At 33.3% G+C, this 127,984-nt stretch overlaps 3 protein-coding genes across 5 annotated transcripts; 2 read left to right on the top strand and 1 right to left on the bottom strand.

The window, feature by feature from the left end:
- The first annotated feature begins 14,975 nt into the window (after positions 1-14,975).
- On the top strand, positions 14,976-58,057 carry LOC139518117 (importin-5-like). 3 transcript variants are annotated; one of them, XM_071309788.1, is made up of 27 exons: positions 14,979-15,103; positions 20,284-20,364; positions 21,134-21,326; positions 23,311-23,413; positions 24,208-24,409; positions 24,885-25,007; positions 26,476-26,596; positions 27,237-27,324; positions 27,733-27,839; positions 28,158-28,282; positions 29,962-30,051; positions 30,942-31,115; positions 31,884-32,102; positions 33,850-33,933; positions 36,571-36,703; positions 37,327-37,388; positions 37,971-38,127; positions 38,655-38,827; positions 41,154-41,265; positions 41,477-41,532; positions 47,047-47,169; positions 48,564-48,638; positions 49,967-50,111; positions 52,014-52,242; positions 52,729-52,870; positions 54,694-54,819; positions 54,857-58,057. In XM_071309788.1, exons 1-26 carry the CDS (start codon positions 15,023-15,025, stop codon positions 54,775-54,777), a joined length of 3,282 nt encoding a protein of 1,093 aa, XP_071165889.1. In that variant the 5' UTR covers positions 14,979-15,022; the 3' UTR covers positions 54,778-54,819; positions 54,857-58,057. The 3 variants fall into 3 exon arrangements, with proteins under 3 accessions (XP_071165886.1, XP_071165889.1, XP_071165890.1); XM_071309785.1 differs by having other exon boundaries at positions 14,976-15,103; positions 54,694-58,057; XM_071309789.1 differs by lacking the exons at positions 14,979-15,103; positions 20,284-20,364; positions 21,134-21,326 and adding an exon at positions 21,352-21,410 and having other exon boundaries at positions 54,694-58,057.
- Positions 58,058-62,051: 3,994 nt separating this feature from the next.
- On the top strand, positions 62,052-90,710 carry LOC139518116 (solute carrier family 23 member 1-like). Its single transcript, XM_071309784.1, has 14 exons — positions 62,052-62,239; positions 69,914-70,000; positions 71,677-71,834; positions 74,539-74,666; positions 79,024-79,079; positions 79,875-80,056; positions 83,260-83,407; positions 84,409-84,565; positions 85,462-85,611; positions 86,567-86,670; positions 88,140-88,269; positions 89,016-89,159; positions 89,381-89,476; positions 90,065-90,710. The coding sequence occupies exons 1-14, from the start codon at positions 62,078-62,080 to the stop codon at positions 90,352-90,354; spliced, it is 1,992 nt and encodes a 663-aa protein (XP_071165885.1). The 5' UTR covers positions 62,052-62,077; the 3' UTR covers positions 90,355-90,710.
- Positions 90,711-92,892: 2,182 nt separating this feature from the next.
- Positions 92,893-124,602, bottom strand: LOC139518115 (receptor for retinol uptake stra6-like). Its single transcript, XM_071309783.1, has 18 exons — positions 124,518-124,602; positions 122,384-122,459; positions 121,532-121,617; positions 119,966-120,099; positions 117,852-118,021; positions 116,767-117,011; positions 116,253-116,332; positions 115,310-115,371; positions 114,462-114,633; positions 109,216-109,291; positions 105,570-105,648; positions 105,292-105,340; positions 102,706-102,820; positions 101,901-102,002; positions 98,964-99,127; positions 98,033-98,155; positions 97,353-97,555; positions 92,893-93,168 (listed from the first exon to the last, which is right to left on the bottom strand). The coding sequence occupies exons 1-18, from the start codon at positions 124,592-124,594 to the stop codon at positions 93,130-93,132; spliced, it is 2,052 nt and encodes a 683-aa protein (XP_071165884.1). The 5' UTR covers positions 124,595-124,602; the 3' UTR covers positions 92,893-93,129.
- Between the last annotated feature and the right edge of the window lie 3,382 nt (positions 124,603-127,984).

Below are 127,984 nucleotides of genomic sequence, written 5' to 3'. Positions count from 1 at the left end.
GGTATTCCCTGTTTGTTTGCCTTCTGGTTGTTTATATTGAGTTTTCAGTGGTGGTATTCCCTGTTTGTCTGCCTTCTGGTTGTTTATATTGAGTTTTCAGTGGTGGTATTCCCTGTTTGTCTGCCTTCTGGTTGTTTATATTGAGTTTTCAGTGGTGGTATTCCCTGTTTGTTTGCCTTCTGGTTGTTTATATTGAGTTTTCAGTGGTGGTATTCCCTGTTTGTCTGCCTTCTGGTTGTTTATATTGAGTTTTCAGTGGTGGTATTCCCTGTTTGTTTGCCTTCTGGTTGTTTATATTGAGTTTTCAGTGGTGGTATTCCCTGTTTGTCTGCCTTCTGGTTGTTTATATTGAGTTTTCAGTGGTGGTATTCCCTGTTTGTCTGCCTTCTGGTTGTTTATATTGAGTTTTCAGTGGTGGTATTCCCTGTTTGTTTGCCTTCTGGTTGTTTATATTGAGTTTTCAGTGTTGGTATTCCCTGTTTGTCTGCCTTCTGGTTGTTTATATTGAGTTTTCAGTGGTGGTATTCCCTGTTTGTCTGCCTTCTGGTTGTTTATATTGAGTTTTCAGTAGTGGTATTCCCTGTTTGTTTGCCTTCTGGTTGTTTATATTGAGTTTTCAGTGGTGGTATTCCCTGTTTGTCTGCCTTCTGGTTGTTTATCTTGAGTTTTCAGTGGTGGTATTCCCTGTTTGTTTGCCTTCTGGTTGTTTATATTGAGTTTTCAGTGGTGGTATTCCCTGTTTGTCTGCCTTCTGGTTGTTTATATTGAGTTTTCAGTGGTGGTATTCCCTGTTTGTCTGCCTTCTGGTTGTTTATATTGAGTTTTCAGTGGTGGTATTCCCTGTTTGTCTGCCTTCTGGTTGTTTATATTGAGTTTTCAGTGGTGGTATTCCCTGTTTGTCTGCCTTCTGGTTGTTTATATTGAGTTTTCAGTGGTGGTATTCCCTGTTTGTCTGCCTTCTGGTTGTTTATATTGAGTTTTCAGTAGTGGTATTCCCTGTTTGTTTGCCTTCTGGTTGTTTATATTGAGTTTTCAGTGGTGGTATTCCCTGTTTGTCTGCCTTCTGGTTGTTTATATTGAGTTTTCAGTGGTGGTATTCCCTGTTTGTCTGCCTTCTGGTTGTTTATATTGAGTTTTCAGTAGTGGTATTCCCTGTTTGTCTGCCTTCTGGTTGTTTATATTGAGTTTTCAGTGGTGGTATTCCCTGTTTGTCTGCCTTCTGGTTGTTTATATTGAGTTTTCAGTGTTGGTATTCCCTGTTTGTCTGCCTTCTGGTTGTTTATATTGAGTTTTCAGTGGTGGTATTCCCTGTTTGTCTGCCTTCCGGTTGTTTATATTGAGTTTTCAGTGGTGGTATTCCCTGTTTGTTTGCCTTCCGGTTGTTTATATTGAGTTTTCAGTGGTGGTATTCCCTGTTTGTCTGCCTTCTGGTTGTTTATATTGAGTTTTCAGTGGTGGTATTCCCTGTTTGTTTGCCTTCTGGTTGTTTATATTGAGTTTTCAGTGGTGGTATTCCCTGTTTGTTTGCCTTCTGGTTGTTTATATTGAGTTTTCAGTGGTGGTATTCCCTGTTTGTCTGCCTTCTGGTTGTTTATATTGAGTTTTCAGTGGTGGTATTCCCTGTTTGTTTGCCTTCTGGTTGTTTATATTGAGTTTTCAGTTGTGGTATTCCCTGTTTGTCTGCCTTCTGGTTGTTTATATTGAGTTTTCAGTGGTGGTATTCCCTGTTTGTCTGCCTTCTGGTTGTTTATATTGAGTTTTCAGTGGTGGTATTCCCTGTTTGTTTGCCTTCTGGTTGTTTATATTGAGTTTTCAGTGTTGGTATTCCCTGTTTGTCTGCCTTCTGGTTGTTTATCTTGAGTTTTCAGTGGTGGTATTCCCTGTTTGTCTGCCTTCTGGTTGTTTATATTGAGTTTTCAGTGGTGGTATTCCCTGTTTGTCTGCCTTCTGGTTGTTTATATTGAGTTTTCAGTGGTGGTATTCCCTGTTTGTCTGCCTTCTGGTTGTTTATATTGAGTTTTCAGTGGTGGTATTCCCTGTTTGTCTGCCTTCTGGTTGTTTATATTGAGTTTTCAGTGGTGGTATTCCCTGTTTGTTTGCCTTCTGGTTGTTTATATTGAGTTTTCAGTAGTGGTATTCCCTGTTTGTTTGCCTTCTGGTTGTTTATCTTGAGTTTTCAGTGGTGGTATTCCCTGTTTGTCTGCCTTCTGGTTGTTTATCTTTAGTTTTCAGTGGTGGTATTCCCTGTTTGTCTGCCTTCTGGTTGTTTATATTGAGTTTTCAGTGGTGGTATTCCCTGTTTGTCTGCCTTCTGGTTGTTTATATTGAGTTTTCAGTGGTGGTATTCCCTGTTTGTCTGCCTTCTGGTTGTTTATCTTGAGTTTTCAGTGGTGGTATTCCCTGTTTGTTTGCCTTCTGGTTGTTTATATTGAGTTTTCAGTAGTGGTATTCCCTGTTTGTCTGCCTTCTGGTTGTTTATATTGAGTTTTCAGTGGTGGTATTCCCTGTTTGTTTGCCTTCTGGTTGTTTATATTGAGTTTTCAGTGGTGGTATTCCCTGTTTGTCTGCCTTCTGGTTGTTTATATTGAGTTTTCAGTGGTGGTATTCCCTGTTTGTCTGCCTTCTGGTTGTTTATATTGAGTTTTCAGTGTTGGTATTCCCTGTTTGTCTGCCTTCTGGTTGTTTATATTGAGTTTTCAGTGGTGGTATTCCCTGTTTGTCTGCCTTCTGGTTGTTTATATTGAGTTTTCAGTGGTGGTATTCCCTGTTTGTTTGCCTTCTGGTTGTTTATCTTGAGTTTTCAGTGGTGGTATTCCCTGTTTGTCTGCCTTCTGGTTGTTTATATTGAGTTTTCAGTGGTGGTATTCCCTGTTTGTCTGCCTTCTGGTTGTTTATCTTGAGTTTTCAGTGGTGGTATTCCCTGTTTGTCTGCCTTCTGGTTGTTTATATTGAGTTTTCAGTGGTGGTATTCCCTGTTTGTCTGCCTTCTGGTTGTTTATATTGAGTTTTCAGTGGTGGTATTCCCTGTTTGTCTGCCTTCTGGTTGTTTATATTGAGTTTTCAGTAGTGGTATTCCCTGTTTGTCTGCCTTCTGGTTGTTTATATTGAGTTTTCAGTGGTGGTATTCCCTGTTTGTCTGCCTTCTGGTTTTCAGTGGTGGTATTCCCTGTTTGTCTGCCTTCTGGTTGTTTATCTTGAGTTTTCAGTGGTGGTATTCCCTGTTTGTCTGCCTTCTGGTTGTTTATATTGAGTTTTCAGTGTTGGTATTCCCTGTTTGTTTGCCTTCTGGTTGTTTATATTGAGTTTTCAGTAGTGGTATTCCCTGTTTGTCTGCCTTCTGGTTGTTTATATTGAGTTTTCAGTGGTGGTATTCCCTGTTTGTCTGCCTTCTGGTTGTTTATCTTGAGTTTTCAGTAGTGGTATTCCCTGTTTGTCTGCCTTCTGGTTGTTTATATTGAGTTTTCAGTGGTGGTATTCCCTGTTTGTCTGCCTTCTGGTTGTTTATATTGAGTTTTCAGTGGTGGTATTCCCTGTTTGTCTGCCTTCTGGTTGTTTATATTGAGTTTTCAGTGGTGGTATTCCCTGTTTGTCTGCCTTCTGGTTGTTTATCTTGAGTTTTCAGTGGTGGTATTCCCTGTTTGTTTGCCTTCTGGTTGTTTATATTGAGTTTTCAGTGGTGGTATTCCCTGTTTGTCTGCCTTCTGGTTGTTTATCTTGAGTTTTCAGTGGTGGTATTCCCTGTTTGTTTGCCTTCTGGTTGTTTATATTGAGTTTTCAGTGGTGGTATTCCCTGTTTGTCTGCCTTCTGGTTGTTTATATTGAGTTTTCAGTGGTGGTATTCCCTGTTTGTTTGCCTTCTGGTTGTTTATATTGAGTTTTCAGTGGTGGTATTCCCTGTTTGTTTGCCTTCTGGTTGTTTATATTGAGTTTTCAGTGGTGGTATTCCCTGTTTGTCTGCCTTCTGGTTGTTTATATTGAGTTTTCAGTGGTGGTATTCCCTGTTTGTCTGCCTTCTGGTTGTTTATATTGAGTTTTCAGTGGTGGTATTCCCTGTTTGTCTGCCTTCTGGTTGTTTATATTGAGTTTTCAGTGGTGGTATTCCCTGTTTGTCTGCCTTCTGGTTGTTTATCTTGAGTTTTCAGTGGTGGTATTCCCTGTTTGTCTGCCTTCTGGTTGTTTATATTGAGTTTTCAGTGGTGGTATTCCCTGTTTGTTTGCCTTCTGGTTGTTTATATTGAGTTTTCAGTGGTGGTATTCCCTGTTTGTCTGCCTTCTGGTTGTTTATATTGAGTTTTCAGTGGTGGTATTCCCTGTTTGTCTGCCTTCTGGTTGTTTATATTGAGTTTTCAGTGGTGGTATTCCCTGTTTGTCTGCCTTCTGGTTGTTTATATTGAGTTTTCAGTGGTGGTATTCCCTGTTTGTTTGCCTTCTGGTTGTTTATATTGAGTTTTCAGTGGTGGTATTCCCTGTTTGTCTGCCTTCTGGTTGTTTATATTGAGTTTTCAGTGGTGGTATTCCCTGTTTGTCTGCCTTCTGGTTGTTTATCTTGAGTTTTCAGTGGTGGTATTCCCTGTTTGTCTGCCTTCTGGTTGTTTATATTGAGTTTTCAGTGGTGGTATTCCCTGTTTGTTTGCCTTCTGGTTGTTTATATTGAGTTTTCAGTGGTGGTATTCCCTGTTTGTCTGCCTTCTGGTTGTTTATCTTGAGTTTTCAGTGGTGGTATTCCCTGTTTGTCTGCCTTCTGGTTGTTTATCTTGAGTTTTCAGTAGTGGTATTCCCTGTTTGTCTGCCTTCTGGTTGTTTATATTGAGTTTTCAGTGGTGGTATTCCCTGTTTGTTTGCCTTCTGGTTGTTTATCTTGAGTTTTCAGTGGTGGTATTCCCTGTTTGTCTGCCTTCTGATTGTTTGTGGTGGTACATGTATTCCCTGTTTGTCTGCCTTCTGGTTGTTTATATTGAGTTTTCAGTGGTGGTATTCCCTGTTTGTTTGCCTTCTGGTTGTTTATATTGAGTTTTCAGTGGTGGTATTCCCTGTTTGTTTGCCTTCTGGTTGTTTATATTGAGTTTTCAGTAGTGGTATTCCCTGTTTGTTTGCCTTCTGGTTGTTTATCTTGAGTTTTCAGTGGTGGTATTCCCTGTTTGTCTGCCTTCTGGTTGTTTATATTGAGTTTTCAGTGGTGGTATTCCCTGTTTGTCTGCCTTCTGGTTGTTTATATTGAGTTTTCAGTGGTGGTATTCCCTGTTTGTCTGCCTTCTGGTTGTTTATATTGAGTTTTCAGTGGTGGTATTCCCTGTTTGTCTGCCTTCTGGTTGTTTATATTGAGTTTTCAGTGGTGGTATTCCCTGTTTGTCTGCCTTCTGGTTGTTTATATTGAGTTTTCAGTGGTGGTATTCCCTGTTTGTTTGCCTTCTGGTTGTTTATATTGAGTTTTCAGTGGTGGTATTCCCTGTTTGTCTGCCTTCTGGTTGTTTATATTGAGTTTTCAGTGGTGGTATTCCCTGTTTGTCTGCCTTCTGGTTGTTTATCTTGAGTTTTCAGTGGTGGTATTCCCTGTTTGTCTGCCTTCTGGTTGTTTATATTGAGTTTTCAGTGGTGGTATTCCCTGTTTGTTTGCCTTCTGGTTGTTTATATTGAGTTTTCAGTGGTGGTATTCCCTGTTTGTCTGCCTTCTGGTTGTTTATCTTGAGTTTTCAGTGGTGGTATTCCCTGTTTGTCTGCCTTCTGGTTGTTTATCTTGAGTTTTCAGTAGTGGTATTCCCTGTTTGTCTGCCTTCTGGTTGTTTATATTGAGTTTTCAGTGGTGGTATTCCCTGTTTGTCTGCCTTCTGGTTGTTTATATTGAGTTTTCAGTGGTGGTATTCCCTGTTTGTCTGCCTTCTGGTTGTTTATATTGAGTTTTCAGTGGTGGTATTCCCTGTTTGTCTGCCTTCTGGTTGTTTATCTTGAGTTTTCAGTGGTGGTATTCCCTGTTTGTTTGCCTTCTGGTTGTTTATATTGAGTTTTCAGTGGTGGTATTCCCTGTTTGTCTGCCTTCTGGTTGTTTATCTTGAGTTTTCAGTGGTGGTATTCCCTGTTTGTTTGCCTTCTGGTTGTTTATATTGAGTTTTCAGTGGTGGTATTCCCTGTTTGTCTGCCTTCTGGTTGTTTATATTGAGTTTTCAGTGGTGGTATTCCCTGTTTGTTTGCCTTCTGGTTGTTTATATTGAGTTTTCAGTGGTGGTATTCCCTGTTTGTCTGCCTTCTGGTTGTTTATATTGAGTTTTCAGTGTTGGTATTCCCTGTTTGTCTGCCTTCTGGTTGTTTATATTGAGTTTTCAGTGGTGGTATTCCCTGTTTGTCTGCCTTCTGGTTGTTTATCTTGAGTTTTCAGTGGTGGTATTCCCTGTTTGTCTGCCTTCTGGTTGTTTATATTGAGTTTTCAGTGGTGGTATTCCCTGTTTGTTTGCCTTCTGGTTGTTTATATTGAGTTTTCAGTGGTGGTATTCCCTGTTTGTCTGCCTTCTGGTTGTTTATCTTGAGTTTTCAGTGGTGGTATTCCCTGTTTGTCTGCCTTCTGGTTGTTTATCTTGAGTTTTCAGTAGTGGTATTCCCTGTTTGTCTGCCTTCTGGTTGTTTATATTGAGTTTTCAGTGGTGGTATTCCCTGTTTGTCTGCCTTCTGGTTGTTTATATTGAGTTTTCAGTGGTGGTATTCCCTGTTTGTCTGCCTTCTGGTTGTTTATATTGAGTTTTCAGTGGTGGTATTCCCTGTTTGTCTGCCTTCTGGTTGTTTATCTTGAGTTTTCAGTGGTGGTATTCCCTGTTTGTTTGCCTTCTGGTTGTTTATATTGAGTTTTCAGTGGTGGTATTCCCTGTTTGTCTGCCTTCTGGTTGTTTATCTTGAGTTTTCAGTGGTGGTATTCCCTGTTTGTTTGCCTTCTGGTTGTTTATATTGAGTTTTCAGTGGTGGTATTCCCTGTTTGTCTGCCTTCTGGTTGTTTATATTGAGTTTTCAGTGGTGGTATTCCCTGTTTGTTTGCCTTCTGGTTGTTTATATTGAGTTTTCAGTGGTGGTATTCCCTGTTTGTTTGCCTTCTGGTTGTTTATATTGAGTTTTCAGTGGTGGTATTCCCTGTTTGTCTGCCTTCTGGTTGTTTATATTGAGTTTTCAGTGGTGGTATTCCCTGTTTGTCTGCCTTCTGGTTGTTTATATTGAGTTTTCAGTGGTGGTATTCCCTGTTTGTCTGCCTTCTGGTTGTTTATATTGAGTTTTCAGTGGTGGTATTCCCTGTTTGTCTGCCTTCTGGTTGTTTATATTGAGTTTTCAGTGGTGGTATTCCCTGTTTGTCTGCCTTCTGGTTGTTTATCTTGAGTTTTCAGTGGTGGTATTCCCTGTTTGTCTGCCTTCTGGTTGTTTATATTGAGTTTTCAGTGGTGGTATTCCCTGTTTGTCTGCCTTCTGGTTGTTTATATTGAGTTTTCAGTGGTGGTATTCCCTGTTTGTCTGCCTTCTGGTTGTTTATATTGAGTTTTCAGTGGTGGTATTCCCTGTTTGTCTGCCTTCTGGTTGTTTATATTGAGTTTTCAGTGGTGGTATTCCCTGTTTGTTTGCCTTCTGGTTGTTTATATTGAGTTTTCAGTGGTGGTATTCCCTGTTTGTCTGCCTTCTGGTTGTTTATATTGAGTTTTCAGTGGTGGTATTCCCTGTTTGTCTGCCTTCTGGTTGTTTATCTTGAGTTTTCAGTGGTGGTATTCCCTGTTTGTCTGCCTTCTGGTTGTTTATATTGAGTTTTCAGTGGTGGTATTCCCTGTTTGTTTGCCTTCTGGTTGTTTATATTGAGTTTTCAGTGGTGGTATTCCCTGTTTGTCTGCCTTCTGGTTGTTTATCTTGAGTTTTCAGTGGTGGTATTCCCTGTTTGTCTGCCTTCTGGTTGTTTATCTTGAGTTTTCAGTAGTGGTATTCCCTGTTTGTCTGCCTTCTGGTTGTTTATATTGAGTTTTCAGTGGTGGTATTCCCTGTTTGTTTGCCTTCTGGTTGTTTATCTTGAGTTTTCAGTGGTGGTATTCCCTGTTTGTCTGCCTTCTGATTGTTTGTGGTGGTACATGTATTCCCTGTTTGTCTGCCTTCTGGTTGTTTATATTGAGTTTTCAGTGGTGGTATTCCCTGTTTGTTTGCCTTCTGGTTGTTTATATTGAGTTTTCAGTGGTGGTATTCCCTGTTTGTTTGCCTTCTGGTTGTTTATATTGAGTTTTCAGTAGTGGTATTCCCTGTTTGTTTGCCTTCTGGTTGTTTATCTTGAGTTTTCAGTGGTGGTATTCCCTGTTTGTCTGCCTTCTGGTTGTTTATATTGAGTTTTCAGTGGTGGTATTCCCTGTTTGTCTGCCTTCTGGTTGTTTATATTGAGTTTTCAGTGGTGGTATTCCCTGTTTGTCTGCCTTCTGGTTGTTTATATTGAGTTTTCAGTGGTGGTATTCCCTGTTTGTCTGCCTTCTGGTTGTTTATATTGAGTTTTCAGTGGTGGTATTCCCTGTTTGTCTGCCTTCTGGTTGTTTATATTGAGTTTTCAGTGGTGGTATTCCCTGTTTGTTTGCCTTCTGGTTGTTTATATTGAGTTTTCAGTGGTGGTATTCCCTGTTTGTCTGCCTTCTGGTTGTTTATATTGAGTTTTCAGTGGTGGTATTCCCTGTTTGTCTGCCTTCTGGTTGTTTATCTTGAGTTTTCAGTGGTGGTATTCCCTGTTTGTCTGCCTTCTGGTTGTTTATATTGAGTTTTCAGTGGTGGTATTCCCTGTTTGTTTGCCTTCTGGTTGTTTATATTGAGTTTTCAGTGGTGGTATTCCCTGTTTGTCTGCCTTCTGGTTGTTTATCTTGAGTTTTCAGTGGTGGTATTCCCTGTTTGTCTGCCTTCTGGTTGTTTATCTTGAGTTTTCAGTAGTGGTATTCCCTGTTTGTCTGCCTTCTGGTTGTTTATATTGAGTTTTCAGTGGTGGTATTCCCTGTTTGTTTGCCTTCTGGTTGTTTATCTTGAGTTTTCAGTGGTGGTATTCCCTGTTTGTCTGCCTTCTGATTGTTTGTGGTGGTACATGTATTCCCTGTTTGTCTGCCTTCTGGTTGTTTATATTGAGTTTTCAGTGGTGGTATTCCCTGTTTGTTTGCCTTCTGGTTGTTTATATTGAGTTTTCAGTGGTGGTATTCCCTGTTTGTTTGCCTTCTGGTTGTTTATATTGAGTTTTCAGTAGTGGTATTCCCTGTTTGTTTGCCTTCTGGTTGTTTATCTTGAGTTTTCAGTGGTGGTATTCCCTGTTTGTCTGCCTTCTGGTTGTTTATATTGAGTTTTCAGTGGTGGTATTCCCTGTTTGTCTGCCTTCTGGTTGTTTATATTGAGTTTTCAGTGGTGGTATTCCCTGTTTGTCTGCCTTCTGGTTGTTTATATTGAGTTTTCAGTGGTGGTATTCCCTGTTTGTCTGCCTTCTGGTTGTTTATATTGAGTTTTCAGTGGTGGTATTCCCTGTTTGTCTGCCTTCTGGTTGTTTATATTGAGTTTTCAGTGGTGGTATTCCCTGTTTGTCTGCCTTCTGGTTGTTTATATTGAGTTTTCAGTGGTGGTATTCCCTGTTTGTCTGCCTTCTGGTTGTTTATATTGAGTTTTCAGTGGTGGTATTCCCTGTTTGTTTGCCTTCTGGTTGTTTATATTGAGTTTTCAGTGGTGGTATTCCCTGTTTGTCTGCCTTCTGGTTGTTTATATTGAGTTTTCAGTAGTGGTATTCCCTGTTTGTCTGCCTTCTGGTTGTTTATATTGAGTTTTCAGTGGTGGTATTCCCTGTTTGTTTGCCTTCTGGTTGTTTATCTTGAGTTTTCAGTGGTGGTATTCCCTGTTTGTCTGCCTTCTGATTGTTTGTGGTGGTACATGTATTCCCTGTTTGTCTGCCTTCTGGTTGTTTATATTGAGTTTTCAGTGGTGGTATTCCCTGTTTGTTTGCCTTCTGGTTGTTTATATTGAGTTTTCAGTGGTGGTATTCCCTGTTTGTTTGCCTTCTGGTTGTTTATATTGAGTTTTCAGTAGTGGTATTCCCTGTTTGTTTGCCTTCTGGTTGTTTATCTTGAGTTTTCAGTGGTGGTATTCCCTGTTTGTCTGCCTTCTGGTTGTTTATATTGAGTTTTCAGTGGTGGTATTCCCTGTTTGTCTGCCTTCTGGTTGTTTATATTGAGTTTTCAGTGGTGGTATTCCCTGTTTGTCTGCCTTCTGGTTGTTTATATTGAGTTTTCAGTGGTGGTATTCCCTGTTTGTCTGCCTTCTGGTTGTTTATATTGAGTTTTCAGTGGTGGTATTCCCTGTTTGTCTGCCTTCTGGTTGTTTATATTGAGTTTTCAGTGGTGGTATTCCCTGTTTGTCTGCCTTCTGGTTGTTTATATTGAGTTTTCAGTGGTGGTATTCCCTGTTTGTCTGCCTTCTGGTTGTTTATATTGAGTTTTCAGTGGTGGTATTCCCTGTTTGTTTGCCTTCTGGTTGTTTATATTGAGTTTTCAGTGGTGGTATTCCCTGTTTGTCTGCCTTCTGGTTGTTTATATTGAGTTTTCAGTAGTGGTATTCCCTGTTTGTCTGCCTTCTGGTTGTCTATATTGAGTTTTCAGTAGTGGTATTCCCTGTTTGTTTGCCTTCTGGTTGTTTATATTGAGTTTTCAGTGTTGGTATTCCCTGTTTGTCTGCCTTCTGGTTGTTTATCTTGAGTTTTCAGTGTTGGTATTCCCTGTTTGTTTGCCTTCTGGTTGTTTATCTTGAGTTTTCAGTGGTGGTATTCCCTGTTTGTCTGCCTTCTGGTTGTTTATATTGAGTTTTCAGTGGTGGTATTCCCTGTTTGTCTGCCTTCTGGTTGTTTATATTGAGTTTTCAGTGGTGGTATTCCCTGTTTGTCTGCCTTCTGGTTGTTTATATTGAGTTTTCAGTGGTGGTATTCCCTGTTTGTCTGCCTTCTGGTTGTTTATATTGAGTTTTCAGTGGTGGTATTCCCTGTTTGTCTGCCTTCTGGTTGTTTATCTTGAGTTTTCAGTGGTGGTATTCCCTGTTTGTTTGCCTTCTGGTTGTTTATCTTGAGTTTTCAGTGGTGGTATTCCCTGTTTGTTTGCCTTCTGGTTGTTTATCTTGAGTTTTCAGTGGTGGTATTCCCTGTTTGTCTGCCTTCTGGTTGTTTATATTGAGTTTTCAGTGGTGGTATTCCCTGTTTGTTTGCCTTCTGGTTGTTTATATTGAGTTTTCAGTGGTGGTATTCCCTGTTTGTTTGCCTTCTGGTTGTTTATCTTGAGTTTTCAGTGGTGGTATTCCCTGTTTGTCTGCCTTCTGGTTGTTTATATTGAGTTTTCAGTGGTGGTATTCCCTGTTTGTCTGCCTTCTGGTTGTTTATCTTGAGTTTTCAGTGGTGGTATTCCCTGTTTGTCTGCCTTCTGGTTGTTTATATTGAGTTTTCAGTGGTGGTATTCCCTGTTTGTCTGCCTTCTGGTTGTTTATATTGAGTTTTCAGTGGTGGTATTCCCTGTTTGTTTGCCTTCTGGTTGTTTATATTGAGTTTTCAGTGGTGGTATTCCCTGTTTGTCTGCCTTCTGGTTGTTTATATTGAGTTTTCAGTAGTGGTATTCCCTGTTTGTTTGCCTTCTGGTTGTTTATATTGAGTTTTCAGTGTTGGTATTCCCTGTGTGTCTGCCTTCTGGTTGTTTGTCTTGAGTTTTCAGTGTTGGTATTCCCTGTTTGTTTGCCTTCTGGTTGTTTATATTGAGTTTTCAGTGGTGGTATTCCCTGTTTGTTTGCCTTCTGGTTGTTTATATTGAGTTTTCAGTGGTGGTATTCCCTGTTTGTCTGCCTTCTGGTTGTTTATATTGAGTTTTCAGTGGTGGTATTCCCTGTTTGTCTGCCTTCTGGTTGTTTATATTGAGTTTTCAGTGGTGGTATTCCCTGTTTGTCTGCCTTCTGGTTGTTTATATTGAGTTTTCAGTGGTGGTATTCCCTGTTTGTCTGCCTTCTGGTTGTTTATATTGAGTTTTCAGTGGTGGTATTCCCTGTTTGTCTGCCTTCTGGTTGTTTATCTTGAGTTTTCAGTGGTGGTATTCCCTGTTTGTTTGCCTTCTGGTTGTTTATCTTGAGTTTTCAGTGGTGGTATTCCCTGTTTGTTTGCCTTCTGGTTGTTTATCTTGAGTTTTCAGTGGTGGTATTCCCTGTTTGTCTGCCTTCTGGTTGTTTATATTGAGTTTTCAGTGGTGGTATTCCCTGTTTGTTTGCCTTCTGGTTGTTTATATTGAGTTTTCAGTGGTGGTATTCCCTGTTTGTTTGCCTTCTGGTTGTTTATCTTGAGTTTTCAGTGGTGGTATTCCCTGTTTGTCTGCCTTCTGGTTGTTTATATTGAGTTTTCAGTGGTGGTATTCCCTGTTTGTCTGCCTTCTGGTTGTTTATCTTGAGTTTTCAGTGGTGGTATTCCCTGTTTGTCTGCCTTCTGGTTGTTTATATTGAGTTTTCAGTGGTGGTATTCCCTGTTTGTCTGCCTTCTGGTTGTTTATATTGAGTTTTCAGTGGTGGTATTCCCTGTTTGTCTGCCTTCTGGTTGTTTATATTGAGTTTTCAGTGGTGGTATTCCCTGTTTGTCTGCCTTCTGGTTGTTTATATTGAGTTTTCAGTGGTGGTATTCCCTGTTTGTTTGCTTTCTGGTTGTTTATATTGAGTTTTCAGTGGTGGTATTCCCTGTTTGTCTGCCTTCTGGTTGTTTATATTGAGTTTTCAGTGGTGGTATTCCCTGTTTGTCTGCCTTCTGTTTGTTTATATTGAGTTTTCAGTGGTGGTATTCCCTGTTTGTCTGCCTTCTGGTTGTTTATATTGAGTTTTCAGTGGTGGTATTCCCTGTTTGTTTGCCTTCTGGTTGTTTATATTGAGTTTTCAGTGGTGGTATTCCCTGTTTGTCTGCCTTCTGGTTGTTTATATTGAGTTTTCAGTGGTGGTATTCCCTGTTTGTCTGCCTTCTGGTTGTTTATCTTGAGTTTTCAGTGGTGGTATTCCCTGTTTGTCTGCCTTCTGGTTGTTTATATTGAGTTTTCAGTGGTGGTATTCCCTGTTTGTCTGCCTTCTGGTTGTTTATATTGAGTTTTCAGTGTTGGTATTCCCTGTTTGTCTGCCTTCTGGTTGTTTATATTGAGTTTTCAGTGGTGGTATTCCCTGTTTGTCTGCCTTCTGGTTGTTTATATTGAGTTTTCAGTGTTGGTATTCCCTGTTTGTCTGCCTTCTGGTTGTTTATATTGAGTTTTCAGTGGTGGTATTCCCTGTTTGTCTGCCTTCTGGTTGTTTATATTGAGTTTTCAGTGGTGGTATTCCCTGTTTGTCTGCCTTCCGGTTGTTTATATTGAGTTTTCAGTGGTGGTATTCCCTGTTTGTTTGCCTTCCGGTTGTTTATCTTGAGTTTTCAGTGGTGGTATTCCCTGTTTGTCTGCCTTCCGGTTGTTTATATTGAGTTTTCAGTGGTGGTATTCCCTGTTTGTTTGCCTTCTGGTTGTTTATATTGAGTTTTCAGTGGTGGTATTCCCTGTTTGTCTGCCTTCTGGTTGTTTATATTGAGTTTTCAGTGGTGGTATTCCCTGTTTGTTTGCCTTCTGGTTGTTTATATTGAGTTTTCAGTGGTGGTATTCCCTGTTTGTCTGCCTTCTGGTTGTTTATATTGAGTTTTCAGTGTTGGTATTCCCTTTTTGTCTGCCTTCTGGTTGTTTATATTGAGTTTTGTGGTGGTATTCCCTGTTTGTCTTCCTTTTTGTATCATGTTTTATATCGCCTATCAAGTTGTTGACGTAGTTGTTATGGGCTGTTTCGATTTCCTTATTTATTGTGCGTCTTAATTCTTGCCATTTTCGTTTTATTTTTATATTGTTTTTTTTTTTATAATTTGCGTGTGTTCTGTTCTTTCGTTTTATCATGGTCTTGATGTTTTTATTTATCCATGGTATTGACTGTTTTCCGCCTTTTGATGTTTTAGTTGGTACCGACATTAAATTTGGTGGTTCCTAGTAAAAATTCTTTTATCATGTTCCAATTTTCTTCTACATTCCTGTTGTTTTGATGGCCATTGAAGTATCGGTCTCTAGTAAATTCCCTTGAGTCTTCTCTCATTTGATATCCTTATCGTGATTCGTCAGAGGTCTCAAATAATTATCGTGTATTTTTGTTTTAGTAAAACAAAAATAATAAGGATAAAAGGTAAAACTTATATTTACACTGTACAGATCATATTGCCATGAGCTTAAAACTTTAGATTTTAAAATTCAAAAAATGGATAAAACTTAAAATTGATAAGTTTAAAAATCCTATTGTTTCTTTTTCTTAACTGAAAGCATACTATTAAAGCCATCTTCTCATATGTTATCTCAAAATTCTATGGTGTAGATTATGCTTTATTGCAGAAAATTGGGTTTTCCATGCATAATCTATACAAAATTTGTCAATTTTGAACATTGTGTAGCGTGAAAATAAGCCCGGTGACCCATTCTTTTTATTATTATTTTTTAAAAAGCACGATATAAACTACATTTTGGCAAATTATTCAAAAATTCTATGGATTATAATTTAGACACCCCATCTACCTTAAAAGATAAAAATATGTGATAAGATTTATTTATGTCAGTGATGATAAAAAGTTAACAATCAAACAATCAAACGAGGTTCTTCTTCAGATGTTTCATTAAAATCTAAAAACTCATTAACTCATGTTGTTAATTTATTTTTAACAAAAATTACCGTTAACGTCATTTAACCATTATTCGTCATGCATTAACCTCATTAATGTCACAAGCAGGAAATTGATGTGATATTTGGTGTTGTCATAAAAAAGGAGCAAAGGGCTGATCTTTTTTTCGCCACTGTTAACAATTCATTTCGTCGGAATTGGCCTCAAATGGCAGATAGTTACTGTTTGAATAAATATGATAAGGCCATTCGATAAAATAACGGCTCCTTTTGCCAAGGGAGGTAATTATGGCGGGATGTGAAGGTTAAAGGTGAAGTTTACTATCTGACACCAAACATGGCTGACGAACAAGCACGTTTCGAAGCCCTTTTGCAGGGATTAATGAGTGATGATAACGATTCAAGAACGCAAAATGAGGTAGATCAGATATTTCAAAGTGCTTTGTTTCTACCTTATTCTTGATGTCTTATTTATTATATACCACATTAATCGTTTAGATACGATATACCCACATCCACACGTGGTACACAGATTTACCTTAATGATTAATATTTGGCGCTAAATTATTTTAAAGTATAACTTATAAGACAAAATGATGCGAGGACAAGTCACAAACGTCATGGGTACATTATCTCATCATTTGGTATTGTAACAGTAGTGTTACACGAAGAAGAAGATAATTTATTTCCAATTATGGGCCTCAAAGCACAGGCACTTGTCTCAGAAAAAATATTCTTGTATACCTTAATATAACACAAGGTACTTAACTTGCATTTTAGAAAAATGTCAGGTGGTGACGAAATTCCGTTATATGCCGCTTTCTAGGCTGTCAATCCCACTTAAACTTGTTATATCATAAATCTAAATTGATTTTATCTTTACAATGGTGTACAACATGGGTATCGGGACCGTTCGCCCTAATAACATGTTCGCCCTAGGTCCGTTCGCTCTGAGTTCGTTCGCCCATAGTCTGTTCACCCTACTATAAAAATATTAATATTGAAGGCATTGAAGTTGAAGTAACTTATTCAGATATTTCTATGGTATATATCATGTATATTCTTGAAATTTATTGAAATATTGAAATATTTAAAAGTTTATGGCTTGTTTAGGATAATTAATTGTTCAATGACAAAATAATTCGAATGACTAATTATTGTGATACTTTACTTTTGGTGGATTAATAATAAAAACAAACGTTTTGTTTTGATAAAATATTCAGCTTGAAATTAATAAAAACAATGATGTACAACTCTAAATTATGAAACGGATAAAATTTACAAGTTCATTTATTTATACTCTAGTCTAAGACTAGTCATACTGCCATACATTCATGATTGACTGAATACAAATATCAATAAAGATAAATACATTGTATTCCAGTATTCTACTCTGCAAATCAAAGGGAAAATGATAAATTGATTGCGGCAATATAAATAGTCTGTCAATTTAAAAAAAAACCAACTTTAACATATTTTGTTTAAATACTTAAAATAATGCGGCTAGACAAGAATTAGAAAAAAATTAAAATCAGGGCGAGTGGACCCTGGGCGAACAGGTATCAGGGCGAACATGAATCAGGGCGAACGGACCCGGATTCTACAACATGCCTACATATATGTGAAAACACAACTGGTGAACACAAGGCCGTAACTAAATCTTATTTTAGTGAGGCAAAATAATTGAGCCAAGCGAAGCGAGGCGAATTTTTTTTTTGGAGGGTATGAAATGAATGATGCAAAATCTTGCATTCTAGGCATTTTTAGAGAGTTTGATAATGTTTTGAATTTGGACACTTTTTATATAAATTTTTCATATTTTAAGACTTTTACTAACACCAAATTTTTAACAACTTTATTTAAATTTCTATGTAAGATGATCATCCAAATATCACTGATTTGAGTCTGCTGCCAGAACATAGAACAAACCATTCAGTAGAGTTTGCCAAATTTTTCTATGGCCGGTTCAGTCAAATCGTTTCAGAATCATAATTTGGTCTGCTGATATCCTTATCGCGATGAACATGGAGCATGGCAAGACCACACAATCTCTCGCCACTCATGCATGCTCTTTTCCAAGTTTTTAGTCGTTTCAGGGCAGTCTGTGTTTCTAAAGGTAGCACATTATCATCAACACAATGATCAATGTCTTCTTCCAATTCCTTCTCCATCAGCAATTCGGTAGCAGCTTTTGTTTGCAAAAGGGAATTAAGCTTTCCTGTATAAAGCACCATCATACTACAAAATATTAAACTCGCTTTTATGCTGACAAAGAGTAGACAAACTAGGGATAGAATGAGATAACATACATGTATATGATTCTATCTATAGAGTAAATATATATGATATGGGTACAGGGGAATTGACGTTTTTTCACGTTTACATGTAGTTCTGTAATTTCAAATTATTTCTGGAAATAGTTGGTGGTATTTTAGTTCAAGAATCTATAAATTTAGGGGTTGGGGGTTGGGGGTGTCCGATTCCGAAACCGTGAATATAAAGAAACAAAATTCCGTAGTCCCGAATAAGTAAAGACAAAATCCTGTGTTAAAGGTTCTACCATTCCTCAATAATATCAAATTGGAATATGGGATATTCTTTCAATTTTTAAGGTTAAAGAAACATGGGGCCACCCTTAAAAAATTGTTTGTTTGGCATTGCCGACCCACACTATCAGCAGGTGGGTAGGTAGGTAGGGATTTTTTTTTTTTTTTACATTTAAAAGCTTTATACATGTAAATCATGAAGTCTCTAGACCAATGTTGTCTAAAGCATTGCAGCATTGTTGTGTGTACATGCTGGTGGTTTCTTTGAACGGGGTCAATCGTCAATGTCACATTCTACATCATATGGATAATTTCATGTAAGACAGTCAGTTTTGTTGGCAGAGTTAACCAAAGGACCCAGAAAAAAACACAGAACTGAGGCAGGAAACTGTCAAATTAACCATATAAAATGTACAATGTATGACGTGAAAATTGAACTTTTATTGTGGGACTGCCAATTGAACAGAGGCCTGATGTCACATCTTGTGGTCACAGTTTGGTAAAATTACCATAAGTTAAATGGCTCAACCACTACGGCTCCTTGTACAAATGGACAAAGATTTAAAACTTTTATTGTTTGCTTTGGTTTTATAAACATCACTTTCTACACCGTATGTAATTTCATGGCAGTCAGTTTTGTTGGCATACTATTAAACCGTAGTACTTGAAGGAAAACGGCGGCAACCTGCGGGAAGAAACTGACTAACCTTATAACATATGACATGAAAATCAAACCTTAATTTTGCAACTGCCTAACTAGGGCTCAAACCAATACCTAGAGGCTAGTAATCATACATGAAAGGTGTGACGAACTACCATAGAAACACGCCTATACTGCCCCTGATAAGTTTTGAGGATATAGGATCTGTACCAAATAAGGATAGCAAAATATTAAAAATTTGGAAGGTTGGCACAAATAGACATGGTGTTTATACTAATTTTATCCATTAGTGCAAGGTTTTTCAGGGCTATAGGTTTAAAACCTATGATAAATTCAAAATGGAAATATGCAGCAGGACAGACAATTTTTGCAGATAAATAAATTATGGGTTGTAATGCTTGTTTGATTAACAGAAATCTGGACATGCATTACATGAATACAGATAAATTAATGAGCCCTTTGAATTGTGGAAAAGGAAGGGATTTTATTCATCACTAGTACACTAGATACATTTATAAATATGTTTCTGTCAGTATCTTTTATGTTTTAAGAATTATTTTATTCATGTTAAGAAGAAAGGCAAGAAAAGGGGGAAGTACTTCAATTGACACAAGATGCTAGTCTTTAAAATATGTATGTTTTGTACCAGGCTAGCATCTACTGGTACAAAACTACTATAAACCTGTAAATCTGGGACCGTTTTGGTCTATGGGCTTTAGTGCTTACAGCCATAATTATCTTGAATGCATCATTGTGGTTCTGGCTATAGTAGATACTTTGTTCTCTGGTTCAAGGGAAAATTTGTCAATGATACATTTCAAATATTTAATAAGTTCAACAAATGTAAGAGCCACGCATATTTGTTCTGTGATGTCCCGGTGAAAAACTTCTATCTCATGAAGCAACAAAGTCAAGCAGAAATCATCTATTTCTGCTTGTAGCCTTTACAAAAGATAAAACTTGAGTCCTCTACAAGGTCTCTCAGAACGTTTCTTTCAAAGAATAGCTGAACATTTGATTTTTGACAAAATCCATCTCCCTTAACCAATGCATTGATGCTTTCCCCTGCGGCCTCCTTGACATTACTTTTGGCAAACTTTTTCTATGCCATGTCATTTAAATGTTTGCTCCCAATACTGTGTAAGGCAAGCGCTTTTAAGATCGTGATTTGAAATAAGTAAAGCCAGGAACAAACTCGGCGGATACGATCAAATTCCGGCACAATTTCGATTTTTTTTTAAATAAAAAAAAATAAATTTCTGAAACGCAAATAAAATTATTTGGGCGGCAAGTTTTTCAGTGGGTCGGGCGGCAATGCCAAACAAATGAAATTTTATTTTAGGCCTGGATAAAAACTAATCTATGCATTCATGTTTCATATTATTTATATTTTATTTATCTGTATAGAGAAAGATTAAAGTTCATGAAATGAATACGCAGATAGGACTGCCCCCTTGCGTTGCCCAGTACTTGATTTGTCAAAAGTTTGTGAAATGGAGAAATGAATACGCAGACAGGACTGCCCCCTTCCGAAGACCAGTACTTGATTTGTCAGTCTACTTATCGTTTTTGGATTGTTCTCATGAAGTTATATGCAATACTCAGACTCTGTTCCCCCAAAAAAACTAGTTTACTAGAATTATTCCTTCTTTACCTTCAGTATCGCTTTTCCTTTTTCTGCAAGAGCCTGTTTTTAACTAAAGATCCATGATGATTATCGTTACTAAAAGGACATTTCCAAATTAAACTATTTACGCGACGACTATGTAATAGATAAGGCTAAACTACGCACACTATTTATCAGGATCTCTGATGTGATTAATAATAAAATATAATAAAACCAAAATGTATATGCAGTATAATTAATGTTTATTTCAAAACGGGTTATCTTGAAACGTGGTGCATTCTTACTTTATGGGCTGAGTAATCTTAGGCCGAGTTGACTGTATATAGCGACTGGTTTATGGTAGAAATTTTACCCTCCAGTATCTGTATCTGTATGTAAATAAAGAGGTCGTGGAACCAGTGTAGACAATATTCGAAGAAGTTGTCAGATATGACCGGCGTTTGGACTGTACTTTGCCGAAAGTACAACAGATTGATGTTCAATGACAAATAAATTTACTAGCCCCTCGGGCTACCGCGCCATGGACATTTACTTGCCCGACACTAAAGTTACTAGTCTCTGGCTAGCGGGCTAGCGTTAGTGTCGAACCCTGGATATAGGGTCTGATATAACAGGTCCATTATGATATTTCATTTGTAGAAACTTCTATACAAGTTGCTAGAAGAAAAAAATCGGAAACAAGACATATAGCACCTCAATGTTCAACAGTGTAGATTAATTATTTTACAACACTTTATATTTAAATTTGTTTTATTGTTTTGTAGGGATTATATGAAAAGATACCGGGCCCTACAAAATTACCAATGTTAGTCCAGTCTATGTCCAATAGTAACATATCTATAGAGGTGAGTACATAAGACAAGCTACCAGCTGGCTCTACCTAATTACCAATGTTAGTCCAGTATGTAGGAATATATCGATGGAGGCGAGTACATATCTTTTGGTGATAAGGGGTTGTGCTGTTGTTCAAAATTGTTAGTTCAGGAAACTAATTGACATGTTAACACAACATCTCCTTACATAAATTTTCATTTTATAAGAGATATTTACAAGGTTTTCCTTAATAGACAGACTGACATGCATGATAAACAAGCATGTGAGAAAAATAAAATTGACTTTGCTTTTTTATGCCCCACCTACGATAGTAGAGGGGCATTATGTTTTCTGGTCTGTGCCTCTGTTCGTCTGTGCGTCCGTCTGTGCGTCCGTCCGTCCGTTGGCTGCAGGTTAAAGTTTTTGGTCAAGGTAGTTTTTGAAGAAGTTGAAGTCCAATCAACTTGAAACTTAGTACACATGTTCCCCATGATATGATCTTTCTAATTTTAATGCCAAATTATAGTTTTGACCCCAATTTCATGGTCAACTGAACATAGAAAATGATAGTGCGAAGTCCAGGTTAAAGTTTTTGGTCAAGGTAGTTTTTGATGAAGTTAAAGTTACATCAACTTGAAACTTAGTACACATGTTCCCTATGATGTGATCTTTCTAATTATAATTCCAAATTATAATTTTGACCCCAATTTCACGATCCACTGAACATAGAAAATGATAGTGCGAGTGGGGCATCCGTGGACACATTCTTGTTTGAGTATATAATTATAATTTCTTTTACAGATAAGAACACTGTCATCTGTTTTATTAAGAAGATTATTTACAAATGAATTTGAAGAAGTATGGCCAAAACTGTCACCAGAACTTCAAGCAGCTGTGAAAGAAAAATTAATGTCTGCTATAACAGAAGAGTTAACTCCCCCTGTCAGACGGAAGGTGTGTGATGCAACAGCAGAATTGGCGAGAAATATGATTGGTAAGTTTCTACTGTAAAGGTTATCTCCCCCTGTCAGACGAAAGGTGTGTGATGCAACAGCAGAATTGGCGAGAAATATGATTGGTAAGTTTCTACTGTAAAGGTTATCTCCCCCTGTCAGACGAAAGGTGTGTGATGCAACAGCAAAATTGGAGAGAAATATGATCGGTAAGTTTAACCCCCTGTTAGACGAAAGGTGTGTGATGCAACAGCAGAATTGGCTAGAAATATGATTGGGCGGGCGGCAATCAAATGTTGTCCGTGCATTAACTCATGAACCATTCAACCAAAGCTTTTAAAATTTTAATATGTTGTTACTGACAACTAAATGAAGGTCAAGTTCAATAATGGCGATTTTGACTTTTACCGTTCAGGAGTTATGGTTCTTGAAAGATTGAAAAATGGAGTTTCCAGTCAAGTCCGTGCATTTACGCATGAACTGTTCTTCCAAAGCTTCCCAAATTTTAATATGTTGTTACCGATGACAAAATGGAGGTCAAGTTCAATAATGACGATTTTGACTTTTACGGTTCAGGAGTTATGGTTCTTGAAAGTTTGAAAAATGGAGTTTCCAGTCGTGTCCGTGCATTTACGCATGAACTGTTCAACCAAAGCTTTTAAAATTTTAAGATATTGTTACTGATGACAAAATGGAGGTCAAGTTCAATAATGACGATTTTGACTTTTACCGTTCAGGAGTTATGGTTCTTGAAAGATTGAAAAATGGTGTTTCCAGTCGTATCCGTGCATTTTCTCATAAACCATTCAACCAAAGCTTTTGAAATTTTTATATGTTGTTACTGATGACAAAATAGAGGTCAAGTTCAATAATGACAATTTTGACTTTCACCGTTCAGGAGTTATGGTTCTTGAAAGATCGTAAAATGGTGTTTCCATTCACGTTGTTGCATTTACTAATGAACCATTCAATCTAAGCTTTTCAAATTTTAATATGTTGATACTGACTACAAAATGGAGGTCAAATTTGATATTGACGATTTCACTTTCAGCATTCATCAGTTATGGTTCTTGTGATATTGCCAGGACACAAATAAATGTTAATAAATCCGGTTTGCTGTCGTTGTGACAGCCTCTTGTTATATTATTGAATGATGCATTTATCATCTTTCGTCCCTTTCAATCATGTTCTATTTAAAGAGCAACTGGCAGGCTTAGTTAAGTTAACTTTGTTTGTGCATTTTTATGCCCCCGCCATAGGGGAGAGGGCATTATTTTTTACTCTTGTCTGTCTATATATATGTCCCATTGTTTGTTTAGGTTCTCTGACTTTAGTTTGCCTCAACCAAATGCTATGAAACTTATACACAATGCTTATTACCATTAAACACAGATCAAGTTTGAATTTTGGTGGCGTCGACCACTATAACCGTTCTAGAGTTATGCCTGGCCCCTTAACAAATTGAAAAAATTCTTAATTTTTCGTTTCCGTTCTCTAACTTTAGTTTGCTTCAACCAAATATTATGGAACTCATACACAATGCTTATTACCACAAAACACAGATCAAGTATGAATTTTGGTGGAGTCATTTTTACCATTCTAAAAATTATATCAATCAAAGTCTCTATCATCTATCATCTATATGTGTGCATAATATAAATTTCTATCTGACGCAGCTCATATTAATTACTTCAATTTCTATCATGCTTTCATTATAACTAGAATGGAAAATAAAGTGTCGATTATAATTCAAAAATCAGTCTTTAAACATGTATACATTATGGCATCAACTGCTGTTAAATGTAGATTTCTCTCCGTCAATTATTCATGACATGTTTCTCTACCCTAATTATTTATGACAAGTTCACATCAGTTGTGATTTTTCATCATTAAACACAATATACTACTTATTTAATTTGTTAGTCCTATCATCAGTCAGGCTTGTGCATCAAATGAATGGGAGCAATACAAACACAATGGAATCATTAGTAATTTAATCATTTTATCTCTCTATCTCTCTTGTAGATGATGAAGAAAACATGAACTGGCCAGAAGTCCTGAAGTTTATGTTTGAAAGTGCAAGTTCTCCAGATTCAGGTTTAAGGGAAAGTGCTCTTCATATTTTCAAGTAAGTGAAAAACAACAACAAAAATCTGTCTAAATATATGTTTATTACAGCCATGCATAGAAGTCAACCTCCTTTTTGCCCTTAAAACTTGAGAAAAGTTTTCGTCTAGTGCTTAACATGCAGGGACTCTCTGGAAAAATCCATTGACTTGAAACTTGGTAAAATGTGTCCATTGAAAAGTTATTTCTTATCCTGAGCCAATTTAACTCCAGTGCTGGTTGATCATGTTGATGGTAACAGGATAATACAAATATTTTTGCAGAATAAATGATTTAGCAAATGATGTTTGATTCTTCATTGTTTCCATGGGTGTGTTTGATTGAGAACAACAGGAAGTAATACATTAGGAAGTTGTTTTAATGCAAATGACTGTTGGTGAATCTTGTATGGAAAACAGATTCATTACAAATATTCTGAAGTTCAAATACGCAATAAATAGATGAATTGTAATATTTATGTCGATGAATTAGTGCTTCAAATTCAAACAGTTTACAAGATGGCATTGACATATCTGCAATTGTTATTTGTATGAAGTTTTTTGAAATATCACAAAAGTAAAAACGTGTATAAAATCATTTATAATCCACTTTAAAATATGATCAACTGATATAACAAAAGTTAAAAAAAAAGGTGGTTGCTATTTTCAAACAAGCATGTTGCAATTCATTTTCATACATTTACCTTCCCTGTTAAATGTTTAAATGACAAATTGTAATGTAGCAAGCTTTTAGTTATATAGAGAACATTTATATAGAAGATGTTTATTTCCATTAAATGTAATATATATATTACAGAAATGTTCCTGGAATATTTGGTAAACAGCAGAGCCACTATATGGATGTTATTAAACAGATGTTAACAAGATGTTTAGCTGACAGGGATAACCCACAAGTTTGGTTTGAAGCCATCAAAGCCTCAACAGCCTTCCTTGTAGCCAATGATAAAAATAATCATTTGTTACATCACTTTAAAGATCTATTGCCTCCAATGATACAGGTCAGTTGATAACCATGGCCTTCCTTGTAGCTAACGATACAAATAATCATCTTTTCCATCACTTTAAAGTAGGGATTGCAAGGAGTACTCAAGTACTTGCTCGGAAGGCTGAGTACTTGAGTACAATTTGAGTACTGAAATATTGGCTACCCTTTTATAAATCTGAACATACTTCTCCTCACATTTAAGCTCACATAATTCCATTTGACATATCCCCTTCGACATGTTCGATGTACTAATTGATATCTATTCCCCAAAAAAATATGTTTATCCTGAGACTGCTATGTGTTGTGGTAGAAAATATTTTTTTTTTGATGTGCAGGACTTAACAAAACCTAGAAACAGACTTTCATTTGAAGTTGTGGATCAGATATCAAAAATCCAATTGCCCTGCAGTGATCCCCTTCACAACTGAGACAATTGTAATGGTGTTTGTACAAGGGTCAACATTTCCATGAATTAATGATAATTTCAGGGTATGAATGAAAGTTTGGCAGCTGATGATGACAGTTTGATGAAATGTTTGATAGAATTGGCAGAGAATGTTCCAAAATTCCTCAGACCTCAAATGGATAATATTATACCATTTTGTCTGAAGGTAATTAAATATATCTTAATAGTGACCTTTAATTTTCATGAATTACTAAAATACAAACAATGACCTATACTGTTGTTTTGAAGACTGCATTTATGTCAATTAGACAGCAACTTATTACACAAATCAAAAACTGAAGACCTCTCTAGTCAATATGGTCATGAACAAAAACAGGGTACAATAGAACAAGCAAGAAGTATTATTTATAGATGTATTAGAAACTCTCTACAATCAACACCAAAGGAAGAAAAACATTAAAATATGATGCACAAAAGTTCTTAACCAGCTGATATGAAATCATGCCTTCCTAGATGTTATTGTCTATACTTTAAGACATTTAGTCATGTATTTTACTGTATCTGAATATTAGGAGGTACATGTACTAGACTGATATTAGTAGAATATCCAACTAACATGTTCAAATTAATATCTATATAGAAATAAACAGATTTTTGTAGGATTGTCAAGATACCAAATGACAAAGATGTAAAAACTGTGCAGCTTTCAAAAATGAGCAAAACTCTAAACCAGCAGCAAGCTATAAAGGCTTCAAATTGCAAATGTAACATACTTCAAACAAAAACACTGATGGCCTAATTTATGTTCAAAACAATTAACTAAAAACAAATATGATATATACTGTGTGCAAAAAACTATAACCACTGACACTAAGTAACAGTCTCAAAACTATAACCACTGACACTAAGTAACCGTCTCAAAACTATAACCACTGACACTAAGTAACCGTCTCAAAACTATAACCACTGACACTAAGTAACCGTCTCAAAACTATAACCACTGACACTAAGTAACTGTCTCAAAACTATAACCACTGACACTAAGTAACCGTCTCAAAACTATAACCACTGACACTAAGTAACTGTCTCAAAACTATAACCACTGACACTAAGTAACCGTCTCAAAACTATAACCACTGACACTAAGTAACAGTCTCTAAACTATAACCACTGACACTAAGTAACCGTCTCAAAACTATAACCACTGACACTAAGTAACCGTCTCAAAACTATAACCACTGACACTAAGTAACCGTCTCAAAACTATAACCACTGACACTAAGTAACCGTCTCAAAACTATAACCACTGACACTAAGTAACCGTCTCAAAACTATAACTACTGACACTAAGTAACCGTCTCAAAACTATAACCACTGACACTAAGTAACCGTCTCAAAACTATAACCACTGACACTAAGTAACCGTCTCAAAACTATAACCACTGACACTAAGTAACCGTCTCAAAACTATAACCACTGACACTAAGTAACCGTCTCAAAACTATAACCACTGACACTAAGTAACCGGACACTAAGTAACAGTCTCGAGACAGAATATGGCTGGATTAAACATGACAGTTGGTGCACAGCCATACCACTAATCTGGGACAGTTTAATTAGATTATTTTAGAGAAATTATAATTTTAAATCAGTATATTGATAATTTTACACAGGTTATTTCTGATGCCAATTTGTCTGACAGTATGAGACAGTTAGGAATGGAGGCTATTGTAACGTTATCTGAAACAGCTCCTGCCATGGTTAGAAAGTTTGGGAAGTACATGCCTCTGCTAGGTAAATGATGGTCCAAAATCAGGACATTAGAAAAAAAGAACTTAATTTATAGATTGTCAATTGGAATTGTGCCCATCATTGTAATTATACTTTTTTCTTTACAAACAAACAAAAAAGCACTTAATTTTTCTTTACAAACAAACAAAAAAGCACTTAATTTTAAACTTAAAACAAAATCTGGCAGTTGTAAAAAAAATATATGTCTAGATTCAACAAATATGACACATAAATACAATAGTGCTTTCTGGTAGGTAGAAATAGCCATATAATTTGGCCCACTTTAAAATAAACATTAAAGTTTTTGTGAAGAATATCAACCAAGTGTTATTACAAATTTTGTTGTTTTTGTTTTAATGTATGCAGTGAAAGACTTAAGATTTTTTCAAATGTATGTTTTTTGCTTCTGCTAGGAAAGTTCTGGTGGTAATGTGGACATTTAAAGTTTTAAAGTTCATATACCAGTCATCAGAAGTTAAAAAATTTATCTTCAATATGAAATATAAATTTTATTAAAGTATAACCTCTGTATGCACATCTATGTGGGAGTCTTGTTCTATTCACTGTAGTATTGTGTCAAATGTAAGCTATTGAGAATTGTGTTTTGTTTATCCCCACAACTTACTATAATACTATATTACAGTACCACAAGTTCTAGCATTGATGGTAGATCTAGAAGAGGAAGAAGATTGGTCCATTCAAGATGAACCAGAAGAAGAAGATACTGAAAGGTAAGTGGGTAAGACTGACACTGGAAGGTTAGAGGACACTAGATATGTAATTATAGAGTTTCTAATGGGAGATGTCATGGCTAAGATAACAGCTTACGAAAATGCTGTAGGTGAATTCATTAGCAGTTCATTTTTGAAGACTTGAATAACAGGAATGATTTTTTAAAGGATAAATGAACATGCGTTTCATTGAAAAAAAATAGCCATTGAAGTATTTAAAACATTGAACTTTTTTGTTCAATTTGAAATATTGTGTGACTATGCGGAAGTGGATTGCATACAGAGAGGTCAAGATGTTGTAAAAATGGTATTTGTTCTTAATAAGCTGTAAGTTTGAATAAATAAGTGCTATAACTTTGTGGTAATTGTTTGTCTCCTTTCTCTAATAAGATGTTTTTCTGTTTATAGCAATAGTATAGCAGCTGAAAGTGCCCTAGATAGACTGGCTTGTGCCTTAGGTGGCAAAACGATGCTTCCACATATCCTAGCAAACATACCACAGATGTTACAGAATGGTAAGTTTACAATGTGAAAGCTAGGCTGCCAAATATCCTAGCAAACATACCACAGATGTTACAGAATAGTAAGTTACCAAATATCCTAGCAAACATACCACAGATTTTACAGAATGGTAAGTTACCACATATTCTAGCAAACATACCACAGATTTTACAGAATGGTAAATTACCACATATCCTAGCAAACATACCACAGATTTTTGACAGGAATCCCACAGGTTTTATGTTAATTTTAATATGTGACTGGAATTCCATAGGTTTTATGTTAATTTTGACATGTGATCGGAGACTGATAGATTTACTTTATTTTGACAGGTGACTGGAGATATAGACATGCTGCATTGATGGCTATTTCTGCCTGTGCTGAAGGTTGTCACCAGCAGATGGAAGGAATGCTTAATAATATACTGGATGCTGTTTTACCATTCCTTAAAGATCCAGTAAGTTATATGTGTGAAACAAACTTTTATTACACTCATACATTTCAAGTAAAGGGATTCTGTTTTTATAAGCAATTTTCTTTGGAAAAAAAAGTTAATAACTAAAATTTAGAACAAAGGTAATTTGTCATATTTTGTATAATTGTAAAAATCTTGTCTGTGAAAAAGTTTTCCTCTAACAGTCTGAATATGCTGAAATTTTCTATTTTTTGTGGAGTTAACCATGGAAGTAATATTGGAAGGAATAACATCGTCGTCACTTCAAAGGTTTCATCTGCGTTACCGCCCATCTTTCAATAACTCGTTAATTGGTTCAATATCTGGCATGGAAGTTTATTCTCCGCATGTGATCGATCAAATCACTGACACTTATCGGTCATTTTCGTGTTCACGGAGAACTACGAACAGACAAGTTTTTGTCGAATATACATGCGAAGTAACCCGAATAGTCCATTCGTTACATTCCGTTGATGTACGCTGCTGAAAAGAGTCATTCGTTCAATTTTTATTTTAGTCCAATTTTTCCCTATTTTTGGTTAGTTTGAACTTAATAGTTAAAACCGACAGCTATCACATACGAAATTGGAGAACAAAGTTGTGTCATTTCAATTTTAAAATTTACAGACAATTAAAAAACCATTTCCGTATAAAGTTAAGAAGATGACTGTACAAAAAATATGTTTGGACACCCTTTATTAAATACTAAAAATCTAAATCTCTCGTGTATTTATAGTCAATTAAATTATTAACAATTCTAAACGGTTCTATCCTTCAATTTAAGTTCTTGATACATAAACTAATTTGTGTAAAAATGAATTTACCGTAAGACAGATAGATGCAAGCCCATTTCGTCGGTTTGTTATATTTTTTGCTGTATAGCTTATTATATTAGTACAAGCATTCCACAATTAACACTTTTTAAATATATATTTACGAAAATATTATCCCCGTTTTAGTTGTCCAGTTTCAATAATGCAATCAATGACATTTATGACATATACATAAATTTAGAATACTTGAAAGTAAATATTATTTCATTCAATCTCGATAAACTTTGCACATTTCAACAGTAAAAAAATCTATGCCTACATTTGCCTACATTATTTTGTTAAACATCATGTGAAACCTGATCGATTCATCGGTATTTAACTGTTTAACTCGGGATCCGCTTTTAACCGGAAAATACTTTTAGAACAGTTTAAAACAAACGGTAAAAAGCAAAAATATGCTAAATTAAATACAATTTTCCATGTTAAACTGCTGTAGTTTGAACAATTCTCGTCCATTTTTTCAAGTTTTTTTCACCATTCGATTTCTTTCTAAAGGTAGATATTCTATGTGATACAGCGCTACCTTGTTATTAATAAACAAGGGATTTCCCACAGGTGCGTTATAATTACCGGACTCGATAAAACCATGTGACTGATAAGAAATTCCAGATGCCTTTTACAACCGCGGTAACGCAGATAGTAACCAAAGGCGTCTTACCGCTGAGACTATAATTGGATGAAATCGTATGACTTTAGTACAGAGCTCAGCATGCTATAAATACATGCTAATTAGTCGTTGTTATTCCTTCTAAATATTACTTCCATGAGTTAACTAACAATGATAAAAAAAAAGCTACAATGCAATTAAGTTCTGTCAATTGAAAAGTTAATTGTTGTTTTTTCTTGCAGCACCCAAGAGTTAGATATGCTGGATGTAATGCTATTGGTCAGCTGTGTAGAGATTTTGGTCCCTTATTTCAAAAGAAATATCATAACAGGGTAAGATATTCATTCCAGACCCTACAATTATATTTGTTTTAACCTTGTATGAAGACATTTAAAACTTGTTTCTAATAGATATCTGAGAAGATGTGGAATTAGTGCAAATGAGACAACTCTCCATCTAAGTCACACTCAATAAAAGTAAACCCTTATAGGTCAAAGTACGGTCTTCAACAAAGATTCTTGGCTCACACCGAACAGCAAGCTATAAAGGGCCCTAAAAATTAACTTGTGTAAAACCTTTCAAATGGGAAAACCAACAGTCTAATCTATATAAAAAAAGAGAAACAAGAAACAGTTGAGAACCACATCAACAAATGACAACTACTGAACATCAGATTCCTGACTTAGGACAGGTACAAACAATTGCAGCAGGTTTAAACATTTTAATGGTACCAAACCTTTACCCTAATAGTGTAACATCACAACATAAATATGAGTCATAGAAGGAATGAAAGAATTCCATAAAATAAAAAGGCTTGATTTTCGATTTTATATACTGTGGATACATTATTATTCCTTGGATACAAATTTTCGGGGATATTGTGGATACAGATTAATCACAGAATTAAATGTTCAACAATTAACAATTTTTTTAAAGGATTGTATGCATTTTTTCGACAAAACTACAAAATTAAAAATCAAGGAACATTAGTACCCATTAAAATAGATGAATCCACAGTAAGTTTTTCAAGTTGTAACAGAATTGTAAATTTATATCCAGATATTTTTCAATGTATCAGAATTATTTAAAACATGTGCATTCCAAATTATAGCAGAATTTCCACAAACCCAACACATATTTTAGGACTAGAATTATTACAAGTAGTGGCCTTCCTTTAAAATGAGTTTGAACTAGAATTTAGCTGAGTTTTCCTATATTACAGGTTGTTCCAGAATTATTACAGATTATGGATGACAATGCTAATCCCAGAGTACAGTCACATGGGGCAGCAGCACTGGTCAATTTTGCTGAGGAATGTCCAAAAATTGTACTCTCTCAATATTTAGATGTCATTTTAGATAAAATGGAACAAGTTCTTAGTAGTAAATTTAAAGAGGTAAGAATGACAATTATTTGTATGCCTGGGGTCAAATTTAACAAAATTATCCTGTGAAATAAGAGCACACTGTGTCACATGTCATTGTCTTATACAAACAATTTACCCCTAGTATTGGAATTGTTAAAAAGAGTAATTTCACATAGCAGTAAAGAAATTGGAATGATAAATAACTATTTTCCTTTGATATCAGATGAAAATGACCTTTGTCTTGACTATTGCTATTTGATGTCTGACCTTTAAATACATATTAGAGGGGCATTATGTTTTTCTGGTTAGTAATTCAGTAATAACAGTAAACAACATGTATATTGTCCTTTGATATATCATGAAAATGACCTTTGCTAGATAGTATCTGACCTTTGTCTTTACTTGTATTTTCCAATATTCACAAATCATCATGACTTTTAAAAATTCTTGAGCTTGAAATGATGAAGACATAATTTATTGATAAAAAAAACCTTTGAAGTTGTTTTAAACATCCACCAAATGATGAAAATTGAGAACACCATGTAATTAAAAAAAAAAAGTTATATGTGAAATTATATCTTTAGCAAAAAACACAAAAACTTTAAAAACAAAAAACTGAGAGACAGAAAATAGCTGGCAAATTTTCAACCTTAAAGCTTTTTGCTGTGGATTTTTGAAAAAAAACAAAAAAAACCTGAACATCACAAAAGAACACATTGATTTCATTCATTTTGTTATCTGTTGCGTAGATGTATTTATATTTTTTCATCATTATGTTTGTTAATGTTTCTTCCATAGTTATTAGAGAGGGGTGTCAAGTTAGTGTTGGAACAAGTGGTAACAGCCCTAGCATCAGTAGCTGATACGGTTGAGGAGAAATTTACACAGTATTACGACAGATTCATGCCATGTCTCAAATATATCATGCAGAATGCTGTAACTAAAGAAATGAGACTTTTACGAGGGAAAACCATAGAATGTATTAGTCTTATAGGATTAGCTGTAGGCAAAGAAAAGGTATGTTCAATGACATAACATGCAGTTACATGTTACATGACATGGTAGGTCTGTCAGGAACAACCCAGAAAAACCTTCAGAAAAGGGCATAGTTTTTAGGGCTCAGCTGATATATCTGCATAAGGTCTATATATAGTAATCTACTTTTGTGGGTTAGTCACAAATACTTTTTGTTCTCTAATTTATAATCTTTTGGAGTTAAGACAAGTAACTTTGCATGATTTTTCTACAAGAAAGTTTGTCATGTACAAGGCATTCCCTGTGAAGTTATGAAATATGTTTAGGTAAAGACACTGGAATGATGGATAACTGCAAACTTTGATATCGGATGAAAATGACCTTTGCTAGATAGTATCTGACCTTTGTCTTTACCATTTTACCTTTATTTCTATTTTGTATGGCCTACACTGATGTGATTATAGTATGTAATATATTTTTTTCAATCCTGTGACTTCTGTCACAGAAAGGTTGACATAGGGGTAGTGATCAGGCAGCGGCAGCAATAACAAACTTATTAAAAGCTTAATGTTTCAGAATGTAGACGATTGAGAAATCTTAATTTCTCTATTATTATGAGTAGTAGGACAACTGTTTTATTATTTGCTTATTTAGCAAGCTCCTCGTGCCTGTCGGACCGCTTTCACTTGACCTTGACCTCGTTGAACAAGGTTATATTTCCATGGTCAAGTCCATATCTCAGTTATTGTAAGCAATATGTATACTATAATTGGTGTATGGCATGATTGTAAGGTGTATATGTCCAACTAGCAGGTGTCATATCTAACCTTGACCTTATTTCATGGTTCAGGGGTAAGGTAAAAATTTTGTGTTTTGGTCTGTTTTACTTGTCTCATACAAGGCATCCCCTGGCAGGGTATGAAATTAGCGCCCACAGGCCAATGGCCCCTAAAATTTGGTGTGGGCTACTTAAATTATTGGTTTTCTTGTATAGGACTATATATATGGGCTACAAAATTTAAGCTGTGGGTTACCATTGCCAAAGTCTTAAGTTCTATCCCTGTCTGGCAAGTTATGAATGATGACAAGGTGAAGACATTGAAATGATGGATAACTGCAAACTTTGATATCTGATGAAAATGACCTTTGCTAGATAGTATCTGACCTTTGTCTACACCATTATATCATTATTTCTGTTTTTGACTGGACTACAGTGATTTAATTATTGGTTTTAATCATGTTTTATTATGTGCTTGTCTTGAAAGCTCCTCATGCCCATCCGACAGTTTTCACTTGACCTTGACCTCATTTCATGGATCAGTGAACAAGGTTATATTTCCATGGTCAATTTATGTCTCAGTTATTGTAAGCAATATGTTTACTTTATTTGGTGTATGGCATGATTGTAAGGTGTATATGTTGAACTGGCAGGTGTCATATCTAACCTTGACCTTATTTCATGGTTCAGGGGTAAGGTCAAGATTTTGTGTTTTGGTCTGTTTTACTCGTCTCATTCAAGGCATTACTCCTCTAATTCAAGGCATCCCCTGGCAAGTTATGAATGTTGACAAGGTGAAGACATTGGAATGATGGATAACTGCAAACTTTGATATATGATGAAAATGACCTTTGCTAGATAGTATCTGACCTTTGTCTACACCCTTATATCTTTACCTCTGTTTTTAACTGGACTTAGTGTAGGACTTAATCATGTTTACATTTATTTTCCAGGACTAGTGATGTAATTATAGTATGTAATCATGTTCACATTTATATTTCTGTTTTCCAGTTTTTACAGGACTGTAGTGACGTGATGCAGATGTTATTGAAGACACAAACAGATCTGAGTGAAATGGAGGACGATGATCCACAGGTATTCAAAAAGTAAAATAATAAAAATACCCAACTCGGGGGAAACTGGAAAGTCCTTTATCACATAGCAAAATACCCAACTCGGAGGGAAATTGGAAAGTCCCTTATCAAATAGCAAAGTACCCAACCCGGAGGGAAATTGGAAAGTCTCTTAATTATCAAATAGCAAAATACCCAACTCAGGGGAAATTGGAAAGTCTCTTATCAAATAGCAAAATACCCAACTCGGAGGGAAATTGGAAAGTCCCTTATCAAATAGCAAAATACCCAACCCGGAGGGAAATTGGAAAGTCTCTTATCAAATAGCAAAATACCCAACTCGGAGGGAAATTGGAAAGTCCTTTATCACTTAGCAAAATACCCAACTCGGGGGAAATTGGAAAGTCCCTTAATTATCAAATAGCAAAATACCCAACTCAGGGGAAATTGGAAAGTCTCTTATCAAATAGCAAAATACCCAACTCGGAGGGAAATTGGAAAGTCTCTTATCAAATAGCAAAATACCCAACTCGGAGGGAAATTGGAAAGTCTCTTATCAAATAGCAAAATCAAAAGCTCATACACTTCAATCACATGGAAAACAATGGTCATATCCAGACTTGGTACAGACATCCACATGGAAAACAATGGTCATATCCAGACTTGGTACAGACATCCACATGGAAAACAATGGTCATATCCAGACTTGGTACAGACATCCACATGGAAAACAATGGTCATATCCAGACTTGGTACAGACATCCACATGGAAAACAATGGTCATATCCAGACTTAGTACAGACATCCACATGGAAAACAATGGTCATATCCAGACTTGATACAGACATCCACATGGAAAACAATGGTCATATCCAGACTTGGTACAGACATCCACATGGAAAACAATGGTCATATCCAGACTTGATACAGACATCCACATGGAAAACAATGGTCATATCCAGACTTGGTACAGACATTTCCTTGAAAATTCTTCGAATAAAACTGGTTTTAAAGCTAACTTAACCTCACACTTGTATGACAGTCATATAAAATTCCATGATATTGACAACAGTGTGATAACAAAACATAGTAGGTGAAAATGTATAAATATGAGTACAGCAGTAAATTAAACCTTCTGTCAGTTACATGTTAATTTACATTTAGGAAATAGATAAGAGATTGTCTGGATGTAGTTAGTGGCAGGGAATGGAGTGATGTATACCTAACATTTTGATAAATAATGAAATCATTTATGTTGCTAGATAGTATCTGACCATTTCTCTGATTATTTATGTTGCTAGATAGTATCTGACCATTTCTCTGATTATTTATGTTGCTAGATAGTATCTGACCATTTCTCTGATGATCTATGTTGCTAGATAGTATCTGACCATTTCTCTGATGATCTATGTTGCTAGATAGTATCTGACCATTTCTCTGATGATTTATGTTGCTAGATAGTATCTGACCATTTCTCTGATGATCTATGTTGCTAGATAGTATCTGACCATTTCTCTGATGATTTATGTTGCTAGATAGTATCTGCACATTTCTCTGATGATTTATGTTGCTAGATAGTATCTGACCATTTCTCTGATGATTTATGTTGCTAGATAGTATCTGACCATTTCTCTGATGATTTATGTTGCTAGATAGTATCTTACCATTTCTCTGATTATTTATGTTGCTAGATAGTATCTGACCATTTCTCTGATTATCTATGTTGCTAGATAGTATCTTACCATTTCTCTGATTATTTATGTTGCTATATAGTATCTGACCATTTCTCTGATTATTTATGTTGCTAGATAGTATCTGACCATTTCTCTGATTATCTATGTTGCTATATAGTATCTGACCATTTCTCTGATTATTTATGTTGCTAGATAGTATCTGACCATTTTTCTGATTATTTATGTTGCTAGATAGTATCTGACCATTTCTTTGATTATTTAAGGTTTCCATGGTTTTAACATTTGGCCATTGTGGTGTGTTGCCATCACATGTCATATATGAATAACCAGAAACCACTGACCCATTAGTCACCTTGGTTTCCAGATCACCACTGATCCATGAATCATAAAATAGTTTATATAAGACTGCCACCTTAGCTGACTTTGGTCACTTATAAGGAGCAGAATGTGCCTATTGATTTTGGGGTCACTTTGAAGAAGAGTTACACATTCTTGGAGTAAATAAACAAAGAATCAAATGATGTATGATTTTTCTATTTGAAGATGGATCTTTTAACAATTTTGAGACAGATGCCAGCTGTTAATTTCCTTGCTATCTATATAGTCTGAGTACTGATCACCCAATTCTCCAGAAAGTCCTAAACTTGGGAGCAATATAATATCTCATTAACTCAACAGGTACATATGTTTTTCAATGCATTGTACTCTTGATGAAGTTGATATAGTTTGCCTGCATGAATGGCAGGTATTGGTAAGGTGAAGACATTGGAATGATGGATAAATGCAAACTTTGATATATGATGAAAATGGCCTTTGCTAGATAGTATCTGACCTTTATCTTCACCATTATACCTTTATTTGTTGACTTGTAATAGAAGTAGACTTCCAATGGAAGTAAATTTGAGTTGATGGTCAAAAGATTAAGTTAAATGACTAACTAGTTAAGAATCACTCTCTCATTTCAGATATCCTACATGATATCAGCCTGGGCTAGAATGTGTAAGATTCTAGGTAAAGAATTCCAGCAATACTTGCCATTAGTAATGCCACCTGTTTTAAAAGCAGCTTCCCTCAAGCCAGAGGTTGCACTGCTTGACAGTAAGTATAGATAATTAGCTCAACACTTTGTTTAAAGGAACTATATCTGGGATTGCCTGTTGTTAGGTAGTCACAGACTAGTATTTTTACTTTTGTGCAACAAAAAATATCTCAATAATGAAGTTATATCACTTATCTTTAAAAAAAAAATTGGAGAACGGAAACAGCGATTTTCAGACATCAATAACTTGAGGAAGCATTTAGTGTTACCCTTTTCTATATGTACATCCAAAAATAGATTCTCTTCTCTTTACTTTTGCCTCAACCAAATTTTATGAAACATAATGCTTAATACCACACTACACAGATCAAGTTCGAATTAGGATTGTGTCACTTTTACCATTCTTGAGTTATGTTCCTTTATTAAGTTAAATGTTAGTGATGAGCTTCCCCATTTTTCTAATAAATGGACTTATTAAATTGTAGTATTATTAATTCTTCCTGTTGTTAAAATTAACATAATTAAGAAACAGTCTTAGTTTTTCAGACATTTATACCTTTTCGTAAAATTACATGGAATATTTGAGAATTGGACATCGTTTTTTGGTGGTTTTCATTAAATGTGTACACTTACAGCAGCAGACACAGTGTTCTGATGAAGAACTATTACTTGTTTTTTTCAGGTGATGAAATAAGAGACATGCAAGGTGATACAGACTGGGAGTTTGTCAATGTAGGGGAACAGGTAAGACATGCAAGGTGATACAGACTGGGAGTTTGTCAATGTAGGGGAACAGGTAAGACATGCAAGGTGATACAGACTGGGAGTTTGTCAATGTAGGGGAACAGGTAAGACATGCAAGGTGATACAGACTGGGAGTTTGTCAATGTAGGGGAACAGGTACAGTATTTATTTCATCAGCAACATACTGATATAAACATTGTGTATACATTAAATAAAAATGATTAAGGAAAAGTATAGAAATTTTGCTCTATTTTTCTTCCTGGTTAAGAATAATTCAATTGCTGTACATCTCTGAAAATTTTACAGGATTTTCTACTGCATGTGTTTTATGGTAAAACTTTTTGCACAATCCATCTAATGACTTTCTCACTGTAGTGAAAACACTGCAAATAATATACACATATTAATCAATTATCATGAAATAAAATCAAATGAAGGTTATTCTGACCTATGTTAACTTCTGTCATTAAATCTCTAGTTGAGAGCTGTGTTAGTGCAATCATACCACATCTTCCGATTTTTATAATGTTAAGTGTGTTAGGCAGTTGTCAGGTTCTTAAATATTGTTCCATTGTTTTACAGCAAAGTTTTGGTATTAGAACAGCTGGTTTAGAAGAGAAAACAACAGCATGTCAGATGTTAGTGTGTTACGCAAGAGAACTAAAGGAAGGTTTTGCTGAGTACGCAGAGGAAGTGGTCAGGACAATGGTCCCTTTGTTAAAGTTCTACTTCGAAGATGGTATCCTTTATACAGTGATGACCAGTATCATGGTCAGAAATCATACATGATAGGTGTTCCCGTGTTGACCAATGTTGTTTGTCCAGTATCATCCCTTACAGTTGTAAGTAAATTTAGGAAATAGATAAGAGATTGTCTTGAAGTAGTGAATGAAGGAATTTGTCTTGATGTAGTGAATAAAGGGAATGGAGTGATGTATACCTTACATTTTGATTAATGATGAAATCATTTATGTTGCTAGATAGTATCTGACCATTTCTCTGATTATATAAGGGTTCCATGGTTTTAACATATGGCCATTGTGGTTGACCAATGTTGTTTGGCCAGTTACATGGTTAGACATCATACACAATATACTTATACTGGCATGTTAAATCATCTCATAAGTCTGTTTCATTTCTTATTTCTTGCATCAATAGTTAAAATGTTCTTTTTTTACTTATCTGTTTTGAAGTTAATATTATGTATATATATATCAGTGTTTCAACTGTAATGTGACATTAAAATTTTCTTTAACCTTGAAAAAGACATTAGAATAGCAGCCTCAGAAAGTCTACCGTTCTTAATAGACTGTGCTAAGATTCGTGGAGATCAGTATGTAGCAGAGATGTGGAATTATATCTGTCCAAGTCTGTTAAAGGCAATAGAGATAGAACCTGAACAGTCAGTTCTACCAGAACACTTGTATGCTTTATCCAAGGTAAGAATTTGCCAGACAATAAATTGTAATGCTATTTTTACAAAAATTTTCCTTTGATCTTGCTGACTGATAATTTCTTTTATTGGTCATCCCACTGCCTATATCACTCTGCTAAGTTGTTACTAAAATTACTTATTGTCCTTCCCTATACCTATATCACCCTGCTCTGTCGCTCTGCAATTCTTGTATCAAGGCCTCAAAACGAGACCAGGCATTATCAGCAACGTCACAATGTGAGAGGAGAAGTTATCAGCGACGTCACAATGCGAGAGGAGACGTAATCAAGCTTGCTTCTGCCAAGTATAAAACTGTCTTAGGAAGAGGGAAAAGACCAGTAATAGAAAGATAAACAGATAATCCGGTTTTCTTCAAAAAGATATCATAAATATCAGCTGTGAGCCACAATGAGTGCAGCGAAAGAGCTAAAAATTTTCACATTATGTGAAGCGGCTATATGTAGAAAACCTGATAATCGGAACTTCTCAGTACTCTAGAGAGTTATGAAAAATTATAGCTAGAAACTAAGAGCGCACATGTCATTGTCAATGAAATTAACGTCTTCATAGGTAGAATAGCGATAAACAGATTATCATTGGTCATCTCAACTCAATTGCTTTTCTCTATACCAGCTCAAGCGAGAAAATCAATCTCATTGAGATGACCAACAACAATCAAGAAGTATTAAATTTTGCTTCTGTAATAATAATGGAAACAACATCTGACATTCTTTTTATGCCCCACCGACAATAGTAGAGGGGCATTATGTTTTCTGGTCTGTGCCTCCGTTCCTCTGTGTGTCCGTCCGTTCGTCCCACTTCAGGTTAAAGTTTTTGGTCAAGGTAGTTTTTGATGAAGCTGAAGTCCAATTAACTTGAAACTTAGTACACATGTTCCTTATGATATGATCTTTCTTATTTTAAAACAAAATTAGACTTCTGACACCATTTTCATGGTCCACTGAACATAAAAATTAAAAGTGGCAGTTTCAGGTTAAAGTTTTTGGTCAAGGTAGTTTTTGATGAAGCTGAAGTCCAATCAACTTGAAACTTAGTACAAATGTTTCTTATGATATGATCTTTCATATTTTTAAACCAAATTAGACTTTTGACCCTATTTTCATGGTCCACTGAACATAAAAATTAAAAGTGTGAGTTTCAGGTTAAAGTTTTAGGTCAAGGTAGTTTTTGATGAAGTTAAAGTCCAATCAACTTGAAACTTAGTACACATGTTCCTTATTAGTTGATCTTTTTACTTTTAAGGCCAAATTAGATTTTTTACCCAATTTCACAGTCCATTGAACATTGAAAATGATAATGCGAGTGGGGCATCCTTGTACTTTGGACACATTCTTGTTTTTATGCCCCACCTACGATAGTCTGGTCTGTGCGTCCGTTCGTCTGTCTGTTCGTTCGTCCGTCTGTTCGTTCGTCCGTCTGTCCCGCTTCAGGTTAAAGTTTTTGGTCAAGGTAGTTTTTGATGAAGTTGAAGTCCAATCAACTTGAAACTTAGTACACATGTTCCTTATGATATGATCTTTCTAATTTTAAAGCCAAATTAAATTTTTGACCCCAATTTCACGGTCCACTGAACATAGAAAATGAAAGTGCATGTTTCAGGTTAAAGTTTTTGGTCAAGGTAGTTTTTGATGAAGTTGAAGTCCAATCAACTTGAAACTTAGTACACATGTTCCTTATGATATGATCTTTCTAATTTTAAAGCCAAATTAAACTTTTGACCCCAATTTCACGGTCCACTGAACATAGAAAATGAAAGTGCATGTTTCAGGTTAAAGTTTTTGGTCAAGGTAGTTTTTGATGAAGTTGAAGTCCAATCAACTTGATACTTAGTACACATGTTCCTTATGATATGATCTTTCTAATTTTAAAGCCAAATTAAACTTTTGACCCCAATTTCACGGTCCACTGAACATAGAAAATGAAAGTGCATGTTTCAGGTTAAAGTTTTTGGTCAAGGTAGTTTTTGATGAAGTTGAAGTCCAATCAACTTGTAACTTAGTACACATGTTCCCTATGATATTATCTTTCTAATTTTAATGCCTAATTATATTTTTTATCCAATGTCATGGTCCATTGAACATGGAAAATGATAGTGCGAGTGGGGCATCCGTGTACTTTGGACACATTCTTGTTTTACTTTTACAAATAGTGAATTGCAGTTTCAAGTCGAATAAAGTATTTTCATTTTATAAACAAATATATTCTTGTACACATCATAGGTAGTGTAGAAAACACGTGTAGATTCATGCTTTGGTTTCATTTATACTCAACACTTGGATGTTTACTAATAGTAAATTCTTGTGTTTCAGTGCATAGAAAAGTTGGGAAAAGGGTGTTTATCCCAAGAGAATATGAACTTAGTTATGTCTTTGCTGGAAAAACAACTGCAGACTCATTTCAAAAAGCAGGAAGAAAGACATGGTGAGCCTTGTTATATTTATCTTTGAAACCATTACTGGTTGAGAGAGTTCGAAATAGGCGTAGTTGATGTTGATCAATAGTTTATTTCAGTGATTGGTTAAGAATCATACAGAAAAATTGCTTAGTAAATAAATTCTACAAATATAAATGTCAATAGAAAGAGGTGTTGATGATAATAATCCATCTTTAATCCAGTGATTTATGTTTTCAGAAAAGAGGAAAGATGAGGATTATGATGAGGATTTAGAGGAAGACTTATTAGAGGAGGTAACTATCATCAACGTTCAGAGTAAGGATCAGTGTTCTATCCCTGATCACTGTGACGTGTCAAGTCTTAGATCAGTGTTCTATCCCTGATCAGTGTGACGTGTCAAGTCTTAGATCAGTGTTCTATCCCTGATCACTGTCAGGTGTCAAGTCTTAGATCAGTGTTCTATCCCTGATCACTGTCAGGTGTCAACTCTTAGATCAGTGTTCTATCCCTGATCACTGTCAGGTGTCAATCTTTAGATCAGTGTTCTATCCCTGATCACTGTCAGGTGTCAAGTCTAATTTCACAATCAGAATTATTTGTATTTTTGTATGTAAACACAGCAAAGAAATATGACAATAATCTGTCTACATTTACAGCCGAGTATGAAGCTAAAGGTCATATATCTTTGGTTAGCTTGCTTTCTAGCTGAACCGTGAAGTCATTGTTAGACTAGCTTGCTTGCTAGCTGAACCGTGAAGTCATTGTTAGGTTAGGTAAACTACCCTCCTTTAAGAGTAGACTAGTCCAGCAGACAAGCAATCTATCTGTCTGTAGGACTAGGGTTTGAAAGGAGGGTAGGATACCTTACCTAACAATGACTTCACGGTTCAGCTAGCAAACAAGCAAGCTAACCAAAGATATTACCTTTATTTACATACTCAATGAAATTGGTTCTATGCATTTCCACCTAAATTTGTCAAATGTTGTCGATTTTAATTTAGACAGTCTTTATTTTGTACAAGACAGTTCTTGCATGCTCATTTGCTTCAAAATTCAAAAGTCTCATTTTAAATATGTATGAAATATTACAAGTGAAAACATTTTTTCATGGTTCAGTCAAGGAGATCAAAGGCTCAATATTTTAATTTATGCCTCAGCATGCAGTTTTATTGAAAAATGACGCTTTCAGCGGCATGTTTCTATACTAGTGAACTGAACTTCCATTACATTTCTCTGACTACCGGCTTGGTTCGTATTTACTTTCCATTACATTTCTCCGTCTACCGCTCTTGGTTTCGTATTTACTGTTTTACATTTAAACTGGAATTTGCTTTTATTATGATTTTTGTGTAGTAATCAACCGGGAACCAGTTTACATACCTCCGGTCCTTCTTATTACCAAAAAGATCGAAGTGTAACAACCAATGTTGTAAAGATACTCATAAATCTATTTTTATAACCTTATTGATTATGTGAAGTAAAACTAAAACATTATTAAAACATTAAAAATCTAAAATTAATCGGGGGAAAACTTGAAAGTCTTTTCTTCATACAAACCACTGCCTTTTTTATAAGAAAATATAATGTGTCCGTGTTGGTCCACTTTCTATTGGTTATAAGACAGATCGAAGTACCGGACATCGACTCAATTTTTGTTTACAAAGTTACAACAGTAGAGTCTGTAACAGACTGTATCTGTATGACATGTGCATTGACATGTGCATAAATTGTCGATATCGATGCTGGCTTTAATACAACGGTTTTATTGGTGGGGTCGGATCGTTCGTCCTGATCGGCGCGATCACTGTCTTACGGAATTCTAGTCAAATCGGCACTTCAGTTGGTTAAATCGGCACCTGGTCAATTCGGCACCCGGTATAGTCAAATCGGCATCTAGTCAAATGAAATTGGCACCTGGTTAAATCGGCACTTGATATAGTCAATTCGGCATCCATGTTAGATTTGTTTAATATATATTTTAACAGTATTTTAAGCAAAAACAGTAAAAATAAGCAATGTGTTGTCCAGAAATTTTACAGTATTTACCCACAGGCACTTGTTTCTATCCATAGGAAGGTGGCTATCCATATAAATAGGGATAGTAGATCTTCCCATGGATAGAAAACAAGTGCCTGTGTATTTATCCAAGAAAAGGTAGATAAGGAAGGGGTTGGCCAGAAATATTAACCTCATTTTATCATGTTTATTCACATTTTTAAAGGTTGAATTATTTATATTTATTATTGAATGCCTAATTGACTTTAAAGAAGTGCCGATTTGACTAGATGTCGATTTAACCAGGTGCCGATTTGACTTGTACCATATTATTAAGGCCCTAAAGTGAGTTTGAATATTGTACGGTGTTTTACTTGGCGGAATGTCAATACACTCACAGTAAGAGTTATTCTTTACTTGCTTTTCCACAATAATTGTTTCGTGGTATTCTTTGAATATCTCGGCAGTTATGGTTCTCTTCGGACATGCTTTTAAGGGGAATTCGTCTGGTTCAATAGCGTGAATCAGCCCCTCAACTTCTTTGTACATAAATACTAACTTTTGCTTGAACGTTTTGTTCGTCCTTGTCTGGAGATCTTCAAGTTGTAGTTCCAGTTTGGCAACATTTTGGAGACTTATCCATCCTCTTTTGACTTGTAATCTCTGGTGATAAATATTGCCGCTTGACATGTTTATTTTTGTTACCGGGTAGGGGTCGCATACGATGGCTCCATATTAAATTATGAGATCAATTCCTAAAGGTCTAGTTCATTATCCAATCTGACACAAATTTCAATAACTGGAATGCCACCCGTGTTGAATATATGGTGACCCACTATAACAGCATAATTACTTGGGATTGTGTTTAATACCATGATGGTTCAATGGCATAAACTTAAATGGAGACAAAATTTAACATGAAAGATTGTGGATTAGTGTAAAATAAAAGAAAACTAGCTTACTATAATATATGGTTAAAGAATGAATATCAAATTATATGGGTCATGGGCAGAGTTGTTATAAAATATCAATATGGCAGAGATGTGGTTTCAAGTTTCATATAAAGGGACCTGACTGACATGAAATAAAAAAAATCAAAGGAGTATCCCTATTTGTCTAATCTTCAATGTGAAATAAAACAAGTATAACAATATTGTGTAAATCTAAAGAAATAGCATTTGCTTCAAGTAACAGAAATAACTACATTTGTGTATGTCACTAGTAACTTATTTAATGAGTATGTGGGTAATTAGTCCTATAACATATGACCTCAGGAGCATTATTTACTATTTCTATTTACTGATAATTTATTTTTTTACTATCAATGTGTCACACTTCGCATTCAAAAATTAAAAAAAAAATGAAAATGTCAGTATAAAAACGTTAAAAATTGAATAAGAATGCGAAGTCATATGTTTATAGGACTAGTGGGGTATAAAAGCTTATTACAACAGGCTCTTCATAATCATTTGGTTTGAAAGGATACTAGTAGTCTGTATTCTTGAATTAGAAAAATGTAATTGCAAGAAAAAAAAAACGCATTAATTAGAATACTTTAGATCATTCAGGTATAGTCTTTATTTAGTACATACAAAAGAACAGCCAGTAGTCATTGGATATTGTAGATCATATAAATAGTCTTGACCTATTTATTAGTACAAAAGAACAGCTAGTAATCATTGGATATTGTATATCATTCCAGTATTCTTGACCTATTTATTAGTACAAAAGAACAGCTAGTAAGCATTGGATATTGTATATCATTCCAGTATTCTTGACTTATTTATTAGTACAAAAGAACAGCTAAATAAAAAATGAAGCAAAACAGCTAGTAATCATTGGATATTGTATATCATTCCAGTATTCTTGACTTATTTATTAGTACAAAAGAACAGCTAAATAAAAAATGAAGCAGGAACTTCTTAGGAAGAAAGATAAGAAGTTAGCACTATCCTTTAACTCTACTTTTCGCTATATAGATGATGTTCTTTCACTAAATAATTCAAAATTTGGTGACTATGTGGAACGCATCTATCCAATCGAGCTAGAGATAAAGGATACTACAGATACAGTTAAGTCGGCCTCATATCTTGACTTACATCTAGAAATTGACAATGAGGGTCGGTTGAAAACAAAACTTTACGACAAAAGAGATGATTTCAGCTTTCCAATTGTGAACTTTCCAATTCTAAGTAGCAACATTCCAGCAGCACCTGCATACGGGGTATATATCTCCCAATTGATACGATATTCCCGTGCTTGCATTTCCTATCATGATTTTCTTGATAGAGGGTTGCTGCTCACAAAGAAGCTATTAAACCAAGAGTTCCAAATGGTGAAGTTGAAATCATCCCTTCGTAAATTTTACGGACGCCATCACGAGTTGGTTGACCGTTATGGAATAACCGTATCACAAATGATATCGGATATGTTCCTTACGTCGTAACTACAATCCCCTTCCCTTTTCTGAATGTGACCTACCGAATTAGACTATTTACCGGATTTGTTATCACATAAGCAACACGACGGGTGCCGCATGTGGAGCAGGATCTGCTTACCCTTCCGGAGCACCTGAGATCACCCCTAGTTTTTTGGTGGGGTTCGTGTTGTTTATTCTTTAGTTTTCTATGTTGTGTCGTGTGTGCTGTTGTTTTTTGTCTTTTTCATTCTTAGCCATGGCGTTGTCAGTTTGTTTGAGATTTGACTGTCCCTTTGGTATCTTTCGTCCCTCTAGTAATCATTGGATATTGTATATCATTCCAGTATTCTTGACCTATTTATCTGTACAAAAAAAAACAGACAGTAGTCATTGGATACTGTAGATCATTCAGGTAGTCTTGACCTATTTATTTGTACAAAAAAAAAACATGCCAGTAGTCATTGGATACTGTAGATCATTTAGGTAGTCTTGACTCTTGACCTATTCATTTGTATTAAAAAAAACCAGTCAGTTGTCATCTTCACTTCACACACTCATATACGAATATCAACTATATGCTTACGAGACATGTTGCAATGTTCAACTTATTACGGTATGTGAAAATCAAGACTTGCATAAAAAATATCCCAATATTAGAGGCAGTGGCGTAATTTTTCCTCAGAGCTTTCAGCTCTTTGATTAATAAAGTTTGTGAGTTTTGTATGATGTATGGGTACCCAAATTGTACTTATTTTGACATTTTTTTTCACCTTTGTTTATTTAAGAAACCGATTAAAGTTTCCAATATGTGATTATTTTGTAGATGTATCCTTAATTTGTATATAGTTTTAAAATGACATTTTTAGTCCATACTGGATCATTAAAAAGTACGGGTTTGAATCAACCTTATACTGTAATGAGAATGCTGAACTTCATTCACACCATTAAAAATGAATGAATGATGTTTTATTTTTCGATAATTTTACAAATCCATGTTTTAATACAATTTGTAATCATAAAAGATGCCTGTAGCTTTCTTTATAAAAGTTGACTTTATGTGGATGTTGCATGTAACTTTTCCGTAGATTTTTCACTTAATATTAATAATGTTTAATGAGACCATTGTGTGTATACTACAGTATATTAAATTATGTTGAAAAGACAACAAGGTGACAAATCATAAGAATGCAAGATATTTAGTCTTATAAGAATTAGTAAAATTTCCTCTGTTTCATTAAGCTTAATGGGTTCTCCGTTGTTATAGATATTATTTATATCTGAAGAAGAATTATTTTGTACTAGCACTTAGTTGTATTTTACTTTTGATGCAGAGATATGTTAACCTTTGAATTCTTTAAATGTAGAATTGTTTATCTGTACTTTATTTTTCCAGGATGATGCAGACACCTACATACTGAGTAAAGTATCAGACATATTACATTCTATATTTGGTACTCATCATGAAGAATTCCTGCCCCTGTTTGAACAACTGCTACCATTCTTTGTTAAGTTAATTGTAAGTGTCTATTAGAAATGTTAGATTTCAATCATTGTTAATTTCTGGTAATATGACATGATGAAATTGAGAATGGAAATGGGAAGTGTGTCAAAAGAGACAACAACCCAACAATAGATTGATAACAACTGAAGGGTCTTCAACACAGCCAGAAAATCCCACACCTACAGGCGTGTTTCAGCTATCCCCTAAACAGCTTCTTACCTGCTAGATCCAGACCTCAATTAAACTGATTAAAAGATTATGTTGTCATCATATGCAAATCAAGCACAAACCCTCCTGTTATGGGTTTAGTATCATACCCATCTTTAGTATATTACCATCATAAAATATATCGTCCTGAACATGCATGAAATATTTGCCACTGGCTGTAAGCAACCAACAATCAATCAATCATAAAATATATGAAAACATATTAAACCTATATCAAGCCAACAAATGTATTTAGAATAGACATTTTTTTTTTCTGGTTCAAAGACCCTATATATGAGTAAATCAATATTAGTACCAAAATATCCCATTTTCAATGACCTGACAACAATATAGTAACTATACCCCTTCTTAATAAGTCTGTTTAAAGGTTTAGTTAGCTTTTGGGGTGAATGCTGACATTTTTGTGCTTTGTGAAAAATATTACCATAAAAGATTGGATGTGAAATACCTGAACATATAAGATGTCTGCAAATTGATTTATATTTATGAATGATGTTCTTTTACCAATGATAAAAATTAGTAAATGTTTTGACTGGTATGTGATATAGATAACCCTGGTGTAATATTTTTCAGTAATACACAGATTTCTTTTGTTAAAATCGAATACATACTTCAGATGAAGCACATTTGGTTTAGTCTTTTTATGCCCCTGCTGCTAGGTGAAGGGGCATTAGTGTTACCCTTGACTGTAAGTCCCATTTTTAATTCAACACACAAGTTTTCCTCTTGCAAACTTTATGAACCTTATACACAATGCTAAGAACCAGAACATACAGAATTTGGGCAGTGGGTCATTTACCTTTCTAGAGTTATTCCCCCTTTTTAAGTAGGACAATTGCACACTGTGTAACAAATTTATCCTGATTTTGTTTTTTGGTTCACAGCACCAATAATTCTTCCATTTGTTAGTTTTATTACAGAAAACATTCACAAGAAAAAAGAATTGATTAAAAAAATTCTTCTGTATTTTATATTGTAAATGGAAAAGGGAGATAATTTGAATTGACTTTAGGAAAATTTGTTCTGAAATTTATAAGGACTATATAAGCCAATCCAATTGCTATAAATGAATCTTAAGAAAGATAATTATTGTATTTCAGTGTCTTGGACAGATCAGCTTTTGTAAGATAAACAAAAGGGGCTGTGTTAATTAAATGATGAGATATTTATTTTTATTTTAGGGCCCAGATCAAGTGTGGTCAGATAAACAGTGGGGACTGTGTATATGGGATGATGTTATAGAACATTGTGGACCAGTAAGTTATATTTGTTTTAAGATCAATTTAATGTTTTATTTCTGTAAAAGATGCCACTTTCAAAAAAAATATATATTAAGTAATACAGGCTTCTTTTTCATTCCATGAAATAGCATCTAGTCCAAGTAGATACTGAAAATACAGACCATTTTTATGGTTGAATATTTTTTGTGCAAGCCTGAAGCACTGTCTTGGAGGTCTCTTTGTAGCTTGCTTGCCTTTATAGAGGAAGGTTATAAAAAAGAAATTGTGGTATGGTTGTCAAGTCAGTTTATTACAAAGTAGATTCAAATTAATATGGTATCAATATGTTTTTGTGCTGAGTATGCATTTTATTCACCAGCGGACATTAAACTGCCATCATTTATCAGCATTTTATAGATAGAAGATGTGGTATGAGTGCCAGAGAGACCACCAATTTGTAAATAAAACCATTATAGGTGAAAGTACAGAGCCTTGGCTCACACAGAACAGCAATCTATAAAGGGTCTAAAATGACTAGTGACAGAAAAACCAACAGCCTAAACTACATAAAAAAACGAATAACTCTTATGAACCACATCTACAGATGAACCCCTGATCACCAGGTTCCTAAAGTTCCTTGCTTTGTTGACTAGTCAGAGATATTGTTTGCCTTAAATTACTGGAGAATAAAGGCATTTTCCCCTGGAAAAAAATCCCAATTTGAAAAAAAAATGGCTTGAAATTATTCTCAAAAAGACCACTTTTTCCCCAAACACTGCAGTCTCAGTAGTAATTGTGCATGAATACACACTGAAAAACACTCATTTAAACATTTTTCATGCCTAAAATGACCATATGTGCAGATTTGAGGGTCTATATATGTATCGTTACTGACAATAAGGGGTCTGATTTCAAATGAAGAGTTTACCTCTTGAAAGGGGGTCTGCACTAGTCTAAGGGTTTGATATATTCTATCTTGATAAGATATACTCATTATAAATATAAATACAAGAAGCAATGTTTTTTTTATATTCTAACCATTTTTTGATATCTTTACTTTTTCAATTTCACTCAGGCCAAATAAAAAAGTATGTGTGGTTCCAATTACATCTGAAAAAAAGTTAGGTTAGGTAGGTAGGGATTTTTTTTTATTTTATGTTTTTTTTTACATTTGAGTCTATGAGAGCAACATTCTGACTTTAATAGTGCTTAGTGAAAAAATGACAATAAAATCTTTAGGGTAGGCTATTTTTAAGCCAAAAAGTAGGGACGGTAGGGTTACTGCAACCACACATATATTTTTATTTGGCCTCATCTTTAAATCTAGTAAAACTTGATTATATTAATTCCTTATGTTTTGCCAGCACTCTGTAAAATACACCCAGTACTTCCTTGCCCAGATGATGAGTTTTCTAAGTGACAAACAGCCAGAACTGAGACAGGCTTCAGCTTATGGTATTGGTGTAATGGCCAAGTTTGGAGGAGAAGTGTATGCTGCAACATGTGCAGGTAAAATACAGGGATTCATTATGGCACTATAACATTTCTAGTGTTTAAAAGTTATACAAGCTGGCAATATTTTTTCGATGTACCTGATTGAAATTAGGGTTTTAGCCTTTCACAATTTCACTTGCCAAAAACTGTTTTTGGTTGAGCCATGCTGGATCTATGCGATCAATCTGTTTTTTTTTTTGAGGTTTCTAAGTTGTAAGTTGAAGTCCTGTCATGAAATTAATTTTGTGTTTCTATGACTTGCAGGAACTTAATGCACCATTCTAATCATCAACTGTCAGGAAGTTTGACTTTTGTTTGTCCTTAAATGAAAAAAAGATAGGTCAAACAACCCTTTTACATTAGGTATACAATTGTTAATCAAAATTTGTAATCTTTTACTATATATGAATTATTGTGAAAATGTAACATACATCAATCTGCTTAGTTGATAAGAATTTTGAAAGTATTTTATTAGCATCTTATGCTGGTGTGTCATTGAATAAAATTGTAATTTTTAAAAGTTATTTGGTCAAGATGTGTATTGATATATCAAAGTTGATTCTCACACTTTTTTTTCATTCATTTACTAGAATTCGTTCTTAAGCAAGTAAGAGTGGGTATGTTTGTCAACTGTCATGATTTTCAAACAATTACACTCATAGGTGTAAGTATTAATTGGAATCAACTTCAGTCTGAAGTCACCACAATTGTAAATTGAAAAATTAACTGAACTCTTGAATATGACTGCTGTTTTAAGAAACTTGTGACTTGTGTGGTGAAATAATCACTTCGTCACCATTTTTCCCCAACCAATCTCCAAAGGAAATAATTAAATATACTAGAAAACTTGGCCAATGGAGAACTCAAACACAAATTATTTTACAAAAATAAAATGAGTAAATGAATTTAAATGGAAACATCAACCTACCTACCCAAATTAATGATGTAACCTTAACCTTATATGCAGGGGTCAAAATTAACTTTTTAGATTAGTAGCCAGCTGGGCTACTAGACTTGAAAATCTATTAGCCCAGACAAAAAGTTAATAGCCCACTATCACCGGTGAAGCCCACCTAGGGGGGTTTGGGTGCATGCCCCCCCAAGAAAATTTTGAATTCTAAGACTCAAAATCCTGCATTCTGAGCATACCTGGAGATGATTTGGATGCATGGGAAAATGTAATTTTGTTCTTGTTTTTGTAGTTGACTTCAATCAAATTTGATAAAAAAAAAATCATTTACAAATGTAAATCTTCATGCCAAGTGTACAAATATCTTGTTAAGACAAGTAAAGAATTCAATGTCAGTATGATTTTATTAACTTGAATTAGCTACATCAAACATTACAACAGAACAGACATAATTTTTAATCTCTTGAAAATTTGAATAGCCCTTTTCTTAGAATCATATTCCTTTTGATAATCCTTGTCCAATTTTCTTTTCGCGACTTCGGGTTCTTTAACCCCAGGAATATGTTTCCACATTTTTGTTTACTTCAAATATGGATCCGGATATGTAAACTGTAAACGCAAACCGATATCGGCACGATTTCCGAATTTGAACAACTGGTTCCCGATAAAATTTTGATGACGTATCTACGGTTCAGTTTGTGATCAAGGGGTACCAGTGAGAGTGTCGACTTTGATTTGTCAACGAGTAGATTTTACTCGTCACTAGAGTACTTTTTTTTCATTCGCCACCTGGGCTACCACAACTGAATAAAAAGATCGCCCAGGTCAATTTCTGGTCGCCATTGGCGACTGGGCGACCGTTAATTTTTTCCCCTGATATGTATAATTGTTTTAATGATGTAACCTTATATGTATAATTGTTTTAATGATGTAACCTTAACCTTATATGTATAATTGTTTTTGCCTCATAAACCTGAGTCAAGTTACATAGGTAATTGTATTTGTAGAGGCCTTGCCACTGTTGGTAAAGATGATTCAGGACCCTGAATCACGGTCCCCTGAGAATGCCAACCCAACAGAAAATGCTATCTCGGCCATAGCTAAGATTTGTCAACATAACAATAGTCAGATTAATGTTAATGATGTTTTACCCATGTGGCTCTCCTGGTTACCTGTCTGGGAAGATGAAGATGAAGCAGAACCAGTATACAACTATCTCTGTGACCTTATTGAAATGTAAGTTGAATAGTTATAAAGTATAGAATAGAAATGATCAAATATAAGATTTATAATATTGGATAGAAATGATCAAATTTAAGATTGGATAGAAATGTTAGATTCATAATACAGAATATAAATATTGGATGCTATTTTATGATAGGTCAGACATTTTCTTTTTATGTGGTTTGAAATCTCTGTATAATCTGATAAATATATTAAGGTGCCATTCATCAGAGTCTGTTGTAAGTTACAGTACACATTTCTGGTAAAATAGGAAACATCAATTGAAAGAGATCAGCTAAGAATTGGGCTCTTTATAGCTTGTTGTTGGGTGTGAGCCAAGGCTCTGTGTTGAAGGCTGTTCCTTGACCTATAATGGTTTACTTTATAAATTGTTATTTAGATGCAGAGTTGTCTCATTGGCACTCCTACCACATCTTCCTATACCTATATAGAAAAACTTTTTAAACTTCATGAATTACTGTTATATGATAATTTTAGTAATCATCCATTGATACTGGGAGAGAACCACGTAAACCTGCCACAGATTGTATGTATTGTGGCTGAAGCATTTACAAAGGAGGCAGTGTCATCAGAGTCAAATGTTTACACAAGAATGCTTAATATAGTCAGACAAGTAGAGGTGAGTCAAATGTTTACACAAGAATGCTTAATATAGTCAGACAAGTAGAGGTGAGTACAATGTTTACACAAGAATGCTTAATATAGTCAGACAAGTAGAGGTGAGTCCAATGTTTACACAAGAATGCTTAATATAGTCAGGCAAGTAGAGGTGAGTCAAACGTTTACACAAGAATGCTTAATATAGTCAGACAAGTAGAGGTGAGTCAAACGTTTACACAAGAATGCTCAATATAGTTAGACAAGTAGAGGTGAGTCAAATGTTTACACAATAATGCTCAATATAGTCAGACAAGTAGAGGTGAGTCCAATGTTTACACAAGAATGCTCAATATAGTTAGACAAGTAGAGGTGAGTCAAATGTTTACACAATAATGCTTAATATAGTCAGACAAGTAGAGGTGAGTCCAATGTTTACACAAGAATGCTTAATATAGTCAGACAAGTAGAGGTGAGTCAAACGTTTACACAAGAATGCTCAATATAGTCAGACAAGTAGAGGTGAGTACAATGTTTACACAAGGATGCTTAATATAGTCAGACAAGTAGAGGTGAGTACAATGTTTACACAAGAATGCTCAATATAGTCAGACAAGTAGAGATGAGTCCAATGTTTACACAAAAATGCTTAATATAGTCAGACAAGTAGAGGTGAGTACAATGTTTACACAAGAATGCTTAATATAGTCAGACAAGTAGAGGTGAGTCCAATGTTTACACAAGAATGCTTAATATAGTCAGACAAGTAGAGATGAGTCCAATGTTTACACAAGAATGCTTAATATAGTCAGACAAGTAGAGGTGAGTCCAATGTTTACACAAGGATGCTTAATATAGTCAGACAAGTAGAGATGAGTCAAATGTTTACACAAGAATGCTTAATATAGTCAGACAAGTAGAGGTGAGTCCAATGTTTACACAAGAATGCTTAATATAGTCAGACAAGTAGAGGTGAGTCCAATGTTTACACAAGAATGCTTAATATAGTCAGACAAGTAGAGGTGAGTCCAATGTTTACACAAGGATGCTTAATATAGTCAGACAAGTAGAGATGAGTCAAATGTTTACACAAGAATGCTTAATATAGTCAGACAAGTAGAGGTGAGTCCAATGTTTACACAAGAATGCTTAATATAGTCAGACAAGTAGAGATGAGTCCAATGTTTACACAAGGATGCTTAATATAGTCTGACAAGTAGAGGTGAGTCCAATGTTTACACAAGAATGCTTAATATAGTCAGACAAGTAGAGGTGAGTCCAATGTTTACACAAGGATGCTTAATATAGTCAGACAAGTAGAGGTGAGTACAATGTTTACACAAGAATGCTTAATATAGTCAGACAAGTAGAGATGAGTCCAATGTTTACACAAGAATGCTTAATATAGTCAGACAAGTAGAGGTGAGTCCAATGTTATTACACAAGAATGCTCAATATAGTCAGACAAGTAGAGGTGAGTCCAATGTTTACACAAGAATGTTTAATATAGTCAGACAAGTAGAGGTGAGTTTTGTTAACCGATAAATACAAATAGCCGAAAAAATATATACTGCTAATTCAGAATTTAATGTGTGCATTTATTATTTCCAATTATGAAGAATGAACAAAAATTAAAGATTAATTATTGTGATTTAAATAAACGCTGTTTACAGATATATACATAAGATATCACAATGCTAGTTCTAATCATTACAATACTCAACCTGTCGCACTATTCGCTTAAATAAAAACCTCCCAATAAATTGAATTAACAATACTACAACAAATATTTGTGTTACAGTAAAATAATTGTTCTTTCATTAATGGCACAACATTATTTTGCAGCAAAATCCAGCAGTATTCCAGGCCTGTATCCCCCTTTTGTCTGCAGAACAGCAACAAACATTACATCAAGCTCTCAGTAGCTAATACTACCAACAGTCCAGATATAACATTATAGAACAACAGTCACCAACAGTCCAGATATAACATTATAGAACAACAGTCGTGGACATAATACCACCATAAAACAACATAATCATAAAACACAGTCAAGGAGATACCTTACAATTGAGGCTTAATATTTTGTTTTAGATTTCACAATTATCCATGACAACACAAAATTTGTGTTTATTGGTACATTTGATTTTTTAGATTCTGAGAATGAAAACCTTTGTAATACATAGAAGAATGTTTGAATAAGTCTCAACAGTCTAGAATTTGATAAATTTTCATTTTTTTGATGATATTTGATGTCAGATTTATTTTTGATAAGCAGTTCCGTTTTCTGTTTGATAGAAAAAAATGATAATATGTAAATTAAAAGATCTGTTATCAGTTTTAATTATGTACATACTATAAATGTTTTATAATGTAGATATTTATCCTAATGGCATATATCGGAAATTGTATTCACTTTTATTTAACTACCTTTTTAAAGTCATATTGTATTATTAAGAGAATATTATTAAAAAAAATACAGATGATGGGTTACACCAATACGTACAAGTTATAACATGTTTAGTAACCTACAATTTTCTTTAAAGTGAAATACTATGGCTATGTTCATATATATTTCAGATGAATGAAAATATTTATAACTATGAATGCTTTCTTGGTTTTTCACTGAAAAGCTTTTGTTTCAAATAATCATTTAAGTTGTTTATGCTTTATAAGAAAATTATAACAACCTAATGTACCGTTACTGTGGTAATGATGTCGTATAACTTGTGAAAAGGAAATCAAAATTGTCATGTTTTATTTAAGTATATATATTTAACATAAGTTCAGCAAATGATGGAAATATTATGGCCAATCTGATGGTCAGTCATACATTCTCCTTTTTGAGCAGATTATAGCATATATGTTTTGCTAAAGCTTAATCAGTATTTTGTGCATTTAGATCATTTGATTTTATGACTTTTCCTTATTGTTTTTGTTTGGTAGTGATGGTAACGGTTTATTGAAGGGTAAATAACAAGGTAGAAAACTTTCTATGCTTTTCAGACAAATGTAATAATATTTATTCTGACCAAACATGCTAAATTCTATATGTTTGTCAGAATTTATAAGGAAAGCAAGTATTAGCAGTATTTTACTTTTCATTTCGAAAATACAAAGATAAACATAGCTTCAATACTACAATACAAATAAAATCTTGAGAATTTACATTTGTTGATATATACTGATATTCCAGAGTTGGGAATTTTGTCTGCATAAGATATGAGTACTTATTTCATGGTAGCAAAGTTACTTTTAATGTCTTCAGAACTTAAATTAGAAACCAAAATTAGTCATTTAATCTCCTCTTCAATGATTTTTGTAAAGCCTACATGGTAGATAGTTGTATGGTAAGAACTTTGTCTTTGTTGTCAGCTTGTAAATCAGGGTTTTTCATGGCTTACTTCCCTTGAATCTTTCTTGTTGTCAGTCTGTAGATCATGGTTTTTCATGGCTAACTTTCCTTTGATCTTAAATGTTAACCTTTAGATCATGGTTTTGAATTGCTTACTGTAGAATTTGTAACACCTATCTGTCTTTGTTTATTCCAGTTATTTTTCATGCATGCTTAGTGTGTAGACAGAATATAATTTTGATTTAAGCTCTTGGATGTGCAAGGTCCAATTAGCAGAAAAATAACAAAACCAATATGTTTAATAATGTAAATAGCTTATAATGGGTTGTTGTTGTTTACTTTGAATTTCTAACAACAGTGAATTAGCTACATCAGAAATATTTGTGTGTAAGTTAACATTGATTGATGTTTGCTTTAGGCAGGGTAACATCTTTTGATGTTTGCTATAGGCAGGGTAACAATACTTGATTTTTGCTTTAGGCAGGATAAGATGGCACTACTCATATTTAAATGGTCTTCAATAATGATGTGGCAATAATTGAATTTTATTGAATAATCTGACAAAGTTGTTTAGAAAGCAAAACTTGTCTCCTTAACTTGACTTCAATCTTTGTGAAATAACTTAACCATTTTGTAAAAACTTATTCATGTTGTAAGTTCCAATGATTTTTGGTCGTCATTCCCTATCTATAGTGTGTCTGTACATTGTAATAAATGTAACATACTAAGTATGTATTACATGTAGATGTGCCATTGTCAATATAGAGAATGGTCATTTATTAGATCTGAGTTCTATAGACTCAGATAATTGTACTTCTTATGTTGAAGTCAATAATTGGTTTTAATTTTAGACAAAAGTCTTAAGCCAATGTTATAATTTACCTGCTGAGGAACTTGTTCTCAACAGTGATTATATCGTATGTGGTTATATTTACTCCTATTTATGGAAAACCACCACAGTAATTCCTACCTCATTTTGTGTTGTTTGTTTGTAGGATTGAGCATAATACACATATTTTTGTGAGTATAAAGGATTTATGATTCCTTTTTAATAAGACTAGTAGTCAGATTAAATTTTTGATCCACAGAAAAATGGATATAGAGATTATAAGAGGTGCTATTGCTAAACCAAATTGAATAAACTTAAATGATTTTTGAAGAATTGGGTTTTATGCATATATTTGTAATGATAATTTTCTGTCTACTTTTGAATACTATGCTACCTAAAATAGTTTTAGCATGGAGTCATAAGTATTTTTGAATTCATAAAAAAAGCAAAGGTTTTTTGTTGTGAACAATAAATATTTTTGGATAATAGTTTTGTAAACCTTTATCCTGTGTGTTATTATGTTGTAAAACATTTACTTATTGTTACAGTTTTATGAAACATTTTATACAATAATGTGCAATGATAAACAACTAGTGAAACCATTAGTTGAATTGGTTGTTGATTAATCAAAACCTAGACAAGGAGGTTATAACCTCTGTCCAAAGATTGACATATTTTAGTCAGAATATTTGTTTAATCTTTTTGTAGCATGTAAATGCATTTAATGCACTTGTTATGTTTTAACATTTATTGTTAAATGAAATGTTTGGTTATTATAAATAACCTGTACACATTATGTACAATTGACGTTTAAGTCAACTTATATGTCGATGAGGGCATGAATTGTTAAAGTATTACTGATGGTTAATTAGACAAGTTAACCTATCAGAACACTATTTGTAACCATTTAATGTATGCACAAATTAAGTTGTTACATTAATGAAGTTAAATTTCTTCACTTGTTACATTAGATTATTACAGTGTCTTTCACACCATTTCTGATGATAATAAACATACTGACCATACATGTCTTGTTGTAGTCTTTCACGCCAGCCATTCTGATGATAATAAACATACTGACCATACATGTCTTGTTGTAGTCGTTTTTACCTTTCACGCCAGCCATTCTGATGAAAAGTAACTAACCATTAGCCTCTCTTACTTAGGATATTTTATTGGTATTCATACTTGTCGAATTAGTGTATATTTATTTCATAACCCTGTGCAAAAATATTTCCTGGTTTTCCAGTTTAAAGATAGCACTCTGTCTGTCTGTCTATGAATAAAAGGAGATTTGGGATGTATATCAATAAGAAAACAAACCCAACAACAACAATCAAAAGACATTTAAAGTGGCACATACAGCCTTTAACAATATGTACCAAGCTTTTTAAGGTGTCAATGTGAATGAATTTAACAGAAACAATCAAAAGGTCTGTCATTAAGACTAACTTATAATGAAATTTTAGTTCACAAAAGTGAGAGGCAAAAGATTCCTATGTGACATTCAAACTAGGTAGTCAAAAAAATAACTCACAATACAATGGGAAAAAACTTTAAGTCCAAATGAGAAACAATAGTATTTAAAATCAACATAGAAAACGGAAGACTGAGCAAAATAAACCAGGGAAACGCATTAAATACAAGAAAATGACGACACAACATTAAAATGTAACACACACAGAAACAAACTAAGCATAAGACGAAATCCGATGCAAATAACAAATATAACATCAAAACTAAATACATGAATTTGGGATAGAAAAGTACCATTACACCTCTTATAATAATGTGAATTCACACTCAAATATAAGAGGAAACAAACGACACAAAAGAAACACAACGTTAAAATGTAACACACATAGAAACGAACTATAATATAACAATGACCTGACTTGGTACAGGACATTTTTGAAAGAAAAAAAATAGTGGGTTGAACCTGGTTTTGTGGCATGCTAAACCTCCCTCTTTTATGGCCACGTGAAGTATAACATTAAAATGACAACACAACATTACAGGACTACAATACAAATAAATAGGATAACACAATTGACAAAGAAACACGCGAATAATAGCTAACAAAGGCAACAGGTTTAAAATTTAATTCGCCAGTAGTGCATTTTGTCCACACAAGACTTACTGGTGACGCCCAGATACAAAAGTTTGAAAGACGAAACAAGTACAAAGTTGAACAGCATCGAGGACCAAAAGTTCAAAAAAGTTGTGCCAAAAACGGCCAGGGTTTTCTGTTAGGTACCAGAACATCCCTATTATTTAGAATAATTTATACTTTTGCAAACAGTAAATTTTATAAAATGACTATAGAAAAGATTTACATGATTAAACTGAAGTATTAACTAATTACAAGAAACAACCGAAATACTTTACACAACCCGACAAAATGCAACACAAAAAATAGACACATCTGAATAAGTCAAAACCTCAACGCCAAGTGACGTCATATTTGAAATTGTAACAAATGACAAAAAAATGAACAAAACAGAACATCAAAAATGAAAAATTACATCACATTTGAATGAATAAAACTATCTGTCAAAAATAAGAGACAATTAGGATTGATTTAATATTATATTTGTACTAAATACTGATATTACATTTAATATTTCAGTCTTTTGTTTGTGCTTAAAGTGTTTAAGTTTGCATGTGCTACTCTTATATAAATACTATGTGCTACTGTATATGTGCTGATATTAGACATTTGTTTTAATCTATCTTGCTTAGCTTTTATTCTGCATGTGCTATCTATGTATTAATATATATATGTGTGATGTCTGTATGTTTGTGTTGTATGTGTATCTGATGTTATTACATGTATGTTTTGTTTATTAATATCAGTCGGTTAAAGAGCTCTTAAGAGCTCATGTTCTTTGTTATTATGTATTTATATGCAACCCGACTTTAAATAAAGATTACTTTACTTTACTTTACTTTAATAACAATGAAAATTGCAATACTGAGGTAGCAATTAGACATCTACCTATATTCTATGTCCGGTTAATTCAGAATCAAACTGCAACCTTATATGTCTGTCCCTTATTTTAAAATTATCAAATACTTTACATTGGATTGAAACTCAACATAGAAATACAAGCACATTTAATGAGAGGAAGATCCCTTTTGATATTGAGTTCAGCATTTCAGTGGTCAAGGTCATAGTAACTATAGAGATATTCTGAAATTTGTACAAAAAGTGGTGAATGATAGTGAAACATGGAAATGAAGGATTATGCTAGCTTCTTTTCTATCGTCATAAAAAGTTCATATGTGAAGTCGGTCTATAATGAACAAAGAGATTAAGTCTAGAGAAGCACATTTGGTTACCGATTGTTTTTGAAAGACACGTACCCAAGCTTTACAAATCACAATTAAGATATCTAGATTTTTGAAAACCTCAATTTCGGATAACTTTTTCATTGAATCATAGTATTTCTTGAGCTCTCGGAACACACATCAATATAACGTTGTTTATAATGACGCTTGCGTATTTTAGGTATCCAATAAAATGAAGGAAGATCCATTTTTTCATCTAAAGTTCAAATTCAAATTTAACATATATCTGACCTAAGATTAATCAGGATGATTTCCTCTTTGATAGGAGATATGGTGGAATATGTTAATTTGAATATCATATCTTTATCGAGTAGTTACTGTAGTGATATTTACACACACTACCGATGTCGTTTCCCGCTTTATCATCGGGAATAACAACATATTTGTCAAGATGTAGGACATGTGATCGACAGCATTTGAGCCTTAAAGATCAATGTAATTTGTGTATTCAGAGAACCATTTAGTTATCCTGCAACACGCGCAGTTGTTAATATTGAAAAAATTCACAATTTGTTTAGCATGGGTATACATCATAGGTCATTTGATCTTTAAAGAAGGAATGTATATTCGGAAACTAATTGATGACGAAGGATATTGCCGAGGTTGATGACACCGATACCTTTGTTGGCAAATGAAAGTTTAAGCAATTATGTTTTCTCTGTTTCAATTAATACCAATGCGAACCGGTCTGTACCTGGCAATATCCGAGTTGTTATACGTGAATACTTAAAGATATACGAAGATGTGTTATGAGTACTAATGAGACAACTCTCCGTTCAAGTCACAATTTGTAAAAGTAAACCATGTTGTGCGGTCTTCAACACGTAGCCTTTGCTCACATCGAACAACAAGCTATTAAGAGCCCCCAAAATGACTAGTGGAAATCATTCAAACAGGAAAACCAACGGTCTAATCTATATAAAAAACCGACTTATGAACCAAATCACTTTGGTGTTCAAGTTGATATTTGTTTTCGTCTTAAGAGTTGATGTGTTTCCTTTGATTTTGGTTTGCAACCCGGATTTGTTTTCTCTCAATCGATTCCTGACTTTTCAACACCGCTACATGTATACTACTGTTGTCTTTATTTAGCTTAATACTCATGAAGGTATATTACAGTACGTTTTAACTTTGTTCACTCTGGATTAACTGTGCATGAAGTTGTATGTATAATGCCCTTAATACTTTAATAACAGTACTATGTATTTTATTGTTTATATATATATATGTATTTGTCGGTTATTAAAGCCAACCTTTTTTATATAACTTTCAACAAGTCCCTATTGAATATATATAATCAGTTGTTGGCTTTAAGATAAGATATTTGGAATTGTATGTAGCTGGTGCGTTTTGCAATTGTTATCTTATAATTCGTTTCTGTTTGTGTTGCATTGTCGTTTGGTTTTTTCTTGCACTTTAGTGTTTCAGTTGTTTCGTTGTTAAATTTGATGTGTTTCCCTCAGTTTTAGTTTGTAACCCGGATTTGTTTTCACTCAATCGATTTATGACTTTTGAACAGCAGTATACTACTGTTGTCTTTATTTAAGGAATGTCGATAAAATGTATATTCTCGTTTATTTATTTCTTTTCTCTCGAAACAATTCTTGTTTATCTTCTTGAAAAGAAAATGAAAATTACGACTTATTTTTTCTTACTTGTCAGGAGTTTTCAGTTTTTAATGCTCCAATGGACACATGCAATTACTTGATAGCTGCTTATTTTCTAATAATAGAAACAGCGATCGTCTACATCAACGAATACAATTAGATCTTTTTACCGAGTTTGTAACGAGACACGTTGTTCGTATAGTGTATTCAACTTCATTTGAACCGCTGTCGGACAAAACAGATAACAAGGTAACTTTTATTTAATTTTACTTGTCAAAATAAACGACGTCGAAAGGAAAAATGTATAATGTTTAAATATTAGTTTTGATGCTAGATTTTATTTTATCCCATGATCGAAATCATAAACATGACTTATGTTTTTAAGTATATTTACCTTTCAAACGTGATATCTTAAAACTTGAACACGAATGTTAACATTTGTGTAAGATCAAGAAGATGCTTCATGCACGTCTTATCGCTTACTTAACGATATCATGATATAAAGTTCTTAAAGGATCATGGTATTTACCGTTTAATTTGACAAAAAGTTGTCTTTTGATTGCATCTATATGCTTTTTGTAACAATAGGACGTATGTTGTTGCTTCTTTATACATGTTATATATTTCAATAGATATTCACCAATCGTTGTAAGAGTTTTTCTTACACAAATTTAAAATAGAATAATAAATTGTAAACGTAAATTTTCACTTTAAAATGTGTGTATGAGAAAAATAAATATCAATGTCATTCTTACGTGTATATATATGGCTTAATTTAGTGAAATGACCTTTATCTTAATTGTCATAAGATACATCCCCGATGACACTAAATTAAATTAAATCAAATTTAAATCCGAGGTTATAGTGTAACATTAAACTATGAATTGTGCTATGTTTGTCAAGGATATAACTCTAAGCCTCCCTTGGCAGTTAGCAGATTATAATTTCAAATAAGTTCTCCAAAGTGTTGCTTAGAGGGCTGTTATAAACATATGATAGCTGTTTTTGATTATTATCGTATGTTTTGTTTATAACAGTTCGTTGTCACTCATTTCAATTTAAGGTAAAAATCTTCAACTTAACAATTTGAATGGAAGAAAAGCAACATAGCAGGACGAAAGACAAATATCAATGATTAAGAAATATAAATGTTTTGGTGATCAAATATATAAAACAAGCAATTCAACAAATGGATTGTTTGCAAAGGTCAAAAAGTTGTGTAATATACTTGTGAAAGAGAATATTTCTGTAAATGTCGGTGTGTTATCCATTAAATATTCGGAGGTTTCAGTATTGAACGGTATAGGTAACATATCTGGTATATAACAAAAGTTAAATATTCGGAGGTTTCAGTATTCCACGGTATAGGTAACATATCTGGTATATAACAAAAGTTAAATATTCGGAGGTTTCAGTATTCAGCGGTATAGGTAACATATCTGGTATATAACAAAAGTTAAATATTCGGAGGTTTCAGTATTCAGCGGTATAGGTAACATATCTGGTATATAACAAAAGTTAAATATTCGGAGGTTTCAGTATTCCACGGTATAGGTAACATATCTGGTATATAACAAAAGTTAAATATTCGGAGATTTCAGTATTCAGCGGTATAGGTAACATATCTGGTATATAACAAAAGTTAAATATTCGGAGGTTTCAGTATTCAGCGGTATAGGTAACATATCTGGTATATAACAAAAGTTAAATATTCGGAGGTTTCAGTATTGAACGGTATAGGTAACATATCTGGTATATAACAAAAGTTAAATATTCGGAGATTTCAGTATTCAGCGGTATAGGTAACATATCTGGTATATAACAAAAGTTAAATATTCGGAGGTTTCAGTATTGAACGGTATAGGTAACATATCTGGTATATAACAAAAGTTAAATATTCGGAGATTTCAGTATTCAGCGGTATAGGTAACATATCTGGTATATAACAAAAGTTAAATATTCGGAGATTTCAGTATTCAACGGTATAGGTAACATATCTGGTATATAACAAAAGTTGAATATTCGGAGATTTCAGTATTCAACGGTATAAGTAACATATCTGGTATATAACAAAAGTTAAATATTCGGAGATTTCAGTATTCAACGGTATAGGTAACATATCTGGTATATAACAAAAGTTAAATATTCGGAGATTTCAGTATTCAACGGTATAGGTAACATATCTGGTATATAACAAAAGTTAAATATTCGGAGATTTCAGTATTCAACGGTATAGGTAACATATCTGGTATATAACAAAAGTTAAATATTCGGAGATTTCAGTATTCAACGGTATAGGTAACATATCTGGTATATAACAAAAGTTAAATATTCGTAGATTTCAGTATTCAACGGTATAGGTAACATATCTGGTATATAACAGCGGTATAGGTAACATATCTGGTATATAACAGCGGTATAGGTAACATATCTGGTATATAACAAAAGTTGATTAACTATACTATTTTGCATTTGCTTCATGGTTGGTGTTACTTAGTTTTTGTAGTTTCACATTTTAACATACACATATCCGAATTTTATTTTTATGTTAAAATTCTAATATTTAACTTCTGCTGCATTCTGTTTCTAAATAGCCCAAACACAAACGTCGTCGTATCAAACACTCCGATTGATCGAAAACGCAACAGAAGTGACAAAACTACTCCAACATCTGCAGACCGGACATCCAAAGTATCAAGAAAAGAGACAGGAATAGATCATGATTAAACCCATGTGAATAAACACTCTGACTACTTAATCTGATTTTAATGTTAAAAAACAAATATTTAAAAAAAAAAAAACAAACAAAAACAAACAAAAAACACAAATGTATCACTGTAAATATTATGTCCACTTTTTTAAACATATTTTTCGTATGTATATGTTATTTAAAAATAATTCGTTTATATGCCTATATGTATATATTGCAAAAAGTGCAAACATTGCTAAGCTATACCAAACTGTATTGTTAAATATTGAGAAGATGAATAAGTATCTGTTTATTATACCTTTTACGGTTTTTAAACGACGCTTAGTATTGTTATATGATGAGAACATGAATGAGTATCTGTTTATTACACCTTATACGGTTTTTAAACGACGCTTTATGATTAAAGTTTTACCTGATTTGTTTACACAAAGGTATACACATAACCGATCCGTTAAGTTTATTGTTCCAAATAGATATAATCAGGTTCAAAGCATTCAAGTGAAACATTTAAATGACGAAAGAAAGAAACAAAAAACTATTCGATCTTAATATGTCTTTGTCAATTGCTTCTATAAACGTAAATGGTTTACGAAACAATAAAAAACGAGATATGATTTTTAATTGGTTAGTTTTAAAAAAGTTCGATATTATTTGTCTTCAAGAAACACATTGTTCAAAATCTGATATTGATAACTGGGGTAATGACTGGAAAAAATTTGGGGGAGGGGAATCAGTTTGGAATTGCGGAACTTCTGATTCAAGGGGAGTGGGATTCCTTTTGCAAAAGATTTTTTCCGAAAATGTAACTTTTATAAATCACGATGAAAACGGAAGATGTCAAATGTGTGACATAAAAAAAGATAATGCTGTATATCATATTATTAATGTATATACACCGAACAACGGTTCCGATAGAAAGACTTTTTACGAAAATTTGCGCAACTTAAATAAAGTGTATGACGATGATAGCGTTGAACACTACACCGTATTATTAGGAGACTTTAATTGTACTTTAGACAAAAAAATAGACAGAATGCCATCACATCAAAATAATGACGTCGGTACAATTGAATTAAAAAATCTTTTATTGAGATATGAATTAGATGATATATGGAGATCTCGATTTCCAGATACAAAACGTTATACGTTTCAGAGAGGAAACTCTAAGTCTCGTATAGATTTTATTTTCTGCAGCAAATCTTTGAATAGTAAAATATTTAACACTCGTATATCTCATTTCCCATTTAGTGATCACGAAATAGTTACATCAAAAATTAAGTTAGATGATATAGAAAGAGGGCCGGGTATGTGGATTATGAACTTAAATACAATTAAATCTGAGCAGTTTTCAAATGCTTTTAAAATCTTTTGGGAAGGATGGAAAAATAGTAAAGACAAATATAATGATATACAAGAATGGTGGGATATTACCAAAAGTAAAATAAAATTTCTAACAATTGATGTAAGTAAAACACTAAATCGAGTATATAATAACAATCACATTAAAAAACTTGAAAAACAACTCGAAGGATTAAAATTAGTAGAGGAAAAAACAAGTATCACCAATTCTAGAATAACCGAAATTGAAAGCGAAATTAAGGATATTTATACAAATTTTACAGAATCTGCGAAAATTAGGGCAAAAATTAAATGGTCAGAAGAAGGTGAAAAATCAACGAAATATTTTTTTAGTTTAGAAAAGAAAAATGGCCAAAACAAGTTATGGAATCGTATAAAAACAAAAACGGGTGAGTATAAATATGATATTGATTCGATATTAAAAGAACAAGTAAATTTCTATTCCACACTTTTTACGGCTGAAGGGTGGGACAAAAATAGCGGTGAAAAGCTTTGCCAATTTATTGAAAATAAGGTAAGTTCGGACGATAAGGAGATGCTTGATAGTAATATAAATATGGAAGAATTAGAAAAAGTGCTCAAAGATCTCAAGACTAACAAATCACCAGGTGAGGATGGCATTATATCTGAATTTTACATACTGTATTGGGATATAATAAAAAATGATTTTTTCACACTCCTTCAAGAAATATTTGATAAAAATGTCTTAAGTAAATCACAACATAAAGGGGTTCTTACGTTATTACATAAGGGTGGTGAAAGGGAAAATATTAAAAATTGGAGACCTCTTACATTACTTAACACCGATTACAAAATCATAGCAAAACTTCTTGCAATGAGACTGAAAAAAGTCTTACCAAAAATAATACATTCAGATCAAAAAGGGTTTGTAAAAGGAAGAAACATTAGTGATGCTAACAGATTAATTCAAGATATAATAGACTATATTGACAACGAAGATGAAGATGGAATAATAATATTTCTTGATCAACAAAAAGCTTTTGATAGAGTTGAATGGGAATGGGTGGATTTTGTATTAGAAAAGTTTAATTTTGGGGGGAAATTTAGACAATGGATAAAAATGTTACTCTATGATGCTATTACTTGTATAAAAACAAATGGACATGTTTCAAAATATTTTTCGATAACACGTTCGGCCAGACAGGGCTGTCCAATAGCACCCCTTATATATATTTTGCAAGCGGAACCAATGGCATGTGCAATACGAGGTAACAAGGAAATTGAAGGGATTCAAATACCTGGTGAGGGGGGTAAAAGTATAGAAACTAAATTATGCATGTTTGCTGATGACACTCAGCTTTTTAACAAAAATGAGAAATCAGTAGAAAAATCTTTTGATGTCCTAACGCTATACGAAAAAGCTTCGGGATCTAAAATTAATTTTGATAAAACCAAAGGTTTACTTATAGGATCTCTTAAAAGGAAAAAACTAAAATTTAATAAAATTAAATGGATCACAGGTAGTGTAAAAACCCTCGGAGTAAATCACGGATATGAAATTGATAATGATGCTATATGGCAAAGTATAATAGAAAAGATTAAAAACTGTGTCCACGTTTGGAAAAGCAGGAAACTTTCATTTAGTGGTAAAACCTTAATTGTAAAAAATTTCATATTGCCCATGTGTAGTTATGAAATTGAAATGCGGGGAATTCTTGAAAAATATTCAAAAGAAATAAACAATATTATTTGGAATTTTATATGGGATGGGAAAGTTAACCAAATAGAAAGACAGGTTTGTTGTCTTGATATAACAAAGGGCGGAATGGGCATGATTAGTATAGACTTATTCATTAGAAGTAAACAAATAAAGTCTCTTTATCGCATTCTCCATGAACCATTAGAAAGCTGGAATGCGATTGGCAAGTATTGGCTTCGACACTTTGACAACAAGTATAATGATCAGTATTTTTTATGTAAATGTTCAAATATTAAAGGACTAAATATTAAAAATATTCCTTTATTTTATCAGAAAATGATTTTTACATGGTCTAATTTTCTAAAAATTGGAGATAATCCCAAAACTAAGAACGAGGTACTTAATATGAGACTATTTGGTAATTCAAAAATTTCATTTCAAAATAATCCATTGTTTTTTTCTTCCTTTCTAAATAGTAACATGAAATATATCAAAGACATATGGAATGTAGAAACCAACAAATTTAACAGTTGTTGTTCTATATTTGAAAAACTTGTAGATAAAAGAAACTGCATATCGGAATTTTCAAGAATTAAAAGTGCAATACCAATTGACTTCTTACAAATATTAGAAATTGATAATGAAATTAATAAGAAACCAAACATAGAAATGAAACTTTCTAATGAAATGGTTATATTAGACAGATCTGGGAAAACAATCAAACCAAAAGAATTAAAACTAAAATATATTCGAGACATGATTAATAAGAATATATATCCAAAATGTCAACTTAAATGGCAAGAATTTTATGGCCACGAAATTAATTGGAAAATAGTATGGGGCAATTTGAAAAAAGTTAAAATCACCAATAAAATAAAAGAATTTCAATGGAAATGCATTCACAATATCATATATACGGAAAGTAGACTTAAAAAAATGCAATTGTCAAACGGAAAATGTCATATTTGCCAAACTGTAAATAATACTGAAAATCTGCAACATTTATTTTTCGATTGCAATACAACAAAATTAATCATTAGTAAAATCAAAGATATTTTTACATTATGGAATATTCAATTAGATGATGATAATTTAAAACAGTTTATGCTTTTGGGAGATAGCAGTGGTCACTCGAACCAAAATTTACTTGTAAATCTATTTTTTATTTTGACAAAATGGTCCGTGTGGAAAATAAGAAACAAAATTAAATATGATGGGATAAAAATGTCCTCGACATATATTTTAAATCTTTGGAAATCATACATGGTAACACATCTGAAATCTGTACCCTGTTACTTATCAATTAATACATTAGACAAAGAGAAAATAAACACATTAATTAATTTCATACTATAAGTACATACCTTGCAGGAGATAGCAGTCATGTTGTCTGTTTTTTTTATATCTCTTTAATTTATATTGATTACGGTAATCCATGGTTTAAAGATGCACTCGATTATGTTAAAATATTATGTGAATCTGGTTTATAGGTGCACTCGTTTATGTTTTTATAATGTTATATTATTTACCACTAGTAGTACATTCTATAAAGATATTCCTTTTTCACTCATTGTCATATAAAAGAATATAAGTATTATTACATGTATACTATTTTTTTCGGATAATATAGTGCACATTTTTCAACCTCCTGCTTCCCGGACAGTTGGCTTAAATGTAAACGGGAATCCACAGTTTGCATCCTGGGCAACTGAGGAAATTGTAAACAGGAAATATTTGGAATAAACAAGTATCAATTTAAAAAAAAAAAAAAAAAAAACTTCTGCTGCACAATATGGGGTAACATAATTTGGTTGAATGGCATCTAGACAAAAAAAAAAAAAAAAATCACACGAAATTATGCTACATTTAATAGTGCCAATGCTTTGTAAATTGTTTATTTTATACTTTTAATTAATCGGATATACTTTTTACTATGATATATAAAGGCAACAGTAGTATACCGCTGTTCAAAATTCATAAATCGATAGAGAGAAAACAAATCCGGGTTACAATCTAAAACTGATAGAAACGTATCAAATATATGAGAACTACGACACATCAGAGAAAAAAAAAATCAAATATGAGAGTTTGAGTGAAATCGGTGAACATGAATTTGACAGCCAACACCGCTAGTAGGGTACTACATTAGCGTTTTAACATATTTTTTGGCTTTTCAACATTTGTTTTTTTTTAGATGAAAACATCTGGAGTACTGCGTGGTTTACAGTATAAGGTTGATGATAACCCACCGTGGATAACTACTATACTACTAGCTGTACAGGTAATGTTGACTCCTTATCGTGTAAATCTAAAATACTACTAGTTCTCAAGGTTATGTGTTCTCCCTACCATGGATAACTACCATACTACCAGTTTTATAGGTAATGTTGACTCCATTCTGTGGATAGCTACCATACTACTAGTTCTATTGGTAATGTGGAATCTCTATCGTATATAACTACAGTACTACCAGTTCTACAGGTAATGCAGACTATCTACTGTGAATCGCTACAGTACTTCTAGCTTTACGGGTAATGCAGACTCCCCATCGTGGTTCACTACAGTACTTCAAGCTTCACATGTAATATGGACACCCCATCGTGGATTCCTACAGTACTTCAAGCTTTACAGGTAATATGGACACCCCATCGCGGATCACTACAGTAATTCAAACTTTACATATAATATGGACCCCCACCGGGGATTATTACAGTATTTCAAGCTTTACATGTAATATGAACACCCCACCGTGGATTACTACAGTACCTCATGCTATACATGTAATATGAACACCCCACCACGGATCACTTCAGTACTTCAAGCTTTGCATGTAATATGGACACACCACCGCGGATCACTTCAGTACTTCAAGCTTTACATGTAATATGGACACCCCATCGCGAATTACTACATTACTTCAAGCTTTATATGTAATATGGTCTGCCTACCACGGATTACTACAGTACTACTAGCTTTACAGGTAATTTGGTCTGCCTTCCACGAATTACTACAGTAATACAAGCTTTACATGTAATATGGTCTGCCTACCACGGATTACTACAGTACTACTAGCTTTACAGGTGACGTGGTATGCCTACCACGGATTACTACAGTAATACTAGCTTTACAGGTAATGTGGACTCTCAACTGTGAATCACGTCAGTACTTCAAGCTGTATAGGTAATGTAAACTGTAGTACCCCAACCTGACAGGTAATGTGGACTCTCCAACGTGGATTTGTTACTGTAATTATAGCATTCTGTGTCATTAATTCATTTACCTTAAGGTTCTTGATTGATATGAAAAGAATCTACAACAAATGATTAAAATAAAATAAGAAGAACTCTTTTTCCACACAACTACATGATACAAAATGAAATTGGTTTTATATACTTTTTCATTGAGCGTCACTGGTTGGTCTTGTGTGGACGAAACGCGTGTCTGACGTATTAAATTTTAAACCTGATACCTTTTGTTAGCTATTATTCGTGTGTTTCTCTGTCCTATATGTTGTTCCATTTATTTGTATTGTAGTCCTGTCATGTAATGTTGTCATTTTAATGTTACATTTTACATTGCCATACAAGCGGGGGAGGTTTGGCATGTCACAAAACCAGGTTCAACCAACCATTTTGTTTTAAATGTCCTGTACCAAGTCAGGAAAATGGCCATTGTTATATTATAGTTCGTTTCTGTGTGTGTAACATTTTAAAGTTATGTTTCTGTTGTGTCGTAGTTCTCCTCTTATATTTGATGTGTTTCCCACAGTTTTAGTTTGTAACCCGGATTTGTTTTTTTTCAATCGATTTATGAATTTCGAACAGCATATACTACTGTACGTTTTTTTTATCTACGGATTTGTTTTCCTAATTGTTATTCTATTCATTATAGAAATTGTCCGTTGGTCCGGCGTTACTTCATGAACCATTTGATTATTAAATATTAAACTGTTTGTAGCATTACCTGATGTTATTGAGTTCTAACCTTGCCACCCCTGTTCTTGTGGCAACTATAATTTGTGCCAAAGGTGACGTAGAGGTGACATCAATGATTCTGGGTAACATGCTGTTTGCCTGTGGGATATGTACCGTTATACAGACATTTATAGGAGTCAGGTAAACAATTATAATCCACCACACAATAACCAATTACCATTATATTCTCTGTAGTTCAAATGTAATTTCTTTCATAAGTTACAGGAATGAAACAAACAGTTGGCTTACTGAAGTTGTCATTTTAGCGGTATTTTTGACATTGCCATATCGACGGGAGGGGTGGCTAGCCATAAAACCAGGTTCTACCAACCATTTTCTTTCAATGTCCTGTACCAATTCAGAAATATAACAGTTGCTATCAAATAGTCCGTTTCTATGTTTATTGGAGTTTGTTTTTGTTGCAGTTTAGTGTTACTTTAGTTCCGTTGTTTTCCTCTTACACTTGATGTGTTTCCCTCGGTTGGTTTGTGACCCGGATTTGTTTCAGTTAAATCAATGTATGACTATTTACTACTATTACTTTTATCATACTTGTTAGGTTGTATTATTTTAAAAAGATTGAAGTTGAAAGACTGTGTAGACATTATATGAAACATTAATAAAAAAAAACCTAGTCTGCAACTTTTCTCTTTCCCACCCAATACAAGCGAATGTCTCTATGTTGTTGAATACTGTTAGGATGCTTATCCACTCCGATAAACAAAGATAAGTTTGTACATTTTATGAATGATTATTCGTTTTCATTCATTAAGACATTAGTTTTCTCGTTTGAGTTGTTTTACATTGTCATATCGGGGCCTTTTATAGTTGACTATGCGGTATGGGCTTTGCTCATTGTTGAAGGCCGTACGGTGACCTATAATTGTTAATGTCTGTGTCATTTTGGTCTCTTTTGGATAGTTGTCCCATTGGCAATCAAACCACATCTTCTTTTTTATATATAAAGATCAATTGTTATCCTCATTTGTAACATGATTTATCAACTACTCTATAAAAGAGGGACGAACGATACCCGAGGGACAGTCAAAAAATCGAAAATAAACAGACAACGCCATGTTGGTAATAATGTACATTACAAGAGACAAGGAAAATACATTGACGTACATAAAACATGATACCATGTTAACTAGTCATAAAAAGCCCTAGTTCGAGAAGTTAGTCACTACAACTGTTAAACGGGTATGACTCGTGGCAATCAAATCATTTTCAGAATTTCATTGTTTTGGAATTACGGTGTTTTTATGTTTAGCTTATAGAAAAAGGCCTTGATAAGATGAAAAATAAATTATCGATAACGGCATAGTTTAATAATTACCTGGTGCCACCTTTCTAGACCTATATGACTTGAAATGTTGAAAACTAGATACACGAGTTGTTTCCGGTAACAATGATTACTTGGAAAAAAGGCAATGCAAAATTTGAAACTTTTTGCCTACACAGCTCATATATGGATAATCTGAAAATACACAAAATTATTGATAATTAAATATACTATAAGTTAAAACCATAATTATTTGACACTAAGATCATTTATCATGAGACGTGAATTGCTATCTATCTTCTTTATATCAGGTTGGCTTTGTGATGTGTAAAATGACCAAGGCCTGTTAATAAATTAAGTCAATTGGAGTGATATAACTGCCAACAATTGAATAATGGTATTGTTCCCTGTCTGTTGCATGATAAATACAAACACTGTCCCTTTCCCATGCTTTATTTTTGTATAACATCAGACTAATATAGAGTATACAGTAATAATAATTAATAAGGCATGTGTATTTCAGACTACCAATAGTCCAGTGTCCAGTAATAATAATTAATAAGGCATGTGCATTTCAGACTACCAATAGTCCAGTGTCCAGTAATAATAATTAATAAGGCATGTGTATTTCTGACTACCAATAGTCCAGTGTCCAGTAATAATAATTAATAAAGCATGTGTATTTCAGACTACCAACAGTCCAGTGTCCAGTAATAATAATTAATAAGGCATGTGTATTTCAGACTACCAATAGTCCAGTGTCCAGTAATAATAATTAATAAGGCATGTGTATTTCAGACTACCAATAGTCCAGTGTCCAGTAATTAATAAGGCATGTGTATTTCAGACTAGTAATAGTCCAGTGTCCAGTAATAATAATTTAATAAGGCATGTGTATTTCAGACTTCCAATAGTCCAGTGTCCAGTAATACTAATTAATAAGACATGTTTATTTCAGACTACCAATAGTCCAGTGTCCAGTAATAATAATTAATAAGGCATGTGTATTTCAGACTACCAATAGTCCAGTGTCCAGTAATAATAATTAATAAGGCATGTGTATTTCAGACTACCAATAGTCCAGTGTGCAGTAATAATAATTAATAAGGCGTGTGTATTTCAGACTACCAATAGTCCAGTGTCCAGTAATAATAATTAATAAGGCATGTGTATTTCAGACTACCAATAGTCCAGTGTCCAGTAATACTAATTAATAAGACATGTTTATTTCAGACTACCAATAGTCCAGTGTCCAGTAATAATAATTAATAAGGCATGTGTATTTCAGACTACCAATAGTCCAGTGTCCAGTAATAATAATTAATAAGGCATGTGTATTTCAGACTACCAATAGTCCAGTGTCCAGTAATACTAATTAATAAGACATGTTTATTCCAGACTACCAATAGTCCAGTGTCCAGTAATACTAATTAATAAGGCATGTGTATTTCAGACTACCAATAGTCCAGTGTCCAGTAATACTCATTAATAAGACATGTGCATTTCAGACTACCAATAGTCCAGTGTCCAGTAATAATAATTAATAAGGCATGTGTATTTTAGACTACCAATAGTCCAGTGTCCAGCTTTTGCTTACATAGTTCCTATGTTGGCTCTGACAGACTTTGAGAAGTGGAAATGTCCAGAATTTAACACCACAATGATAAATCGGATGATGAATTCAACATTAGGTAGTTATTTAAATTATTATAATTTGTTTACGATAATAGTATATAAAAGATTGAAGCAAAGTCATGTATTTTTACAAAGGTAAAAGAAGGAGCATAACTAAACTCCAAAAAAAGTCTCATAATTTCTAAACAGTTATATTTTGCAAGCATGGTCAATCACAACAATATCAGTTCGGATAGAATACTTTTACTGGGTATCAGAATCAATGAAAAACGAGAAAAGATACCAAGACCTTGTTGATAAATATTTCGTATAAACCTCACATATTACGCATGACGGTCTTCAAATGTAGATTCTGGGTACTGACGTTGTTAATCATCTAAATTATGTGTTGTAGTGTTCTTATATGTGACCCGCCATGACATTTGCAGGCTTATGGAGGTAGAACGTCATTGCTAGAACATTATAAACATGATAAATATCGAGATGCAATGAAATACGTATATGTGAAGAAGAAATAAACACTTTCCTTGGCTTCTTTTTTGCTGACGCCGAACTATACATCATTTATAAGTTTTGAAGAAGTTTTACTTTATCGTTTGAAGTGAAAAATATTTGCATCTTACATTTTAAATTGATACAAAAAAAATCTAATTTCTGCTCTATAGATTTCCTTTCATAAATGAAATCTGAAATATATCTAACAAATGCACCGTATATAATGCATATAAGAGAACACTTACTTATAAACTGTTACGCGTCGCATACTAAGTATAGAGACATGCATAATAAATCTAAATTAAAAAAAAAGGAATTCTTAAAGCTTACTTTACTTTTTGTGCTGACATGAATTATATTTGATATGGTTACATTATAAATTAACTGTTAACAAAATATTGAATTTTTTAAATACTAAGGCTTGTCTACCTCAGGCATATATTACCTTAGCTGAATTTGGAAAAACTTTTAGGAATTTTGGTTCTCAATGCTCTTCAACTTCATACTTTATTTGGCCTTTTTAACTTTTTTGGATTCGAGCGTCACTGATGAGTCTTTTGTAGACGAAACGCGCGTCTGGCGTATATACAAAATTTAGTCCTGGTATATTTGATGAGTTTATTTGATAAATTTTAAACTAACTTCATTTCAATAAGTCTTAATTACATGTTCTAAAATAGAGCTACAAAAAAAAATGCTCTGCTTTATAAATTTTCTTTCATAAATGGAGTCTGAAATATATCCTTAATAAATGCACCGTATCAAATGCATATATGAGAACACCTACTTATAAACTTACGCGTCGCATACTATGTTTAGAGACATGCATGATAAATCTAAATTAAAAGACGAATTTAAAAAAAAAAGGGAATTCTTAAAGCTTACTTTGACAAATTTTAAACTAACTTCATTTCAACAAGTTTAAATTACATGTTCTAAAATAGAGCTAAGAATTGTTTGTATTGTAGTAAATTTAAGTCTTTGAAATTTTATTCAAATACGCTATTGAACATTACTAAGAGCCAATAAATACAATAATTTTGTATTTTATAAATTAGTGCCTTCAATAAATAAAAGCCGTCATAGAACAGTCTCATTTTCATACCGATATTCGAAATGACTCGTTTCATTGCTATTACAACAAATATGTCTATAATAACATGACAGAGAGTTTTGTTTCGGAATATTCTAGATAAAGCAAATTTTAGACAATGTACCCTCCTAAGCCTGGAAGTGGCTAGTCACATATAGTTAACGGCGTTTTTCTCACAATGACGTTTTACCTCCATAAGCCTGGATATGTCGTGGCTGATCACATATTTGTCTTTGTAAATTATTACTTATACTGTTTAGTCTATGTTTGGTAATATCCATTTGACGTGGCACTGTATTTGACATTTTTACCTATATTTTCTGTTTATTTTGTGTAGACATTGTTTTCAATATAATGGCGTTTATAGGTTGCACTTTGTAAATACAGCTGTTTCTCAAAACACGCCTTTTTTGGGGAGTAATAGAATATTCATAGAAAATTAATTTTGTTTACATACTGGTTCCCAGTTATGCTCTCTGTGTTCCATATCGCAGAGACAGAACTTGGGAATGTTACCAGTAAATAAACACGTGCATATTGTTTACATTGAAATCTGTGGTAACCTTTCATTCGAGGTAGGGGTAGTTAAGAAAATTAGTGTAAGTTTAAACTTTGAGAAGTTCAGGGCATATAAACGTTGAAAATATGCCGCACAGCCCTATATTTTGACCTTTGAAAAAAATTGTGGTGCATATGAACTTTCAATTCTAGGATAAGATTTTTTTCAAAACTTCATAGTAAAAGTGGTACAGTTTTAGCCTTAAAAGGAGTTCCTATGGGAAATTGCATTGTCAATATTTACAGAAATGCAACCTATATAGGGTGAAAAAGGGGAACATTCAGAATTAAACCAAATTTGCTTTATTTCACAGATTTTAAAGAAATTAACTCAAATAAGAAGTTTTATAAATATTTAATGAAGATTGATAGAATCCTGGGCCTTAAATATGATGACTCAGCATAAATTCACAGTTTACAGTATGCATAGTTTACTTAAAGTCCTGGATACAAAATTAAATCATAATATTTGCATATTTGTAAATTAAATTGTTAAGAAGTGCATATATTTACTCTTCGCAGTCATTGAAACTCATAGATCCTTCCTGAATATTATTTATGGGGTATTTGTGTCCTTTCGATAACCCAAAAGTAAGCCGCAACACCTAAATCTGCATTTTTGTCACCACGGCATAATAAATACAAGCTAGAAAAACAAAAATATCTCAAGAAAACTTACAATAGTGTGTTCTATCCTGAATATGTACTAAATATTCCAAATTGCTAGAAACAGCAGAATGATTTAGGAAATTTGAGGCCCCAGGGGCAAAAACCTAGAAAATTGCCTACCCCCTGTGTCATAAAACAAATAATTTAACTTGTAAATGCTATGATTTTATGATTTTAAAGTTCTTGATATAGAAAACAATAACTATGCTTGGAAGTTATGCAAAAATCAGATGTTAGCAGTCATCTTTACAACATTTTAAGTGAATTTATATCTCAGACTGGTATCTGCATACATACAACTATTGCAAATATGGCTTTGTTTGAAGACTTCTATTATATATAGTAGCTAAATTGTGTCAGATATATGGTTACAGATGATACTGTTGTGACAAGAATTCTAAATTGAACATTTGAGGCAGAAAATGTGTTCTTTAATTGACAAATAGGCATACAGTAAGATGTGGACTGGAGATGGAGGTTGGATTGGATACTTTATATAATCTTGAATGTTGTAATGATTGATTGCTAAACATTACATTTCTGATATTCTGATATGCTTTCAATATGTTATCAAAACAGTTTTTAACAGGTTCTAGGCATTTTTTATCAGAAAATATGCAAATAGGGTAAGCTGGCAATAATTAAAGTCTTGTTTTCAAATTCTTTAAAAAATTGAAACAGGGGAGGGGGTATAAAATGTATAGTAAAGAAAAACTTAGAGTATACACAATGATTTCTTTGAGACTTTAATTCTGATAAATGAGTATTAATGTGAGAAAAACTGATTTTAGAAAGTTTTCTATTTGAATAAATGTCTGTATAGGTTGCACTTTGTAAATACAGCTGTTTCTCAAAACACGCCTTTTTTGGGGAGTAATAGAATATTCATAGAAAATTAATTTTGTTTACATACTGGTTCCCAGTTATGCTCTCTGTGTTCCATATCGCAGAGACAGAACTTGGGAATGTTACCAGTAAATAAACACGTGCATATTGTTTACATTGAAATCTGTGGTAACCTTTCATTCGAGGTAGGGGTAGTTAAGAAAATTAGTGTAAGTTTAAACTTTGAGAAGTTCAGGGCATATAAACGTTGAAAATATGCCGCACAGCCCTATATTTTGACCTTTGAAAAAAATTGTGGTGCATATGAACTTTCAATTCTAGGATAAGATTTTTTTCAAAACTTCATAGTAAAAGTGGTACAGTTTTAGCCGTAAAAGGAGTTCCTATGGGAAATTGCATTGTCAATATTTACAGAAATGCAACCTTTAAGCAACTGTCATACAAATTGAGAACTTAAGCTAGCTATTACACCAGGGTCAATCCACAATTTTCTACATCAGAAAAATTTTGTAACAAGACAGGAATACGCCAGTTCCTATCCATTCGTTTAAAGTGTTGGTTCTCTTGGTTTTGCCATTTGTTTAGGAACTTTCCTTTTTGAATTTTCCTCGGAATTCGAATTTTTCGAATAAAAACCACCCTGTAAATACTATAAAACTAGATTGAAATAGGACATTTAATAATATATCACGATAAACACTTGCATGCCATTTGTTTTTGTTAAATCCACGAATTAATAGCTATCATTTCAGGTAACATAACAGACCACGATGGCGAAGAACCGTACTGGAAAACACGTTTAAACATGGTTTGTATCAAAAATTAAAATCTGTCCTGTCTTTGCCAATATAATATATTAAACCCAACATACAAATTAATGACCTTAACTATTACCCCGTACTGTAATCTAGAAAATACCAAGAGACAATTAAAAAAACCAACCACCACTGAAATTTAAGTAACCTACATATAAACGGAAAAACAAATAGCAAAGAAATATTTAGACAACATTTACCTTGAAAGCATACTAAAGGATTTGTTAATATAACTCCTTTGAAAGAGAGTCCATTAAGTGATGTCTCAGAAAAGTATGCTGACAACATTTACCTTGAAAGCAAAAGGATTTGTTAATATAACTCCTTTGAAAGAGAGTCCATTAAGTGATGTCTCAGAAAAGTATGCTGACAACATTTACCTTGAAAGCAAAAGGATTTGTTAATATAACTCCTTTGAAAGAGAGTCCATTAAGTGATTTCTCAGAAAAGTATGATGACCCTTAATCTATTCAATCTAAAGAGCAAAGACAGATTCAACTCCGGAAAACTAATTGGATAGAGTTACAAGATCGCAATCTCGAATTATGAAATGCATGATACTGAATTTTTGTGTATTCTCGACCACGTAAACAAATACACGGTCTACTTATTATTAACTATCTATTCAGCAGTGAAACAAAAACAAAAAATCAAATACTTTTGAATTTCGGGTATCTTTGCAAAATCCATTTCGCTAAAGAAAATAATTTACTGAAGATAGATAAATAAGTTCTGACTTTTTTCGCTGAAGGTTTATTTTTACCAATTACAATTTTATTTAAATGAAGATAACGGGATCGATAATGGTAGCCAGTGTATTTGAGATATTTTTGGGAGCCAGTGGTATCTTGACTTTGTTGTTGAGATTCATTGGACCTCTGACAGTTGCACCAACTATAATGATGATGGGACTCGGTGTTGTTAAGACTGGATATGAACTTGCTGGAACTCATTGGGGAATCGCTTTTGGGTAAGTACATAAAACATATAATACATGTTTGCATGTGTGTGGTATGTGGTTATTTGAATACAAATTGAGTCACAAAATCAATTGCCTAAACAAAATAATGTGATATTCGAATGATAAGAACAAAATGCAGATCAATTTACTTTACATCCTTATTTCCAGAACATATATATTATGAATATATCTACAGGTATTTCTTTTAGCAAAAATGGCGCCCTTGAAATAGGAAAATGTCCTGTATTATTATGAATTGTAGTCAATTGTCAAACTCAGTAAAGATCTACATTTCAATTTCAAAGTAAGAAAAAAAACCACACCTAATGATAATAACCTTAATGATATTTTGCTTCGATTTATCAAGAATAATAACCTTAATGATAGTTTGCTTCGATTTATCAAGAACTATCAAGTAATACTTTAGATAAATCGAATATAAACACTAATATTTGTCCTTTTTCTAGTTTTAGATATTCACACGGGAAACGTTTTACCTTTACTAGCGACAAAAGCGACAACTTTCCTTCTGATAATATCCTCTTTCTTGGCTGCTATTTTCCTTTGATTTAGTCGTTCCATACAAAACAGGATACATTAATTCTAAATCCAACAAAAAGCGCAATAATTACCAGAAATTACAATTTTCAAAAATCCTAAAAAGTCAGAAATAATGCCTTTTTATATTTTAGGTGATCGATTTTTATATGCTAAAAAAATCACAATAATACATGGGTTTTAGGTAATTTGATATATGTTGTGCTGGGAACAGCCTTAAAGGTTATGCCACCATACTGCCATCTACGACTAACTATCATTTTGCATTTCAATGGTAAACAAGCTTACTTCTTCTTGTCATTATCAAGGAGGACAACCATTTTCTGTAACTACAGAAGGGATGCTTAAATTTGAAAAAGAAATATACGAGCTCAATTGCAGTAAACGATTATTGAATTTTTCGATTTCAAATTTATTTACCGTTTGAAATTATTTCAAAATGCAAGTATGATGAAAGGCGCGTCTGGTTCAAATATCAAATCAATCCTGGTTTCTATGATGAGGTTATTTGCTCCTAAATTGGTTACAATTGTAAATAAACTCATTATAGATACCAGGATTAATTTTTGGTATTAACGCCAGACGCGCGTTGCGTATACAAAAGACTCATCAGTGACGCTCGAATAAAAAACGTTATAAAAGGCCAAATAAAATACGAAGTTGAAGAGCATGAGGGTCAAAAGTTCCGAAAAGTTTTGCCAAATACAGCTAAGGTAATCTATTCCTGAGGTAGAAAAGCCTTAGTTTTTTCAAAAATTCAAAATTTTGTTAACAGTTAATTTATAATTATAAACATATCAATGATAATTAAAAACCAATTGTTCAGAGAACCATTGATGGTCTTTCCACCACTTACAACATATTTTGATGTGAAAATATTAAAAATTCAGTTGATATGTCAGTTCCTATGACTTTTTGATGTCTAAATATGAATTTGGAGCAAAGGTCAAAATCTAGAACGTCCAATTAACCTATGACCTTGACCTCAATTTCAAGGTCATAGACTAAGGATCTCAAACCTAAAGACATTAGTTCCTTAATATGTATGGTTTATGAGTAATATCACTTTACGCATAATTCTAAACATAAGAGGGGCGAAAACTCCCATTTATTGTCTACGCACCCTTTCAACCAAAATTTATAAGTTACGACATGTCGCAACTAACAATTTAGTAAAAATAATTTGTCGATAAGTTATACGGCTTTTGAAAATAAGTGAAAATAAGCCAAAATCAAAATTTATAATATGACCTTGACCTTTGACCTTGACCTTATTTTCATTTTTTTGGACCAAGGACCTCAAATCAAAAGACTCTAGGCCTCTACTTTATATTGTTAATGAGTTATATTACCATACAACTAATATTAGATATAAAAGGGGGCAAAACTCGCATTAAATGTTACGTACCCTTTTAAGTAAAATTTACATGTTACGACATGTCGCAACTAACAATTGTCTGAAAATATTTTGTCGATATCTTGTATGATTTCTAAAATTAAGAGATAACAAGCCAAAATCAAAAATTTTAACATGACCTTGACCTTTGACCTTGACCTCATTTTCATACGTTTTGACCAAGGGCCTCAAATCAAAAGACCCTAGGCCTCTATCACTTATGGTTTTCCATTTACAAATTTATTTCACTTATTTCAATACAAAAGGGGAAATTACTCTCATATGGGGTCTTCGTAAAGCTTCGGTCAAAAAAAAATGTAACATCCTGAGGATATAACGAGCAATTTGGAAAAATAAATTTGTCGCTTTCTATTACGGTTGCGGAGGAGATCTGATAACAAGAAAAACAGTGTTTGGGGAGATAACTCTTACAAAGAAAAGTGTAAGGTTAAACAGGGTGAGTTTCAAAAGCGTATAGACTGTATGATATCATATACAAAAAAACTAAGCGACATCTTTTGAAACATTTTTACACCGCAAGAAAAAAATTAGGCGGAAGAAAAAAAAAAAAAAAAAATAATCAGAATAAAATCAATAGGTCTTTCCACGCGGAAAGGTGGAAAGACCTAATTCAAGTCAATACAGAAGTGCTGACTACTGGGCTGGTGATACCCTCGAAGAAATAAATCTCCATCAGCAGTGGCATCGACCCAGTGGTTGCATAATATAATGCTACTGGTGGAGTTTTAATTCCCCTAGGGTATCACCAGCCCCGTAGTCTGGACTTCTGTGCTGGCATGAATTATCATTGATATGGTTATATTTATAAATTAACTGTTTACAAAACATTTGATTTTTTTTAAAATACTTAGACTTTCCTACCTCAGGAATAGATTACCTTAGCTGTATTTGGAAACACTTTTAGTACATTTGGTCTTTAATGCTCTTCGACATTTGGCCTTTTTAACATTTTTGGATTCGAGCGTCACTGGTGAGTCTTTAGTAGACGAAACGAGAGTCCGGCGTTAATACAAAATGTAATCCTGGTATCTATGATGAGTTTATTTATAATCACTGGGTCGATGCCACTACTGGTTATCACCAGCCCAGTAGTCAGGAATTCTGTTTACAAAACATTTTGTATAACGAAAAAATTACGAAACGCGCGTCTGGCGTAAATATTAAATTAAATTGTATTCCTGATATCTATGATGAGTTTATTTACATGCATTATGATATTAACACTCCATATTTGTAGTACCATTGGTCTTATCATACTGTTGTCAGAATGTATACCAACATTAGACATTAATGTCCCATGCACTGTAAAATTAACCGGACAGGAAAAAGGGTGTGTAAGACACGATAAACGGAAAACCCAAATAGTGTTCCACAAGATGTTTTCTGTAAGTAAATATACTACTTTTATATGGTATTTTACATTTTAAAATAACTTCAGTTATGACAATGACAATCTTGCCGCATCTCCTTATTTTTGTATTGAAAGCACTCTGTAAATGAACTGTTTCATTACCAAGAGTTAATAATTCTTTCTTGATGCATAACAGTTTTACATATGAAGCAAAGATGTAGTGTATGAAAACCTCGGTGTCACAGATAAAATTGAGAATGGAAATGGGGAATGTGTCAAGACTATATTAAAAGTTTATGAAACAGCTAGAAAAAAAACCCTACAAAACGAAAGTTGTGGACACAATAAAAAACACAGTTTCATATGTAAACAAACAAATAAACTTTAAAAGATGAAACACAATTAAATATGAAATATAAAACTGAGAAATTGGGTGTTAGCAAAGGTAATCAGCTGTAACGCGGTTTCCGTCGTTGAAAGTGAATTTTTATCGGTGTTTAATTTAATTATTTTATTATTGCTTCAGGTATATATAAATAAAAGCAAGAGTAATATACAGCTGTTTAAAAGTCATAAAACGATTGAGAATAAACAAATCCGTGCTTCAAACTAAAGCCGAAGGAAACACATCAACTATAAGAGGAAAACAACAAAACACTGAGGTGCACCAAAAAAACAAACGTCAATGCAACGAACTATTGAATAACAACTGCCATATTTCTGACTGGATACAGGACTTTTAAAGAAAAACATGGTGGCTAGCCAAACTGTGTGCTTTATGGCAATGTTAAATATATCACTCAAATGACAATATTACATGACAGGAATACAGGTCAAATAAATGCAAGAATATTCAAGACAGAGAAATACACAAATACATATTACAATAGTACATATCGGCAAAAGAATTACAACGAATACATATAGTACACCAACACAGCTTAATAGAGGTGCTAACAGTCCGTCACACGAATGTATCAACGCCACAAATAGTGACTATTTTTCTTCATAATTCTCTTTCATTTTTTCTATAAGGTGATTATTTCCGTATGTTTAATGTGGCTGCTATGTTACATTTTAACAACAACCGGAGCATTTCCAAGCGACAAGAAAAGCTATGGGTACCAGGCTCGAACTGATCTACGGGATGAAGAATTAAAAACTGCTTCCTGGGTCTCATTTCCATATCCTGGTAGGATTATGATCAAGCTTACATATAGTTATCAAAGCTACCAGGCTCATAATTTGGCACGACAAACTCGCTTTTCGTCTACATGAGACTCACCAGTGACGATCAGGTCAAAATAGTTAAAAAGCCATAACATAAAGTTGAAGAGAATTAAGACCCATAAACTTGTATATGGTTATTCCTTTGGAAGCATAAAGTTAAAGAGCATATTTTTTTTTAAAAGAGCATATTTCTATTAATATCAAATAATCGACTATACGATTTCCAGGAAACGACATCTTGATGAGATATGAAGTTACCCATCTTAGTTGAGCTGAAATACACGGACCGATTTTACTTGCATATTTCTTTAAACAGACACACTATCTTAATTTCAAGCCGACAAATATATGTGCTTACACCTAAATACTGCGTGCATGATGAATAAACTTCAAATCAAAGTTTTAGTCTTTGATATTGCTCACCCGCAGATCGACACGACAACCTACGCTACTCGGCGAGCATGGTACTCAGAAATCAACGAGTCAATTCCTAATTCGTCTCCAAAATATTTACTGAAGAGGTTAATTATGGTGTATAAGATAATAAGTACCCGAGTTTTAACTATACATCATTATCATAAGTAAAGGTGATCTTAAAGAAGGCATTTGTTTTTCTGGTATCTGCTGATTTGAAATGCGAGCATTTAAACTGATATCAAAAATCAGTAAATTATGATTTTTTTTAGGTATTTATCTAGAGTTCGGAATTCAGTTATATCCGATTTCTTTTTCAGGTAGATTTCACATGCCAGTTATATCACTTTTCTTTCGACTTATGAGATAGAATATTCGTTTGGTATCGTTCGCCTATCTTTTAACCCGAGTTCATAATTCAATTACATATGATTTCTTTTTCAGGTAGATATGGCATGCCAACATTTAACTCGGGTTTGTTTGTAGCATTTATAGCAGGTGTAATAACTTCTGTAATCGAGTCTATTGGTGATTATTACACGTGTGCCAGAATAGCTGGAGCTGTTCCACCGCCTCCCTCTGCCATAAACAGAGGTAAGGCCCATTACGTTCATTTGTTATTAAAGCATGACTGGTACAAAACATTAATTATTTGCCAGAAAAACGGGTGTAGTTTCACTACCACCTGCTTTTGACAGTGATAACAATATGTAAATTAATTTACCAAAATAGCTCAATCTTCTCCCCGATCATTCTGCGATGAACAGATGTAAAACTTTGTGAGTTTATTTGCTACAACAACTATATATCAGTTGAGAAATATAAACGTCAGACGTGTGGACAAAGGCAATGTTACTACTTTGAAATTGGAAGTTGACGATTGTAAAGCTTAGTTCATTATGATTATCATGACTAGTTTGAAGTCTTTCAATATCGTTGAAAATATTACAACATGAAGCCCATTCAAAGACGGGATTGTGGTTACAATTGAAGTGCTTTCTGGAGCACTTCAGATCACCTCTAATTATTGTTTGGATTCATGTTGCTCGGTCTTTAGTTTTCTGTGTTGTGTTTTGTGTTTTGTGTACTGTTGTTGGTTTGTTTTTGTCTTGTTCAGCTTATTTTTCGCCACTCCTGGAACAAACCCGTCATCTTCTGTGCAACATATGTTATAAAAAGGTCAACCAGCTCGTAAAGGCGTCCCTATAATTTTTGAGGGGATGAATTTAAATTTGGACCACTTGGTTGAATACCTTCATTGTAAGCAGCAATAATCTATCAAGATATCATAATAGGAAATGCAGGCTCTTAAATGTCGTATCAACTGCGAGATATTACTCGACATCCCCGCTATACGCCTCACCTTATATGTATTATTTTGAACATTTGTATCCAATATAAAGACTGGAGATTTTAATTGTCAAGGACTGGAAATAATGAGTGTATTTCTACCTGAACAGTTAATAATACATATAGTCATATAAGCATCATACAGCATCAAATACCTATATAAATCAGATGTCTGACACATTCTATGTTTTTTTTCTAGGAATACTAGTAGAAGGAATAGATGGTATTTTATCAGCAGCTGTTGGTCTAGGATTTGGTGTAACATCATGTAGTCAGAATATTGGTGTCATCAGTTTGACAAAGGTACATTTTCTTTGAAGTGTAATGATATATACGGTTATAAAATTACCTTTGGTGAGATATAATATTTCTCCATACGATATTGGTTTTTTTTTTTCGTCAAACAGGTTTTCACATTAGGTTTATATAGAGGAATTCTGTATATCTATGCTGAAGAAAACACTGTTGTTTTTCATCATTGTAATTATGAGCAGTTTGTTATAACAACTTAATGAACCATGTATAGAATTGTCATGCTTAATCAAAACAAAGCAAAACCACCAAAATATTGAACTCCGAGGAAAATTCAAACGGAAAGTCCCTATTCAAATGGCAATATCAAAAGCTCAAACACATCCAACAAATGGATAACAACTGTCATATTCCTGACAGCTACAGGCATTTTCTTATGTAGAAAACGGTGGATTAAACCTATTTTTATAGCTAGCTAAAACTCTCACTTTTATGGCTGTTACATCAAATTCCATTATATTGACAACGATGTGTGAACAAAACAAACAGACATTATAGGTAAAAATGTAAAGTATAGGGGTACAGCAGTCAACATTGTGTTATAATCTTAATCACTATAGAAATAGACAATTGCATTCCTTTTAGCAATAAGTGAAATTCGACATTAAACGAACGCTATAGTTAAAAGGGCTAGAAAAGAAAAGGTTTTAATCTTAGAGTCGGTATTCTTAGACGAAGAATTCTAAATATTGATATTGTTGTCTTGCTCCAAGATTTATTAAATAATAATTGCATCTAAACACATACTAGTATATGATGAGAAAAAAAAAACAGCGAGAGAAACAATAAAAAAAATCCCACCCCTCAACACGGCCAACAAAAAAACCTGATAACAATTAAAAGTCTTAAAAATATAGAGAAACTTAAGAATAAGCAACATCCACCCTATCAAAAACAGTGGTCTAGTGTAGTACATCAAATGGCACGAGTTGTGGTATGAAGTGGTAAATATACGGGAAAGAAGGACTTTATTATTCTATAAATATCATCATATTATTTCGGTTTTACAAGTAAACTATTTATTGGAGTGTTTTGTACTCGTACTGTCGATGAAATGATATAGAATATGTAATGACAGTTTAATTACTATATGTACAGTTTGGCAGCAGACGTGTTGTACTTGTAACGGGTATACTGATGATAATAGTTGGTTGTTTTAACAAGTTTAGTTCTTACCTATATGTACATGTTGGCAGCAGACGTGTTGTATTTGTAGCGGGTATACTGATGATAATATTTGGTTATTTTAACAAGTTTAGTTCTTACCTATATGTACAGGATGACAGCAGACGTCTTGTACTTGTACTGGGTATACTGATGATAGTATTTGGTTGTTTTAACAAGTTTAGTTCTTACCTTTATGTACAGGTTAGCAGCAGACGTGTGATACTTGTAGCGGGTATACTGATGATAGTATTTGGTTGTTTTAACAAGTTTAATGTCTTAACCTTCATGTACAGGTTGGCAGCAGACGTGTTGTACTTGTAGCGGGTATACTGATGATAATATTTGGTTGTTTTAACAAGTTTAGTGCGTTTGTTGTTACGGTTCCTGATCCAATCATCGGTGCTTCATTCATTGTACTCTTTGGTGAGTTCTCAGTTTAATGGAAGCAGATTAAAAATGTGTTAAAGTCCAAAAAAAGAAGATTGCTATAGAGTTCGCGCATAAATATATTGAAAGCATATATAATGCCAAACACGAAAAACGTAACATTTTTAATTCGTAGTAATTTCTGTTGATTATAATGCATATAAATTATTTAACACATCTTATATTATATTGAGCTTTAATATTGTTCATGATCAAGGAATTTCAACAGCCTAACAAGAGTTAGATAGGACTTTACTTTTGACCCTATACATGTAATTTCTGTTTTATGTACTACTATTTGAACCATGCATTAAAAGTTTGTATTTCATTCCACCGCTTATTCAAATCGTACGTCATCTATGTTTATATAATCTAACTTTGCAAAAAAATATACAGTGTCTTTAAAGAACATTTGAGTAAAGATAATTATTCCATTGTTCTTTTTGTTTCACCTTTCGTTTAATCATTTGAAATTCAATTTAAATATTTTCATCATTGTTGAAGACGAAAATAATACTAATAACTATAGAGGGTCATTGAAAGCAAAACTTATGTTCATTGTTGAAGTTGAACATAACGCTCATTGTTGAATGCGAAAAGTATTCTCATTTCTGTAGGCAGTACACTGTAAAGTTGTTAAAATCATCAAACTTGTATGTCTTTGGTGAAAGTTGTCTCAAAAGCAACCATACCTCTTGTATTTTTCTATTCTATAACCATTTAATTTCGTGTATACAAATCAGGAGTGTTAGCAGCTGTAGGGGCATCAAATCTTCAGTATGTAGACCTGAATTCACCAAGAAACATGATAGTGTTCGGCCTGTCGTTGTTCATGGGATTGACATTGCCTCCATGGACCCAACAGAATGAACAAATCTTTGCAGAAGGTAAGTTATAAACATCATTTTGTCCAGGTTATGACATATCATACATAACAGAAGAAATATTCAGAATATTGTAAGTTTATACACATTCGCTATGGCTATTTTGGCTCTATTATTGTTGACTGGTTTGATTAGCTATAGTTACCACAACTTTTGTATGATAGCATTGTTCAAAATTGCTATCTATAAATTGTACTTTGATATTGAGGTTTGATCTATTTTAGGCAACGAAAATGCGATGCAGGTATTGTTAGCTCTTCTAGGAAACAATATGTTTATGGCTTGTTTCACAGCATTAATATTGGACAATGTTATGCCAGGTATGTAACTTTTTATTTCTCATCGAACAAGCTGTTAATCAATCTTAAGAGGAAAACAAATGTTTTAGATATACTAAAAATTAATATGAAACAATGCAAAGAACAAGTTTTACTTACGAAAAAATACATGAACGGGAGCTTACATTTATTGTCACAAATGCAAAATTAACTTCTTGGATCGACGAAGACATGACTGCAAACAAACAAAACATCTGAACAACATTGCACTTCAACGTAGCTTTATAAAAGAAAAGAAAAAAAAACAACCCAAAAAACAACTAAAGATTTTGATATACACTGGAACACAAGGCACATGAAAATTAAGTTTGCATACAATACACATATAGGGGTCTCCTGATAAACGGAATAAATCAATTAAATCAGACAAAAATATTTCAGCTTCATCTTAATAAATAAGCAATAACCACAAAATAAAGATAAACATTATTTAGTTCAAGCTTGTATTTTCATTCTTGTTTTCTGGTGGAGAAAAGTGCAAATTTCATAGTCTCTTTTGATTTAAAGTGAAATACTCCTGACGGACTAAACTTTAAAGACATTTTTATTTTTATTTATCTAAAAAACTAGGTACTGATGAAGAACGTGGAATAGTGTTATGGCGGGAATTAACATCCGAACATCTAGAGGACAAGGGCAGCTACTCATTAAGAACGTACGATCTTCCGTTTGGTATGTCAAAAATAAGGTCATGGCGATGGACCCAATATATTCCGTTCTCTCCAACATTTGTTAACGATCCTCTTTTCTGCTTTTCATCTCCTTCGCGTGACCAAGAAAACCGACCAGAACGTGATCACGAAGACGTAACTATACAGAATGATCTCAATAGACCCGATGATGGCTGCACAAAACTATAGAACAATGGTTACATACAACAAAATCAACTAACTTATTATTGTAAGATTGTATACGTATCGTATTCAGTGTCAGATAGAAGTATCCAAGGCATGAATGATGCCATTTGGCATAAATTTCCTCCAAAGAAAAAACATTATAGCAGTAAGATAATACACAAGGAGAAATTGTTTTTGGTAAAACTCATATGTAATTCTGTAAATTGATTGGTTGTCATTTCTTTATTTAACGAATCAGTGCGTTTGCATTTGTTGCTACCGCTGTAAAGAAGAGCAAACTGTTTTGCTTGTTTTTGAAATAAAAAACCTAAATATATATGCATAGAATAAACAAAAGTATTAAATAAAGGTAGCATTAGTATACCGCTGTTAAATCATAAGTTAAGAGAAAACAAATGCAGGTTACAAACTAAAACCGACGGAAACGCATCAATTTTAAGAGGAAAACAACGATACAGCAGAAACGCGGAAGTGCAACAAAAAAGCAAACGACAATGCAACACACACAGAACCTAACTATGAGATAGCAACTGCCACTTTTCTTGACTTGATACAGGATATTTTTAGACAAAAAAAGTAGGTTGAACCTGTTTTTGGTCTAGCCAAACCTCACACATTTATGGCAATGTCAAAATATGCCACTAAAATGACAACATTACATGATAGAAATACAGTACAAATAAATCCACGAACATTCCGGACAGACAAATACACGAATAAATACTACAATATTACATTTCGACATGCTAACCAGGCAGTAATCTGTGTTCATGCATCGTATGGCATTTATAAAATTTCAATTTATGCTCGTTTATATTTATACTTTACGGACTTTATCAGGGAAAGTTGTTATACTCCTTATACAAAAACTCACTTGAAGTATAGATTATAGGTACTGATGTTGTTTATCATCTTAATAAAGCCGACAGTGGTATACTGTTGTTCAAAAGTCATATATCGATTGAGGGAAAACAGATCGGGGTGACAAACTAAAACCGAGGGAAACACATCAACTATAAGAGGAAAACAACGTAAAGTAAAATTATTCTTTTATTCGTCTCTATAACCATAACTTTACTCTTTAATCTTTTTTTGGTATATCCATTTGATGTGACTCATTGACTCATTATCTTTCGTTTTTGCTACTGTGTTTTGTCTCTATGCCATTTTCTGTTTCTTTCTATACATATGTGTTTGTTTTTTTATATTGAATTAGATTATGAACAATGTTTACCACTGTACCACTATTTTTGCATTGTTATCTATTGTTTCTCAATGTTTTGATCAAACATCGTGGTCAATACAATGGAATGTTAAGCGACTGTCATTTATGTGAGAGGTTCAGCTAACTATAAAATCAGGTTTTATCCACCATTATCTACATAAAAAATGTCTATACCAAGTCAAGATTATGACAATTGCTGTCCATTCGTTTGATGTGTTTGAGTTTTTGATTTTGCAATTTGATTAGGGTCTTTCCGTTTAAAATTTTCATTGGCGTTGGGAGAGTACTCGCAGTGAATGAAAGCTAGTTAAAGTTCAATTACAACTAATAAATACATAAAGTTTTCCTAGACTGCTTTCATAACAATTAACTGACAACTAAAACAAAACGTTTACAAGTAAAAAACAAAATCAATAACAATCTAAACACAATTTCATAAACACTACATATTCAAAATAATGGTACATGTTATTGAATACCAATTTATTATCAGATTTTGGTATTAACGTTCGTGGATACTTAAAACTGCATAAGTTTTTAAACTATTAAATCATACTAAATAAAAGGTAGACTAATTTAAAATTGAATATCATTTTTGTGAAAGGGCTAATAGAATAAAACAGGCGTATTTGTGTGTGTCTGCCAAATAAGGTAAATAAGGTAAAATACCATTTATCTTAATTAAAAGTGAGTTTCTATGTGTTCATGATTTCTATTGACGAATACATGGAATATACCCTAGGTTTTGTATCTTTATATACAGATAGCGAATAACATATAATTATTTGAACTGACATGCAGTTAAATAGAAGTAAGACAAGAAACGGTGATTGTGTCAAACAACCAAAAACTCGACCAAAAACCAGAATTCAGCCAAAGTAAGAATATCAGGTAGGAGATTGCCATTCCTCTAACAAAATGAATAAACACGTTATGAAATCGTTGGTCTTTTCTGGAATAACCTTTATCAGGCAAAGCAAAATATTTAAAATCCAAGTTTGTGTAATGACCGAAGACGTCGAAGAGTTATAAACAAAATAATACCCCAAAATAACTAAATCTATCTTAGTCAAACTTTGCCCCAATGAGCTGAAACCTTAGTTTCTATGTAATTTGAAAATTTATAAACGGGCAAATTTAGATAGTTATTAATCATGTCAGTGCCGAAGTAATGACTCCTGAGCTAATGATACTCTCAGGGACAATCACATTACAAATTAAGATAAAACTTACGATTATTTTTTTAAATGACAATGATTGAATAAACAAATATATACTTTAACAAAATGTTTTTTTTTGGGTAGACAAAACAATAATTTATCAGATCTTACATACGTAGATACACGGTTTTATTGTCAAACATTAACAGAAAATCATTCAATCTTATACTATGAATCAAACACGCTTCCATTGTCAAAATTAACATTTCAACACGTATAACATAAACGATAAAATATCCTAATATATCAAATATAATAAATACTAATATAGATGTTGAAACGCTTATCCAATCAGTATATTCCTTTTACAAATAACAACACACTCTTATTAAATTACACTTTCGGTGATGATTTCTTGAGATCTTCAATTCCCTGTAAAGAGAAAATAAATATAAACAGAGAAAGGTCTTAGGGTCGAAACTGTATTGTATTTTTGCAAAACCAGCAGGTTAATTTTGCCAGGAACCGCGTAATGTCATACTTTTCGTACACAGATGATACTCAGGTTTATCAAATCAGAAGACCACAAGGAGACTGGTCCGATCGACGATCCAATCTGTAAAAAAGTCTAGAAAAATGTTAGTCTGATATTTGGGATTCTAAGAGTGCCAGTATGTTGAAACTTAATGAAGACAAACATAAGTATTTATCTTTGCAACCCAACATATAATATAAACAAATAAAATGTAGTATGATTGCCAATGAGACAACACTCCACAAGAGACCAAATGACACAGATATTAACAACTGTAGGTCACCGTACGGCCGTCAACAATGAGCAAATCCAATACCACATAATCAGCTACAAAAGGCCGTGAAATTAACAATGTAAAATAATTCAAACGAGAAAACTAACGGACTAATATATGTACAAAAAATGAACGAAAACAATTATGTTACGTATAAACAAACGCCAAACACTGAATAACAGGCTCCTGACTAGGGACAGGCACATACATACAGAATATGGCGGGGTTAAAGCATATTATGCGGGGGTGAGTATATTTCCGATTTCCGTTTGACATTTGATGGAACTGTGTTAAGCGACGTTATTTGTGTGAAAAACCTTCAGGAACTTATTACGCCATACAAACTAACCAGATCTATTAGGTCGAAAATGGTATGCTTTTAAATTCTCCAAAATTACATCAGAACGAGACGCTACGTCAAAAGACGTTTTGACGAGGCCGTGCTTACACTCTGTAACAGTCAACAATCGTTCCTGAAAAATCTAAATATAACTAAAAGGCAAACACCTGTCTATAAAACAGCAATCTAAATATAACTAAAAGGAAAACACCTGTCTATAAAACAGCAATCTTAATATAACTAAAAGGCAAACACCTGTCTATAAAACAGCAATCTAAATATAACTAAAAGGCAAACACCTGTCTATAAAACAGCAATCTAAATATAACTAAAAGGCAAACACCTGTCTATAAAACAGCAATCTAAATATAACTAAAAGGAAAACACCTGTCTATAAAACAGCAATCTAAATATAACTAAAAGGCAAACACCTGTCTATAAAACAGCAATCTTAATATAACTAAAAGGCAAACACCTGTCTATAAAACAGCAATCTAAATATAACTAAAAGGCAAACACCTGTCTATAAAACAGCAATCTAAATATAACTAAAAGGCAAACACCTGTCTATAAAACAGCAATCTTAATATAACTAAAAGGCAAACACCTGTCTATAAAACAGCAATCTAAATATAACTAAAAGGCAAACACCTGTCTATAAAACAGCAATCTTAATATAACTAAAAGGCAAACACCTGTCTATAAAACAGCAATCTAACTTAACTAAAAGGCAACACCTGTCTATAAAACAGCAATCTAAATATAACTAAAAGGCAAACACCTGTCTATAAAACAGCAATCTAAATATAACTAAAAGGAAAACACCTGTCTATAAAACAGTAATCTTAATATAACTAAAAGGCAAACAGCTGTCTATAAAACAGCAATCTAAATATAACTAAAAGGCAAACACCTGTCTATAAAACAGCAATCTAAATATAACTAAAAGGCAAACACCTGTCTATAAAACAGCAATCTTAATATAACTAAAAGGCAAACACCTGTCTATAAAACAGCAATCTAAATATAACTAAAAGGCAAACACCTGTCTATAAAACAGCAATCTAAATATAACTAAAAGGAAAACACCTGTCTATAAAACAGCAATCTAAATATAACTAAAAGGCAAACACCTGTCTATAAAACAGCAATCTAAATATAACTAAAAGGCAAACACCTGTCTATAAAACAGCAATCTAAATATAACTAAAAGGAAAACACCTGTCTATAAAACAGTAATCTTAATATAACTAAAAGGCAAACACCTGTCTATAAAACAGCAATCTAAATATAACTAAAAGGCAAACACCTGTCTATAAAACAGCAATCTAAATATAACTAAAAGGCAAACACCTGTCTATAAAACAGCAATCTAAATATAACTAAAAGGCAAACACCTGTCTATAAAACAGCAATCTTAATATAACTAAAAGGCAAACACCTGTCTATAAAACAGCAATCTAAATATAACTAAAAGGCAAACACCTGTCTATAAAACAGCATTCTAAATATAACTAAAAGGCAAACACCTGTCTATAAAACAGCAATCTTAATATAACTAAAAGGCAAACACCTGTCTATAAAACAGCAATCTAACTTAACTAAAAGGCAACACCTGTCTATAAAACAGCAAACTAAATATAACTAAAAGGCAAACACCTGTCTATAAAACAGCAATCTAAATATAACTAAAAGGCAAACACCTGTCTATAAAACAGCAATCTAAATATAACTAAAAGGCAAACACCTGTCTATAAAACAGCAATCTTAATATAACTAAAAGGCAAACACCTGTCTATAAAACAGCAATCTAAATATAACTAAAAGGCAAACACCTGTCTATAAAACAGCAATCTAAATATAACTAAAAGGCAAACACCTGTCTATAAAACAGCAATCTAAATATAACTAAAAGGCAAACACCTGTCTATAAAACAGCAATCTAAATATAACTAAAAGGCAAACACCTGTCTATAAAACAGCAATCTAAATATAACTAAAAGGAAAACACCTGTCTATAAAACAGTAATCTTAATATAACTAAAAGGCAAACACCTGTCTATAAAACAGCAAACCAAGGAATAATTAACACAAAATCCACCAATAACAAGCGGATATCTCAGTGCACTGGAAGGTTATGCTCAAAATATGACAACTGTTGTTTTACTCCTATTTAATACACTGGTAATTGTTTCAAATGATTAGGCATCAATCAATAGTGTGTTGATGTAAAAAGAAAGCTCTAAACACTTATTTTGGTTTGTATTGGAATTTTGGGTCCTCACTCCGTTTTAACTTCGTACTTTATAACGCCCTTTTAACTTTTGTTCTAGATAGTCACTGATGAGTCTTTTGTAGTCTTAACATGCGTCATTCGTTATACTAGTATCTATGATGAGTTCATTAAAGTGCAACTTGTGCATTTCTAGACTTCAAGATTTATTTTTACCAGGACAACATAGCTCTTAAAGCTTGTAAAGTTAATCATAGACAAATAATTGATATCTATTAAAACTATGTATGTCTTAAACAAGCATAACCATCCAATTAACAAATTGGCTGAAAGACTTGGATAATAATGAGTCGTTAAAAAGTAACAAACAGTAGCTGTAGATTGCACGAACTGAAGAAGATTTGTTATTAGCCACTGATTGCACGAACTGAAGAAGATTTGTTATTAGCCACTGATTACACGAACTGAAGAAGATTTGTTATTAGCCACTGATTGCACGAACTGAAGAAGATTTGTTATTAGCCACTGATTGCACGAACTGAAGAAGATTTGTTATTAGCCACTGATTGCACGAACTGAAGAAGATTTGTTATTAGCCACTGATTGCACGAACTGAAGAAGATTTGTTATTAGCCACTGATTGCACGAACTGAAGAAGATTTGTTATTAGCCACTGATTACACGAACTGAAGAAGATTTGTTATTAGCCACTGATTGCACGAACTGAAGAAGATTTGTTATTAGCCACTGATTGCACGAACTGAAGAAGATTTGTTATTAGCCACTGATTGCACGAACTGAAGAAGATTTGTTATTAGCCACTGATTGCACGAACTGAAGAAGATTTGTTATTAGCCACTGATTCCACGAACTGAAGAAGATTTGTTATTAGCCACTGATTGCACGAACTGAAGAAGATTTGTTATTAGCCACTGATTGCACGAACTGAAGAAGATTTGTTATTAGCCACTGATTCCACGAACTGAAGAAGATTTGTTATTAGCCACTGATTGCACGAACTGAAGAAGATTTGTTATTAGCCACTGATTGCACGAACTGAAGAAGATTTGTTATTAGCCACTGATTGCACGAACTGAATGTTAAAGTTTAAACAATGATTCTTGAAGATGAAACCTTTGGTGACAGTTGCAGACAGAAACCTATTTGTTAGTTCTTTCATTGATATTCTGCGTTTATGAAAATTTATCAGTTATATATAAAAAAAAAAATATACCACAGATATTTCAGGCTCGTCGTAGATCTTGATAGCATCCTTCGATTTAACAGTTATCTCTCTCTTAGCTCGAAGTGTTTCCAGATAATCCTTCCTTAATACTCGGAGGTGTGGGTTATAGTGGAGTAAGCATGCTAAGTACCAATTAATCGAAGCAACCCTGTGACGTCTTGATCTCTGCTGTTCTTTCACATGTTTTAGTTCTGTACGTTTGTTAATAAAGAAAATTGATATCTGCTATGATAAGCATAGTGAGTATATGCAGATGCAAATAATTGCACAACGAATAACAAACCATGCTATAAAAACATGATGAAAGCGCGTCAAAAAAAGAAGAAAATAAATGTAATCCCCGTTTTTTGTTAATGTACCTGTGTAAGTCAAGTTATTGTACATAAAATCTAGTGTTTCTGTTTGTTTTATTATGCAGATTTTTAAGTAATTTTGTTGTTGTATTTACAAATTTCTTAGATTCGGACACTGTAGAGATAATTGGCGTTTAATGAAGACAAAGTTCAAATATATTGCTCAGTTATTTCAAAACAAACCTTAAAGAAAAAAAAAAAAAAAAAAAAAAACACAGAAAGGCGAATCATAAGCATACTCACATTTGTAAAAGTATACATAATGTTTTAAAATACTATTTCGTAAAAGAAATAAGATCATATGACGACAAATACCTCTCTCTTCGTCGTTGTCTTTGTCTGTCTCCAGATTAACTTGTATGAGAGACAGGAATGTGAGAATGACTGGGTTGTAATGTGCATTTTCAATATGCATAAATCCAACATAAGCATTAAACCCTAATAAAAATATATTAACGTTTAGTCAGTGTTAATCTGATAGGAATACAGTCGATTTCTTTGGTTTCTTTTGCGTTTATAAATTCAAATTAATCGGATCTTGTAACAGATATTGTATGTATAAATTCCAACTGATCTGAATTTGTTACAGATATTGTATTTGCTAATGCTGAAGCTCAAGCAGTCATTTACCAATAGTTTTATACACATTTAACAATGAATAACAGATGGTATTTCCTAAATTTTTTAATCTTTCAGAATTTGGGGTCTTCAATGTCTTCAACTTCGTACTTAATTTGGCTTTTTAGTTTCAACTCTTTTAATTCTAGCGTCACTGATGAGTCTTTTGTATAAGAATCGCACGTCTGGTGAACACAATTTTAATTCTAGCGTCACTGATGAGTCTTTTGTATAAGAATCGCACGTCTGGTGTACACAATTTTAATTCTAGCGTCACTGATGAGTCTTTGTATAAGAATCGCACGTCTGGTATACACAATTTATCCTGTTATCTCTGTTGAGTTTATTTGCGGAATTTCCCCTTACTATTATCATCACGATGCCGTTCATATATTTTGCAGGAAATCTAAGGCATGAAAATATTTGGGGACGTAACATTATTGGTATATAAATTTGACGTAGTTTACGGTTTTTGTATATAAGTTAGAACATAACAAAATAATTTTACACAAGGGTCCACATTATATTTTAAATCTATGATTTCTTAAACAGGTATAATCAATTTAAACATTATTATTCTTGAACTTCTATAGACAGATCACATGACAATTTCTTTAACTAAACAAACCTGGATCAAACAGTTGAAATCTTCTTGGAAGAGTACTGTGGTCTAATCGTCCAAGAAATAATATTCCAATGACTGTAGCTTTTATAATTCGCAGCAGACACGATACTAAACCCAAAAATGTGTTGTAGAAAAAGACAAAATAAACGGCCAGAAAGAATCCTCGTCTGTAAAACATTTTAAGTCAATTAGTTTGCAATTAGAATAACAAAGAGTAATATTTATTTCACAAATATACATTTGTATCCTTATTTTCTTATATTAGAAGAAAATGGTATTTTTCACATTTCCTGAGTTGTAATAAAAACTTTTTTTTTGTTTTAATGTTAACCGATATTGTTGGAATAATTGTCCAAGAGGATAGCAGGATTTGCTAACTTTTCGGAGGACACGAGATATCCCCAGATTTTTGTTTGGGTTCAGGCTGCTCAGTCTTTAGTTTTCCTTCTTGTGTGTTGTATACTGTTGTTTATCTTTTGTTTTTTTTGGTTAAAAATATGAAAATAGCACAAATACCGAACGCTAAGGAAAATTAAAGTTCTATATCAAATGACAAAATAAGAACCTCAAACACTTCAAACGAATGGAATACAATTGTCATATTCCTGACTTGGTACAGGCATTTTTCATGTAGAAGATGTTGGATTAAACAAGATTAACATTGTCAGTCCGTTTTCTACGTACACGGGTAAGTTTTATTATCCCTTTTGTTTCTTTCGCCTATCTTCTAGTATTCATCTTATATCGCCTATGCTTGAAAGAGGGACAAAAGATACCAGAGGAACAGTCAATCTCATTAATCGAATATAAACTGACAACGCCATGGCTAAAAATGAAAAAGACAATAAGACAAATAATAGTACACAAGAAACAACATAGAAAACTAAAGACTGAGCAACACGAACCACACCAAAAATAAAGGGTGAACTTAGGTGCTTCGGAAGGGTAAGCAGATCCTGATAACAAACCCTGTAAATAGTCTTATTCGATAGGTCATATTCATGAAAAGGGAAGGGGATTCTAGATAAGATTTAAAAACATATCCTATATCATCTGTGAAACGGTTATTCCATAACGGTCAACCAACTCGTGATAGCGTCCGTAAAATTTATAGAGATGATTTCAACTTCACTATTTGGAACCCCTGGTTTAATAGCTTCCTTGTGAGCAGCAACCCTTTATCAAGGAAATCATGATAGGAAATAAAAGCGCGGGAATATCGTATCAATTGTGAGATACATTCTCCGTATACAGGCGCTGCTGGAATGTTGCTACATAGAAACGGAAAGTTCACAAATTAGTAAGAATTGATTTAAATAGTTCATATTGTAATGATGCTTTTGAAGATAAAGCAGAGACACCTGTTGTGAACATTCCTGGTGAAAGATATAGCAGAAACAGCTGTTGTGGTCGTTCCTTGTCAAGGTTATAGTAGAGACATATCTTGTGATTGTTCCTGATGAAGCTATAGTAGCAACACATGGATGGACACAGAAATAATCTCATTTGTAACTAATACAAATATAACTAAAAGATCAAAGGAGCCTGTGTCGCTCACATGATATCTTTATTCGAAATTGATGCATGAAATAATGCAATCGTTAACTTTTGCTCTAGTTTCAGAGATACAAGTCAAAACTGCATTTTTACCTATGTTCTATTTTTAGCCATGTCTGCCATGTTGGTTGGCAGGCAGGGTCATGGGACACATTTTCAAAAACTAAATACCCTACTGCATATTTGTGGTCAAGTGTGGTTGAATTTGTCTCATTTGTTTCAGGAGAAGACTTTTGTTAAAGATTAGAAAAATTGTTAAATTTGACTTTAAAGGGCAATAACTCCTTATGGAAATAATTGACCATTTTGGTCATGCTGACATATTTGTCTATCTTACTTGCTGACCATTATTGCTGTTTACAAATTATTATATCTATAATAATATTTAAAATAATAACCAAAAACAACAAAATTCCCTTAAAATTACTAATTCATGGACAGCAACCTAACTACAGTTTGTCTGATGCGTCTGAAAATTTCAGGACAAATATATCTTAACCTGATGAACATTTTTATATTCGTCAAATTTGCTCTAAATGTGTTCGTTTCAGAGATGTAAGCCAAACAGGGCAATTTACCCCTATGCTCTAGTTATAGCTATGTCGGCCATGTTGATTGAAGAAGGGTTCATCAGACACATTGGTTAAACTAGATACCCTAACAATGATTGTGATCAAGTTTGGTTAAATGTGTCTCAGTAGGTGAAGATTTTTGTAAGATGACAAAAATTGTTAAAAAAATGTAAAAATATTACTATAAAGGACCTTAACTCCTTAAGGGATCAATTGACAGTTTTGGTCATGCTGAATTAATCGTAGGTCTTACTTTGTTGAAAATTATTGGTGGTTACATTTTATCTCTATCTATAATAATATTCAAGAAAATAACCAAAACTGCAAAATGTCCTTAAAATTATTAATTCAGGGACAGTCACTCAACAACGGGATGTCTGATCGTCTGAAAATTAAAGGAAACATAGATCTTGTCCTGATATACAATTCTATACCTGTCAGATTTTCTCTAAATGCTTTGGTTTCAGAGATATAAGCCAACATTTACATTTTACCCCTATGTTCTATCTTTAGCCATGGCGGCCTCCTTATTTGGTTGGCCGAGTCAATTGACCCAACTAGATACCACCATGATGATTGTGGCCAAGATTGGTTAAATTTGGCCCGATAGTTTTTAGTCTTAGGTGAAGATTTTCGTAAAAGTTAACGACGAAGACGGAAGACGGACGCCAAGTGATGAGAAAAGCGCACTTGACCCATACAAGTTTGTTCACAATGACCGTAAAGATATTATGACACAATGCTTTGAATGGTTATTCAAAGTAAAAGTAAAGTAGTATTATGTTAGAACTGCGATAATATAATATAAAACCTGTTTTCAATTGCCAAAACGTTTCCACTTTCTTGTAAGAATAAGAACTTGGCCATTACAAGTTGCAATACACTTAACAGTATCGCAGTTACTGGAATTGACCTGCAATAGAAGTTGTAATACACTTAACAGTATCGCAGTCATTGGAATTGACCTGCAATAGAAGTTGCAATACACTTAACAGAATCGCAGTTATTGAAATTGACCTGCAATAGAAGTTGCAATACACTTAATAGTATCACGATTTGAAAGAATTAATCGATATTGAGCGGTGTAATTACAAGTACCTCAGTGGTGAGGCTCATCTTTTGCCAGTCTCCACAGAAATATTGGGCAAACATTCATTATTATATAATTACTTTTGATATTTTGTTATTCACAATTATTCTTAAGGGGCCAATGTTTTATTTGTTATATCAAAGTTCGTTTCTGAGTGTGTTACATTTTAATATTGCGTTTCTGTTGTGTCGTAGTTCTCGTATATTTGATGCGTTTCCCTCAGTTTTAATTTGTAGCCCGGATTTGTTTTTTCTCTATCGATTTATGAATTTCGAACAGCGGTATACTACTGTTGCCTTTATTTATCATTACAACTATAGTTAATCCTGATTCCAACCAGCTTATTAGTCAATCCGATTAGAATGGTTACTTTTACACTTCTATAAATTGATATGTTGTTTAAATATTATAATTGTCTGTATTTGGATCACGCCTCTATTGTGCTCTTTCCATAAAATATTAAATTGAATTGAATTGAATAAATTATGTTTTAGGACTTAAAACACCAATTAGAGTATTATTTTACCAAAATTCGCTAATAAGGTCTGTCATTGTGCCACCTAAACCGGCTCTGTATAAGGAAACTACGATATCTATCACAAAAAACGTCCAGAAAAACAAAGCAGCTTGTACGATGTACGCTGAAAGTAAACAATTATATATATTCTACATTTACAGAGAAAAACATTTATACAACCCATCGGCCTGTTAATTGATATCATGTGTCGTGTATTGTATTTGTGCGGATTATTTTTACTATTTATTCTGTATCTATCGCTTACTGTATTCCTTTCTTTTTTACTAAGAACAGTTAGAGAATGCATAGCTTATATGTGATGATGTTGTGTTTCGTTTTCTTTACTCTACAGTTTTCATTTAGTACTATTATGTTCCTTGTGGTTGTATGACTTTGGATGTGGCTCGGTATTTGTGCATCCAGATAACGGATTTTTGTTTTGGCGTTCTGTTATGTGGTTTCGACCATAGGTTTGATTTAGATGTTTTTATAATGCTGTTTTCATTTCGTATACCCTTAAAAACTTGAAATCATGTTTGACTGCTTTTGCACTTTATCAGGAAGGAATATGTCATGATGTTTACTGTGTGACCTTATTTTGTATTGTTGGCGTCTTTGTCGGATGTTTGAGTACGTCGTTTGTCAGAGGTTCATGATAAATCGGGAATCAAACAAAATGATAAAGGAAGGATGTGCAACATGATCACTTAGTGACTATGGAACAAGATAACAATTATAATAAGCATGCGACAATTGTACATTAATGGGATACATGGTGCTGTTAGGCCTGCTTAATTTGTGTGTTTTGTTTATCGTTTTAGACAAGAATGTAATACGTGTGCATAGACGCTCCGTCATATTTTACCCTAAAATATAGGAATGTCATGTGTATAATTCTATGAAAATCAGCGATAATAGTTATCAAAGGTACCAGGATTATAATTTAATATGCCGCGTTTCATCTACATAAGACTGATCAGTGATGCTCATATCGAAATATATATAAAGCCAAACAAGTTCAAAGTTGAAGAGCATTGAGGATTCAAATTCAAAAAGTTGTGCCAAATACGGCTGAAGTAAATAAAGGCAACAGTAGTATACCGCTGTTCAAAACTCATAAATCCATGGACAAAAAACAAAATCGGGATAACAAACTAAAACCGAGGGAAACGCATTAAATATAAGAGGAGAACAACGACATAACACTAAAATGTAACACATATAGACAAAATCTATGCCTGGAATAAGAAAATCCTTAGTTTTTCGAAAATTCAAAGTTTTGTAAAAAGGAAATTTATAAAAAATGACCACATCATTAATATTCATGATAACACCGGAATGTTGCCTACTGGGCTGGTGATACCCTCGGAGACGAAACGTCCACCAGCAGTGGCATCAACCCAGTGGTTTATATAGTTATCAAAGGTACCAGGATTATAATTAAGTACGCCAGACGCGCGTTTCGTCTACATAAGACTCATCAGTGACGCTCATATCGAAATATATATAAAGCCAAACAAGTACAAAGTTGATGAGCATTGAGGATCCAAATTCCAAAAAGTTTATCCAAATACGGCTTAGGTAATCTATGTCTGGAATAAGAAAATCCTTAGTTTTTCGAAAAATTCAAAGTTTTGTAAAAAGGAAATTAATAAAAAAATGACCACATTATTGATATCATGTCAACACCGGAATGTTGACTACTGGGCTGGTGATACCCTCCGGGACGAAACGTCCACCAGCAGTGGCATCGACCCAGTGGTTTAAATAGTTATCAAAGGTACCAGTATTATAATTTAGTACGCCAGACGCGGGTTTCGTCTACATAAGACTTATCAGTGGCGCTCATTTCGAAATATATATAAAGCCAAACAAGTACAAAGTTGAAGAGCATTGAGTATACAAATTCCAAAAAGTTGTGCCAAATACGGCTAAGGTTTTGTTCTTGAAAACCTTAGATAAACAATAAAAAAACACCCTTCCATTCACAATAACATGTGGACGTCTGATATTTCTAATAATAACGTTAAAGCTTCTACAAACCTGATTTTTTATTTGATTTTCATTGTTTATCATTATATACAAAAAATCTCATGAAATATACGACATACCCCATGTACGACATACCCAATATAATATACGACATACCACATTAAATATACGACATATACCACAAAATATACGACATACCCAATAATAGTTATCAAAGGTACGAGGATTATAATTTAGTACGCCAGACGCGCGTTTCGTCTACATAAGACTCATCAGTGACGCTCATATCAAAATATTTATAAAGCCAAAGAATAACAAAGTTGAAGAGCATTGAGGATCCAAAATTCCAAAATCCTGAGTTTTTCGAAAAATTTAACTTTTTTTAACAGGAAGTTTATAAAAAATAATGACCACATTATTGATATTCATGTCAACACCAATAAAATATACGACAAACCTCAAAAAGTATACGACGTACCCATAAAATATACGACATACCCCATAAAATATACGACATACCCCAGAAAATATACGACATATCCCAGAAAATATACGGCATATCCCATAAAATAGATGACATACCCCAGAAAATATACAACATACCCCATAAAATATAACCTATTTGGTATCCAGTATATCGCATAGTACCAACCTAAATTAAAAAAAGGAATAGGATGTAGATTGTATATAATGAATTTCTAAGAATAAAAATATTTTAAGAAATCTGAAAATTTGTTTTCCAAATCCGCTTACATACTTTGATTTTCTAATATGTTTTTAAAATGCTTTTGCAGATGATTTTTGTCAGGAAAATAGAGAAACTATTTCAAATTGCATAACAAAATAATGTATCTAATAGTTGTGTACATTGCATTGATTACCATAAGACTGGCGTTACTCATCGATGATCTTGGAGGAATATGATGTGTAGAACCTTTAAACAGGGAAAGCAGATTTTTCCTGGAAATATAAATAAAATGTGTATGAAATCATTTATTTGGCATGCTTGGCTCAAGCCAAAATATACTCTTTCTCGATTATGCTATTAATAAATGTTTCTTCATACTTCAACAAATTACAACAAGGAAAAAGGGTAAAGACATACACAAGAATAATCAAACTAAAATGTCTCAACTGTTTTAATGAATAATATTGGCTGAATGTCTATGTAATCGATTTTCCATATAAGGTATAAATGTGGATCATTGATCCACGGAACTTTTAATCAAATAAAGTAGAAATTATACTTTAAGTATACCAAAATCTGACGTACTGAGATTTTATTGTGTGTGCAGGTCATGCACCATGAAAATGAGATCACAGTAAAGCCAACCCTATCAGACATACGTATCGTTAGTATGATGATACATAATGACTGGTGGATAATGATATAACCCACGGAATATACCTAGGAACACCCTCACTCATCAATTAATTGAGACGTATTTGGCACAACTATTCGGAATTTACTGTTTACTGTTTTAATGCACTTCAACATTGTATTTGATAAAGCTATTGTTTTGATTCGATTGCCATTTATGAGGTGTAGCTGGAAAACACCTCTGGCGTATCCAAGTTTTGACTTGCTTCTTGCGCGACACAGATAAGCATTGGTGACTGTATCATGAGAAACACATGGTGTGCATATAATAATAAGGTTTCACCTACACCTAGCTATAACTACGCGGGACGAAAAAGTAATAAGATTTCACCTACAACTAGCTATAACTACGCGGGACGAAAAAGTAATAAGGTTTCACCTACAACTAGCTATAACTACGCGGGACGAAAAAGTAAACAAACTATGAAGTATGATGTTAAACAGGTCGAGAACTCTACATTTTCTGACGTCAGAATAAATTTGCATAGTAATTTTCAAAACAAAAGGCCAAAATGGCCTTGAAAAATGACCAATCGACTAAATGAACTGCAATGCATTGTGGGCTACTACGAGTTTACAACAACTCAAAAACACGTGAAATTAGTGGAAAAACTGTCAACTAATATAGTGTCTGGGACTCTCAAAATAAATGTTTTTGTTCTGCGAACATGTTCATTGTAATATATAAAACATAATCTTCAATTTGCAAGCTCAGATTGAAAAAGTATTGCTTACGAGCTTCACTGTTCGAATTTCTTTCTCGCCATGTAAAAGTAGTTAAAACAGGTTTTTTTCCATTGTTATGCATTGTACCTGTGCAATAATTTCACGCCGTAAAACCGTAAAATTTCGGATTAAGTTATCTCTGTCAAGTATGAAAATTTTGTAATCTCTTTTAAACATATATAATGTCATTCCAAAAACATGTCTGCCTCGAAAAACACGAAAACTGGCACAGAAACACTTCTATATGTACTGGATGTGTAAACTTTTCAGGATCTGAACATCATAATATTCAGTATGCTAAAAATAAGTGTTATAAAAGCTCGGACTGCAAATAGCTTAACATATTTTGTATAGTTTCATCACTCGATAAATAAAATTGAGAATGAAAATGGGGAATATGTCAAAGAGACAACAACCTGACCATAGATCAGACAACATCAGAGTCCGTCAGAGGTTTTTTATCGTTCGGCTGCTGTCCTGTTGACGCATATGCAATATCTCCGATTATATAAATCCTCTGGATCATAGTGGGTGCAATATTATCTATTAAGTTAGAAATACGACGATGAGGTATGAGTGCCAATTGAGACATCTTTACATTCAAGACACAATCTAGTAAAGTAAGCAATCATATTAGGTTCGTTGCTGAAAAGTAAGCTATAAAGGGACGAAACATTATTTGTGTAAAACAACATTAAAAAAAAACATTATAAAAACCCGGCCTTATTTTATATACAACAAGAATGTGTCCACAGTACACGATTGCCCCACTCGCACTATCATTTTCTATGTTTAGTGGACCGTGAAATTGAAATAAATTCTCTAATTTGGCATTAAAATTAGAATGATGTTATCAAAAGGAACATGTACACTAAGTTTCAAGTTGATTGGACTTCTACTTTATCAAAAACTACCTTGACCAAAAACTTTAACCTGAAATTTGCACTATCATTTTCTATGTTCAGTGAACCATAAAATTGGGGTCAAAACTCTAATTTGGCATTAAAATTAGAATGATGTTATCAAAAGGAACACGTACACTAAGTTTCAAGTTGATTGGACTTCTACTTTATCAAAAACTACCTTGACCAAAAACTTTAACCTGAAATTTGCACTATCATTTTCTATGTTCAATGAACCGTAAAATTGGGGTCAAAACTCTAATTTGGCATTTAAATTAGAAAGATCATATCATAGGGCATATGTATACTAAGTTTCAAGTTGATTGGACTTCAACTTCATCAAAAACTACCTTGACCAAAAACTTTAACCTGAAGCGGGACAGACGGACGGACGCACAGACGGACGGACAAACGGAGGCACAGACCAGAAAACATAATGCCCTTCTACTATCGTAGGTGGGGCATAAAAATAGAAATTTGTATATCCAATGAATAAAAGAAATATAGTAGGTTTAGTAACGCTGCAATTTTCACAAAACATATCAAAGTTCCCACGTTGTCGAACATATTCGCGGATAACATCATTTATGATTTTATTAAGATTGACAAATGTTCGAGTCCGAGTCCGTTAAAAATTTAAAAAAAATCTAATATCTACATTTGAAAAAAAGTCTTAGCAAAGACAAAAACAATATGAAAATATAGTTGTTTGCCACTACCGTCAGAGTTAAGGAAACAGTTTGAAAGTCCCAAATGCTGAAATATGTCAAAAACCAATACTTATAGATTGTGTAAACACTGTCATGTATGTTTCATAAACCCGAACTTCTCAGGGATGTTTATATACATAAATAAGGAGATGGGGTATGATTTCCAAATGGCACAACTATCCACGTAAGCAAAAATGAAGTGGATGTAAGTAATGATAGGCAACTGTAAAGCCTTCAACAATGAGAAAAACTGATACCGTATAGTCGGCTATTAATGGCCCCGATTGATAATTATACGTTGTTGTTTCTTAAAGACAAATATATAAACACATTTTTTTCCTCGATTTAAATTACTTTTTAAATATAAAAGTAGGTATAATATGAAAAAAATGACCCCATCAGATACTTGATTAACTCTAAGTCTTCGTTTTTTGAATGAACACAAAATTCATGGATCACACATTTCTCTTTAACTATCTATACGAAAGTTGCTGCAATCATGCATATTAGCATCGGCTGTTATCGACGGCTAACTTAACACTTGTATGTTTGTCTTAATGGGTAATTGTGTTTTTCACTGTTGTTTCGTTGCTGTCTGGTGAACGAATACATAAAATCGGCATGTCATCATCAAACATGTAAATAGCTATATTTATATAATTAAAACGAGGGAGATGATACAAAGTGCGGCATTTAAAAAGCACTAATTAGAAATACAGATAACATTGATAATTGTAAGAAAGACTTACAACTTTCTCCAAGGTATAATACCACATAGAAAACTTATACCACTACTACTTTAAATTACCTGTATGAAGAAATCATGTGGAATATGATTAAAGCTGACAACATCACTTCGGCAGTTATAGCAAATATGAAACATACTGAAACAAACTATTTGCATTTAATTAAGCATTAATCATGTTAATGACGTTATTTACGACAGCTTAAAACTAAAAATAACGAACACAGATATATATATAATCACGGCGAATGTTGGGTGATGAATCCAATAATCACGGCGAATGTCGGGTGATGCATCCAAAGCATGAGACGCTTATGTATGTATATATAATAACGGCGAATGTCGGGTGATGAATCCAAAGCATGAGACGCTTATGTGTGTATATATAATTACGGCGAATGTCGGGTGGTGAATCCAAAGCATGAGACGCTTATGTGTGTATATATAATCACGGCGAATGTCGGGTGATGAATCCAAAGCATGAGACGCTTATGTGTGTATATATAATCACGGCGAATGTCGGGTGATGAATCCAAAGCACGAGACGCTTATGTGTGTATATATAATTACGGCGAATGTCGGGTGATGAATCCAAAGCATGAGACGCTTATGTGTGTATATATAATCACGGCGAATGTCGGGTGATGATCCAAGCATGAGACGCTTATGTGTGTATATATAATCACGGCGAATGTCGGATGATGAATCCAAAGCATGAGACGCTTATGTGTGTATATATAATCACGGCAAATGTCGGGTGATGAATCCAAAGCATGAGACGCTTATGTGTTTGTTTTATGTTTGTTAGATTATAACAAAATGGTGAGTGCTGTACCCTAATGTTTGACATTTTTACCTACATGTATTATATCCGTTTATTTTTCTCACACATTGTTGTCAACATAAAATAAATTATGGTATCATACAAGTACCTTTACTGGATATCTTTCTTCAAAGTTAGACGTGCATATTTTGAGTGCAGTTTATATAATTGGTACAAAAAAAAGGGAGACGAAAGATACCAGAGGGACAGTCGAGTTCATAAATCTAAAACAAACTGACAACGCCATGGCTAAAAATGAAAAAGACAAACAAACAACAGCACACATGACACAACATAGAAAACTAAAGAATAAACTACACGAACCCAACCAAAAAACTAGGGGTGAACTCGGGTGCTCCGGAAGGGTAAGCAGATCCTGCTTCACATACACCCGTCGTGTTGCTTATGTGATAACAAATCCGGTAAATAGTCTAATTCGGTAGGTCACATTCATGAAAGGGAAGGGGGTTGTAGTTACGACGTAAGGAACATATCCGATATCATTTGTGAAACGGTTATTCCATAACGGTCAACCAACTCGTGATGGCGTCCGTAAAATTTACGAAGGGATGATTTCAACTTCACCATTTGGAACTCTTGGTTTAATAGCTTCCTTGTGAGCAGCAACCCTCTATCAAGAAAATCATGATAGGAAATGCAAGCACGGGAATATCGTATCAATTGGGAGATATATTTCCCGTATGCAGGTGCTACTAAGAAATGGAAAGTTCACAATTGGAAAGCTGAAATCATCTCTTTTGTCGTAAAGATTTGTTTTCAACCGACCCTCATTGTCAATTTCTAGATGTAAGTCAAGATATGAGGCCGACTTAACTGTATCGGTATTATCCTTTATCTCTATATCGATGGGATAGATGCGTTCCACATAGTCCCCAACTTTTGAATTATTTAGTGAAAGAACTTCATCTATATAGCGGAAAGTAGAGTTAAAGGATATTGCTAACTTCTTCTTATCTTTCTTCCTAAGAAGTTCCTGCATGAAGTCAGCCACATAATAATAAAGAAACAAGTCGGCAAGTAGAGGGGCACAGTTTGTTCCCTTTGGAACGCCGACAGTCTGTCGAAAAACACGTCCTTCGAACGTAACAAATATGTTGTCAATCAAGAAATCAAGTATCTTGATAATATCAGTTTCAGAGAATTTTTTGTTTGAATCAGAGTGATCCTTTACAAAGTAAGACAAGATACTTGTATCTACGTTGGCCATTCTTTTTTATGAAGCAAAACAATTCAATTTGTCTTTTACAACATATCATATTGATATATGAAGGGTAAGCAGATCAGGCGGTTCAAATTAATTTAATATAAAAGAATAAAATTAAATGAATGTAGGAAAAAAAGTCACGGAAAAGAAGTCACAGAAAAAAAGTCACAGGAAAAAAGGTCACAGGAAAAAAAGTCACTGGAAAAAAAGTCACAATATATATTTTGTATGAAATAGTCATTATGGTTGCACATATAAGAGAATAACTCACAAAATATATTTTTTATGAAAATGGTCATATTTGTCACAAATATATATTATCATGTATATATAAAAAAAGTCATGTTGGTGTACTCCTGATATACGTTTTGTTGTAACTATTTTAGTTTTATATCTAAGACTCTTATGAAGGAGATGCGAGTTAAACAGCAACAATTTCCTTTAATTGGAGTTAATTAGAAAAAAAGTATGTTATTTTGATTTTGGAAGATAAGATTCTTCAATTTAGTGTTAAACAAGCATTTTATCATGTTTATTGTCACTAATAATAGTTAGTATTTATAACAATTATTGACAGGAACTGTTGATATTGATTAGTGGCTTCTTGTGGCAGATTTCTCTTTTTGTAGACCTGTCACTTCCTGTATTGGTATAAAGCCATACAAATGAATTACAACTTGGACTCATTTAAAAAAAAATTAAAAAAGGAAACAATATAAAGCTTTCCCTATTTTGAAAAAAAACCCCAATCATATTCTATTACAATTTTATTAGTTTATATATTACGTCACATACAATAATGACAATTTTCCAAGTTTAAGATAATTGATCAGATACAAGTCTAGTATGACTTTTTTCTGTGTATTCAAAAACTCCAGTTTAATTATTTATTTCATACATGCAAGTAGCAACCTTTTCATGTGCATAAACATACTTCTGATAAAGAATTTTACTTAAACATATATTGTGACTTTTTTCCTGTGACTTTTTTTCTTGTGACTTTTTTTCCTGTGACTTTTTTTCCGTTGACCAAATAAATACCCTTGTTTATATGAGAATCGTAAAATAATGCCTTAAACTTTAACCGTCAAAAGATAAAAGTACATAAAAAACAAAATATGTAAGAAGAGGTTGGTTGTTTAAAGACTAAAAAAAAAAATAGAAGAAAATACCGAGGAGGTAATGCAAAGTGTCCTATAAGGAACAAATATAGAGAAATAAATAATTACTAGTAGTAATGTAAAGAGAAATGCACGTGTAAACATAAATAAATGTTGGTTGATTGTGAAAGTTTTTAATGGTTCTATAGCGATTACGATAAAATGTTGAGTAAAACATATGTTTTAAGGTTCCCGTATGTAAGGATCTAATGCAAGTTTAATCATAAGAATTAGATGTCAGAATCAGACCTGATTTAGTGCTAACTGTGTTGACCTAGCTAGTCATCATGTAAAACCTTGATTATAGCAAACATAATGTATTCTAGCATAAGCAAATCATTATTCCTAATGTAATATCTTAACTGTAATCAAATGTTTTAGAAAACTATCCATTGTAAAACAAACAACAAATTTGACTTAAGTAATATAATAGAAAATGAGGGTATGACTTGCGGTAGTTCTGGAGTTGGAGCAAAGTACCTAAGAAATGAGCATACTCCACAGAGAGGAAATGACTCGGGTATGTTTGGAGTTCGAGCAGACTACCAAGAAAAGCGGGCTTAACACATATATAAAAATAGAGAAACGATAATAATAACGATAATAAAAAAAACCACCACCGCTCTTACTATAAAGATGAAGAGATCGAAAAATGTAAAATATTAAAGAATAAAATTGTTCTATTAATAAGAAAAATAAGAATAAGAATATCTAAAACGCAATAAGTCATCTTGGTCATAACAACTTGTAAAACTAAAACATCTAATATAAACTGATCATAAGCCACAAAGTCATATGGTCAAATCCAGTTAAGAGAATATTAAAAAAAAAAGATTTTAAAATTTAAACAAGTTTTAAAAGAAATAAATTCAAATGTAAAATTGCGGAGCAATTTCTTTGAACAACAGGGATATATAATGAAGGTAAAATGAGGTAAAATATTTAATAAGAAATAAATTTTAATATTTCATATAAAACTAAGTGATTAATTGTAATTGTAGAAAATAACTAATTCTTGTATAAAGCTTTTTGTATAAAAAGATATAATTAGAAAGTCTATAATGTTATGTCACTTTTAATATATAAGTATTAGATCTATAATGTTATTTAACTTTTAATATATAAGTATTAGATCTATAATGTTATGCAACTTTTAATATATAAGTATTAGATCTATAATGTTATGTAACTTTTAATATATAAGTATTAGATGTGACATTCTTCTTATTTGACACTTAGCGACATAAATAAGGTTTGACAGCTTGAAAACTCTTAGAAGTATTTCCTTTAGCAAATATATTTAATTCTTTCCTATTGTTCACCTAGAATTCTATCTAACCAAATAATCGGATTTCCCTCTTTATAAAAATAAGTATTCTTAAAGTCATTTTGATTGGTGAATAAAACAAGTCCAACCAGCACGTGTTCTTAGGGTTTAGATAGGAAACCCTAAGGAACCAAACTTTAATTTACTCGTATGGTTGGACTTGAAATAAACATATATAGACATCTTTGTTTTATTCACCAGGTTCGTATACTTACAAATTTTGTTTAATGAAAAACATAACGTAACCTTAATAATCTTTTAATGTAACAGGTTATAACAGAAATCTTTCTTTATTAAAGTTACCATAAATATCATGATAAACTATTTTAATTGATTGATAATGTATTTTGATAACTGTTATTTTAATTTCATTTTAAGAGTCAAACTCTTTTATTTCATATTTATGTATTTAATTTAATTTACTCGTATGGTTGGACTCGAAATAGGCATATATAGATATCTTTGTTTTATTCACAAGGAGCCTAGAAAGAAAACACAAACGACAGTCACCAAAATTGTCGTAGTTAAAATACTGAGAAGAAACATGTAAAACAGAAACCAACAACACACAAACCCTTCAACGGGAAAGGGGAGGCAACTGCCTTAGTCAGCCCTTCCCCCCATTTTCTTCATTTTATATACCTTCCATTTCAGACAGCTGCTTTTACTTTTGAGATTTTTTTCGAACAATTGATTAACAAATTGGGGGTACACAATAACTTTTTGTAAATTACCTGTTAAAAATTTCAGCCTAAAGATACATAATTTACTTACTCTGAATACCTTCTATTGTATAATAAAGAAACAAGACGATTTTCCTGGCTGTCTTCACATCCTCGGAATCAAATACATCTTCTGCAGTGCCAATCACATCTACAACCGAGGATATAGTTTCAACCCAGCCTTTTATGGTTGGTAAGAAGAATATTATCAACTCTACTGATATCTAAAATATGCGAAGAATGTGTTTAAAAATCAAGTAAACAGACAAGCAAACAGGATAAATGAATTGATTTTGATTTATTTAACTGGGCAAAATAAAAAATCTATCTTGCAATACTCAGTGCGCATATGTGAGTATGTGTGTTCTACATTTCTACTATTGTTTAAATATTATACTCTGTGGTTTTGTATTAACGACAGCAATAAATAGAAAATGAACATGGGAATTGTGTCAAAGAGACAATAACCTAATCTCCGCTGGAATTTTAATTATTTTTTTTTGTGTGTACTCAGAGTTACGTGTTCTTAGCTGTGTTTGTACTTTGTTTGTTTGTCGGGGATTGCCAATGGTGTTATAGCATTTTCTACGACTTATTGTTTCTGATTATCTCTTGTGTATATCCTACCTGTCTTACGGGAATGGTAAATCTAATAGTTTAAAAAAAAACAAGAGTGCGGGATTTTCTCGCTGTGTTGAAAATACATTGGTGGACTTGGACTTTTTTCTTCTCTTTGGTCAGGTTGTTGTCTCTTGACACATTTCTCGTGTTCATTATCTATTTATTGCTGTTGTTAATACATAACAATTATTTCGTAAGGCTTAAAATAAGGAAATAATGAAAATTATGTATCATGTTCTGATTAATGATTGAAGTTTTTGTTGGCCAATGAAATCTCACCTTGTAAATAAGGACAAAGCACACAAAGTATACAGATAGAATTCTAGCTGAGTATCTGAAATCTGAAAAAAGTTATATAAACATGTTATAACTTCATGATAATATCTGATCGATTGATAATGAACTAAAATTAACAAGAATGTGTCCAAAGTACACGGATGCCCCACTCGCACTATCCTTTTCCATGTTTCATGGACCGTGAAATTGGGTAATTATCTAATTTGGCATTAAAATTAGAAAGATCATATCATAAGCAACAAGTGTACTAAGTTTCAAGTTGATTGGACTTCAGCTTCATCAAAAACTACCTTGACCAAAAACTTTAACCTGAAACTCCCATTTTCATTTTCTATGTTCAGTGGACCGTGAAATTGGGATCAAAAGTCTAATTTGGCTTAAAAATTAGAAAGATCATTTCATAAGCAACAAGTGTACTAAGTTTCAAGTTGATTGGACTTCAGCTTCATGAAAAACTACCTTGACCAAAAACTTGAACCTGGACGGACGAACGGAACCACAGACGGACGGACGGACGGACGAACGGAGCCACAGACCAGAAAACATAATGCCCCTCTACTATTGTAGGTGGGGCATAAAAATCAATTAACAGAGAACCATTGAGGATCTTTCCATCTCAAATGTTGATAATTAAGGTTTAAATGAAATTTTATCTTTTTCGATTTTAGCCATGGTGTTATCAGTTTATTTTCGATTTATGAGTTTGACTGTCCCTTTGGTATCTTTCAACCCTCTTTTATACAGATATAAAAACAAAAGTGTATAACAAAAGTAGCCTTTTATTTTAAATTGTACAGATTCCAAGAGAAAAATATTGACTAATCTTGTACGGTTTACATTTTTTAAAACAATGATACAAACATATTTTTATGTCGAAAGTTACACTATTAACACATTCTGATAAATAGTTTATAAGTATACATACTAGGATTATTCCTGTACAACCATGGCTTCAAACAGGAACTAAAACAGCTTATCATATTGTCTTTACAACCCTCACCATCACTAAAGATCAGTCATAAAATAGGTAAATATATATGTATAAAGTTAAAATTCTGTTAATTTCGATCGTTTTGTCTAAAATAAAATTGATGCAAAAATGAGTTTTCAAAGGGAAGAGCTAGGTCATTCTCTATATATGATTGATATATATAAGTTATAAAAAATATGGAGGAGTAGCTACCACCAGGGACAAAAGGAAAAGTCTTTTAAATAGTGGGAAATGAATTGCACAATCTGGAGTAAAACATAATCGGTAAAATTACAGATACCGATCGTGAGTGATTTGAGACACACATAGATTTCACCACTGCAACAAAGGTGTTACGATAGTTCTTCTTTCGAGACAGTTAAATTTATTTGACAAAGAGGTCTGAACTATTGGAAAGGACTTACAGAAAAATGTTTTGTATAATCTAAAAATCAATTCAAAATGTTACCCATGATCTTCAATGATTGTCCTTGGAGGTTGGAAGGTATTGCGAACGTGTTTACCCGCTAAAGAACTCCTAATTTTGTCCATGGTATCAGCATGTGGTCCAACTGTGTTCGGTTTTGGGTTTATGATTGGTATGTGTGGTATAATATTCAGCGAGAACAGAAATCTTGCTGGCAGCATAACTGCTAGGTAAAACATAGAAGCCAGTTTTGGCCAGTCCCGTAATACCAACAAGAACTGATTCGTCTGAAATAACAAAAAATATGCAAGTTTATGAAAGCAACAATGAAACACAATATGTTACATTATCATAACTGTTTATACCAGCTTTTCGTCATTTATCATACATGTATATTAGAATACAATGAACATTTTTTCCAGTAAAAGTGCCTCTCAAAAGAAAAGTTTGATAAAATCGTCAACCTGTCAAAATTATAAATAGAAATTCACCACTTTATTAACCGATGGAAGATAACTTCTTGGAATAGAAGTTAGATTGCTTTGTTTTCATTTGACTCTTTTGGCGATTGATGTACGGGCGACAATCGTTAAAAGATCCTCATTCAATCATAGCAGTATTGGTTTCGCGTATATCCCTTTTAAACTATATGGAAAATTATGTTTCCTCTAAAAAAAAAAAACGATCAAAATTTGACCAAAAATTGGTAAATGTATAATAGGAGGTCCGCTTCAAATGGTTTTCAACTCGAAAAGAAATATTGGATTCAAAAGGTATCATTATTGGCTGATTGTCGAAAGTATCCACATCTGAAACATAAAAGGTAAAAAGTTTTGAAACTCGAGTGGATTTATGATTTCAAACCCTCTACACACGATTCGTATTTAATGTTGATCGGGTGACAAACATGGAGGGGAGGTATTGATAGCATGTAGCTCCCTTCATAACAAAATGGAAATCCACAAAATGTAGTGTTCTGCTCTTTATACACTCGGCAAATTAGCTTATATGATGTACAAGTTAGAGTACACATTTTGTTCAAATAATTACCTAAACTTGATTAGACATCACTAGTAATTATTGTCTTCATATTTTAAACATTTTAGCCATTTCACAAGTGTACTTACCGATGAAAGGAGATCCGAACAGCCAAACGTGATAAAGGAAGCTTCGAAAAAGAATACCCAAACGTGGAGGGTTCCCAAAATATATCCTAAAGGTGTCCTCACAGTCAGGGCTCCAAAAACAGGAAAGAATATCAAGCCATAACATATTACTGACACTAATATCACAAATACTGAAAGAAGACAAAATAAAACATTGACGCAAAATCCAACAAAAAGAAAATCAGTTGTTAGAATGACGTGAAGACAACTTTGTACTTTGATAATATTGTAATGATTTAAAAAAAGATTAACTCCAGAATACTCAATCTGCATACTTCAATTTCATTACAATAAAGTAGTTGATTGTTAACGAAATATTGCCAGTCCTGGCATTGTGTTGATGAGTTTTGAGTATCAGTATAATAAAATAGAGAATTTTAAAGAATGTTCAGAAAACTTTCTGCTACAACACCGCTAGTAGTTTGTGTATGTTAAATGGTTTCTCTGTACAGCGTAAGACTTATATTTTTTAAATACAAATGTATATACTGTACCCTTTCGCCATTATAGATAACTTCAAGTTGCATTGTATAGTCATTTAATTTAATCTTTTAGCTCGCCATTTTTTGTGCAATACCTTTCATATTTAGTTTTTTTTTAGTAATATATCATATCAATATAAAGCAAACAGATCTGAAGAATCGATTTTCGAAAACAAAGTTACGGTTTATTTACCAATTATACAACTATCCATCAGAGACCAAAAGACGTGGATAAACCTCTAGTTAACTAGAAGCTTGTGATGCTTTTCCAGTATTAGTTATTTTTCGCATGTTGTGCTGTTACACCACGGTCCAAGGTTATTGTGTGTGAGTGGGATGTATGTGTGTGTGGGGGGTAGAGGGGGAATGATCGCATTTAAATCCCGTCACAACCTATATGTGCCAGTCCCAAGTCAGGTGCCTGTTATTTAGTGGTTGTTGTTAGTTGCTGTCAATTATATTTGTTGTATGCTTATTGTATTGCACACAATTCAGGCCGTTTATTTTCTTGTTTAAAATGTGTTATATGTTTGTCATGTCGGTTGGTTTTATAGAGGACTTGAGTGGCCGTTCATGTCAAAATATTGATTGTTCAATCTAGATGCATTTTCCATCTAGATACTTCGCAAAACTATTTGGATGCTTCGCACAAGTATCTTGATAGATCGTGTTAGTATCTAAATGGTCGAAAACGCTAGAGACTTCAAGGCATATTGAAAAGTGTGTGTATTCAGTTTAACTGTTTCCATCTAGAAAGTTAGTCATAGCAACTATAGATGCTAGTCATAGCAACTATAGATGCTAGTCATAGCAACTATAGATGCTAGTCATAGCAACTATAGATGCTTATTTAAACTATCTAGATACTTGTGCAAAGCTTCTAGAGACTTTGCAAAGCATCTAGATACCTGTGCAAAGCATCTAGATACTTGTGCGAAGCATCTACATACTTGTGCGAAGCATCTAGATACTAGTTTGAAGCATCTTGATACTCGTACGAAACATCTAACTACTTGTATGAAGCATGCAAAGTATATAGATACTTTTGCAAAGTATCTAGATACTTGTGCGAAGCATCTAGATACTTGTGCGAAGCATCTAGCTACTTGTATGAAGCATGCAAAGTAAGTATCTTTGCAAAGTATATAGATACTTGTGTGAAGCATCTAGATACTTGTGCGAATCATCTATATACTTGTGCGAAGCATCTAGATACTTGTAGGAAGCATCTATATAGATACTTGTGCGAATTAACTAGATACTTGTGCGAATTAACTAGATACTTGTGAAAAGCATCTAGATACTAATTAAAATTAACTAGATGCTTTCAACAAGTATCTAGATGGAAAAGCCATCTAGACGAAACCGCTATTTTGACATGAACGGCCACTCATAGAAATTAGTACACATGTTCCTTATGATATAATCTTCATAATTTCAATACCAAATTAGTTTTGACACAATTTTCACGGTCCACTGAGCGCAGAAAATGAAAGTGTGAGTGGGGCATCCATGTAGTATGGAAAAATTCTTGTTTTAAACATATGGATGTAATTTTATAAAGTTTTCAAACTTTAATGCGTAAAAACTTACTTCTTAATGAAAAATGTCCATTGAACTCAAATATAAATCTACCATTCAAAATAACCTCCGAACACAGATATGAGATGGCGCCAAACGCAGCAATAAACGACATCCGGTTCTTCATTTCGAAGATATTCATTGGACTGAAAGAAAAAGAAAATAGTATGTGTGATTACTAATATACAAAAAATGTGTACGTTCTAGCTGTCATCTAGGCTTAGGATGTCCTACTGATTCAATATACCAAACTTCTATATCAAATAATTATTGCCAGAAACATGTATTTTTAAAACATTTTGATACTATGTTTTGAGATACAAAATCATTATTATTATTGTATCCCTATAATTATTGCTAGTCAAGTTAATGTTAATTAGCTTAAAACAACAATCTTCAGAATGACAAATAATCAGTCTCACAATCTGGTCTTGATGCACATGCGTACTGATACTCATTTCAAAATACCTTGTCTTTATGCACATGTGTACTGATACTAACTACACAATACCTGGTCTTGATACACATTTGTACTGATTTTCACTACAAAATACCTTATCTCGATGCACATGTGTACTGATACTACACTATACAATACCCGGTCTTGATGCACATTTGCACTTAGAGGGTGGTAAAGGGTTATTTTCGTGCAATGTGATTGCCGTTTTTTATTTGACGTTCAATGTGTTTTTACTTTTTTATTTGACGTTCAGTCGTGCAAGACGGGTGCCTCGTTTAACGTGTTCTGCTTATTTAATTTTACGTGCATCGTGATTTTCAAAGTCTTCTTTTGCGTGCTCGGTATTTTTCAAATAAAATTCAAACACTTGGCAGGGATCGTCAAGAAATATTTTTTTAAAAGCCGTAAACCAATTATATCATAAATGTGTATACTAAATCGGGAATATCAAGTAAAACAAAGAGTTAATATATACAAGAAGACAGTGACTCAGTCACTAAAGGTTCACATAAAAAAATTTTGTTTTCGTGCAACGTTCATTACAGAAATTATTTCACGTTTTTTTCGTGCAAGCACCCCCTTTACCACCCTCTACTAATACTCACTACACAATATCCAGTTTTGATGCACATTTGTAATGATACACACTGCAAATTACACTGTCTCGATGCACATGTGTACTGATACTACACTATACCTTGTCTTCATGCACATTTGTATACCGATACTCACTCCCCAACACCCGGTCTTTATGCACATGTGTATTGATACAATACCCGGTTGTATATGCCACTGCTGTTGTACGTTATGGTCCGCGAGAGTATCATCATCCTAGTAGTCATTACTTTTGTGTTAACATGATATATCATCGACACGATGATTTTCTTTTTTTTTTTTTTTTAAAGTTTGACTTGGCATTTCAACGGAGTTGATACGTGTCTTAATTTGACGAAAGCTCATCTAGTGTACTAAGTCATAAGCCTCGTATCTTTGGTGAGTTTTAACACTACCTGGTCGTATGTACATTTTTACCGATGTTTACTACTCAATTTCCATTCTTAGTGCACATAATCACTACACAAAACTCGGTCTTGATGCACATGTGTACTGATACTTACTAAACAATACCCGGTCTTGACGCACATTTGTCCAAGAACTTATTTTTTCTTGTCACCATAAACGAGAAAAAAACAAATTCTAAAATCTGAAAAAAAATAATTTTAATGTCAGGAAATTTATCTTTTTCTGAATTAAATATGTCGTTTCATCATAACTGGTTTCATTCGGTTAAATATGAATAAAGCACTTTGTGACAGAGGTATCATTCAAGATTTCAAGATGACATTTCCTAATGAAAACGATAATTAATAAAACGGATGATAAATATAATAATGAGTTTGTCCGTCTGTATAATTGATTGAGAGACTTTTTATTTGGCTACATTTGATTCTTCATATCAAACTTTTTACTTGTATGATAACGTGGACTAAAATCAGGACGCTTACACATTACATTTGACTTTTCATCTGTAATCTGTTTATGACTTTTTTCCGAATCCGCTATTCAAAAATAAACTATGACACTTTTTTTCGAATTTAAATTTCTTCCGAGAGATAACGCAAAAAACTCTTGATCGCGAATGAGCTTCATAATGATGACGTGATCAGATGATGTCCTATCTATAGGTCGGAAAATGTGGTGAACATTTCCATCTCTTCTGCACGCCTTAGACGCACGCGGTGAATTTGAATTTTTATTAATTTTTCCACAGTAACTTTTTTTTTAGATGTCCAGTTAGAAGTTAAAATACCTATTTATAAAAAAATAGACCCAATTCTATTTGATTCGCTGTTCTTCTAGGACACTAAACAGTTAACTTGGAAAAACGAAAGAAAATGAAATTCTGCAAATTAAGAGAAAAAAATAATTGTCAAGATTCCATGAGATATGGAAAAAAAATTTGTACTTACAGACGGTATTAGCATCAGCTGGTAAAATAAATACTGTCCTTCCTGAGTCAACTCTTTTGGATCACAGTCAATGTTACTGTAATTGAAATTTGGAAGTCATAAATAGGGAATACAAATTTGTCCTTCAATATATGATAAAGTTTCATTTGAGCAAAGGGGAAATAATTGGGTTCCCGCTCCATATACTAACTAGAGGCTCCAATGTGCCTGTGTCGCTCATCTGATATTTTTATTCACAATTGATGCATCAAATAATGTCACCGTTATACTTTTGCTTTATTTTCAGAGATATAAGCCAAAAACTGCATTTTACCCCTATGTTTTATTTTTTGCCATGTCTGGCATGATGGTTATCAGGCAGCGTCAACGGACACAATTTTAAACTGGAAACCCTAACAATGATTGTGACCAAAATTGGTTAAATTGGTGTTAGTTGTTTCAGCGGAGAATATCTTTGGCAAAGATTATAAATATTTATGGAACTAAAAAAAAATACTTTAGAAGGCAATAACTCCTTATGGATTCAATTGACAATTTTGGTCGTGTTGACTTATTTGTAGATCTTACCTCGCTGAACATTATTGCTGTTTCCAGTTTAGTCTATCTATAATAATATTTAGGATAATAACCAAAAACATTTGATTGGTTTGCCAGATCATCTGACACATTTATTAAACGAGATACTTAAATGATGATTGTGGTAAAACTTGGCCCACTAGTTTCAGAGGAGAAGATTTTTGAAAAGTTAACGACGACGGGAGACGACGGACGAAGGACGCCAAGTGATGAGAAAAGCTCACTTGGCCCTGTAGGCCAGGTGAGCTAAAAATGCAAGTGCGACGAGAAGTTGGTCCTATCAAAACATCTTTTGACAATAAGATTTGAAAAGCTGATATCATACTGTGTATGTAAATATTTACAGTCATATTATTAGTTGCTTAAAAGTTAAAATGATTTTCGATATGGACTCATAATTAATCCATGCAGGAATAATAAACTGCTAAAACAAAATGAAATATAAAATTGAGAATGGAAATGGGGAATATGCCAAAGAGACAACAACCCGACCATAGAACAGACAACAGCAGAATGTCACCAATTGGTTTTCAATGCAACGAGAAACCCCCGCACCCGGAGACGGCCTTCAGCTGGCCCATAAACAAATATCTATTCTAGTTCAGTGATAATTGACATCATACTAAAACTCCGAATTATACACAAGAAACTAAAATTAAAAATCATACAAGACTAACAAAGGCCAGAGGATCCTGACTTGGGATAGGCGCAAAAATGTGGCGGGGTTAAACATGTTTTTTGAGATCTTAGCCCTGTCCTCTATAACTCTAGCCAATGTAGAAAAGACCGAGTCCGATGTAGAAGAGGTAAAAAAAAAAAAAATGACATAAATACATAAATAACAAAAAGTAAAAACACAAAAATACTGAACTCCGAGGAAAATTCAAAAAGGAAAATCAAAAATCAAAAGTCCAAACACATCAAACGAATGGATAACAACTGTCATATTCCTGACTTGGTACAGGCATTTTCTAATGTAGAACAGACTACTAGCAGTTACTGACATGCCAGCTCCAGACCTCAATTAATCTGATGGAGAGATTTTGTCTTCATCATATGAATATCAGGCACAATCTCTCCCGTTAGGGATTTAGTATTATACCATCATAAAATATATGAGAAGAACATAACCCGTGTCATGCAAACAACTGGTTTTAAAATAAATGTGTTTAATTCCGATGCAAAGACCCTATAAGTGAATCAATATTAGAGCCAAAATATGCAATCTTTAATGACCTGACAACAGTATCGTAACTATATCCCTTTTTAATAAGTCTGTTTAAAGGTTTTTTTTAGCTTTTGAGATAAATACTGACATTTTTGTGCTTTGTAAAGAATATTACCATAAAAGATTGGATGTGAAATACCTGAACGTATAAGGTGTCTGCATGTTGAGTTATATTTATACCATAACAAACTACTAAAATAAGTGTATACTAACCTGTCTTATGTACTTGTGATGTACTCTGTCGAGTTTACAGCTGTAGTTAATAGTATAATAGTATAAACAGAATCAATAAAGACATCTACACACAGAAATCAGTACTAACGTACTAACCTGACTTGTGTACTTGTGTTGTACTCTGTCGAGTTTATAGCTGACTCTAAAAGTACTGAGAGTATTGACAGAGACATCTACAAACATAAAACATGTCTACGTCATTTAGTGTCTGGTGGATCCTAGCCATCCTAACCATATCTTCTTTCAATATTAGTTGTTATAGATATTATACGTCTTAAACAAATATATAAGCAATAATTGTATCTTGACTGTAACTGAAATGTTTTTTTAATTATTGTCATTTAAAAACAATTTTGATAGTTATCAAAGGTACCAGGCTTATAATTCAATACACCAGACGCGCGTTTTGTCTACACTAGACTCATCAGTGACGCTCAGATCAAATGTAACACAATTGTGTTTCATATCATTAATTATCAAGGAGTATTAATTAGGAAATTTATTAAAAAGGAATTAAACAATTCAATGACAATCATGTACGCTTTGGACACTTAATAACGATCTGTTCAAATATTATAGACATATAACCTGCAGCCAATAAATGACCATGTATACTGTGAAATAACATGTATCCTTCAGGGGTTAATTGCAGTTTGACAATTAACCACAGACAAGAATTATTCAACATCCAGACTAATACGTAACCGGCCATCAGCTATGGGCCGATGTTTATGGACACTAGACTATATAAGATCCAGCTTTGGACTTGGACGAGGAGGACAGCTTGGAACAAGAGATTGGTACCGGAGATTCCGCCACGGTCTCCCACCTCGTGGGTAGGCTGGAACATATGCGCTAAATATCCAAACGTTATTCATCAGGATTGAAACTATACGATCACGTGCCCGTGTGAGATATTGAACATTCGAACTATTCAACTTTAAAGACAGTTTGTGAACATTCGAACAATTGAACTTTAGAAACATTCTTGACTTTGTAATTACGTAATAAAATATATTTAATCATTATAACTGACTTCGTCACACAAAATATTGAGGGACTAGAACTTTACTGTTAAAAGAAATCATTCAATTCAATTTGTATTGATGAAGAACATCTGGAGACAATGTCTGTAAGTTCTGCTGTGTCGTTATTTGTTGTTTACTTAACATATAGTGGCAGCCAGGACAATCTCCGGTTATTTACCCCCAAAGTTTAATTATATATTAGTTTGTTAGATATTGACTTACCTTAACTGTTCTAGATTACGGTAAATGGTATCGTTTAAAACTAAATTAATGTTAAATTCGATTTGAATGAAGTTTCCAACAGGAAATTTTAACATTATTCATAAAGACATATTAGTAAGTAGAAATAGGAACAGATATTATACTTAAAATCAATCTAAACTGTTAATGCGGATTAAATTTTCGTAGTTTATAATGCATAATAACTTAAATACATGCTAGTGAAATAAAATGTTCTAGTTCTTGATCTTAAAATTAATAGTCCCTTTAATTCTAGTTACACAATGTTTATATATATATATTAAACAATAACAAATTTGGTTGACACATTCAACAATACCTACTGTTATCCTGATGATATTTTTGAGTTAAATAATCCAGTTTTCTAAATTTAGTACTGAAATTTACCCTAAAAAAATATTTTAAATAAATCTAACATAAACAACAGTTACTGTAGTTGTCCTTTTAGACAGTTAGACTTGGACATTTACATTAGAAAAGGTAAACTTCATACTAATTATTACGACAAAAGAGACGATTTTTATTCCCTCTTCTCAATGTTCCCTTTTTTAACTTTTAGACGGCGATGTTCCTTTGCCTCCTTCATACTGTGTTTATATAACCAAACTCGTTCGTTATGCCCTGGTGTGCAGTGATGTCATTTATTTTAACGAACGTAATCAAAGCACCACTGTCAGGGATTTCGATACCATAAATTATTGAAATTGTTTACTAAATTGCTTCATATATACTAATATTTGAATCGTAAATTTTGCAGTACCTACAGCAAACTTATCAAAACGGTATTTTTAATCCTAAACGTAACGGGAAGATTTTACTAAAAGCGCGGAAAAAACTATGTGATATGTGTAAATTCATTGAACCTTTAAACAAAATTATAAGAAAAATATTATCTTTTGAATATTGTTTACATTGGCACAGATATCGATTTTGTCATCATCAAAAAATTACATAACTAAATTTTTATTATTTTTGATTAAATATTTAAAAAATTACATATTACAACTAAAATAATGCTACCCAGCCAAATTACTGACTTATGAGACACTTTAAAAAATACCACATATATTATAAAACAATTCAAACATATGCACTAAAAATATCATTACATATTATACCTTCCACGAAAAATAATGTGACATAAAGTTTTTGCAATAAATGGTTGAATTGCATCATTGAATTGACATAACGAAAACATTTGTTTTGTAAACCAAGTTCATTTAAAATCTCACAAATGTCACCAGATTTCTTCATTTAATCATATCTTAAGGTAGCACAATACAAAGATTTTTCATCCCCAATCAGACATCATTAAACTGATGTAATTCCACTCATTCTTCTTTAAATTTTATAAATTTAAACCTTTAGGTAGCACAATACAAAGATTTTTCATCCCCAATCAGACATCTTTAAACTGATATAATTCCACTTATCATTCTTTAAATTTCATAAATGAGATACCAAAAGAAAGAAGAAGGATTAATCTTTCAAATTGTGATAATTTCATTATGACATAATTATTTGGCTATTTATTTTAGGTATTTTTGACATATACGTAGCTCTTCAACGGTTTCGGTATTTATACATCTTCGGATTTTAAATGTTTGACTTTGAGCGTTCATGACGTAGGTAAATCCAGTAAAACTCTTCGCACGCAAGAAATTATTAACGTGTTGTTTTCAATTTTTTCTTGTACTCCTCACCCGTTTTCTTCAAATTTGGGATAAAAAGACTTGATTGGCAATAAAATTTGAAAAATTATTTTCTCAAAACTTATTGTAAATGCACAATTTTTTCACAGATTAAAGTTTGATTATAACATTTTTGAAATTCATTGATATTTTCCACTAGTCTCTATTTTTTAGAAATTATTTAAGAACGAGATTCCAACAAGACCGAACGTCAGAAAATTGAAGTGAGGTCTAGCGAAATATTTGTCAACGGTTTAATTGCACCACATTACCAATACGATGCTTCTTTGCCCATTACGTCCTCACTACATCTTTACTACGACCTACCTATGCTTCTACTACGTATTCGTTTGGCCCCGTCTGCACTGCGAATGTTTTGAGCATGTTCTCGACTGGTCGTGAACCTCCACGATCATTTAGACTTGGCACGTCCTCACTACATCTTTACCTCGACCTACCTATGCTTCTACTACTTATTCTTTTGGCCCCGTCTGCACTGCGAATGTTTTGAGCATGTTCTCGGCTGGTCGTGAACCTCCACGATCATTTAGACTTGGCACGTCCTCACTACATCTTTACTACGACCTACATATGCTTCTACTAC

Source organism: Mytilus edulis, chromosome 3, assembly GCF_963676685.1.
Source record: "Mytilus edulis chromosome 3, xbMytEdul2.2, whole genome shotgun sequence".
NCBI lineage: Eukaryota > Metazoa > Mollusca > Bivalvia > Mytilida > Mytilidae > Mytilus > Mytilus edulis.
Note: the sequence above shows the minus strand (reverse complement) of the source record. Positions and strands in the feature narration are given on the sequence as shown.

Excerpts from the sequence above, each read along its gene's own strand:
- LOC139518117 (XM_071309785.1), top strand. The coding sequence starts at position 15,023 with ATGGCTGACGAACAAGCACGTTTCGAAGCCCTTTTGCAGGGATTAATG. Across the intron at positions 36,704-37,326 it reads AGAGGTTGCACTGCTTGACA|GTGATGAAATAAGAGACATG; the intron begins GTAAGTATAGAT and ends TGTTTTTTTCAG. Across the intron at positions 48,639-49,966 it reads TTATAGAACATTGTGGACCA|CACTCTGTAAAATACACCCA; the intron begins GTAAGTTATATT and ends ATGTTTTGCCAG.
- LOC139518116 (XM_071309784.1), top strand. The coding sequence starts at position 62,078 with ATGCAATTACTTGATAGCTGCTTATTTTCTAATAATAGAAACAGCGAT. Across the intron at positions 62,240-69,913 it reads CGGACAAAACAGATAACAAG|ATGAAAACATCTGGAGTACT; the intron begins GTAACTTTTATT and ends GTTTTTTTTTAG. Across the intron at positions 89,477-90,064 it reads ATTGGACAATGTTATGCCAG|GTACTGATGAAGAACGTGGA; the intron begins GTATGTAACTTT and ends CTAAAAAACTAG.
- LOC139518115 (XM_071309783.1), bottom strand. The coding sequence starts at position 124,594 with ATGTCTCTGTCAATACTCTCAGTACTTTTAGAGTCAGCTATAAACTCG. Across the intron at positions 116,333-116,766 it reads ACAATCATTGAAGATCATGG|TGATGGTGAGGGTTGTAAAG; the intron begins GTAACATTTTGA and ends ACTGATCTTTAG. Across the intron at positions 102,821-105,291 it reads AATAGGTTATATTTTATGGG|CGTACATCGTACAAGCTGCT; the intron begins GTATGTTGTATA and ends GTTTACTTTCAG.